Consider the following 106,873-nt stretch of genomic DNA (forward strand, 5'->3'; position numbering starts at 1 on the left):
TAAGGGAAGGACTAGGGGAGACAGTGGCTGTCCACTACGCAGGCCAGTGGGCCTTTCGAGGTGTCACCTCCACACAATGTGACAAACCCCTCTGGTCTGAGTCCTGTTCACACTCCCCCATCCCCTTCCTTATGTGTTCTTAGACAAATGAGTGAAGACCCCAGCTCGGGCACTACCACAGGCAAGGACGGAGACTGCATGGGCTCCACCAGTCAAAGCTTCTCGCTCCATCACTTCACACTTATATCCCCCACACTCTGCTATGTCCCCTTCCTTTATCTTACTTTTCAGGCTTCGGGCTTTCACTGCTCATTTTGTGACTACGAGACTTTTACTGAGGTCTCGCCCAGACATACGCCACATGTCACCCTGCCGTCTGTGGCCATGCTGCCTGGAGCCAGATGTGGTCTCAGGCTTGAACTGGAGACCTGCTATGGCATGTCCCCAACAAACCCTTCTGTGTCTTATTCTTTATTTTTTATGGTGCTTACAGAAGACATATTCATACAGAACCTCGAGTACCAAGACAACAATGTAAGAACCCATCTTAAGCATAATTCCAAATTAAATATAATAGACTCAATCAATCCATAATAAAAACAGTGATATATTATTAAATAATGGCATCATGTTACTAGATTTTTAACTACTTGCATTTGAGTATTCAGCGAGCAGTTTAGTCTAATGGTTTTCCAGTTAAGGGCCTTTCTAAAATGAGATGAACTTACGAGGTGATTACTGAGATAGGAAGGAAGAAACAAGCTAGCAGTGAGGCTGTAAGGAGTTAGAGATTGATGAATAGTTCTTTTTAAATAAAAGGTCTTTTTCATGCCATGTTTCCTCCACCTTCTTGCTGAAGAAATAATCCACTTTATTTCTAGCCTTAATATTGTATGTTATGGACCAAACACACTGATATTATCCTGCATATGTAGTTATGCTGCAGTAGGCCTAAGATGCCGAGTGGGCTTCGCTGCGCTGGCTGTTTCTTCTTCACTCACATGTTTCACTCCCTGTGTGTTTATAGACCTTTGCTGTATTTAATAATTAGTAATCATTATTCCATAGTGTGTCCTGTTCTTTTGTCCTGTCTTTCTCTGCTCTCTTCTCCCTCACCCCCAACTGTGAGGAGAAGAGATGGCTGGCAGATATCCACCTCTCCCCGAGTCTGGTTCTGCCAGAGGTTTCTTCCTGTTAAAGGGGAGTTTTTTCTTCCCACTTTTGCCAAGTAGGTGTTTTTTTCTTTCTTGTCATAGAGGGTCGTGTCATTTATGGGGTTTCTTTACCTAACAACATAAAATATCTTGAGGTGACTGTTGCTGTAAATTGGTGCTATTTAAATAAAATGTAATCAAATTGAAAAATAAAGCTATGAAGCACCTAATTAGTTAGATAATTTATCCACCATTTAATGCTCGATACCTTCCGGGTTACTTTACTCTGATTACTCAGCTGCACGCACAGTGAGGCTTTAAGCTAACAGTTACAGTGGCAGCAGAAAATGTCTCAAACTCTGTGTTCCCACAAAAAAATGAGTTTGAGACATTTTGTCTTTTTAATTGGTTAAAGTAACCCTACTTGGCCTATCATCGTTTGATTTTTGGAAAATACAACACACCGTTTTTGCCACGTTGAGAAAAATTGTAAATAAAACTACATAGGTTTAGAGGGACATTTCTCTAGTGCTAAGCACTTAGACATCTCGCGTGAGACAACCACTTAAAAAAAATGTTTCACAGACTAAAACGCGTAGAAACAACTATTCAACAGTTAAGACTCTGTTGTACTTCAAAATCTTAATCTAAAAGTAAGATTTGATGAGACAAATCGAGTGAAATGCAGCTTTTTCTATGACACCCAGAACAGAACAATAAATTGGTAGAGCTGAAAATTATTCTATCATACTTGAGTAAATATACTAAGTTACTCCCTAATAGCTTCTCTAAAATATGCCAATATAAGCATCTTTATCTCATTAGTATACCAAACCATACAACCTCCTCTATACAGCTCTTCTCTTCACAGCAGATAAGCTGAATTTATCTGAGTTTTTTCTTTAGCATATAGAAGGCAGAGCTAATATTGAGGAATGCAAAAAAAGAAAAAACCCTCATGGACTAATCTTGTGCTGAGTACAGCCATGATAATGATGATGGATTAGAAATACAGCAGTGTATTGGGATTACAGTGCTATTAACTGGCCAGGGAAGGAGGATGAGGAGGCTGACCAGTATCAAACTAATCAATCAAATAATCGGGACAAGCCCTTGTCTACTAGAAACAATTAGACCACTTCTCCAAAATCAATAACCCTGCATTCTGTTTAGATACCCACTGGTCACTCATTCAATAAAACCTTCGTGGGTTTTGATAAGCCTGCCAGTCGGCAAGGGCCATTTGAGGCTCCGAGTGGGAACAAAATACATCAAACAGGCTCCAGGAAGGCCTCATAAAAATTGCAAATCGAAAACAATATAATTTAATGTGGCAAAGGTTATTTTTCCACTTGTTCATTATCAAATGTCTCATGTGAAAGCACTGCTATGAAGGGGAAAAATCTATTTGGTCTTGAGTGTTTGGGGAAAACAGGAGGGACATGTATTATATCTAAAGGAAAACAAAATAACGATGGAATCAAAAGGGTTCATAAAGTTGCTCTGAGAAATAGCCTTGGTATTGGAGGTGTCTCCAGCTTCCAGCACAGCTCCCATACATAATTAAAACAGGAATTTGTATCTGTCTGTACTCTGTGGCCTCCTGATGAATTAATATCTGGTGGAAGTCCTACACAGCCATCAGATTAGCTCATTTATTTCTGTCAGCTGCTTGCTCTATCAGCTATTTGTAAATCAGAGAGGGTGGTTGGGTGGATGCTAGGGGTGGGGGTGGGGATCGTTGGACGTGTATTTATTATCATAAATGGGTGTTATGAATTAGGTCTGATTCAAACGTCCCGGCTATAGTGCCGCAAGTGTAAGTGCGCAGTGATGACTTTCTTTTCTTTTCTTTTTTTTTTTTTTACCTGGGAGAAATGTTATGTTGGTTGTTGCATTAATTATACCTTACATCACAGCTGTCCCTTACATGTATTGGGCTGCAGTTCAGTAAAACTTTGATATTTGTTGAAGATATTAAAAAAGAAAAAAAAAAAAAAAATAGGCATCAGGTGAAGAATGGTAAGTTTTTATGGAAAAAAAAAAAATCACCTTCCATTTCCTGGCTGTGGTTACCGAGTTTGTTGAGGATGTAATTCAGACACTGATATCCTCTCCAGAGATGACTTGCTATGCGATGGTGTGTTTGACGCTCCCCAGGTCAGATAGAAGATGATGCGACGGCGTCTTGGAGTTTTATGCTGTCAAGTCTGGAGGTGCATGAGTGTTGTGTGCATGAGAGGGCGAGCGGCTAGGGAGGGGAACAAACAAGGAGACTGCATTAACCTTTGGTCTGCTGGAGAGGGGAGGGCACAAGCGGGCCGGGCTGGTTGAAGGGACACCCCATAATCAGGCTCCTGTCAGTGCTGTTTCCAGGAGATTAATTCAGCTGGTTTCAATTCCAGTCGCTGCTCCCGTAGCCTCAACGCAGGGTACACATATTGCCCTGTTTAAAACACATGCACATGGCACTGACTCAATTTAACACAGGAATAGCTGAGGGGGAAGGCTGTGTCACAGGAGTAGCCTTCATTCCTTACCAACACAAATAACATGCATCAACAAGAAAGCAGAAATCTCAGTCCGACCCAAAAGAGAAAGGAATCCAATCAAAAATTGAGATGCAATCTCAGCAAGAATAGATGATGTTTGAAGAGAAATGTAAGTCTTCTCTTGCAGTTAACACAGTGATTACATGAAGCTGTGACACTCCCGAGCTGAAGTTCCCATTTGGACTAAACACCTGCTCTGAGCTAGACATACAGGCAGAGCTGCCAGACAGAGCCTGGCTGTTGTGGCCAAAGGCTGAGGAGTTTCTACTGCAGCTAACTAATGAACTGATGAGACGGCAGTGCTGAGGAGCAGGTGATACAGGAGGATAGTGACAGAGACGTAGGGGTCCACCGTTAGTTACCTGTAATAGCCGGGATGACGATGTGCACCCCGGCACTGGGCTGACAGATGTCGGGGTTCTTCTGATCATCCATTTTCCACAGCGCGTCCGTAAAAGGTCCCGTGGCATTGATAACACATTTGGCTCTGACATCAAATTCCTGCCCTATGAAAGAAAACAGCATCAATCACCAGGGGCTATTCATCTGTGGCTGGTGACAAGCCGGATTATTAATTTATCAGCGAACGCCCCCCTCTCTCCGTAATAGAGTGGCTCGAGTGTGTCCATGGGAGACTTCCCAGGATTGTAATTAATAGGAAACAGACATACCTAATTTCCCTCTTGCCTCTTTGTGTCACAGAGTAGCTCAGTGGCAGTGACTGAGGGTCTTTTGAAATTGTGGAAGGGAAATGTTTGTTAATGTGATGCTTGATGTTGACGAGCTACAGTATATAATGGGATGCATATCAAAAGATACCATGAGGATAGCAAATGATCTGTTTTGGCAACAAGATGAATGACAAACTACCTTTAAAAATTTGATGCGTGATGCTGCCACTGCTAAGAGAAGCGAAGAAAAGACCAGGAATGACTGCGTTCACAAGCCAGAAATTCATATCTCTGTGAGCGAGAAAAAAAAGAAGAAAAAATAAAAGACAAAGAAAAAAGAACTGATGACAAAACTGTTTTTTATTATCCTTTCAGTCTGAGCCCTCCCTATGTGAGGCCCTCCTCTCACATTATTAAAGTGAGACATCTTCTCCAAGAGCACACTTCCATCTTTTAAAACATCAGGGGGTGGTCATGTGTTGAGATCCTCAAATCTTGGTTATTCATGAAATGTTTCAGAATACCATCTTTTACCCTTAACTGCTTTATTCTTCCAAAGCCAGCCCCATGCATGACATTTAAAAGGTAAGTAAGGCCATTTGGAGTACGCTAATTCTGTCTTATGTTCCTCCCTACAAGATCTGAAGCAGTCCTCTACACCATAAAACGCTTATAAAATATTAAAAGCCCCTGCATTAGATGTGCAATGACTATGTGCAAACTAGCACTGAGTAAGAGGCGCTGGGAGGAACCCTGTTGTGAGGGCTAGAGAGAGTGGGAATAGAGTGAGGCAGGAAGGAAGGAAGCGGCTTTTGTTGGATTTACCTGTGATCACATCCCTGCAGTGCGCTCCGCAGACCCTCTCCTTCCCCGTCTGAGGGTCTGCCCTCTCCAGTAGGTGCACCACTTCAGTGTAATTGGCTATGGCAGCCCCATACCTGGCAGCAGTGAGGGCGATGGCGAGGTTCATTCGAGCATCGTTGTGTTGTCCTGCAGCGGGGGGACAGGACCAGAGCAGGGGGATGTGAGTCACCCCAAGCCTGTGACTGGTGGTATGGAAGTGTGTCGGAACCGATATGTCACATCTGTCCCTGTCACTTTGCATCAGTGCGATGGCTGCTCTGGCCACACAAGGAGCACACTTAAAGCCACAGTGGCCCTTTGGCCTGAGTGTGGGGCCCCGGCAGCCCCTCCCCTCTCCTCTCCTACGCTGGGAAGGGTAACCGCTCCTCGGGAAAAGGAAGGGAATGCAAGGAATAGACGCACTGATGCCTTGAATATACAAAGAGTGCTGAGGAGCTAAAAAAAATGGTTGTTTGAGAGTGTGTCTCTTGTGTAGTACATAATAGTTATTCCTGTCTTTTGAACATTTCATTAAGATTACTTTAATAGTTTTGTGTGCACAACTTCAGCAGGCTTCATTTTAAAAGAGAGCAGTGATCAGTGAAAAGAGTCACGTCTCCTCCTAATAATCACATTTTTCAATATGTCAATATGACGGTAAACAAATCTTGACAGCGGCTGATCTTCCTTTCTAGAAGAAGATCCGTTGGCAGAATCCTTTTAATGAAGAGAGAAATCAAGTATCAAGATTTATGGATTAATCCCTCTTCAGCTCTAAAATACCAGAGATCTATATTCAGAGTCACAAGGTCACAAGTTTTGTAATTTAAATGAAAGGGTCTAAAAGGTGACAAATGAACAAAGCCCAGTTTCATTAGGAAGTGATTCTTATGTACATCTTTGAAGATTTATTGCTGGACAATCCCTTGGTTCAAAAGTAAAGAGAGAATAGAGATGATTAATCACTTTTAATGTTGGTGTCTCGGGTGACTTTCTTTCTATTTGTTATTGCCAAGGAAGTTCAAGTCCTCATTGTTGGCCAGGGAAAATGTTGCTACTTTGCAGGAATGAGCAGGGTCCTTTGTGCCCTGATTTATTTTACGTTTGAGCGACTTGAGGCTAGCTAGCTGGTGGGCTCTGCTTAATGCTACAGCATGCTGGAAGCCATTCCCTCACTACGGAAAATAAATAAATAAAATGAAGGGAAAAAGAAAAAAAAAGACCCAACAACAACAGATTTAAAGGCCACATTTTAGAATGAATTACATACAAGAGTATGCACCCTGCCATGATGTATTAGGAAGACCATAGAATCCACTTCTTCATCTCTGTAGGGTGAATGTGACCATTATAGTATGTGGTTAGCAAACTTATGCCACCGGTGGTGTATGAGCACACGCATGCACATGCATGCACACGCACAAGCGGCTAAGACTTGAGAGAGGTTTGGCACCGGTAGGCAGCGTCTGATCCTCGATGATTGCTGAGCCTTGTAGTGACCTTTGAACCCGTGATTCACAGCTCTCTGTTGTGGGGCCTGTCACAGATTGGCACTGGGTAAAGAAACAGGAGAATTAATACTACACTAAATGTCAGGAATTCAAGGATTAGTAAGATCACGGAACCAGGATTTATGAATGAGCGACATAGCAAGGGTATGATAACCTGGCACAGTGATGATGATAACAATAATGATGATGATAATTATTATCATCAGCAATTAAAAGCCCAAATGGCCGAATGACAGAGGAGAGCTAAATGAGCATCAAAGCTCCCTGGAGGACAGGAGCCCACCCCCGCCCTCTTTCTTGTTCCCTCCCTCCCATCGTGCCCCTACTTCCGCTCGGCTCACACCACCAGTCGTTCCAGCCTCCTGGAGGTACAAAACTCAGTGGAGTGAGAGGAACTCTGCGGCTGGACAAAATGCTGCAAAATGACAGGGACAATAATGACAATGAATTTCATGTCTTCCAGTCATAGAGCCAGAGATGCTCGGCTGGGCTGACTTGTCCAATTAAATTGTTACAGGTACAGCAGGAGATAGAGTTATTATCCCAGATTCTTTTGTCAATTACTCCTTTAGCAGAAAGAAGAAGGGCAGAGTTGAGCAGACAACAAGAGAAAAATATTTCCGTAATATGGGGGAAAAAAAGTTTCAACACACACCAGAAATGTGAAAATTATTAGGCACGGTAATATAATATTTTAAATACTCGTGCTGTTGTTGACTAGTCGGATTTTTATGAAAAAAGCAAAGGTGAAGCGCCGCTTTTAAATATATGAAAAACTCTTGCTGCTGAATGGTTAGAGTTTACGATCCCTTGTCCATGTGATTTATGTGTATGAAGTAAAAAAAAAAATCATTTCGTACTAAATTATATTTTTGCCAATACAACATTTTCTTAGGGTAAGGAATGTCTATTTGTGGAAACTATCTGGCAATGATGGCTTGAAAAATCCCGGGGAGATGAACCCAAGCAGTCAAAACCCAATCCCCATTGAAGAAGGTCAGGACAGAAAATGTCAGTGCCATAATGTACTCAGTTGTTTATGGGGAAAGAGGTGGAAAAGACAGCTCGAGGAAAAATTAAATACATGTAAATGGTGTAATGTTTGTGATCAAAGAAAAAGAGTGTCTATGATAAACACTATGGCTAAATTTTAAATCTTATTAACATAACAATTATTATAAACAGTTATTAAGTAAATACTCTGATGCGTTTCAGATTCTCTGCTTTCTAGAGGTAAAAGAAGAAAAACACACTGGTATAAAACTGAACAAATATAAATAGCTCATGTAAAATACCCCCCTCTCCTACTTACTTCTGCTAAATGAATAAGGTTGACAGATCACTGCTCAGATAGTGGCCATATTCCCTCAGAAGTATGTTGCCTTTTTGCAGTACATGGGAATCCACATATCCTCAAATGCTAAATGAAGTCTGACAGATAGCCTAGAGAAACAAAGTTGGGAGTTTGAAGCTACAAGGGAGACCTTGAGTGAATGGGACATGCTATGTACACCCTGGCTAACAATCAACATATGCTTTGTTTTTCTGATGCCAACACCAGGCACATATAGCCCGGAGATAGATGGATCCTGGGACTGGTAGGAACGCGATGGCTACTGGCTATTTTCTGCTTTTTTTTTGTTGTTGTTTTTTTAAATGTTGTTTCTAATTTGTTTACGCTCACATAGACAGCAATTACACAGCTGTGTAAAACACAATATATTTAACTATATTACACACAAACAAATAAAAACATCCGCTGTACAGCTACACTACTTAAAATGAATGTTAATGCACAACATACAATTTAGCACCATGTATATATACATAAAAAAATTATTTTTTTTTACTGCCAATACAGAAAATCAGTTGTTATCAAAGTTGAATTCTTAAATGTGTTTTCTACAAACTTGTTTTTCTCATAAGACAAGAAAAAAAATAACTTTTTAAAGCACACAAAACAGGACAGACTTAGGGTTCTACAATTTGCAGTCAGATTGCTGCTATCAGCATCTCCAGCTGTGATAAGTGCTATAATTTTTAACATTACAAGTGAAAGTGATGCATACACTCTAACAGTGCATAGTAATGTGCACAGCACACTATATACTGCTCAAAGAAAGATTTCATGATTAGAGGCTTTGAGCAATAAACAGTGGCTCCCACAGCTTGTCTGTCTTGAGTCTGGTGGATTAAGAGAATCAGCACCTTGCAGCATTAGTGGGGGAAAAAAAGCATTTCCATGGCTGATATGTGCCGAGGATGACTTGTTACTACGTAGTCACATTCTTTTATCCCCTCTGCCTGCATTTTCCTCTAGGACAGCACTAAAAAAGACTTAATTTTATCATAGTCTCGAACTCTTTGACTGATGTTAGTTGGGCTAGGTATGGCTTTGTGCAAACGAGGGAGGGGTTCGGCGATGGTGACAGGCAGCATGATGAGTTAAGAAGGTGCCACGGCCCGGCAATGAAAGAGAAATCAGAAAATCTCCTATCCCCCTCTCAGTAATGAACCACACCTGTACACTGCTTTAAATACCAGAGAGAAGCTTTAAATGTCAGGTGCAATTAAAGCTTATGATTCAAGGCTGCACCAATCAAATCAAGGCCTCTGAGTTCAACCAAGTCTGAGAGAGAGCAAAGGCGAGATGGAGCAGAGATGCCATGGTCTACTCTTCCTTTACCTTACACTTCAATGAGCCTTCAAACCCAAAGGTGACTATAAAGTTTGCTTCATATCGGCCGAACTTCTACATCTTTTCGACTCCACGACTTTATTGAGGGAAAGGTTTACCGTCTTTGTTTTGATCAGTCTTGATCATGTTTGCTTAAAAATTAATTAATGGAATAGTTTCATCAAATTTTAATCATAACCTTAATTTAATGTAATTCATTTGGAAGAAGTACATTAAACAACACATGGTTAAGTTTTTCATTTGATGACATTAGTGATTTATGACAGTTCACTGTTATCAGAAAAGGTATTCCTTTAACAAAATAATATCACCTTATTTTGGTGCACAGTCTTTTTGGAAAAACTGGATAAGACATATGTTTTGAGGGTAAATATACAAGCTGAAGGTTCAAGCTACCGGCTCCCAAATACCGTTGCTTTAATTTGCCCTGTGTAGCACAGGCTACATTTTACTGTTGAGCTGCTGACTAGGCAGCTGTGTTTCCTCCAATCACACTAATTGGTCTCTTCTGCTGCTCACCTCCAGCATCCTCATATGTTCATACAGATAACAAAATAAGGCTCCTAAAGAAAACACAGGCTTAGAATAATGAGATATCGCAAAGACTGAAACGTAACAGAAAATTGTGACATTTTACTTTGAACCTGGGTGACTCGTCTTAAACAACTTATAGCAAAAGAGGGTACATAAGCCTCGTTTCACCTATTACTGAGAGATAATTTCCCGAATTAATTTACAGTGTGATAGCAACAGAGGTCTGCTAAGTTGTAAGAATCCTTTAAAACAACTTCAGAAAATTCCAGGCAGGCAGTCATTCAAGGCAAACATGTCACTGCTTCCCGTGAATGAAAAATGAACATAGGGGGGTAAATAAAGCAATATGACCAGAGGGACCAGGAATTCTGCGGATAAGTGTCAGCTGCGGAGAAAAAATGAAGCATTTACCTGTTTGTAATCCAATTTCATGATGGCTTTCTGTAGATATCGGACTCCTCCGTGAATGAGCTTGGTGCTCCGGCTGCTAGTGCCTGATGAGAAATCGTCTCCCTGCACAGGGGCAGTTTTGAGATCTGACAATGGGAGCCAAGGAAACACATCAACATTTGGATACTTACTGTCCCAAATCTTTAGAATGGATCAAGATGCTATTCGCATATGCACAACTTTCCACTGTAATATTCATGACGAGAACAATATTGTGGGGCCATACATATTCCATTGGTTAAAAACAACAATCATTTCTACCACTATGACAGCATGAAGCACAAAGAGCAACCGCATATTCTGAGACTACATTTAAAAAGAACAAAACTTAAAAAAAAAAAAGAAACCTAGAGAACATATGCATGTTTTTAAACACTGAAGGAAGTCATATGACTTTCATAGCATTTTTAACAGTGAAATCGCTCTTTGCTTTGCCCATTAGAAGCTTCTTTGCTGTCCCAGATGGTCGATAAATCCCAGTTTTGAAAAGAAGAAAGGAAGAATAACTGAGGATTAGAAGAAAGGGTTTGAAACCCCCCTCTTCACTGCCAATAGACAACCAGGGCAAATAAAGGGGCAAAACATATTTAAGAAGCCTCTCACCAGCAGCATAGATAATTGATTTGGTATGTAATGGTAACCACATGAGGATGCACGCCCTTACTGGAAGAGAACAAAAGAGTTTTCATTTCTTTTTTTGGTGACTGGACTAAAGCCCATAGACGTGTGAAAGGGAGAAATCCTTCCAGTTCAAACGTACTGCTGCTCTACACTTTCTAGCAGACATGTGAAGCATCTTACAGAGGAAGCCCCTGAGAGGCAGCTTGGAAAGCAGCTCCACCACAATGGCAAGGAGGTTATGCAACATCAGGATGGAGAATACCCATTTGCAGTTGCAAACAGAGGCTGAACAAGACTCTGCCATGAAAAATCCTTTCGGAAAGCTCCTCACAGAAAATATTGTGCTGGTACTGTAAGAAAAAACTGGGATTTATTTGTTTTTATTACTTTTGCCTGTAAAACCCCGATACAGATCCCTGTACACGAGGGAAAATTGGATTTTTCCCCCTTTTTTTACTAAAGAAGTTGGACCAGAAAATATTGGGAACCAGGATAAGGTGGGATTTTCCTGTTTTTTTTCTCAGTGTCAATAAATCCCTGATTTAAAAACAAACACACCTGTGCTGTTTACGTCTCAATACTGTCTCTTAAAATTTACTTACAGGGGCAGGATGGTGTGCATGGTTTTAATTTAAAATTATCCCCAGTGTCCAAATGTACATGTCACTCAAATGAACTGTTTGACCTGTTGATGTGTTTTTAATATGGCTATGAGCCTTTCCAGGCTTTGCATAAACATATAGCACACCCGTTTCAAGGCAGACTTGTGATAGAGATTATTATTGTTATTAGGTGTAATCCTGCTTTTATACATTTTTTAGGCTGGTTTATTGTAACACTAGAATTGCAGTCACATCAATGATTGTAAAGATATTTAAAGCTTTTTCTTACAATAAGAAAAAATGTAAAACTATATAGCAGCACTTTTTACGGCATACAGAAACTTTTGCAAATACATTCAGAATTTTAAAAAAGCGTAAATCAATCTGACTATGAGGTTGTAATGAGCAGTTAGGACCCCTTAAACAATCACTTGTTGTCTTTTATCTCATCCTTCTGATTCCCCTGAGTCCTCTCGATGGGGTTCTTCTTCTATCTGTTCAGTCCCCCTTTTACCTGTTCAGCCACCTTCACATGCAACACTCAGGCCTATAGCATCCATGCAAAAGAAATCCAGCCATCCATTTCATTGTCATATGACTCCAGGGGACAGTACACATTAATAAATGTGTTTCATTATTATGCATATGTCTTTATATTCCTTGTGATGGATTTAGGAAAAAGAAGCCATGTATTTTCTGTGACAAAGCTGTCAGACACCATCAAACAATAAAAAACAATACATCACATGCTTATTTATATTCCACTCCCAATAACATTTCAAAATAGTGTCTTTCGAGATTAATCACAGAATCTGCATGTGGCGAGCAGACGGACAACGCTGAGACATGTTAACAAGCAAACTTGACTAATTGCAAGACTGATGATGATGATGATGATAGAGCTGGATTATCTCAAATAAGCAAAGCAGAAGAAGACAAATGGCATTCGCTCTCAAGTTCAGTGCAACTGTGAGACACGTCCACATTATGGAGGCACCATCAACCATTTGTTAGAAATAATATGCAGCAGGTAATAGTGAACAGAATGGAAACTAACTTTTGCTTAGTCACCTGTTGTTAATGAACAGGTTTAAGGTCTGTGCAACACCGAGTGAAATTAAGTTACAAGTACCGTCTTTAAATGTTGTTGTTGTTAACAACACTACTCATTGCTTTGCAACACTGAATCTCACATGTTTTTTTTTTCTCTATTCTGTCAGTGCAGTAGGGCCATAAAATGAAAACAAGCCTCCTCCTTGCACTGACAGCGGTTCCATTACTGCTACCTCCTCCTGTAATGCCCAGATACAGCTCAGTTGGTGAGCAGCAGAAAAAAAAAGAAGAAAAATCAGCAACGAGCTTTGCGGTGTACAGTGGCCTAAGCAATCCATTGCTTAAACAAACTGCATACTGCAGGCGTTGTGTGGTAGGTAAATTGCACATGGAATTCATGGATTGGAACTTTTCTTAGGTTGCACAAACTCCAAAGTCTTAATAAAAGAAATGTGCAATGGTAGAAAATAATTAAGTACATTTACACAATTATTGTATTTAAAAAGAAATATGAGGGACTTGTAGTCTGCCTGCTTTAACAGGAGAAATTATATTTTTATTCCACTATGCAGACTTTGCAGTCATAGTTTCTTATTACCTGTACATAAAACACTTCATAAACTTGTAAAATATAATACATAGTTAGTGTTAGCTCTTCAATATACTGGAGATCTCTCCTGGGGTCTGTCTCACCTTTTGCCCTATAACAGTTAGTATAGGCTCCAGAGCCCCTGAACTGGACAGGTAGATTGGTGGATAGTTAGTTCCAAAATATTTGACATTTAAAAAAAAAAAAACAGCATCTGAATGTCTTTGCAGGTTTTCCATCATCCAGGTTATAATAATTTATGTGCTCAAAAAGAAACCAACTGGACTTATTTATGAAGTCAGAGTCTTCCTCTGTTCTCAAATGAGTCCCAGGTATTTAACACACAGTGGGGTTGTCTTCTTGGTGAAAAATAGATGTCTCAATTATCTGTATATAGAAACCTAGCTTGCTACTTTTTTGTTACTCATAAAGTGCTTGTTCAATACATAACTGTGTTCACTTTGAAAAACAAACAAAATATAATTTAAAAGAAAAACTATAGCTGATAGTTAACAATGACACACTAAAGTGGTCACAAACTTACACAGTGCAGCGGTGAGTGGTTTGATGATACGATGCCCACATTTTCAGTGTTTCCCACATGTTGTGCATGTATCTGAGATGTTGTGCTGAGACTCGGGCAATTTAAAGAGGTAGAGTGCGCGGTTATGAGATTTAAATGCTAAATGCTTCGTGCACACTGAACTAAAAAATCTTCAAGCTCAACACCGCATTTCTTTTGTTCCTCAGGAATACATCCACCAAATGTGATGAACAGTCATGGAGAAATGCAGAGAGACTCATATACAGAGATACATTCGCTTAGTAGTAAGACTAAAAATATACATTGTACTTGTAAACTGATAATGGTACTTTTACTTTTTCTTCCACAGCGATCTAAATACTTCTTTATCACTCGATACATGACTAATGCAGCCTTTCCTGTTTGTGGAGAAACAGGTCTGCCTCCTCACAACACAGTTTGGACGGTTCATGGCAAACTGAACCCATGAGAGGAAAAATCCTCTCCTCCAGCTACTTAGAGGGGAAAGCCTTCCAGCTTATGCAAAGCTTTATCCAATTCCCTCATTATCCATTCTAGGACACTTTGGTGGGGCCGAAATGGAATCGCAGCAAATTCCAGTACACAAAGAAATCTGCCGCACTGTCTGGCCTATCGGAGGAGCGTGCCTGTGAAAACTGTAAAATCTAATCAAACCTCAAACGGATTGGATGGAATAAAAAATTGTTTGAAGCAGAGCGCATATGCTTATTAGTGATCTACAAAAATAAATGATCTGGGTTTGTTACTTTTAAGGCAAGAGTAATCAACGCTTTATATCAATGATCTTTTAAAAGTCCAATAGCCAGTGGCACTGACATGGTATATAGGAGTCTTTAAGGTCCACATTCATAACTATTAGAAAGAAATTCACTTTACAATATTTAGCGTCCTCTCAACCTTTCATAATTCAGATATATTATTAATCAAAGAAACTGACAAAGAAACTAATGGTTTGTCTGATTTTCACTGGGGCACAATCCAGCCAGCAATTGATTGTGAAACCAGGGACACCTGCAGCTTCGGAATACATTTTCACTTTCAGGAGGATTGAAAAAAAAGAAGAAAAAAAACCAGCACCACGAGGAAATATTGCCCCACCACATGAATATGCAGGGAATTGATACCAGCAGTGTCATTACTAATGTTGCTGCCAATTACAGAGCATGTCATGACACTGTGATTCATGAATATTCATCGTTGACTGATATAGACAGCAGCAGTATGCAGAGGCTTCTATTCCCATTTTACTGTCTCATTGTGAATGGTGAACAGGTACCTCCATCATGCCATGGAGGAGCCTTCCAGCTGCAAGACAAGCTGTTCCATAAGGCATTGCTAGTTAACAGTGTGTTATATAAAGGTGTATAAAAGTGATGAAGTGCACCCTGGCTCTAAAGAGCAGGCATTAAAGCATATTAAGTAGACATTTAAGCTTGTAAAGTGGGAATCTAGAAATGGAAAGAAGACACTGAGCAAAGGGATGCCTTCAGGGTCTGGCTGTTCAATTCTCAGAAAGTTTGATACCTGCCAGTGCTTTGAGATGAAATGAGGTTTGTAGAAGCGACCGGGAGATTTTGCAAACTATCTAGGCTGCAGTTTAAGGAGAACGTCGCAACTACTTTTCTAATTTAAATCCAATTTCACAAAAAAAGACAATGCAATTTAGAGATGGAGCGACGATTAGGTCTTTAAAAAGTGGAAGACTCTTTCTCAGTTCCCACTTATTCTTAATTTGAGTAGCTTATGTGCTCAATACAATAATGAGAAAGTGGTGTTTCATGGAGTTTTCACAATTTTCTGCAACTTCACATGCTGCATTGTGTTAGAGCAGTGGTTCTTAACCTTGTTGGAGGTACCGAACCCCACCAGCTTCATATGCGCATTCACTGAACTCCTCTTTAGTGAAAAATAAAATATGATTTTTTTTCAAATTCAAGACATAGATATGTTTTTTACTGGTGCACAAAATGAGCCATGCATGTCATGGCGGAGGCTCTGCCGAACCCCTGAGACCAACTCACCAAACCCCTAGGGTTCGATCGAACCCAGGTTAAGAACCACTGTGTTAGAGGGAAACGGTGTTGTTTTTCTGTAGGTTATTTCATGAACAAACATATGTCATGCATATCTAATATGATTGCTAAGAAGCAAAAGAAATTCATCTTGTTAAACGGTAAATGTGGGATGACTTATGCCAAAGCAATAACCATCTACAACAAAAGTGTCATTTGCATGTTACAAACAGCTCAGTAAGTGTTGATTCTTAAGCAAAAATAGCACAAAAAAGGTAAAAAAAAATGTTCAGTCCAATTATGTTATTCCATGCCCAAGAAAGTATTGAACAAAACTGCTGATATTGATGATAATTGTGCCTATTGTCCCTATATTTTATTTTGCTGCTTAAATTAGGACACATAATCGTATTTGAGAGCTGACCTTGTTTAGCATGAAAAATCTTCACTTGTTAAATCTTTTATTATAGCTGACCTGTAAATGTTGTGCTGTAAAACAGTACAGTGTTTTCCACTGCAGCTGGCAGTAAGAAATAAGTATGCATGTAAGTCAAACTTACTACAGTACTTTAGTAAATGCACTTTGTTTCCTTCCGCTTCACATAAATGCTTCACTTGTTAAACACTTGTAGAAGAGTAGCCTGTACTTTTCATTGTGCTAAAATGCCATGTACTTCTTTTGCAGGTATCTGAACACATATTTCACCGCTGAAAATGACCACTTTTTTTTATCCTCTTTATTAACCAATCACAGCAGCAAAGCTGTAATGTATTATACTGAAATGCAAATGTTGTTAATAAAGCTCTTAAAATGTGTCAAATGGAGCTGCACAATATCTGAGAAGACTGCACCACATGGTCAGTTTGGTCCATACCTGAAATCCATCTACTATATGTGAACGTTACATCTCCAGAGAAGGGGAAAAGGAATAGACTACATCAAGTCGCCCAAAAAAATAGTGAAGAATACTTGCTGGACGTAAAGACGTTAATATGAACCGACTTGTCAAAAAAAAAATTTAAACAAAAAATTCGACTCGGAAGTTTCTTTGCGTTGGGCCTGTTGCTAATAACAACCACAATCATGATGGAGACCAGCGAATCAAGTGGGGCTCACTGTTCGCATCCCTCCTCGCACTCAGGGTCGAATCCCCGGGGAGCTGGCAGACCCTGGTCTGACTGTAACTGAGACTCATATGGTATCCTTTGACCTTGAGATGACGAGAGTGTCTCTTCTACTAATAAAACGCATTTCCCACAGAGTTTTCGATTGCACCCGGGGAGAAATTAATAATGGGGGCTCCCACGGTGATAAAAGAGAGAGAGAGAGAGAGAGAGAGAGAGAGTCAAAGCTACACATTCTGGCATTTCTACAAACAAACCTAAACATATAATCTTCCGTATGATTACAACTAACCCGTCAGATTCACATCAGACTGCCAATTAACCATGCACATAAATAGGAAGTTAATTACGCTTCGGTAAAACGGCCAATTAAACGCTAACCGAGCTTAATTTTAAATGGAAAATTGTTACCAGTCAATAAAAACCAAGCGGCGTCCTGTCATCAGCGTTTTAAGTCAAAATTGTTTTTTTGTTTTTTTGTGGAGGTTGGTCACATATTCCACTTTATGTAAATATATTTACATGGCTGTAGGATAACTGTTGTTTAATGAGCCGAAATCATGATGACACAAGACTGGGTCAGTACAATGTGAAAAGCGCCGTAATCTATGCAAGTCTAACAATATTTTACTTCCGGATATCCACAGTTCAGTGTGGGGAAACTGTAATTTACAAATCCCATCTTATGGTCCACCTGAAAACGACTGGGCGTGACCACACAGTCTTAATGGGGTTAGGTTAATTAAAAGGTTAATTGTAAGAAACAGCAGCTTTGTGATGTATGGCTGGCGAACAATAGTGTCCTCTAGAGGTGAGTGTAACCATGATATACAGTTTTCTTTCCCCCACCCCTCTTCTTGCGCACTCTTATTGTGTGTGCTGTGAGTACGGGGCAGTACATAAAACAGCTTCAAGACTGATGGTTGTTCTGTGGTTCATGTAATAAAGCAGCAGTCCAACAGCAATAACATATGATGCTGCATGCGGCGAGATGCTGGCTGTGGCGTGTGGAGCCACATCTCTGCGAATGCACTTTCTGCTCGCTCTCTTGGGCCTGGTTCCCAAGCCTGCGTACATCTAGAAAGATTTAGGCCAACTCGACTGGCTACAAGGTGTTGGTGTAAGATTAGGCGAAGATCAGTTATTCCATCGCTGCAGAACAATAAGGCCAGCATATTATTTTGGCGACCGCGTCAACTTGAGCGTTTTCTGCGTCACTCTTATTCTGCGCGCTGCTATCACGTTTCCCTGTTTTGGGTCCCCCATGACAACTGGCTACAGGCCCGCTAATTATCCCCCCTTCCTCCTACAGAAGCTCTCTCTCTCGCACACACACACACGCGCGCTACCAGCGCTATGAATAGGCAGCCCACCTCGCAGACCCCACCCCATCTGAGGTCTAAATTTGGAACACAATTGAAATAGCCTACAGAAATCCTGTCAGAAGATAACAAAGAATAATATTGACCCCTGCTTCATTAGGGCTATTTCACACAACTACAGGGATTCTAGCATTGTGACCTTGTGACATAACTGTGCCTTATATATGTGTCCCGGTGTACACTCATCTTAATTTCACATTCAAATACCATCAACCAGGCCATGCATAAACTCAGTGCTAGTAAGGAGACGTGTTTCAACTTAGGGGTGTGTGTACGTTTGTTTTAATGCCACAAAAATACACCGCACACTTGGCTGCATATTGGCCTGCTGCAACCTTGGAATGTACCTTCAATTTTTTGGAGTAGTGCATGGTAGTAAATGAACTTTCCCCGATTGTAAATACTATTCCCGCATGCCAGAACAGTGAGGAAAACAACAGTGACAGCACCAGTCCATCGGAAACGTGCATCATTTACTTTAGAGATTTGTGGCAAATACATCGAAATCATATCACATAGACTCATGTCAGCTTAAAACAAGCATGACGTAAGCCCTGTGCAAACACCAAGGTGTCTGAACTGAGTTTAGGTGGGTTTATCCTCCACTACATCTCTGCTAATGTCCATGTGGGAAGCAACACAGAACACATACCACAAGACAAACATACTCACCAGAAAAATTGGGGCTTGAGAAAGCTCCCGAGGAGATTGGTCCGCGTCGGTGTCGACGCCGATGACGTTGCGCACTGAAACACGTGGGCCAGGGTATCTAGAGCTCACATAAACAAAGCCACATTGGCCAGACTGGATAGTCGAAGCTCGTGTCGCTGTTGGTGCGCGGACTCACTTCCCTGCTTGGCATTGCTTGTACCTACGCTCGTGATTTGGAGCTTTTACTAAAATTGATGAATACCACCTACATGCTTATCGCATGGACAGAAAGTCACGATCCTGATGTGAAAGAGGTAAGATTCATTCATTCTTTTCTTGCAACATAATCTCCGAATTCGCTCGTCCTGTCCGGCTTCTCCGAAGCATTGAAATCTGTTTTTTATTATATATATAATATAAGAGTTTTTTCTATCCTTAAATTGAAATTGCACGCAATTAAGTTTGACTGAGACTATTTAGATGTGACTGTCATTTAATGCCACATTTCAGCTTTCTGCTTTTTAGACAAGTTTTTACTAGTGTCAAGTGCGCAAAGTTGGTCTGTTCACGTCGAACCAGCATCTTAACAAAAGAACAGAAATACTTGTGGTTTGGTTGCTATAGCATGTTTTTCATATTCATTAGAACACTGAATAAAATGTTGTAACATGCTCTGCACGTTTGGAAACGGGGTATGGTTTGCGCGCAAATAGACTTATGCTTAACCAATGTATGATCTCTCCTTTTAGAGAGATTGTTTTATTGTATAATCTAGTAACTCCAAAGCTTTGTGTTTTATTAGGGGAAGAACCAGAACAGAGTCGCATTCTTCTATCCCGACACCCACACAACAGCTCCTGACATTACCCGTTTCAAGTGTCACCGGAAAACTGTCAGAAGACTTGAGGTAGGATGTGAAACATTTATGTGTTAAAGTTTTATTTTTACCTGAAATCCCACACTTGTTTAAATTAGTGTAGTTTTTGCTGTGGACATTTTATTTAATTTTACATTGATATATAAAACTTTCCCTCTCAGTTTAAACATTTATTATAAAATTCTAATTTGTTTGCACCCATCTGGTTTTCAGCCATGCCCTGCGTTCAGGCTCAGTATGGATCATCACCTCAAGGAGCCAGTCCAGCTTCCCAGAGCTACAGCTACCACACCGCAGGAGAATACAGCTGCGACTTCTTAACACCCGAATTTGTTAAGTTTAGCATGGACTTGACCAACACTGAGATCACAGCTACTACTTCTCTACCAAGTTTCAGTACATTCATGGACAACTATAACACCAGTTACGACGTTAAACCGCCCTGTCTCTATCAGATGCCCCACTCCGGAGAGCAGTCCTCTATCAAAGTGGAGGACATTCAGATGCACAGTTACCATCAGCAGAGCCACCTGCCACCCCAGTCTGAGGAAATGATGGCTCACTCTGGGCCTATGTATTTCAAACCCTCCTCGCCTCACGCCCCAAGTACGCCAAACTTCCAGGTTCAGCCTAATCACATGTGGGAGGACCCTGGCTCCCTCCACAGTTTCCACCAGAACTATGTTGCGGCCACGTCTCATATGATAGACCAGCGCAAGAATCCGGTTTCAAGGCTTTCGCTCTTCTCCTTCAAACAGTCCCCGCCAGGTACTCCTGTTTCCAGCTGTCAGATGCGGTTCGACGGGCCGCTGCACGTGTCCATGAACCACGACAACCCGGGCGCACACCGCGGCCCGGACGGCCAGAGTTTTGCGGTGCCCAGTGCTATACGGAAACAGTCTGGCCTGGCCTTTCCTCACTCGCTGCAGCTCAGCCACGGGCACCAGCTGATGGACAGCCAAGTGCCATCGCCCCCGTCCCGAGGATCTCCGTCAAACGAAGGTCTGTGTGCGGTATGTGGGGACAACGCAGCCTGCCAACATTATGGAGTGAGAACCTGCGAGGGTTGCAAAGGATTTTTCAAGGTGGGCTGAAATGACAGCAACAATGAATGCGTGTTACTGTTTTTTACGTCAGCGAGACATTCTGTGATTATTATTCACAGCGCAGTGTGTTAAATGCTGCTCAGTTACTTAAAAACCAAAATAAATCAAAGGCAACACAATAACACTAAACCCGACTTTAATACAAGTGTGAGTGCGCACACAAAAAAGAACCAGTCGTACTTGTCCACACAGACGTGACATCGAATGAAAAGAAATAATAACCAACACCACTAATGCGTACTTGCTGAGCTTCTCTTATTATTATTGGTTCATACAGCACAATTCAAAACATTAAATATGAATTATATTATATTGTTTTCATCCTTGCATTTTCCCCTTCAAGTTGTGCGTCAGAATTGTGTAACCTTGGAAATGGGCCCGAAAGTTGACTGTGTGTGTTTTTTTTTTCTCTCTCTCTCTTTTCAGCGCACCGTACAGAAAAATGCAAAATACGTGTGTTTAGCAAATAAAAACTGTCCTGTTGACAAACGCCGAAGAAACCGTTGCCAGTTCTGCCGTTTCCAGAAGTGCCTTGTCGTCGGAATGGTGAGAGAAGGTACGTTTGGGCTATGCATTCAATTATTTCTGTCCCGATGGTTAATATTTTTCATCTGACACACTGGGAAACGTGCGTAATGCAGTACTGGGTTGTGAATTTATCCACTAATAGGTATTTACGCACACCAGCTGGAGTTTGTATATTGATGATTTATCTAAATCACATATCTTTATATATTTTGCAGTTGTCCGAACGGATAATCTAAAAGGTCGAAGAGGACGCCTACCATCCAAACCCAAAAGTCCCCAAGAGCCTTCCCCTCCCTCGCCGCCGGTCAGCCTCATAAGCGCACTTGTTAGGGCCCATGTGGACTCCAATCCCTCCATGTCCGCTTTGGACTACTCCAGAGTAAGTGACTCTAATAATCCCAGAAATAAAAAGTCACACACTCACAGAACATTTGAAAAAAAAAAAAAGATTTAAATATTATTCAGAGAAAACAGATAAAACGAGACTGGCGACCCCTTTAATTTAGTCCTGCTTTAGGACCTAATTTATTACCCTGAAAGTTTTCTGTAATACCTCGCTGAATTCCAAACTTTGCCAGCCTTTTAATGTGACATATTTTAAGTGAGCTGCACTGAAATGCAGAACTTAATAAAAAGGAGACATGAATTCAACGGTTAAAAAAATCTCTCTCTCCTTCTTGGAAATGGGCATTTGCAATTTCACGGATTATATATTTTAAAGGACCTCATTAAGGCGCTGTTTAAATTAAATTCCAGTTCCAGGCTAACCCTGACTACCAAATGACTGGAGACAACACTCAGCATATCCAGCAGTTCTATGATCTCCTGACGGGCTCCATGGAGATCATCCGAGGCTGGGCGGAGAAGATCCCTGGCTTTTCTGATCTACCGAAGCAAGATCAAGATCTCCTCTTTGAATCCGCCTTCCTTGAACTTTTTGTCCTACGGCTGGCATACAGGTGAGACTGAGTAATTACTAAATAAAACAATTTAGGCTTTAGATAATCATCAGTCCCTCCTTCAAGCTTCATTGCTTTTGGCTTTATTAGCCGCCCAATAATTAGAAGGCTCTTGAATCCACATTTATTACCAAGCATAATTAATGACATTTTGTTAATAACTGCAGGTCCAACCCAGTGGAAGGAAAGCTTATTTTTTGTAATGGAGTGGTTTTACACAGACTACAGTGCGTCCGTGGATTTGGAGAGTGGGTAGACGCCATCGTGGAGTTTTCTTCCAACTTGCAGAGTATGAATATAGACATCTCAGCTTTTTCCTGCATCGCAGCACTGGCCATGGTAACAGGTGAGTAAAGGCGACGGTGCATTTATGAACACTGGATGGTTCGCAACGCTTATGAAAAATGAGAGGGTTAACGTATCATAGATTATTTATCCGTGCCTGTTTTTTCTTTGTTAATTGTATTTTTCAGAGCGACACGGACTTAAGGAACCCAAGAGAGTCGAGGATCTCCAAAACAAGATCGTCAACTGCCTCAAAGATCAAGTGACATTCAATGGCGGCGGCTTGAATCGTCCCAACTACTTGTCAAAACTCTTAGGAAAGCTCCCAGAACTGCGCACACTCTGTACCCAAGGTCTGCAGCGTATCTTTTACCTAAAGCTAGAGGACCTAGTCCCTCCGCCAGCAATAATTGACAAACTTTTCCTCGACACCCTACCTTTCTGAGTCTGACTCAATGGCGAACCTCAAAGAACTTCCAAAAGACTATTTGTGTCAGACTTGACCGATTTTTAAAGTTGTTATTTCTGAATATTTGCAAGCTCCATATGCTAACAGAACAACCACATAATGAATATGAATTCGTGAAAAAGTAACACGACGGAAAAAAAAGACAAAGTCTAATGGCTGTGCGGGCCTTGATTTTTCCCCCTTTTCTCTCTTTTGTTTGTGCCAAACAACTGAATTATCACTGGTTAATGCTCTCCGGTGGACAAACTGTCATCAAATTTAACTTGGTCTTGCAATCATTTACTGTTTGTTTAACCTCGGCTCTACTGATTCAGCATACTCAGATGTAATATATTCCATTTATATAGAAATATATAAACCCACGCACACACACTGTATATTATGATAGATTATGTGATGCCTCCAATGCATCGGTTTATAACATGTGTAAAAAGTTTGTTATAATGAAAATATTTAATTTTCTTTTCTCTTTTGACTCGTGCCTATGTGTTTCTGACAGGATCCCAAAAGCATCCAGAAAAGACAACGCATGATTTAGTTTCTTTTTTTTCCTCCCTCCCCTTTTCCTTTTTCTTTTATAGGCACTTGCTGAGGTGATGTCTATATATAATATATACCGGACACTATGTAGTCTGCTAGATTTGATACTGATTCGTAGTTATGGCACTCCTTTTATGTATGACGCATATGTGGAAAAATATTTCATCTGTATAGAAAATGAGGGACCCATGGTGTTTGTAAAACTGTCAGACATTCCTTGTTTGTATGTGCTGTAAGTATTGTTGCTGTTGAATATAAACGTTTCTATATATTTATTATTTCTATTGCCAAGAGCTACACTAAGCATGGTGCAATTTAAACGATTTCAAACCATCCAAGTTTCATGCTGAGCACGTTGTCTATGTTTTATGTCTTATAAGCGTCTAGCTAGTTATAATTTAACTCGTTTTGGAACTGAAAAATCCCATCTTATATGAAGAGGTCCATGAGTGTGTGATATAGGCCTACATCTTTGGCATCATGGTGTACTTACAACTTCTGTAACGCATTTGGTGCCGAATTCAAAAAACTTTAGAGAGAAAGAAATATTTAATGTTTACAAATAAAACTTTTAAATCGATCCTTTGCTAAACACTTTCTCTGAAATTTATTCTTCAAATTCAGACTTTTCCAATCCCCAAGAGAGAGCGAGGCACACGAGAAATGATGCATTTTCTCATAACTTCCCTGAATTCTCAGTTTTGCGGAAACTGTTGCGATCAGCGCTCAGGCTCGATTGCGCAAAAAAACCCAAACGTTTTTTATAAGGACACCACAATAATAATAATTTGTGTTATCATCCTGTTTTAAATAAACGTGACAGGATGCGATGAGATATTTAGTTCAAGCTAAGGGAGTAAGTCATTGCATTAAAAGATGAAATATTCGTAAAGGTGGGCCCATTTTAATTGGATTTGGATTTTTAAATTTGACAAAAATATGAATCTTTACAGAGGCGCATATTAACGACTTCACAATTTTAAGCTTTCATTTTCCGACTCTATTGAGCTCATATTTCATTTATCCAAATTCAATTTAACCCACTTACATTTTAGGAGTTCTAAAGTGTCGCCATGCGTGCCGGTGTGTATTTCCAATTATTTCTAATATTTTAACAAATAAAGGTGACACTTTTATTAGTCTATCCTTTGCCGATAAAACATTTCCTCCCTTTTCTAATGTCGCTGTCTAACTAAAGAAGCGATGCAACAGATTAAGCGCAGGAATTTAAATTGAACATAAAACACAATTTCTCGAACGACTGCTGAAATGAGAACATCGGAATTCATCTTATAATTCATCTGTTCTTTGCTGATGTAGCGCGGATGATCATAAAACTTTAACTTTGTGGATCTCGACATTCCTCGTTACCAAAAAAGGTGATTAAAAATGTAATGCTGAGCTTTACATTATCCCAGTCTGTGTACAAGCTGATTTTCTTTTCCTTTTGCGCTTCCGCTCCACTGACCTTTTATAATTTAAAATCAGACTTTTAACCTATCCTACCGACAAGTCAGATCAGAGCTAGAACTAAACAGTTTTACAGTCGGCAGTTTTCTGGCATAAAAAAAAATCCGTCTACATGCAACTTGCCATTACAAATGAGAAGAAAAAGGCGTTCGAAAAGCTTTCTGAGAGGTGAAACCCGGTTTGAGCACAGGTAGCGCAGGATTGCATTTCGCGTTCCAGCGCTCCAGTTGTCTGTGAAATTTAAGTGAAGAGACATATGATGATGCACAAACAGGAAACCTTTACTGCGTCGCTGTGCGGCATTTTTTTTTTTTTTTGCAAACCGAGGCCGATGTTTGGTGAAAATAAAACGATACCCAGTTGGTTTTTAATAGTTTAGTAATACGCCAGCTTTTACCGACAACCTCCCACAAACCCCCCGGGAATGAAGTTCCGCGCCTCTTATTTCTTCTACATCATCCCCCTTCCGCTGTATCAGCCATTAAAGTACACAGGTAAAAACGTCCCTATGTAGGCTGTATCCTTTAATCCAGTGCGCTAATTAATCTCACGCAACTGCGGTGAAGATTTTTTGTGAGATGTTGCTGCACATCACATCTGCATATTGTGAACTGCACAAGTAGAAATACAAGTCATTTAGAAATGTATACAAAACGGCTGTGATTAGCTTGAACAAAGTGAGGCAGGGCCGCTGTCACTAAGCCTTTCCTTCAGTCTATCAGGAGGGAGAAGTGACGCGAGGCTTTGAGGCATGTCTGGGACTTATCCACAACGATTCCACATTTATCACATGATCAAGATGAAGGGAACAGCTTATTTTGAGAGATATTAGCAGCAGGCAATAAATTGTCTAAATAATTACATCGTCACTGTAAAGTGCTAATTCCAAGGCAAATTGGGATTGTGCTCAGAACCAGTTTGCTGACATTTAGCAGATCTGTTGAAAGGGTGCATTGCAATGTCACAAGTTTCCTCTATTGACTCTAAGTACAGTTAGGTTTTATACATGTCTATCTCAATACAATAAAACATGACACATGTAGCCAACACTTCTGTCACTGTTTGTGCATGATTATATATATGCTGCAAGACTTTGAGTCTCAATTTATTAAGTGCCTAATTTCTTCCCCACTCTTGGACACCAGCGAAAGGTTAGGCGTGATTGTGTGAGCACAAGTTGGTCTACAAGAAAGAAAAGAAAATCATTTTTCACTTTTACAGTCTTGTGTTGAGCCCCTGAACACAGAACAACAACAAAAGCCAGCAGGTGGAGGTGGCCGTCTCCCAAGAACAAAGCCCCCATATCTGCCTCTAAGTGCTCATGCACAAGGTGAGAAAGACATCGAATTAAAAATCTCTCAGTCTTAGAAGAGACGCGCACACTGTGGCAGTCTTGCATTTGGTTGCACGCTCACCTGTACACTGTGGTGAAGCTGACAGGTTCATGTGTGTTGTATGTGGTGGATTTAAAGTGTTGTCAGTCAGTTGTAGGTAGTTAATCTGAAAATCATTTTCCACTGTCAACTGACCATCATTATTTTATTATAATACGCAAAACTGTCAACTGCTTTTATTCATATTATTTTAATCGGGAAGCCAAAATGTGTTAATTAACAGCTAGATCATTGCATCACTTGATACCTGAAGTGGGAGAAAACCACACCGTGCATCTTTGCAGTATATGAGAACTTAGTAGACATCTAAAGAGCAGGCATTGCTTTTGCTTAAACTGCATTTAGATGGAGAAGAACTACACTGTTTTTAAAGTGCAGAACCAACAAGTAGCAATCAGCGGCAGTCAGAAGGAGATAAGGAAGAATAATTATAAGGATGCATGAATACATCTGATACAAACTTCTGTGCAAAATAGTACAAAAGTGGCAGCCTACACGCTGCCCACTGTCTGCTCTCTTGGGATACAGCAAGTGAGCTTTGGTCACAGTATTTATTTTCTCTGGGCTAGCTAAAACAAAGCCACGTGCAAAATGACTTTTAAAAACTCTTTTTGTCTTTTATAGTTGCCAATGAAAGTCATTTTGAGGTACAAAGGGAGATGAAAACTTGTGAAGTGGATCTATATGTCTGCACACCACATGGCAGTCTTTATTACCTGGATCTGGCCATTTAAACAACATTCACTGCCTTTTCGACAGCCTTTTTCTGCATCTTTTTGTTCATTCACTGCATCCACTCTTCCCTCAACCTCGGCATCAGTTTCTTTCGTGTTACCTTTCCCTCTGTTTAGGCAGCGAAGCACTTTGCTGTGGGAGCCTGCAGTAAAACATGTTGATTACACAACTTATGAATCTCATGAGTCCTGCCGACTATTGCTCTAAACAAAATGAATGAATAATGAGTTGAAAGATGGCCCTTTGGATAAGACTGTCTATAGTTATATTACTGTGACTATTTGATTTACCATATTGAAATGCTGATGATTGTCCAATAAATAATGCAAAAAGCTGATTTCCGAGCGGCGAGGCAGGAAAAGAAATCCACCTTGCATATAGATGGAGGTGAGCCATGTCTGTCCCTCTCAGCCTGTGGCCCAGAGCAGCTTTATCATTCATAGGACTAAACAGACAATCAATTCAGCAGCCGTGTATGAAGGATGAAGGGATGCGACAAGCTGTGAATGATGAGAAGCCAAAAATCAAAGGCCTCACTCCTTCTTAGCTCTAATAGCCATTACCAGCCCAGACAGCACCAGTAAAATGAGGTTAATCATTCGCACAGATCCTTTCAAAGAAGATTGACTGAACTTGATGTCTAGTCAGATCACTCATAAATATTTACTTCACATTAAACAGCTGTGTGTGCTCTGTTATCGCACATTGATTTCTGACGGATGCCATAAAATTATTGTTTCAAGTGTGGTCAGTAAAATCCATTAATGTAATGCTTGTACCAAGACTCAATTATGCTAACCACAAGAAATTAATAATGCAATGAAATTGACAGAACATCATGTGGGAGAGGGGTTTCTTCAGGTTTCTGCCTAAAAAAATGGATAAATGGGGGGAAAAGAGAAATGGTGTTTTTGTTTGTTTATTTGCTTCTTTTCATCACAAAAAGCTAATCGAGGCTAAATTAGTGCATTCAGTGCTGATAGATGCCCAAATGAAATAGCCCAAGAATTTAGGGATGAGATTACGTTTATGGGCACCGCATGTATCAGGATCGAACACATGGGCTCGGTCCTTTGACCTTATTGACAAAGTGAAATCGGAAATTTCCTTTATAGAAAGAGTTAATGTTTCCTCAGGCAGACATGTTTCCGATTCAATTAGTTTTAATGAAGCCGGTGCTCAGTGGTCACTGAAGTAGAAAAAACAGGCTTAAATGCCTGATGGTAATAGAGGACATATTAAGGAGGAAGGGATCGGACACACAGTGCATGCTTCTAAGTGGCGAAAAATGCCTCTATCAGGCTGGTAGGAGCCAGTGGCTCGGTAAGCAGTGAATTGTATGAGCCTCAAATGATGCATTTGGTCTCTGGGGCGAGGCTGGAGGAGACTGAGGAGTAAACTGTAAAAACGGAGGAAAGAAGAAGCTGCTTCGGATGATGCACATGGGTTATCACGAGTGGACAACAATGTTCACCAAAAAGAAATCTACTTTAAATAATTTCATCCCAAGAGCCAGCTATTTGATTAATGTGTTTAACTATTTAATGCAATCGTTGCATTTTTAATTAATGAGTAAAAACATACCTTGTAATACCTCCAGTTTATACACTGTTAACTATGTGACTGAATGCAGGGATGCAAACTGGACTATCCCTCCATCTGATGTCAGACTGTAAAATGTCAACATGGTCAGATGCACTGGCTCTGTTGCCACAAGGATATGCCCTTATCCTGTGTTATGGTTTGTGCTGTTGCTCCACGGTAAAGTGGAAGCACACCCATGCACATGTAATCTGTTCATGCCTTTGGGTCAAATCATGTGTGTGGTCTGCCATCTTCTCAGTATTACAGTTTCTCTGTCTGCTGCATTTTTTGCATGCATTTAGTCTTGCGAAATGAAAGCAATCTGGGTTTTTTTTAAAAGATAAATACATAGTAAACCAAACACTTGAAGTTGCTTACCATGTAACACACTATGTCATGTCTTAGATTACATCCTAGGACTGCATCAACTGCATCATATCTTTTGGCACAATGCTTTTTTTTCTCTTTACGATGACTAACAGGAGGTAAACAAGCTTGAAATTAATGCACACTTTGATGCATGTTAAGGGCATCTGAGGCCTCTGCTTTATTTCTCAGATTCACAGACTATATGCATGTAATCACAACATAAACTGATGCACTAATGGTTTTACAAATCTCCCTCAGAACATATTAATCACACATGTAGTGTGAGAAAGTGCAAGTAGATTGAGTGGGGTACTCTTGAAGGGTCAAGAGGGGAATATGATGTGTGTTGGACAGAAAGGAAGGCGAGAGGGGGCTGTGGTGTGTGTGTGAGTGTGTGTGTATTTGTGTGTCACAACAGACAGAAGAGATCCAGCCCAGGCCCCCACACAGCTTTGTCATATCACTAGGAGATTAGGAACACACATGTCAAGCTAGGCACAGCCTGCTGCAATAATGCACCTGCCAGCTCTCAAGATCCACTCAACCCTTGTTCAACCCCTTGTACCTACATGCAAACACAAAGGCACACACACATAAATGTACCATTTTTTAATAGAAAAAAATACCTCACCCCACCCTTCAAATATACTGACTAAAAGACGTAATTTAAGATAAAAGTGGAACACGTAACTAGTATGATATTATTGATGTATGTTAAAGGAAAATGTATTTCAACACATACAGCAAGAAACACAGGAAATATCAAAGATATGAAAAGGTTGAGAGCTGGAAAAAAGTGGATATTTTACATGAAAAGTCTTACAGCAGAAGGTCATTGTCTTTCTTCGTGACAGAGTTCTTCAAGAAAAGCAGAGAGGGGAAGCTCAAAGAGATTCATCTCCACCAGGATCCAAGGTCATCCAACCTAGTCATCCTAGAAGCACTTGAAAAATATGGAGTGAAGACTTGAGATATTCTTCCCCCACCCCAAAAAAAGGAGTGTAGAGGGAAGACTCTGACTGAAGAGAATCACTGACCTTCAAACAAGCGCTCTATCCATATAGAGTAGGGGAAGACATGCACAATCCATCAAAAATGCACATGAACTTTCCCTCTTCAAATAGTTCCCGCTTGAATAGCAGTCAATGGATCAACTATGAATATTGCATGTCCTGAATTGCAGGGAATCAGATTGAATTCAGAGTGAGACAAAATCTGTGATATCGCACTTTCAGATTAAATCTCAAAAAAAATTTTTTTGAGGGTGAACACTTTAGGCTGTAATTAATAACAACCGCAATGATGAGTTTAAACCCTGGGTTTGTTGTTTATGACACAAACCGGCTGTAAACAAACACATTAAAATGTAAAGAGGAGAATATATATAATCCAAATAAAAAGTAAAAAAATAAAAAAGTCCACCCTATAGTCATGAAATTGCCTTTTGCCACAGTCTCTCTTCAGGAATGGAAAGATCAGTGTTAATTTCAGCCCGTTTTTGATTGGATGAACCTGACTCCCTCTTGCACGACATGGATACCACAGGTCAGTGGCTGGTGCAGTGTTGCATGAAACAAACAAATAGAAAAAGGCACCTTGTGGCACTTGACTCTCGCCAGAATGCAACTGACGGCAAGCTTGCCAGCGTCCTATAATAACGACCAGTGCCTCATAAGCAAAGAATGAAAGAGAGAGAGTGAGGGCGGGAGGGGGGAGGTGGGTTGAGAGAGAGGGAGAAAAGAGCAAGGAAAGAGGCAGAACGATGATTTTAAAAAAACAAACAAAAACGAACAAGGTTGTAGAAGAATGTAGCATGTTTGTGCTTGTAAAAGCCAGGAAACTGACTACAAATATATAATACTGAATGCAACAGTATGCAGAAAGGATAAAAATACTGAGGATATAAATACTGAGCGACCACAGAGGAAAATATAAAATAAGTCTGACAGCTCCAATACATGGTTAGCAACAACGACAGAGAAGCATTACTAAGGAAAAGAATGTCAAAGCTCAAATGTGTTTTATGTTTATTTCATCTATTAATAGTGCATAAGCACAGAGTGAGCATGGGCTTGCCTTTAGGAGCAACATGGTGGTTGTAACGCTGCAGAATAAAATATCAAATTAACATCACTGCTTTTATTGAGCTACTAATCAGAAGAAATACAAACACACACGGCAAATACATCAAAACTTTCATCAGTTTTACACATCAAATCTGTTTACGGGTTTTCAGAACTATACAACTAACTGTTGTATGAAGTCTTTTGTGGGGTAGCTATATAAATTCTAATAAACTGCCTTAAGGGATGTTTCTTGTTTCAGTGCCATTTAGGTGTAAATACTTTATGTTTGAAAATAGAAAATGGAATCTTTATGATATCTGAGAGAAAATAATTTGACAAACTCGTATCTCTTGAGGCTCCAGATGACATTAGCCATTAAAATGTTTGACCAAATGGTTGACAGCTCATTAAGGGTGAACTCCTACCAGCATGAGGCTTTTAACGCTGAGGTCCAAGTCATCATAGGTGGTAACCCTGACCCTAATTCTGCCCTAACCCTTTGTTTTAGATTAAAGCAAAATTGACTTCTTTGGTAGAAAAAATAGTTTTTTGGTGTTTTAAGGTTTCTTTGTTTGACGAGACTTAAAAGAAAAGAAAATTAAAAAATAAAAGATATTTTCTGATTTCCTGAAAATGACATTTAGTCATTTGTCCAATGACAATTTAATAATAAAAAAAAGTTGAGGGATTGGCTACAAATATACTGGAAAATTGTATAATGCTTAAAAACAAACTTTGTGGAAGATCTCACAATTGTTCAGTGACAGGATTAGGTATGAAAAGTGTATTCCATAGAAGTATGGAGAACTTTATCATTCTGTGAAAGATCATAGACATCATGTAGCCACCATGATTCATTCACTGGTGAAAATGCTCTCAAATGCATCACTACCACAGAGAAAGCCAAGAGGCTCAGCTCTGTGATTCAAACTGGAGTAGGCCTAACACGTATCTTTGTATCAGTCACAAAAGCCTCAATAAACTTTAAAGGTGTTAGTTAATCACTCGTACAGATGTTAAAACATGAAGAAAAGTAGCTACAGATGCCGAAGTCATATTGTTTTGTATCAAGCTGGATTGTAAACATGCGTTTTTGTGCTGCAATTTGTATTGATTGACTGCCTTTTGGAGCCGACCTCAAGTGGCAACTTGAGACCTGCAATTTTTGGCACTTCTACATTGGCTTCATTTCATTCTTACTTGCTTGAGCGTAGCAAAGAAAAGACTGCATAGGTAAAGTTCAGCGATTTAAGAATAACGTTTCTCAACTTAAACGCCACGTTGTGGTGGTTTCATCACCATCTATGGTATGCAAAAGTGGTGATTCAGAGAATAGCAAAATTGCTTTATGCGAGGACCGAGTTGAAAAATCAGTTGAATGGCTGTGATCTTCTGGCAGCACTGACTTTAAAACAGACAGTTCAGGAAATCACTGTATGAGATCAGGAACAAGTCAGAAAATCATCGTGAACACAAGTTTTCACTTTATTTGTAAACTCTATACAAAGGAGAGAAAAAAAACATATATAAAGAAGAGTCAAGAATCCTGCCAGCTTCTCTGGGAGCAAACTCATTTAGGAAAGACTGAAGTAAAATTAGAAACTGTGGCCTGATCTATCAAAATTTGAAACTGCTTTTAGAAATTAGAGACACTGTCCTCCGGGCTAAAGAGGAGAGGGAATATCTGGCTTGCAATCAGTTCAAATGTCACCATCTGTGATGGTACAGGAGTGCACTGGAGCACATAGTGGATAATGTGCACAGCTGCGAAGGTACCTTTAATACTGAAAGATACACCAGCATTTGCCACCATGACAAGGTTTTTTTTTAGGGAAGTGAGACGAGGCCAAAGAGCATTCTGCATGTATTACAACAGCATAACTGTATAAGAATGGGAAAATATTTTTGTTAACAAAATTACAGCGATTGGTATCCTCAGCTCCAAAACACATATAAAGTATTGTTAAAAAAATGTAAAGTAACTCAATGGGTAACATAAAGTAGAACTGTTTGTGAAGCATGCTGCAGGCATTAAAATGTGCATCCATTTACAAACCCCCCCCCCCGCCCCCCCCCCCCCCAAAACACTAAACCACAATGTTTACATTATGTTATTAATAACGTCTTTAACACCTTATGCAAAATTTAGGGAAAAAAGGGGTAAGTTGGTACGGAGGAGGGGGGAAGAAAAGGTAGAAGAGAGAGAAAAGGAGAATGGAGAACAGAACAGCCAGGCGGATCATCCTTTGATAAGATGAGGAAAATAAGTCTGATTATCGCAGAGACCGGGAGCATTAGACAGACAGTTGGGAGTCATCTCAAAACTCAGGAGAGAAGAGGCAAGACAAGAGGTCACAATTATGCCCCGCTTGCTGCACTCCCCTCCTCCTCATGAAGTCCTCTAATATATTCGGTTAGTTCCTGTATGGCACGGAGGGGAAATTCTAATTAAAGGGTGGGGGGAATTTTGACACATGTGAGGCAGAGATCAATATTTAGCACCATAATCAGCCATTCTTGATGGCTCGACGGTGTCACTGTGAGCCGACTACGACTCTCCATTAGAGTGCTTGTGAAGGAGCAGACAGGCAGGCGTGCGAGTAGCCAAACAGGCAGGCTGCACAGGAGCACCAGATTCCCAGCCATCATGAATCAAAGCAAGCGATGCCTCCTGTGCTCCATTTTGCTTTGCTTTTTATCTTCATTCATCCTCTTAAAGGAGAAAAGTGAACTCTGTCAGACTGCTTTGTGAAAGTGATGCAGGGGGAGCGGAAAAAGAATAGAAAGAAAAATGCCATAGAGGAGATATGGCAGATCAGAAGGGAGTGCAGCTGTAAGGATTTTGGACTTTAATATGATTGTAAGGTACACAGATGGTCCTGCCTGTGGAGTGATTTCTCTTTTGGTTTGACCGTAGTTCATTTTAATTTCAAACAACGGTGGATTAAAAACTTAGATTCTCACAGTAAAGTAATACCAAAGTAATACCACAGAATATCAACCATCAATTAAAAGTTGTATCCTGAATATGTTATGTAGAAGTAAAAGTACAGTATTTGGTTTTTGATCCTAACCATTGTAAAGTATTTCACTCTGAATTAATTGAGTAAAATTTGTAAACAGTCCAAAAATGTACAAATACTTCCAGATTTGTTTTTCTGATAATGATGTTAAAAAAAATACTTGCAAATGAACAAAACAGATACACACTCTCACACACACGCAGCATTGCCGCATGTGAACAAGACTGCTCGGCTGACATGGATAGTGACCGCTGACTTAGTATTAAGAACATGGTGTTGTTTCTAGAGGGCAAGAAGTGTGAGGGCGGGGGGGGCAAAGGAGGAGCTGTGTGTGTATGCATGTGTGTGTAGGTGGGTCGTGAAGGGTGGGGTTGGAGGAGTGGGCGTGAGGGGGGCAACCCAGCCCAGGTTGTCCCCTGTCTCCATGTGTCAAGCCATCTCCTTGTTCTTGCATGTCACTGACACACACGTGGGTACTTACCAACCCAAGTTGCTCCAATTAATGGCTGTCCCACTGCGCTGTCCGATGTGCAGTGTGCTAGCCCGGGTGACAAGATATGGTCTGGGATCTGTCTCTCCAGTGACATAAGGAAGGAATTTTAAGAGGGAGAAGTGATGCAAACACACACCGGCTCACGCTGCGCCCAGATAGGTAGATAACAAAGACTCTTGTAAATGAGTGGCAGCGCGGAAGGCATCGAGGATTCTCTAATTACTTGCTGCAATCTATCTAAGTCACTGGCCTTCTAATTTGATTTATCAGAATGCATGAAATCCCCTGGAATAATGCCCTTATTAGAAGGACAGAACTGACGGGGGGACAAGAGGTCTGCTGAGAGGAGGAGGGGCGAGGAGATTTAAGCATCAATTACAGTCAAAAGGAGAATTAATAGTTATTAATCCACAAACATAGCTATCGTCCTCATTGCTAACTCTCTGCCACTTGCAGACAATCCCTTTCGCACTCGAACCACCCCACGCGCACGGTCACGCATACTGTACCCCGACTGCACACACAGGATTTTTTTTCCTGTTGACACACACCAGCATGCATATAAACATTCACATGCACATCAGATAAAAATATTCAAGCATACCCATGCATAAAAGAAGCAGCTAATACAAAAACCAGTACTGCAGAGCACAGTGCTGCATGTTTGAAAAAAGAAAAGAAAACGAAATTCATGTGTATAAGCAGTAACAACAGCAGCACGAGGCAGATGCCATAAATATCCTTAATACTCTGGACGGTTGAATCATTTTGCTCACCGGTAGTTCAAAGGTCTTTAACTCTTTAACTAAATTCTTGACTGGCAAATTCAATTGCTGTCAGTATTCTGGGGCCCTCAATGTAATATGTGCATTTTGATTCAATTTGCCCTGCAAATACATACATATACATATTGTTTATCTGGTTACAAGCACAAAAAAATCAATACTTATATCTGTGCTTTGTCATTCCTAAGTGCATCATGAAATAGCAAAATATTCCTCTAATTGAATCCCGCAAAACCACATAGATTGTTAATTTTGTGCTATTAAGCTTTTGCAACATTTACAATGTCTTCTTTTTGCCTGTTGATGACTCTTGTTTGTCTCCTTGTATGGGAAAATAACATTTTATATATTTTAAAATTTAATTTCAAAAGGTCAATTTCTAAACAAATAACAATAAATCAAAGATGAAGGACACTTGTACCGCTTCCAAGTAGTGAAATTCAGAATACAAAGGAAGAGTTTTCCTAAGCTTATATTACTCGGAATAGAAAAAATGCCAGTATATTGTCGCATGTAGGTATTTTGCTCTTATGCGCAGCAGAAAATAATTGTTATTTAAATGATCCTAATGAATTCACACGTTACTACTTTTGCTGCGAGAGGGAATATCGATGTCCAGCAGTAACAACAAAAGGAAATCATGTCATGTTAAATAATTAAAGAACTGCGGGGCAGAAATGGAGCGTTAGGTGACACTCTGAGCCGAGTTTTATGTTAAATCCTGTGGTTTTTGTTAAAGCGTTGCTGAGTGGCTGAAAGGAGAATGCCAGTGTGCTGTTGCCTTGCTGTCAGTCACACAGAGGCAGTATTTAGACAGGGAGCTGAGAGGTCTGCTCCGCCGCCAGCTCCTGCCTTTTAAACAGCCCTTTCCTTAGAGAGACAGTTTAGCACTGAGTGCCAGTCAACCTCGCCTGCCCAGCCATGCACCCCCCCCTCCTGTACACACACACACACACACACACACACACACACACACACACACACACACACACACACACACACACACACACACACACACACACACACACACACACACACACACACACACAGAGCCTTTGATAGCCTTTTTGCTAAAGAACAATTTGGCAGAAGAGGAGAAATGATCATTTATGGTCAGACCCAAAGGTACATTGTGATGGGTCTATCCCGCTGTTTCAACAAAGTGGAGTGAAAGACATTTGGACAGCAAATTCATCAGCATTACTTGAATGGAGGAACAAGCTCATATAGCATTACATGGCTGACAGGGAAGATGAATATAGGCAACCCAGCGCATCGGGGGAGCCTCATAGACCTTCAGTCATGGCCTGTGGTAAAGACTGAAGGATGGGAGAGAGGTTGTGAAGATAACACATCACGCCCTCTCCACATCCCATATTATGGTGCTGTCCTGTAGAGTGTCTGGGACAATACTGTGTTAGCTGCTAGAGTGCCGTTGACATCATTGACAAACCTCTATGGTGTCAGGCAGTCACTCACACTTCTACCGGGTGTCTGTCATCATGCTCAAACAGTCAGGCACTGACACCTTTTCACGTGAATGAAAATTCTCCAGTGACTGATAAAAAAATAGTGGATGGCCTTTAAGGAGGGGAAAAAACAGCAAGAATAGCACCTCTCTTCAAAAGGAAAGACTTATAATTTGCAATAATGGCACACCAATAGCTCTCAGAGAGAAAATTACAGGAAAAAGCCGATCTGAAATATCCTTTTAACTGGCAGAAACACATCCATTGTAGACAGAAGTCTTGTTTACTTGGTAAAATGGCATCAATTAGGAGCGGATGGCAAAATTAGCATATTCTCTTAATGGACTGGCCTTTCTTGCACGGCGCTCTCACACTGATTGTATGGAAGGGACATGTTAAGGGAGACTGAGAAAAGGTCAGGTGTCTGTACCGTTCAGGTGATCATATTTTTTACCAAACAGTTGTGCATTCTCCATGGCTATTGTCATGTTATACTGCAGCTGAGAGCAACATTCCTGCGTGTGAAGATATTCTATTTTAGATCATCTTGGAAAACAAGCCACTCATTCTGACACTTCCTGCATGTTGCACGGGCAAAATTTATTCTTGTGCATATAAAAAAAAACAAAAAAACAAAAAAACAAAACAATCCCAAAGCAATATTTTTATGCTTTGTATTATTATTTTTTTTTAAATTGCACAAACCTTTTTATATGTATAATAGACATATACATAGAAATATGGCCTGAAATTTGATAACTGAACAGACTAACACCGAGATAATCAATGAACACCAGTTTACCACATTGCAAGCTAATTAAATCTAAATTATATTTCATCACCAATGCTGCAGTACGTTTCTCTCGTAGTGGGATCGGCTCCTCGCAACCAGACCAAGCCACAGACTGCAAATTCTCTTCCCTCATCCTCCTCCCCTCCTCCCTTGTGCCCCTGCTCCCACCACCCCAAATTGACTGGTCTTGCACAGTTGCAGCTGAACAAGAAAGGAATTGCTAGTGTCAAGACACAGTTTACAAATATGACATCTCCTCTGGCATGGCTGGAAATATGAAATATTGATTTATGTGCAGTAAAAGGTCTTATAAAAATGATCACATACACATGAGGGATTAATGCGCAGAAGATCAATAGAAATTTCATTCTTGACACTAGACTGTCACCTATGGTGAAATGCTAAAATAAAGAAATCAATATTATCTATGAAATGTCAAATTTATTATAATTATGTGGATGAAAGCTGGCCAAGTGGCTCCCAGGGGGCTGAGAGGGATAGGTTACCACTCTCAAGCATCCCTCATGTCCCTCCTTCTCGTGCTGCCAATTTTGAGAGCAATATTGGTGTAAAGGGTTTTCACCCGTTATGTATGGCCTTGTTGAAACAAATTCCTCCTGGAATATTTAACTCTGGAAAGACTGACAATGGACAGAGCTGCAGTTCATAGCCCAAAGGTTGTGTAGTTAACAGCTGTTAGCTTTGGCACAAATTGTATGACTCTGCCCTCTCGATTGAAACCTATTTGGCAGCTGCCTTTGACACCGACAAGTCACAGGCCACTAAAGTACGACATGTCAGCATGCATCCTCTTCAAAAATGGCATATTCAGTCACGTTACATATTGATCCTGAAACTCCAGTGTATAATTAATAACACTAATTTGCTTTGCCTTGTAAAAGTATTAAGAATATGTTAAAACGCAAAAGAATTGGCAGATGTAGAAAAGGATGTAATATTTTCAGGGCACTTTGTACGAGTTTAAGTTGCTGGACTAGCTTTTTAAGTTCATAATTACATTAACAGTCTTGTGCTGCTCATGTGTTACTCTGCTTCCTCTCATTCTCCCTCAGTGTTTTATTTGCTATTGCATTTAAACTAAAAGCTATTTGTGTTCATTCACTTGTTTTCCATGTCTAATTAATATCCTTTGAATGTATGGCGATCAATTTATTTAATCAATGGTGGGTAGAGCCTCTGGCCTTCTAAAGGTCACTTTGATATGGAAAGGGAAATCATCAGAGCCAGATCACAAAGGGGCGAACAGGTAATTTGAATGTGGCAGGCAAACTTTGCATATCTGATCACATGTTCCTGAAAAACTATAAGAAATTATTTTTCCTTCTGTCCTCCTTTTCAGCCAATACTCTTTTTTTCCCCACCAGAGGCCCACCGTAGACTCTAGAGTGTGGCAGCTGTGTAATCCCTTTAACAACCGGCGGGGCTATTAAATGAACCGGCGGTGCAGCTGCAAATAGCCAATAAAGCCAGCACAATATCATCCCTATTAAACAGTAATCTCGGCAGGCTTAAGAAGTTCTCTGAAAAATGGGAGGAAAACCATAACAAAATGTAATCAAGCAAAACACGAGGATTTTCCTCAACAAAATAAGCCAAACAATTTTCACAGTGGCTTACATGAAAGTGTTGAGCAAGAGCATTCAAGCCTCAGAGAAGTTCTCAGCCGATTCAGGTGACCACAGTTTGCTACCTTATCTCAAATAAAGAAGCACCCGACAACAACAAAAAAAAAAAAGAGCCTGTCAATTGAACCAATTTATCGCCACAGATATTAACAGAGAAAGGGAAACGGGGGAAAATAACAAATTGTGCGGTTACATTTTAAAAGTGACCAAATCGAATTCATAAGATCACAATTCGAGAGATAGAACCCAGTTTATTTTTTTCTCCCTTTCACCGGCTTATGTGCTCTGTCAGATGAAAGCGAGCCAGAGAGCTGCTGTTGATGGAGCCTTTGAGGCTGGGAGAGGAGGCAACGCAGCCTCTTGAAGGTGTGCCGGGGACAGCGATAACCAGGGAGGCCGCGGGAGCTCCCTCCGCTGCTTAGGGAAGGTGTTCCAACTTATCAGAGTCTGCACGCGGGGAATGATTACCCCCTCTGCCGGACCGATTACTGCTGGCTCTCAGGGTCAAAGCAGGCTAGGATAAAAGAGAGAACTGAAGCTTCCTATCCTGCCTCCAATCATCCATTAGCACTCAAGAGCGAGGGGCTTGTCTACCCCTCCACCCCCATCACGCCTCTCTCCAATATAGGCTTGTCAGTCTGGTGCATAAGAAGTAGCAGGACGTAATCACAGGTGGGACTCTCACACACACACCGATGTCATGGAGGGCCTGGAAAGCTTGCAGAGGTAATTTATGGATTTGAGAATAAGCACTTCTTTGACATATTATTTATTCATTTGAGTTTGTTTAAGAACAACCCTCATCATCTGCAGGGTTAGGCAAAGTGTTTACACTATTGATGTACTTTATATATGCTGATTCACTCACATGAATAACAATGTGAAAAAGGCCAGATACCATAAAACGACAGACACGTCAAACAACAATAAGTGACTGCAGCACACACCATTCAAGAGTTCTCTCCTTTTGTTTGCATTATTCCACTGATAAAGAAGGAGAAGGCATGAAAACATGATGCTTGGTAGGCATCAATGCTAAGAGCAAATAGGTTTGCTGCCTGTGCAACATCAGCTTCATGTATATCTATATATTTTACATCATTTTCATGTGTATCCAATGAAAACAAGTGAGATGTTGCATTTTCAGTGAATAAATCGCACCAGCCTATAAGAGGTCTACAAGCTCCCCAGTGACTGAGATGCTACACTTGGAGTATTTACATTTAATGCTTCACTTTGTATGCATTCCCCAGCTGGCATCGTGTTATGGACGGACAACGGGCTGGTATAGCACAGCTGACCAGACTCACCTCTGATTACAACAGCACAGCCCTTTAGATTAAGGTCAGCGCTCCGGCCACTTTCCACTCTCGAAGCCAATTGTTAGTGGAATCTCTGATGAACAGAGTGTAAAAATTCTTCTTCCTGTGACTCTTTGCAAGGGTCAGTACAGGGGTCTTTACAATGCTGCAGTGAAATGCCTTGCTCAGAAACCCCAAACATGTTATTCCTGTGACAAATCTGTTCTTATTATGTTGAGTTGGTATCAGGGGAGAAGGTCTGGCTGAGTGAATTTGGGACAGATGAGCAGCGGGATGCTGTGCTCCCTCTCCCGCAGGCAAGCCGAAGCGAGGCTGCACCCCTGAGGAAGGAGGAGTGGATGCTGCCATTTACAGCCTGTTGTGACACAGCCACAGAGAGCTTGCTACTTCTAAATTTCAAAACACAAATGACAAGTCCACAATTTCATATAAAAATGGACGGCACAGAAGGCACGATCGATTGAAAGTGCTGTAATTTATTATTCCAGTTTACTTGAACTTTAAACATTACAGCTTTCACTAAACCAGCACACAATAACCAGGCATTAACAGCTGCTTGCGGCTAAGTGGCATGTTATTATACACGCAAGCTACCAAAGCTATCTCTATTGCTATAGTTTATAAAGAAACAGGCAAAGGGTTTTCTGGCAGAAAAAGGTTCAGAGGCTCACTTGCATCTTGCTTTTTACCTATAAGTCTGGCTAACATACAAGTAACTAGTGGCTAGCAAGTTATGCACAATGATTAACCTTCCAGTTATCTGCCATGTTTGGCATTTAATTCATTTTCTGTCAAATCTCTGTCCATCACAGAATAAAAGGTAGATCTAGCTACCATAATGTCAATGTGTGGTAAAGAAACAAACACACTATCATTGGCTACTGATTTGTGATTGACAAGCCGTTAACCAATGAGCATGTGTTTCACTCTACAAATAATCCTCCATTTTGAAATGTAGCGCGACAAAGCTTTTTAAAATAGGCTTTGTGTTTGTTCAATATAACCAAAACTGAGTGAATGAGCGTGTTAACTAAGCAGGAAAGACTTTACAGAGTTCAAGGCGGAAAGCTGTTTTTCCATAGGGCGAAAGTCTTTTTGCAACCATAGCTATTGCCATCTGGTGGCCTTCAGACAGAATGCGGGCTTAAGCTATTTAATCAGAAGGATGTTCTTGGGGTTAAGCTTATGCAGAGAATGAATGGAAATGACTTCAGTGATTCTCTGACTTTTCCTCCAGGGAAGCATGAAGCTGACATTTGTGGATTTTGGTAAAATGTCCAGACACCTATTAAACAGACTGCCATAGCATTTATTTGGTATTCATCTCTTACTTAAAATGAGTTGTGGTGAATGACTAACTTTACAAGACTTTTCTCACATAGAGGAAATTTTTAGCAACACTGAAGAAGTCAATAAACATCAAGGTTAAATGCTATAGGCTACCTGTAAGTTTTGTAAAGTCAGTGTTTATCTTTCTAGCTATCTTAGCATGATGCCATTAAGAGCATTTGTGCTTTTGTAGATAGTGTAAGGAAAGTTGAACTATATCGGCATCCAAGCAAATATAGCAACATTATCTAAACGGGTTCAGTATGACAACAAAAACGAAACCACAGACAGACAGATGTTGATGTTGTATAAGCATAGCAATATAGTATAAACTCTAATATAAACCACATTATACCCGTCATTTGTTGCACAGTTGCATAGCCCCCAGAACTAATCATTGCCTATCGGTGATGTGCACAATTTGTTGATTTGTTAAGTAGCTCAGTGATATGAGAAATGGTCCGCTGGAGTGAGAGGGCTGGAGTTTGAACTGCACCTGAGCTGGACGTTCATACATGCCTCTTGAATGAAAATACTTTATTTCATTTCACTGTAATAGATAACAAACTTGTGTGGAAAGTCTCACAAGGCAACATTCAAAAATGTTTAATTCCAGTTGCCATGCATTACATATGGTCAAGATGAAGATATTACAACTCCAATATAAAGTCTTGCCCTTCAAGTTCTTAGCAGCCAGCCCTTTGAAAAGCACAACAGCCATGCAACTTAGATGTCAATGAAATATGCATAATTAAATAGAATCCAAATTCTGGAGTGATATTGAAAGACTGTGAAAGAAATGTTTTCTATGCTGACAAAACTGGACCAAACATTAGCAGAGTAAAGCCTTTCAAAAGATGCCTAGACACATGAATGTCGGAAATACTAGTCAGCATCACAGCAGTGAATAATTTTTCATGTTTAATTAAATATTGGCATTTGCTCTGTTGAAGTATCAATGGGGGTCAGAAATGAAAGCAAAACACCAGAATAAAACTGAAAGAGATCACCTTCGCCAGTCAGAATTATTTGAAAGAGAGTGCAAGTCGAATAAGGTAACAAATTTCTGAGGGCAAAGCAAAGAAAGGGAGAGATTGACTACATGAAAAGACCAGTGGCGATGCTGTTTTCAATGATCCAAAGCATCTTGTCTTGTCCTTTTCACATGCTTCCAATGAATTATGTATCTGCAGTGATTTATGGTGCACCAACTCTTCCTTTCCTTTCCCTCAATGCAGAGCCTTACATGGATTTTTCACAGAGAGCCAACTGGGAAAACCAAAATTGCTCAATTTAGGAAAGTAATTAAAACTGTCCGCAATCAATATTTATCCTTAGAAGGACCCTAGTGGGGGGTTTAGTGTTTTACCATCCCCCCACCAAGCCCATATCTAACCCTTCGCCCCCTTGCTGCTCTTATTGACAGCTGTCGACTGCTTCAAATAAACCACACCAATCAAACGATTCTGATACACGGCCAGCGCAACACATGTCGAGCAAGTTCAGTAACCTGAGATGCAAATGATCTATTTACAGAGGGATAACTTACTCTTAATTGTGTAGTACGTCCAATAATTAATTTTTAAATAGTCAGGCCACCATTTTTATCCCAAATTAAAGCGTTTAGATATTATGAAACTTTCAAAACTCATGAATAATCAAAAGCTGAGCTCTCTCCCATTTTCCTACTCTTCACTGAGATAATTAGTTTGACATTATCGTCTCACCTGTGCACAAGTGGAAAAAAGTGGAGCTACACAGATTTCTATAATGATATTTAGACACTTCTGTAAAATCAAAAGTTGTTCATGTAATCCAAATAGAAAAATGGCATTTTTAGAAGGGAATAATATATAAATATAGGTGAAAGCTGTAGATGTTATAAGCAGTTTTGGATATTTATTTCCATTCTCCTGTAAAAGAGAAACTGTTAAGTGCTGTATGCAGTACTGCTCATAAATGCTAAATTTGTTGCGGTTAAAACACACTTAATGACTTAAAAGTCCATTCTGTCTATATATATATAAAAAAAAGGACTCACAATAGTCTAACAATAATGACGCACCCCAACTTAACCACGATGAAGGTCCATGACGGGGGTACTTCCATCAATAGAAAGTAACCTTGAGTCATTGTTAATCAAACTTTAATTCAATAGAATATTTACGTGCTATCAATTTAGTAAGGTGAAACAGTCATGTAAAACAGAATAGTGGTGGCATGACGGTTTGGTTTGACTGTCTTCAGAGACCTCTTGCTGCAGGCAGAAATCATGTCTCTGTCATTTTATATCATCATTTTTAATTATCCTCACAAGTGCTCATTCTGCTTCAGGCAGCAGTGGGAAAGCTAGAATCCGAAGGAAAAATTCCTTTAATCTATTTGGGACGTGAAGTGTGAGGTGAGATCTCTGTCTGTCACACCCCTCCCGTTTTATCCCCCCATCCCTACTCCACTACCACGCCACTTTGTCCATAGCAGACACACACCCACACACACTTCATGGTCTTGTGCTTAGATGCACACATATGGGCAGTAAATCAATAAAGCATAGGGATACTTTACTCATGCGCTATAAACAAGTCATTTTTGTTCATTTGCCTCTTTTCTTTTTGAATGTTGACTCTTGTGTTATAGTACCTCCTCCTCAGGAGTCAGTAGGTCAGTCTACCAAAGGTCATGCACCTCCTTGCCAATCTCCCGCTGTAACTGAACATCACAGACATTTAGTGATCATTATGACACCCGAAGTTCCATCTGCTCTCAATAGCTTGGCAGGGGTCTTATGGGCCACTGCCCCCTGCTGATTTAGACTACCTCGATCTACCTACAGAGCTTATGGACTGCACAGTCACTGTTTGCGGGGCTTTATAATTGGGTCTCACCGGGTTAGAATATTGGCTTGAGGTCTGGTTTGGCAGGGAAGGGCTATCGCTGGAGTTGAAATTACTGGGGTTGATTTAAAAATATACAATTTTTTTTCATGGTGGCTTGGTGGTGCAGTAGTTAGCACTGCAGCCACACAGCATGCAAGCTACCAACATACCCTGAGGCTTTCTATGTGAAGTGTCCTGTTTTCCCTGATTCCGTGGTTCTTTGTTTTCCTCCTGCAGTCTAAAGACACGTGTGTTAGGTTAACTGGTGATTCCAAATTGGCCCTTGGTGTGAGTGTGAGCGTGAATGTCAGCCGGCGACCTGTCGAGGGTGTACCACACCTCTCACCCTGTTTCTGCAGGGACACAGTCCAGTCTCCCAATGACCCCCTGCATTTAAATGGTAACTGTTTTTCATTAAACAATTAGGATTAAGGAGATTTGGAAAAATGATATGCTATTCTAACTAATAAATTCAATATTTGTTCAGTTCATGGCAGCTATGTATACCATTATTTTTCTGTGAAGGGATCACTATCTGGTCTTTGCTGTCACAATCTGGCAGAAAATAAAATTAAAACACTTTTGACGAAGGAGACAGATTCTGTCATCACACTTGGAAGCATTTATTGAAGGATTCTTCACAATGTCTTTCCCCTTTTATCAAGTTACTGACATTTTGAATTATTAGCACCTAGCAGACTGTACTACAATGCTACATGAGTATTCAGTACTTGTGAGTACTCTACAGACAGACATAAAAAAAACCCCCAAAGTACTCAAAAACTTCTTTGAGGTTTTTCCCAGTACGGTAGGTGTCTCCATAATGACACCCACACAGAGACTCAGAGCTGATGGAAATAGTACCCGCTACACTAATGCGGCTGGTAATTATAGTATCTTTTGCATGGCACAAAGAAAAACCTGAGACACTGACAGTAAAAGAAAAGTTTGACTCAACTTTAACAATGCAGTAAGTATATATGACATTTAGCTCCGGTTTGACAGCAACTCTTTTAGAGTAGAGTGTGTGCTATTTTTCTGGCTGTTGACGCCATTATTTACTATACAATGAGTGACGCACAATCAGACCTTCAGTGATTGGAAATCTGTAGCACATAAGTATACAATATGGTTAAATCTAATCGGGGCAAATTGCATGCATTTTTTTTTGTGTGGGGATCATTAAGTTATTAGCATCACTAGAGGGGGGAGAAAAACACTTGAAAAAATCTCTCTGCTAATTGCAATCAATTTCTTCTTTTCAGAGAAACTTCTGATGCCTTCCGGTATTCTGCTCCTCATGGATTTTATGTGGGGCCTGCCCTCGTAGTAATAGCAGCAGTGTTGTACACTTCTGAGGAGGGATCTGTTGAAACATTTCTGAGCAAATGCAAATAAACATTGTAGTTTGCTGCAATATCTACTTGGGTACTATCTGCATGCAGTCTTAGCCATAAAGTGGAGGCTGAAATGACCCATAAAAAGACATAATTAATGGAAACTGAAGTAGCATATGAAAGGCAACCTCTGAAAAGTGAAGCAGACAGAGTGAGGAACTGATAATGAGTTTCTGCTTTGGTGAAAAATCTTCTTGCTCCAGGGAGGAAAAGAAAGGTACTTCCCCTTCCATAAAAAGAAAGGATAAAAGAAATAAGTTAGAGAAAATCACTGGCCAGCTTTTACGTTTCACTCTGTCAGCTGAGTGTCAGGGATTTGCTGTCATAAAGATAGTGAAAGCTCAAGAGCTGGTGCTTACCAAGAATTAATCAGTTTAGGTTTTGGACCTGAACATAAAATGTCAGACATTGCCTCTCAACACTTGTAGGTGATTTCTTTGAGCCCAACAACACAATAATCCCACTCTTCACTTCTACTGAAGGTCAAAGTTGGTCAGTGAGCCAAGAAATACCATATCAGGGCTTCCTTCCTCCTCAATTGCTGCAAGTATAAATTATGGAATTAGTGTATTGATTGCTGACTATGGCTTCAAGCAATCACTTTTACAGCCATGACAAGATTATTTTATCCTACTTTTCCTGTATTATTATATGCTGTGTTTGAGTTATTCCACCAGCATGGGAAGTGACAGCCTGAATTTATTCAATAAAGCGGGGCAGTTAGGGAAGCCAGTGAGGCAAAAAGCAGAAGACATGGCATGAAGGAGAGAGACAGCGTTCCTGCCTGCAAGCCTGCCATCCTAAATAAAGAAAGATATCTGCCCAAATACACCACTGATCAATACATTCATACAAACACAAGCACATCATTTGTTAAGTCTTTGGTGATAACCTCACGGTGTTGCACATGGGGAACTGCAGGAGTGGGGAAAAAAAGACATCATAAATTACAGATAATAGAGTTTGCAAGGATTTTTAGACTGGTTTGTAAATGCCCTGTGGTGTTTCAGTTTGTGTACTTGTTTGCAAAATAGGTCAGGATTAAAAAACATAAAAATGTGTCGTACACATCAGTTATATAAGTAGATGGTTGTTGTTGTTTCTTTTTTAAATCAAACTGAAGATAACAGCATTAGTAAGACTTTAGTGTGTTGCTGAAAGAGGATAGATGTTTGAATTATGCGCCCCATCTGCATATACAGAAGTTTGTACAAGTGTACGCCCGTTGACAGGTGAAAATGAAAATTGATGTAAAGGTCAAATGTCAAAGGTTTATTTAAAAAAAAAAAAAGAAGGATAATTTAAATAATCTTTTCAATGGGTTAAAAAAAGCACTTTACCCCCAGCTAACCTATACCAGTGGTTAGTCCCACCCGGTACGAATTAAACACTCATTTTGGCCTACACTCAACTTATCTGTAACAACCCCTCACCAAATACATTGCAAAGCTACGGACTGTGAAAACCCTCAGAGCCGAATCACTGATTCTTTAAACTGTGGTGCACGTTTACAGTGAACACATAAAAATTGATCAAACAAGCACAGAATAAATGTGTAACTGTAATATATAATTTTTAAAAATGGCCTCCCATAAAATCCAGAATTTAACTAACTGAAGATTCATGCAGTAGCTTGTTTTCCTGCAGTAGCTTGTCGGGTGAAAAAGCAATATTACCTGTGTGCTGTGATTGATGTACCTTTCCATTTATAATCCAATTTCTATTGTTTTTAGCTGTTCCCAATACGCTTCAAAACTCTAAGAAGTAAGGTGCATAAAACCTTCATTGAAATGGGCATAATGTTCCCCATGAACAAATAAAATTAAAGATGCTAAACTTAATTTGAGACCTAAATAATACAATTTCTAAAATTTATTACAATGTACATACAATGTAATTGTAATAGATGAGATTGATTTGGGAAAATAATTTGCAAAAGTATTGTGTTAACAATCATAAAAGAAAGGAGACACAATATTCCCAGTGACCCGTGTTCAGCTACAAAAAAGCACTTCTGTACATTAAAATATCTAAGCCTGTTTTTCAAGTAAGTTGTTGATGCCCTAAGACAAACATCAAGAAAACAACTTTAAAGAACGAGACAATGCCTCAGTCTGCACATGACAGACAAGTATCTGGGGTCTGCATTGCATCAAAATGACAGGACCCAACACAAGTAATCTGACACATCTTGATCACAGCACAGTTCTGATCTTTCTGTCACACTGGGGATTAAAACAGAAACTCGGGGCTAACAAGGGTCAGATATGAAATTTCAAGGAAGTGACACATGACAGGACAAACAATTAAGTGTCAGTACGCTGACCTTGGGGCAACAGTTTTACACCGTGACCCCGCGTGCATTAGTCATTCCATCAGCAGCATGAAGGAGGAAAAAGGGAGCCTCGCTGCTTTTGTTAATCCAATGCCACAAGCCCAGTGTTGTTCATTGTTTAGTCGTTATGATTAAAGGATGTACAGCACTATGGATACTGGAGAGCTTGTGATTTGTCTTTGTCTGGTCAGACTCCTACAGCATGCTGAACAAGTGTAGCTCAATATAGCTGTAGTCTTGATACAGCAAGCTCAATATAGTATTATTAACAGAAATGGAGATGTGAACCTCTTTATTGTACAAACAGATGTTTTATTCATATTAAGCTATTTTAAAAATCACCTCAATGAAAGCAACTCCTTTCAAGGGGTAGGGGCCTCTAACGATCTTATGATTTTTCTATTGTGGAAGCTGTACAACTGCACCTCAGAAATCAAGGATGCAATTACTCATGCAGAAAGCACAATGTGAAGGAGAAAAAGCAATGTTCTGCTGAGTATTGCTTTTAGAGGAGGCAACCAAACAAGCAGTGGCTGCACTGTAATCAGTCAAACCCCACTGCTAATTCTTCAGGTGGTGAAGACTGCAGCGTTTTTGTTTTTTTCTTTAACTCTGAAGTAGCACTGTCCCTTTTTACACACTACACACCAGGACAGCTTCTCATCAATATCTTTGAACCACACTTTGGTATAGAAATACAGTGCAATTTTTTGTTTTCAAAACTTTTAGTCCCACCTGTTGAACAAATTCTACTAATAATAAATATAAATAGTTCACAATGTTATCATTAATAACCTTATACTGACCAGTTCCACTTCTGCTTTTCATAGAAACAAATACGAGCTAATGAATCATTAATTCCTAAATGTGTTTTTTAATCATCATAGACACTGGCCAGCATGGTCTCATTTCTCTGTGACAGCTGGCGATGCTTTCCTGTGATTCACAGTAATCCACTTTTCATTATGAAGGAAAAACTGGTATTTTTCTTATACAGTGGGGAATGAATAAATATTGTAGGTGGCAGGGACATATGGTCCAAACAGAACGGAAATGGCAAGCCAAATTTCCAAGAAAAAACTCAGCACTTTCAAAGGTGTCTGTTTGGTTGTATTAGCTCAAGGATATTAAAAGAAAAATTCAAAACTACAAGAATATTTAATTAAAGCTCTATTACTGTGCCATAAAGTCAATATGTAATAAAGATTTTAGTTTCCAAGAAAGGAAAGCGTTGCGTTGAAATTCAAATATCTAAATTTTTAATTTACACCAAGCACAACTGATGCCTGCAGCAAACTTCAAAAAAACTGGGACACGGGCAGGAAAAGTTGTGTAATGCTAAGAAAAACCTAGTTTATCAGACAAAAGCATCTGATTAAGGCTTTTAAAAGTAGTAATGGATGGTGTTCATCAGTCTGTTAAAGATTATCAATAATTTAAGAATCATTTTTAAAACACAAGACTGTAAGAAATTCATGGATTTCTTTACTTGTCATATGGAACATCCTTAAAAACAAAGAAGCTGAAAATAAAGTCTTTATAAGCATGAAAAAAGGACTAAACACTGAAGATCTTCAGGCTCTAAGCAACATAAAGAACAGACATGAGGCTGTAAACTGTTGCACAGGCTTATGAATACTTGCTATAACTTATGTTAGTAGACACAGTTTGCTGCTAAATCTACAGGGCTGGCAAAATACTTTGAAGGTGGTGTTTCAAGCTAGCAATGACTTCACCTTCAAATAGATCAATTCATAGCAAAACTACACATGGGAGAAATTCTATATGACTAATTAAAGCTTCTCAGACAAAGTCGTTCTTTAGTAAGAAAAAAAAAACAGGAAGGAAATTGATAATGTATATTTAATATGAAATTGCAATAAACAAGTCAGAGGTAGTAAAAATGCCATTGAATTAATTAACTGGAAACAGTGACCACCTGTTCACAGATCAAATAGTCAAATATTTATGAGAAAGTGTTGAAGTTTCAGTTTTCTGAAGGTTGCTTTCTGCAATCGTCTAATGGGCATCATCCAAAAACTTATTTGAGCATTCTTAAAAAAACAGCAAAAAAACCCCCCAAAAAAAACCACGAACTAATTGAAACACTACAAAAATGATTGATTCTTGTTATAGGATCCTAGCTGATCAACAGTCAATAACCGCAAAGACATCCTGTTGTAACAGATGCATTGTCTTGCTTAAACATGGAAGGCATTCCCCTAAAAAAGAAGCCATCTGGATGGGAGGCTATGTTGCTTTTAAAACCTGTATGTACCCTTCAACACTGATGGTGCTTTTCCAGATGTGCAAACTGCCAATTCCATGCGCACTAATGGCCATCCAATAACATCAGAGATGTAGGTTTTTGAATCGGGTGCTGATAAGCTTGATGCTCCCGTCTACTCTTTAGTCCAGAAAAATGCGATGTCGATGTTTTTCCAAAAAGAATTTCAAGTTTCAAGTTGTCTTACCACAGTGAACTTTTCCAATGTATCCAAGTGAAATTAACTTTTGGTCTCCGGTTCATGTTTACATGTGACTTCTTCTTAACCTGCATTTGTGGATTGAATGATGAACTGTGTTCACAGATGGTGATTCCTGGAAGTGTTCCTGAGCCCACGCAGTGATTTCCATTACGGAATTTTGACTGTTTTCAATGCAGCGCTGCCTGAAGGCCCAAAAATCACGGGCATCCGGTATAGATTTTTGGCCTGTCCTTTGCGCATAGAGATTTCTCCAGCTTCTCAGAATCTTTTAATTAGATAGATAATCGAAGTCGTCACATACACCGAGGAACTCTCAGATTGTTTCACAATTTGTAGATGCACTTTTTTTGCGGATCGGCAAACCTCTTCTCATCTTTCCTTATGTCAAACTCTGCCTCTTTAAGTTATTTATTTCTGCCAAATCATGTTACTGACCTGTTGCCAATTAACCTAATGACCTGAAAATGTTCCTCCAACTACTTCTTCTTCTGTTGCCCCATCCCAACTTTATGTTGTCATCAAATTACTTCTTTTTAAACTGGTAAATTTTCTCAGTTCAAACATTTTAAAAAAATCTGTGTCTATTGTAAATAAAATATGGGCTTATGAGATTTGTAAAACTCCCGCTGTGACCTGCTGCAGCAACCCCTTGTGACAATGGAACACCAGAAAGTATGTTTCTTTGTAGAAGGGTGAGAAATGCCCAAACTCTTTAAAATGGAGATTAAATTGTGTTTTGGTTTGATAAATTCATATTTGAAACGGTTTCAAGAAATCATGATTACTGTATTTAGTCTGTTATGAACTCATACTTCAAAGGCCAGTAACTGTAATGGTATGAAAGTCCATTAGTATAAATGTTATGGAAATTTGCCCCTAAACACTGAACAGTATTTACATGGTTTGAAGCACCGTAGGCTTCTGGAAGGCCTTGCTTATTTCTGCAAGAAAACACTAAACCATATTCTGTTATAAAAATAAACACAGGGACCGGAGGCCTGAAACTAATGGCACCTTACATTATATTTTGTTTTTAAAAAAGGGAAAAGCATTTAGCAATCATTTTTTCCAATGAGCTCCTGCAACACAGTAGATGGAACAATATGCCATTGTCCTAATTAAAAATAACAAAATAACAGTTTTCAAGAGCAATTACATTTCTCAGTTTGAAGATTAAAAAATGTTTTTTAGTGTTTTTAAATGAATATATGATGCAAGTTATATGAGTATCATTGTTTTGCATTTATATTGATTTTTAAAAAGCTGTCACAACTTTTCTGGTTTAATACAAAGTGCTCTGACATAATCATATTAAACCAGTGCAACGGTGAAAATGTTATAAAAAAAAACCCCCCAAATAAAACTATGTGAATATGATCTTATGATATACAGCTTTAAAAAATCTAATTCCCCAAAACTAGCTAACACAAGACACTACTGTAGTCTCAGTGTGTATTATCATCTTTTAGCAGGCAAGTGGAAAAAAATACATACTGTACACATTAGAGAATCCAACAAACATACATTAACTTTTCATGTAATAAGGTAACACGCCAATGATTAAGTGTAAGCACTTTGCCTCATACTGTAGTCTATCTGCTATGATAATGCATACTATTATGTAAATGAATATGGCATGACCTAAATCTGCTCTGTGTAAATTAATGTATTTTACCTTTAAGATAAGTTGTTGCATAGCTACCAAACCATTTGTGTAGTATGTTAATAAGATAGGCATAACTGAGATTTAGTAGCTAAAAAATGGCATAAATTACAATGAAAAGATTTCTGTACAAAAATTAATACTTTTCTATTAGTAATAATAGCATTTGGAAGATGCAAAACAAACGCCATTACTCACACATGATCGCTGCAATGTAAAAGTCTGGTGTAGCCGGCTTCTTCAGCTTGTTCATTAAAGACTTTTGAACCTGTCAGGCCTAAAAATTGAAAGAAGTTTATTTTCTTCAGATGTCAGTCTTACACAGTTTTGAAATGTATGCTGCATAGGCACAGTGTATTATAATAACTCGACTAATTTTTAATTCTAGTAGAGAAGAGCATTTTGTTTCCCTCCTAATGTTGGGTGGGGGTGGCAAAACGTTCTAACACCAAACAAAGAAAGACAATATCAAATCCTGACAAATGTAAAGCTAAAGCAGAACCATACAAAGACACAATACCAGGCTTTGCAAATGAAAACAAACTGAACAAACAAACAAACACACACAAGTTTAAAAAGCACATAAGTGGGGTTATGACCTCTACAACACAAAGCAGGAAGGTTGACTGGATGGAAACAGGGGGCTGGGGACACCTTTTTTAAACTACTTCTCCTGCAAACAGAATTATCTTGATTAAAGTTTAATTAAGGATCACATTTGGCTGTGCCTTTCATAGCGATCTACATGAGCAGATTTCCTAGGGCTTAACTCTATCGCTGGGAAAATCCTCCTTTATTACTTTCAACCTGTTGTAAAAGCTGTTGGCACGGAGGGACGGCTGCCTCATTCACTGGCCTTGTTTGCTGCTGGAAAAATCCTGAGTCTCAAGAGATCTCCCCACATAGGTTCAATTTAATATCTGTCCTATCACTACAAGGCTGGGGCTCATTATTAATGATACTATTCATTAATTTCTTGTTGGGCTGATGTTATTTATTAAAATATTAAAGAAAGCTCCTGAGACACTCACGTAATGAGGGATGTGTCCTCCTTCCACAACTCCCCCATCCCCCTCGCTCCAACCCCCCTCTGCTGGATGGATGGTGGGTGGAATTACCCCACTCGGACGCTGCTAGCCTGCGCACCCTCATTAGTCGTTCTCCAGGGCTGAGTGACACCATAAATCCATTCTGCACGTCGACCAACGGCAGCCATATACAAACGCACGCTGCTCGCCTCGCCCCGTTAATGAGCCATTCCCATGCACAGGGAATTGACTACTGTCCATCCACCATAACTGGACAGTATTTTTTGGAAGAGCTAAATTGCAACCATGATATAGATTTAGGGCACTGGATAACAGTTTCAGTTCTCATTAATAAACTATCATGTTATAAACTTGAAATTGAAATTTAACTCAAAAGTACTACTGTCCCTTTTTAAAATTATGCAGCAGTAAACCGAGTGATGCTGACGGACTAATACAATGCTTGCAAGACATGAGGGAAAATCTTTTTTTGTAGCCCCCCCCCCCAAAAAATTAGCAGAATACAATTTTAACACATTCAGAATAAACAACAACCACATTTGATGAAGAAAGAGGTTCAAGAAGCAGCTCCACTGTGCTTTGGTGGTTTAAATTTGCACGTGTTGCCTGTTTTAAACCTCTACTATTAATGGTCACACACAGAAATCTAAGAATCCATTAATCATCATAATTAATCTGATCCAATTATATTGCAAAGAATATAACAAATTGCAGGGAAAAATAATGATCTATCACTGCCATGTCATAGGGATATGGGACTAAAGCAGTAATTAGACAGCAGGATTTTAAACACACTGAGCGAGCAGTTGATAGCTTTATCGTTTCAATCTGATGTTGTAATTAGAGACAAAGTTGAACATTTTTTCTATTTTTTGGTGGTTTAAATAATAATAATCTGGCTCAATGGTTGGCCAGCTTTTTAGAAGCAAGATGTCCAGGTAATTTAAATGCAAGTGTAAAAAATACTATTGGATTATTTGCTGGGTGAGCTTGTGAGCAGGTGCTGTAAAGAGTGTGCCTTTGACATCATTATCAATATATCTGAGAGTATCTGTATAATCAATTAATAAACTTTAAAGCTGGATCATTGTAAAAAAAAAAAAGACTTCATACATCCGGCACAGAAATTTTATTTAAATATAAATTCGCTAAGGGTTGAGAGCTCATTAGGATGAAATATGTTACTGTAATGCAACAAGAAGCCTAATGACAACTTTCTTCTTAGTGTTGTGACAAAGTACAAAGACATCATGTGCTCTACACAACTGCTCAAGAGTGTCTCCACAACTGTCATGCTCTGAAACGTGTAAAAACATAATCATCTTTACAGAGATTTGCAGAGCAGGTTAATTGTCTGGCATAAACCATCTAAAAAAGTTAAACAGCTGTTTATTAGTGGATAAAACATCATCTACATGCAGTGCACCGTGTACCTAAACCACATTACCACTTAATCACATGTGAACCTTTTGAAAAGGGAACAATAAAATTAGATATGAAAATAAAAAGGCAAAGGAAACCATAAAATAAAGAGAACAAATGTTTTCCAAAAAAAAGGAGCAAGAGAAAGAAGAAGAAGGAGAAAAAAAACCCTTCTCTTGTTGGCTTCTCATGAGCACAGAATTAATCACCTGCCTGCCTTCCTGGTCTCAGTGCAAGGACCCGAGGATGGAGGTAATAAGACAAGCCCTTCAGGGACATGCCGCCAAGTATAAATATCAGCTGCTGTGCATATGTAAATCACTCGCAGATTTATTTTTTTATTTTTTTTTATTTCTTCTCAAAGGCTCAAGTGTGCTAATATCAAATAGCAAGCTTTTAGGGAGTGTTTAATGGCTGTTGGTGGGAGGTAGGGAGCGGCGGACTCTGGAGCGTGTGCCAGTTCATGAGTAATTAAGGAGTGTTTTGCCGAGCATAAATAATGCTGTTTGTATTGGCTCTATGAAGAAACGGAGCGCTGAGAAAACAGAGGGGGCTCGGGCGGGGGCGAGAGGGTGAGGTAGGTGGCGGTGGGGATGTTGGACAGACAGGAACAGCAGGGGTTAAAACCCCTGAACACGTAACTCTGTTCGCCACTCGGCACCTCTTAACTCAACATACAAGCATGGAGAGGCTCATTTGTTAGTTACGTACCACTCAGCATTACTTAGAGACAATTGTTGTTCGTGATGATCATGTGATGAGGATGTAGTATTTTTTTTATTTCCAAGAACCTCCCTGTTCTTTGATCTAACTGGGAGAAAAACACAGCAGTAAGAAAGTACCATCATAAAGAAGAGGATAAGTGGCTGTTTTTCCAACTTGTTAGCCTGTAAAAAGTCAAATAAAGTGGCTTTACCTATGGCAGGAGTTTGTTGGAGAGAACAGCTCTTTTGTCATATCTTGTATTTATGTTTTTATTGGTTGCTCTGATTACTACAATATACAGCAACTGCAACTGCAGCATTGAAAGGAAAGATGTTTGAAAAAACTTCAATATTTCTATTAATTTTGGATTTAATTCTCATTTCTCTAGGATATTAATTGCTATTTATTTAAAATGAAATGTCACCATTTTTAACATGACACCTTTTCTTTAAAAAAAAGAAAAGAAAGAAAGACCACAAAAAAAGGAAAGAAAATGTCTAAACATTGCGTACTCTTAGTCATGTCAGACCAGGTAATTTTCACTGAGGGAGAAAATAGAGATATTTCCTCACACATTAGTCGAGGAGTTGACAGGCCATAGAATGTACTGCACTTGAGCACACTAATGGTCAGTGAGTAACCCCTTCCTTCCCCTGCACCACCTCCACTGCAGACACCAAAGGAGTAGAAGCCATTTATAGATCCTTCTTACTTCTGTCTTCCTAGCAACGTGTTCACCTGCACTTAAAAATGCTCAGGGATGTGAAAAAGACATTACTTCAAAAGCTGGTAGTTTCTCACAGAAAAGGGGGTAAACCCCTGAAATACAGCTTTAAATTGCAACAAGTTTTTATGAATAATTAAACAAGACCTGGGCTTTTTATCATTTTCACGAACTATGTCGACTGTTAGCGCTAATACAATCCGCCGAGCAAGTACAGTAGATTTGCCATGAGAGGAAAAACAAAGCTCTAGAGAAAATAAGTGATTCTAAACGGTGTTCTACTTTATGAAACTGTGATCCAATATTGCTTCGTACAAAGAGGGAATACATCTCCTGCCCTCCTCCTCCTCCCAGTTTTAGATGCCACAAAGGACTGTGCTCTGGAAGAGAAAGAGATTCACAATATAGCTTACAAGTTCCTCTGGGCACAATTATAACATATCTCTCTAGTTGCAAGTGGCTATGGTAAAAGGGACAGGGGGACAACCTCTTGAGTGAAGCAATTTAGCTGTCATGACTGCATGGCAGGACCCAGATCTGTTTGGGAAGCTGGCTGATCCCCAGAGTAAGAAGATAATCGTGTCCAGCACAAAGAACCAATAAATCAATCTGGTTTCACAAGAATGTTTCACAAGTCTCTGTTTAGCTGTATTAACAACAACCATCAGTATGTGCCTTTTAAAGCAACGGCAAAGCATGTGACATCCAAAAGTAGCAATTCACATTAAATCAAGTAGCAGCAGCGCCATCTAATCTAACTACTTTGTCAAAATTTGACTGACAATGTCAAATTTATCGTGATTCCACAGAACTGTTGCTGCTGCTGGTTGAAAACGATCAAAGGCAGGACTTTACTTCGACTAACACCATCACAGTTGCGCACACAAAAGACTTGTGCTGTATTCATTACACTTCTAATAAGCAGAGGTATCAGAGTCGACACGTGCTGGGATTGTTTATGACTCACCGGGAGGTACTGTAAAGCTAACAGGGACTGGCAGCACCTGTGCCCCCACGTTCCAGCTGCCAGCGCTGAGCTGCGGGGCCCATGAAAGGCGCATTAGCTGGGGCTGTGACTGGAGCTCGACTAGCTTGGTCATGCTGGGGAAATGTCAGCTGCAAAACTAGCCAGGTCCACTGAGCCCTGAGCCTGGCTCTGGCGCCCAGCATGACTCTGACATGATCATGGACTGTGGTTGTGACACATGTAAGCAATGACTCCACACAGCTATCTGATCAGCATTACGCCGCTGTCAGAAGGCTCTGACTACAAGAGCGTGATGAGAGCTGTGATAGGGCTCCCTCTCTCAAATGGGTCAGAGATAGAGGTGGCCAGTCCGCCTCCCTGAAAGCACTCAGCTTAGTACTATACACTATCTTCACAGCAACAACAGCAAAGGATGCCTTAAAAAAAGACTCCAAATCTAGGAAAGAACACATTTTCATATTGTCATTAATTAAATCTGTATATTTATTTGTCACTTTATGTATTTATTTTTAATGAACACACAAGTAGGGTTTAAAATACATCAGGTGCAAAACAAGCATTGTTTGTCATAAGCCTGCGTGTGCATCAGCAATCAATCATTGCCATCACAACTGCCACAGTCTGCTGTCAGGGCCTATTACTACTGAATTCATTTCCCTCAATTAATTCAAAATCTAACCCCTTGGCAGCCACCAATGTATGTTTTTTATATCCATCCACCCACCTATTTGTCACAATGGAGTCAGTGACAGTACAGTAATGTATTCATTATAAAATGAGGAACAATAGTCCACACATATCATTAATTAACTCTGAATTAGGAAAAAAAATACAGCTACGGTACTTTTGCAGATACCGTAGTGACCACGCCAATAAACATTTAAGCAGCATCCAGAATCAATTTGTTTTCCCTTTCTCATAAGGGGAATGACATCCTTAATCAAAATCGCACATCTGGATTTGAGGGAAGAGTTGCAGCCGCATTAAGGCTAACTCTGTTTGCTGACCCTGCCCATCTTTGATTTGGCTATTTTTACAATAAGCCTATAAAGCCAGCGCTCACACATGCGATCCCATCAGCCAAATATGAAAAGACAAAGAAATGTCATCCGAGTGCCGTACTGTCTGATCATCTGCCTTATCTAGCCTCCCACACACATACACGAACATAAACAACAAAATAAAAAGAACACATAATTAATAAACAGCACAAAGCATAACTATCCTTATCACTGAGGCTACTGTATCCTATTAAACAACAGTTTTGTCTTGAGGAGGACAAGGAGACTTTCATGCCTAAAATGTAGTGTTTAAATTAATTAAGTGTGAACATGATTTAACTTCGGGATATCATTTGAAAGTATAATTGCCCATAGGGATTAAAATGAACTCGGTGGGCTGGAGCGTCACCCCACTGAGCTCTCCATGTTGGGAAATGTCCAGTTTTAAAGATTAATTTGCATCTTTGAGGAGAAAGTCTTAATCTCAATCTTAAGACACGTTAAAAGGAAAAAAAATGAGAAAGAAAAAAAGAACTTGCTCGCAATCAGATGCCACTTGACTAAACCATGCACCATGCAGAATCCACCATTACATGTTTCCTGTGCACGATTCCAATCGCTTTAGTGGCTGTGCAGGGAGCATTTCACTGTGCATATTAATTACACAGGGGCTTTGTCATGTGAGGGTCACAGCAGCCATGCTTGCTAAGCTGGGTCATTTGAACCGGGGCTGCAGCTTTGTGAGCCTGCTGTGCACATCACGGCCTTAGTCAGAAGGCAAGGGGCTGCAGAGGCAGGTTGGTGGTGTGATTACGAGTTCAGTAATAAATACCAATTTCTCACTGGCTCCTGCAGAATTCATGCGTCTAATCGGCTCACAATAGGATTAAAAATATGCCTATTAGACTGTGTTTATTACAGATTAGAAAGTTAGAAAAGCCTATCATTTTTAAATTTTCTGAAATAAATTAAACACATAGTAATTTCCTACCAGCGAGGTAACAAGAGTCAGTGAAAACACAGTTTAGAAAAGCTGCACCATAGGTTTGGTTTTACACCTGTACCCTCTTCCTTAGCAAATAGATCACTTTCTTGTGTAAACTAATCAGTTTAATTTGTTTCCCCGTATAGTGCCTTTGCCACAAGTGCTGCCTGACATAAGCTCATGTGACATTTGTGAGGAGGGACGTGCCGGAGTCATTGCTGGTTAGGCATACAACAATGACTCAGCTTAGCTGATGGGTGGGACATTTTTCACATCTCTCAAAGGTAAAACCCCCTCACACCAAAGAGCTCTAAATAGCTCTTAACAACTCTCGGACCATAAAAAATGAGATTCTCCTCCTTTTTACTTCAAGGGGCATGCTTTTTTTTTTTTTTAAAGCAGAACCTTAAGTTTTGCACATTGTTTTGATACATGCGTGTCTCATGCAGGGACCACAGACAATATTTTTTAATCTACAAACATAGTTCACATTATTTGTAGCACATTAACACAATTATTCTTTAAGCGCATGAGAATGACATATTTGACGAATATTAACACAAACAGTAATAACGATTCTGTTATGAATCCCTCTCTCTCTCCCTCTTTCGTGGCTAAATTCAATTTTGCAGTCCCTGGGTATTGAAATTTTACCATAAATAACAATAAGTGTGGGCTCACAATATACCGCAAAAAAATTATATTTTCTGTGATATTTGCATCAGAAGACACACCTGCAGCAACTCTGTGTCCTTGAAATAATTACACTTGTTCTGTTATGGAGGTCATAATTCATTCTCATTGTCCTAAGGTATCCTGTGTGGAAAAAAATGCACAATGCGCTCATGCAAATGTCCATAAAACATATATTGTGCAATAGGAAGCATGAATTAGGCCCTACTCAGTATGTGAAGTGATATCCAAATCCTGCGATGTGTCCTTTTGAGGCACACCTAACAAGTTTCCCCATTTCTGATTAGCTCAGCAGAAACTGTGATAGTTTACCTTGATAAATTAGAGGAGGCAAGATTTAATGAATGGAACATGGGGGTCACCTTTGTTTCTTGGGGTGATACAATAAGAAAAAAAACAAACAGATTTTTCTTACTGCCACATGCCTCTCCTTAATAATCAGATTTCTCATCCTCCTCGTAATAGAGGGTGCACAGAATCTCATTACCTTCTCTAGCTGAGGGGAGAGAGGCAACACTTCTTCTTTGACTTCCTCTGTAAACTGGGGAGGGGAAGGGGAGGACAAAGGTGGCGGCAGAGAAAGCACGGGACACATAAAGTTCTGCTTATTTGCACATACATCGACATCCCCTTACAGATATGTAAATGACAAAACCCAAATGCTAAAGTCTGCACCATTAGTTTTCCACTTCATAATCTCCACATGGGGCCGTTAGAGGGATAATGTACCATACAATACATGGTTTACTTTTAATTAATAGGGAAAATGCATTTTGGAATGTATATTAAATCTAGATTAATGTTAAAAAAAAACCCCACCCAGTTCTTTGCAAACGTACAGCTCTTCTCCTTTGTACGAAAAGAGAAAACATTCAGTAGTGCAGTGGATGAGAAAGATGTATTTTTTGCAAAATAAAGGTATAGAATGGTAGTTTTGCAAAGAAAAGTCATGCACTAACTATGAAGTTTTATACACTGGTTACATCGCTCCTGAAAAAAAAAAAATCACAGATTAAATAACTGAAATAGTGATACTGTCAGCAGTTTGGATAAATGAAGTTATTTAACACTAAAAAAAAAACTACTTAGAAGGTAAAGCGCTCCTTACAGTCACTGGGCTAATATGTTAAAAAGGTAATTGGTAATGATTACAGTGTTCAAAATCCTAATAGTTTAGTATGACAGCATGTTATGGCATTTCATGACTGTTGGGACACTTCATGTAAAACCCAAAATGTGAACCTAGTCTGGATACCACTTCATCCTCCTGGGTACCATGCGTGTCTTTAAAATAATTCAGAGCAATCTATCCAACAGCTATTGAGACTGTTGGGTCACCTTATTGTAAATAGGGCTGTTCGATATAACGATATATATCAGATATAAAAACGGCTATCGTTTCATTTTACGCTATCGTTTGTTTCATGGTGTCACAAAATAAACTGTTTAGGCAATATTTTTTCATCGTTTTGATGGTCACTGTAGTGGCTATATTAATTTCTTAAAGTTCTCTCTTTCTCTTATATTTTATATAACCACACTACCGACGGACAAGCGCCTGTTTTTATGAGTTGTGGTTAGCAACAACGACTGTAACACCATCGCCTGTCCGCTTGTTTATGTTCCACATAAACCTTTCACAATAAAGCTCAAGATCCTGTTGAGACTTTTCAAAATAAACTGAATCACGTGAAAGAGCAGATTATTTACGGATGAGAATTAAAAAAAAGAGCCGCCAGGTGCTAAAAAATAGACCTTAGACTCAAACGTTAGAACAGGCTTTTCCCCGCAGCACCCTGACTAATAAATACTCACAAAGAAAACGGCGGCCGTTACAACTTATGTCTAAAAATGTATCGTTTCATGCATCTGTTAAAACACTCGACTCCAGCTACAGGACCCGCAGCTGGAAACACTTCCCGCAAGTCGAGCTGCCCGAGATTCACAGAATTTACAGAAAATGTTACATTTTTGTGATTTATATCGTTATCGGACGATAGAATTCTTATATCGGGATATGAGATTTTGGTCATATCGCACAGCCTTAATTGTAAACTTAAAATATAAAAATATACAAGGAATTACAACCAGCTAAACACAGTACTCCAACAGTACCATGCCACAGTACACCCTATTGCAATTTGTTGCCTATATCATGTTTTAAATGAAAGCAATCTAAAAACAGAGCACTTCCACACTAAACTCCTACAGAAAAATGTCCAGCAGTGTTACAGGTTTGGTACATCAGCCATTTTTGAGGTTTCAGGAAAAATCTTTTTGATCTCCCTTGATCATTCTTTCATCAGTCTTCCATCTGACAGACCACAGAGCAAGAGCCAAAAGGACAGCTCCACAACCACTCAAAGTGGCAAAGTACAGCATGACCCTCCGCACACTCTGTACTCTCCAAATGCCAGACTTTATTGCCAGGTTGAGTCCTGGTTACACCAATCAGCACTTCATAAGTCTCTTCTTCCTTTGTCATAAATCCATCTCTGCAACATCACAAACGTCCTTGATCAATACGCTGCTTGATTTTTTTTTCTTTTAAAATACAAGCATGCCAGACAGTCTTTACAACCGAATGGATCTTTGTTTATTTACCTGTCAAAAACTGTGATTCATGTTCAGCTACACAAGAGGGGAGGTGAAGGGTCATCAAGGCAAATGGAGCACAGCGCCATCTGTTGGAAGAAGAAAAAAAAGACTTGGAAATTAAAATATTTTTGGATCACTTAATAATAATAATAATACATTTTATTTGAAAGCGCCTTTCAAAACACTCAAGGTCGCTGTACACAGTAGAATATAATGAATAATGAATATAACTTCATGACATAAAATGATGTGTGCCTGATAATAAATTCCAGATGTAATGTTAATGTTCTTTTCAGTTACAAGTGGCTGACTGCTAGCTGAAAGTCTCTTTTTTTACCCACTCCAGTGTTCCGTATATGGAGAGAAGTGGGGCCTGCTCAAGAAGAGCCTAAGTAGGATTATCAGACATAAAAGTAGCAGAAGCCTTTACACAACTTGGCTTGGCACAGCAACCCCAAAAAGCATGCAAACAGGGGCATCACATCAAGTAGAGGAGAAAAATTGAAAGAGTAAACTGTAATTTGTAAAAAAAGAGCATGCAATGTGTAATATTCTGGTCTTGCATCTGCCTACAGTAGTTGTCAGCCAAACATTTTCTGCCACCCAAAGCACTACTGAGGAGGTGACAAAGCATTTAGCAGCTTATCTACAGTAAGTGACACATTTAGCTTCAGTTTGCATTAAGCATCACAATTAATGCATGTTAATTCTTAATTATGCTAATTTCATTTGAAACGGGCTGTGAGGTTCTAACAGGGTGGCTGGGCGAGAGAGGATCCTTTTGGCAACATGGGGTTGTTGTTTTCTCTGGTAGTGCTCCTAGCACATTCACAAGTCCTCTGGTGTTAGGGACCCTTAATGAGGATGGAAGTTCAAAACATGACAAGCTCTCAGCTCATAAAAATAATTGGGCTGTTTTTTATCTGTCAAAAAAAATCAGAAAACAATTGAATATATTTGCATGCACCCCTAAGAGAATGTAAAAAAAAAAAAACCCAACAACAACACTTTTAAACAGTTTTAAACACTTTTAATCTTGAAGCTTTCAAAACACTTTTAACGGATTAAACATAAACAACCAGCTTTGAGCATGATGTATGAAAAACTACAAGATGCCTCCATTTTGGAAATGTGATGAAATTCGGCACATAAACTAAACATAAATTTTGGTTGGCTGATAGAATATTCTATAAAAAAAAAGGTAATTAACTGAGCAGATGATGTTCTCAAGATGCTGAGAGGCTATGATTTCATGTTAATCAAAGAGTAGCTAAATTTTCTCTTTCTGCACAGCTTAATAAAATTTGGAACAATGATAAATTGAATCTCACTGTGATCTTTCTTTGGCCATTTTAGTGCTGAAATTAGCATTTTTTGTATTTCAGTCCTGTCTGTGATCATAGCTTCACGCTGAACCTCATAATTTTGCCAAGGCACACAACAAAGCAATCTGTCTGGTGGGTAATGTACTGTACACATGTGCTGTAATGAGATGCAATTAAATAAAGCTAAATTGTGTAGATAACGTATGTATTTAATTTTCCGAGCTTCTTTTTGCTATAAGCAGCTGTGTAAACGTTCTAAAGATCTGCTGTGTGTGTGTTTTAGAAAAAAGAATGCATCTGTTATAACGCGTTTCTGAAAAGTGTGTCATCTTATTAGTGCAATTCCCCAACCAGAAACCTGCAAAATGTGCACTTTTGATTTTACTGTTCCATAAAATGTCTTTAATTCTCTTTATTCTCCTGTGTTTCAGGTATTCAAGGAAAATGAACAAGACATGGTTCGCACTGTTAAAGACTGTGGCAGTCGGAATATTTCACCTGACATGAGCTGTGCAAGTCGCATGGCACAACCAACCACAACTGGGCCATTAAATATATGTAAATGAAGAGAAACACAAGAGAGCCGGGTATAATAGCACGCACAGGGGAGAAATGGATCCTGGGTAGTGATTAATTTATTTGATGATGCCTCTAGTGAGGAATTTTAGGTCACAAATGAAGTGACAGGATGACAAATTACCATTTTAAGGAATTTACTGGGAATCATTAATGAACAATTGTCAGGTAGTTTACAGCAGCACGGTGGACGAAGTAAATGTAGATCTCTTTCCTTATCTAAGATATAAATTATTGCATTATTTTTAAGCACATCTTTTCCAGCATGTATTGCTTTATGAAATGCAGCAAGGAGTTGTAATTTAACGGCAGATATATTTAGTACGGGAAATAGCTCATTTAAATTGTTGCTTGTTGGGAGGAGGCAAAAAAAGTTTAAAGGAGCTAAAGAAAAGCAGTCATCTGCTTGTTATCTGGATAAACCCTGCTGTGATAGACCATCACAGTTTCTGTTCCGCAATGGCACTCGGAAACATGAAACTTTTGTCCTTTTACAACGTGCACCATGCATCAAACTTGTTTTGAAGTTCCCATGAGTGAACAAAGTAAGTCCAGATTTCCAGTTTGTCAACTTGATCCTAACAGCTTGAAAAATAATTCTGACTGCTCTTCTGCATCAAAAGCTATAATGGTTTATAATGTTGAGCACATTTCTAATTAAGAGACGGGTTATCCAAAGTGATGTAAAGCCTGCAATATGTCTTATAGGAGGATATATATATTTAGATATATTGCTTCTGGCATATTTTAGGCAATTTGGCTGTATTTACTGACAAGACAAATCAATTCATTAATTAAAATTAAGCTCGTGTGTAAAAGACAGTATCATAGTTTATTTAAGTGTTAAAGGAGACAGATGCTCTTTAAGGAGTCGCTGTCAAGCTTGTCTGTCCTGTTCAGTTGCTGCCTCTAAATGGCTTTTAAAAGCCAGTGGTAAAAGAGAGCTGAGATGACAGGAGGAATCTTCACTGCATGTATTAATCCGACAGATTCCTTGATTCCCCTCCTGGGCCCCTCTGCCTCACCAGCTCGATGGTGCATTACAGTAGGTGTGACAAATATCTGTGGTCTGGAAGTGCTGGCTTTGCGTTGGTTTACACACGACATGTAAGTAGGATGTCTAAAAACACTCATAATTGCACTTTGCAAATGGAAGCAGTGTCCCAATTTGGGCCATGCCGATGTGTCCCTTACAGGAAATTTCTCTGTGTCTGATATTGTTATATTTGTTATATTTGAGGCATCATATCAGAAGAGCAAATTTAACTTTTGTTGAAGAGGTTTATATGGAGTGTTGCCTTGAAATAGCAACTATATAATGACATAAAGACCTCTTGAGAATTGCTGGCTTTATTGTCGGTATATCAACATATACACTGAAATCTAAACACATGAAAATTGACTTTATTTCTTTTTTTTTCCTTGCAAAAGAATGCATATTTATCTTTAATGTTTCCTCTAGCTTGTGTACTTATTTATCCAAATGACTTAACAAATAGAAGACATTGTAGAATTAGGCTATTTATTCTTATGCTGCAGCAGTGAATTGGCATTTATGTAATACTTTGCTAGTCTTCTTGACCCGTAGAAGCACTTTACAATGCAAGCTACATTCACCCACGCATCCTTATAGCATATTGTTCTACAGAAACAACAATTTATTTATTACACACACTCAAACATGACAGACACAGAGACATTTTGAGTTTTAGTGTCTTGTTAAAAGTCACTTGTACATGTAAGCTGTAGGAGACACTTTCAGATCGGTGGACAACTTACTCTATCCCCAGAGCCATAACTGTCCAGACATTGTTACATTGTCACTTGTGTATCACAGTTTTAAAAGAAATCCACATATAGGTATGGTATCTGAAAAGAAACATGTTGACACAATACAAAATGAGCTAGCCCTCAAATGCGATCTTAGGGGCTCAGTAAAAGGGCTCAAAAATAACTGGACAAATCACATAACTGAAAATAAAATGTTAATTGCAGGGTTTCTTCCTTTTTAAAGCGCTGCCAGGCCTTTCCTGCAGCAGCTTTCAGTTGCTGTTCATTTGTGGGCCTTTCTGTCCACAGTTTTGTCTTCAACAAGTGAAATAGTGAAATGCATGCTCAAATGGGTTAAGATCAGGTGACTGACTTGGCCATTCAAGAAGTTTAATAAACTCTTGGGTTGCTTTGGCTGTATATTTTAGGTCATTGTCCATCTGTATTATGAAATGGCGCCTAATCAATTTGACTGCATTAGCTGGATTTGAACAGAAAGTATGTCTACCTTCAGAATTCCTTCGACTGCTTCTGTCCTGTGTCACATTATCAATAAACACTAGTGTCCCAGTGCCACTGTCAGCCATGTACGCTCAAGCCATCACACTGCCTCCACCGTGTTTTAGAGATAATGTGGTAGGCTTCAGATAATGAGCTTCTTCCACGCTTTCTCCATGCTTTTTTCTTACCATCACTCTGGTAGAGGTTGATCTTGGTCTCATCCGTCCAAAGAATGTTTTTCCAGAACTCTGCTGGTTTTAATTTTTTTATTTTTTTTTGTTAACCAAAGTTCAATCTAGCCTTTCTATTCTTTAGGCTCGTGAGTGGCTTTTACTTTCCAGTGAACCCTCTGTATTTACTTTCATGGAGTCTTCTCTTTATGGAAGACTTGGATATCGATACGGCTACCTCCTGGAGAGTGTTGTTCACTTGGTTGGTTGTTGTGAAGGGGTTTCTCTTCCCCATGGAAATGATTCTGCGATCATCCACCACTGTTGTCTTTCGTGGACATCCAGGTCTTTTTGCGTTGCTGAGTTTTGCGTGCTTTCTTTCTTTCACAGCATGTACCAAACTGTAGCTTTTGCCACTCATAATACTGTAGCAATTTCTTGGATGGATTTTTTCTGTTTTTGCAGCTTAGGGATGACTTGTTTTACCTGCATGGAGAGCTTCTTTGACCGCATGTTTTCTGTTCACAGCTAAATCTTCCAAATGCAAGCACCAAACCTCAAATCACCTCCAGGCCTTTTATCTGCTTAATGAAATAATAAAGGAATTGCCCACACCTGCCGATGAAATAACTTTTGAGTCAATTTTCCAATTTCTTGTGGTCCCTTTAAAAAGGGAGTAGCACATGTTAAAGAGCTGGAACTCCTAAACCCTTCATCCTATTTGATTGTGGAAACGCTCAAATGAAAGCTAAGCGTCTACACATCATGTCCATGTCCATTATATAACTATAACTGGAATATGTTTCAGTAAACAGGTAAAAAACAAAACGTATGTCAGTGTCCAAATATATATGGATCTAACTGTATATGAGCTGTAATATTTCTGAAGAGGTAACCCTTTCTGGAGCGGTAAAAACAACCCAAACCCCCAAAATCTAATGTAGCACCAAAACCTTTTCCCAATCACAAAGTACAGACGAGGTTTACTGATATGTTATGCAACAGCCTGGATCTGTCCTAGTCATTGACGAAGTGAAGCAAATCAAAATTGTAACACATTTTACTGAAAAACATTAGGGCAAAGTCAGGACCTGCTTAGTAGGGATTGAGTAATGCAACATAAAAATGACTCAAACCACATACACACACACATCAACACAATGGTTATAAAAGAGGAAAATCCAACAGCAACTGCAAATTTTGTCTGTTATTATGAGATAAGAATATATTTAGATTTGTGACCAAGATAAAAATCTTAGCACATTTTCTCAGTAATCAACACAGAAATCCTGCGAGTTTAAAAACTTTTTCTTGTCACTGTTTCCCAGATGCACTAGTTTGATTTATGTTTCAAGTATAAAGCAGCAGAGCACCATATCCATTTCTCTGCAGAATGAATTAAATCAAACATCCCAACGAGTGACTTGGTGTTTCCACGACAGATCTGGGTTATTTTCCTCACATTTTCTCTAGATTAATTACATGAGTGATTACTTTGCTCAAAAAAGCAACACTCTTACTGAACATAAGTCTGGCGGTAACACAACAGCCCATCTAAGCTCACTGGTGCAGACACGGCCTATTTTATCCACTATACAAGTATTTCATTCGAGGGAAACATGGAAATTGGAGGCTGAAATTGAAAAGTCTTCTTTGAGGAGCTGGCTCTACAGAAGACTGAGTCATTTCTCTTGTTCTCTTTCAACAGCCAAAAAATAAAAACTAATGCATCAGTTATTTAATGGAGTGGTTCGTTTGATTAAACAGAAGAAAATAACGTGTATTCCACTTCACACTATTTCATTTCAACGATTGTAGGTTGCAATTTATTATAGATTGCGATAACATAAAGAGATACTGCAGAGAAAGATGGCAGATCCGGTACATACAGGATCCACTGCTTAACTGTACTACTACTCTGAATTTATTTTTTCCATTTATTTTTTCATTTACATTTTTAACCAATAACAAACATGAACAGCCTACCTCTGTCTAACCCCTGACCAAGTGTCTTCGGTGTCACAACTGACTGCATGAGTGACCAGGGTAATGTTCACACTCTGCATTGGATACACATTGCATGTACCATGAAAGTGACTATGAGCTTCTTTCCAGATTGTGCCCAATTTCATGGTGCTATACACTCACAGCATCAGTTCATCACACTGATTTGCCATATATCTACTGTTTTCCTGTATGTCTACAGCATGCCAGCAATAAAATTAAGCATTTTGCAGCTTAACTTATAGTAAGTCCTATAGGGATGACTTACTTTACAACTTCTATGATTTCCTCAGCACAGAACAAAAAATTTTGATGTTAGGTTTTAATGTTCAGAGCAGTTGGGCATTATTAAGTTGATTTTTAATTACAGTGTTGTGTGGCTATTCATTCGTTTTTTCCATTCCACAAATACACAGACTGTAGCCTATGTGTTTTGGGGAGTGTAATATACTTACTGATGATGTGTTTTTATATATTTCTATTTGTTATTTGACATGCAAGACAGCAGATGGAAATTATCTAGCAGCTAAATCTGGTATGATGCATCTTTTCTCTTAGGAAAGTACTGTTTTTTTTTTCTAGTTTGTTTGTAGATGGTCCCTGACAAATAAAGTGGCAATGAAAATGAAATGAATAACTGTCAAGTTAAAATAAACAATCAAATGAAAAGGCAGCAAGAGATCCAGGAAAGAACAGATAAAACTACCAAAAACATCCACAGAGAAAAGCCAAAAAGTAAGAACGAATACCAGGAAGAAACAAAAGGAAGCACAATAGACAAAGGACCGACACTAAAGGATGGCACTGGAAAAGAAAGAAATGGGCAACACAGAAAATCAGAAATGGTGACTAAAAAAAGCAAAACCAGCAGAGATATGATTTCGGGTGATTATCAGAATAAAACAGGAAGTTACTAATACAGAGACACAGCCTGCTCTCTAAAACCATGTGTTCATCCTCCTTTACACACTCTCACTCTATCTGAAAGTTCATGTGGAAGGTCGGCCATATTAAGTGCTGTTTCAAACCCACCACACTTAAGTGGGAGTGGGTTATAAAGCCCTCAAACAACGTCTACATTTTCTGCCAGCTTATAAATGCTGCTCCTTGAAGATGCAGTGTGTACTAGAGCAGGGCGATATGACCAAAAATATTTATCACAATATACAGCAGCTGTTTTTTATGTGCATGCAAATGCAAATTCCTTGCTGAAAGTTTAACCAAAAGGCATTTCCAGTGGAAATAGGCCGACATATCCTCAGCATAACCATGTATAATATCCACAAAACTTAAAAAGAGGTTATACACACACAATACGGTAAAATTATGTTGAAGCGGAGTACGTATCACTCCGCGAGGCTCCTGCCTACGATAGCCGTAATGCCCCGACAATCCATCAAGCAGTGCAGGTTCGTAGCTTAGCAAAGTTGTACTAAAACATTTAGTGCAACTTTACAAGTTGTACTAAAACATTTGACAGATTTTCGAGTGCTGTGTACCACATAAAATCATTTCGAGGTCAGTAAACACAACCAGAATTCATACATAAGGCACACGGGATTATAAGGGGCACTGTTGATTTTCAGAAAAATCAAAGGATTGATTTTAAGTGTGCCGTATTTTCCAAAAAAACACGGTAACAACATGTTAGCATGCTCTACCAAAAACAGTGCTTTGTTGTGTATCTGACGGACAAAAGCTAAACCAGTTCCACACCACTGAAGTTGCAGCATTTTTACAAACCAATTCTGGTTCATCCGTTTCATTCAATGATCTGCTTTCGCCCTTCTCGTTCTCCGTCATCGACATGCTTTTTTCTGCCATGTGCGTATGAAAACAAAGGCACTGCGCATGCGTGTTTTACCCATATTCTATCACGATATTTCATTTTCTTATTATTGCCCAACATTATACCGGTATTACCGTGAACAGTATGATATGGCCCAGCCCTAGTGTGTACCAAAGTGGAACCCAAGATAAAGGATTGCTTCAGAGAAGAATAAAATAATTTGAAACAAAAGAAAATAATGTCATATTGACATGGTTCAAAAGAGACAGACAGACAAAGGAAAATACTTTGTTTTCAAAGTATGATAACACGACTTGCATCATTACAATGAAAACCATGAAAAAAATGAAATGAAATGAAATTATAAATGACCTGTAATATCCTCAGAAAACATTCTAGGTTTGAAATTCTGAGTGTTCTATAAGAGTTAATTTATTTTAATGTAGCCTTATTTATCTAAATTTTAATTTAAAGCACATTGTGCCTGCTTTGGGAAAGGGATTTATAAAGTTCACAATTTTCTTAATAATATATAATTTTTTTATTAGAAATGAGGACGGGAGAAAAGAATAAAGATATTTGGGGGGGTTTGTAATATTTTTCCTTATCTATGTAAACACATGAATGCAATTGAAATGAAATAGACATATTTTTAGCAAGTGATGGACAGGATAGTCCAGACACATCAATCTGACAGCAGTATAAATCACCACAGATGCTGATTGAAAGCTTCAAGAGAAAGGGCTTCCAAAATTCCTTCTGTACCCTTCAAACAAGAAACTGTTGACAACCACTGTTGTGTAGGGTCAGGTTTGGATCTGGGCCATAGCTTAGCAGAGAGTGACAGACAGGGATGTAAAGAAAACATGGGAAAAGAGAAAACACTCAAAAAAAGAAAAAGAAAGGACACAACAGCACGTAAATTGTACAGAAAATGGGTCAAATGCAACAACTCTAAAGTTAAATAGGTAAAGATTAAAAGTAAAAATATATGTGTTTTAAAGCAATCCTGGGATGCCAGTGCAAACCTGAGAACCATGTAAGTGAGATCATTCCCTCGTTGATACCATTTTCCCTCCCTTTCTTCCTCTCACCCTCTTGGCCTTTGTGGTGAGAATAATAAGCTGGATGCAACTCATGTGTGTGGTTGTGGTTTGATTAACCTCTGTTCCAAGCTGTTGCTCCACACAGTATCATTACCTATTGACCTGCAGGTGCTCAGGGCTAGGGCCAGTGCAAAGGTCTGGAGGTGTGGGACTAGCGGTGGTAACAGGCCCCGGCCTAATTGTCTGTTCTTTGTAAGCTGAAGTTATTGGCAGCTGCCACTGTCTCTACCGCTCCATTCTAGATATGGCAAAACGAACCAGAGCTTGCTAATTGCAATGGCCTTTTCATCATCTCAAATCAAGCACTTTCACACAAGCCAGGAGAGGCAGCATCCTCTCAGACCTTTAGTGAGGTACTGTAAGTATAGCACTGAGCTCAGAGCTGGACAGGCACATTACCACCACCAGCACTCTCAGGATGTTATGCACTCTCCCTGAGTAGCTGTGGGTATTTAGCACACAGCCCCACTGACCTCCTCTCTCTCTTACCTTACCTGAATCCCATAACCCGATTTTTACCAGTCATTTACGAGGGTGGTTGGCAGGAGAAAGGATAGCAGGCTGGATGTGGGTGTAAGTGGGGGTGCGATGGCAGGGTGGTTGGAAAGTTCAGTGGTGCTGGATTGTGAAAGAGGGCAACTGGTCCTCCTGACAAGAGATCAATACTGTCCTCCGAGTGGTTGGAGTCAAGCTGCTGGGTCTGACAGGGGGCCGTGTGGCGTAATTGGATCAGGGGGCGCAGCGAGTCGCCTGCCCACCCCCCTTCAGTACTGTCACAGCTGTCACATGTCATCCCCCTGCACTGCTGTCACCCCAGGAGGCTAGTGGTTCTCTCCCTCTCCCCCTCCCCTTCGCACCCATGCAAATGTCCACTTAGCAGATGAATGCAGCCAATATTAGGCGCATTTTTCATGCTTTTATGCAAAAGTAAAATGTATGTCATTTGAGAATTTCATGGAAATAAAGTCACCATTTATTCAGAGCTGAAAGAGTGAAACCGCCTGTAAAAAGTGAAAATGGTTTGGTTCAGCTTATTAAAAATGGAAAGAAAATAAGGCTTTGGAAAAACAAACAATGACGGAGTTGAGGATTAGAAGAAATAAGAAAGAAAAGGGAAAGACGAAACTTTATAGACAACATAATGAAAAATCTCTCTCTGCTATATTACCTCATATAACTCACCAGTAACACTTAATCCAAAACTATTGATTGACTGATGTGTAAGCTCTCAGAAAGTCTGTAAAATGAACCATGCATTGCGAGGTGTAGCTTGTTTTCCAATACATATTGTAGCACTATTGCCAATGATTTTTGGCCTTTCCAATCAAAAGAAGATGTGCAGTATCTTAATTAAGTTAATTTTAAATAAGTTACCTGATCACTTTAATCTGTCATTTTTCAGAAAAGCACCTGGGAGATGACGATCGATTTCAATGGGCAAGACCTGTGTGCTGTAAGAAGACAATAAAAGAGATCACGATTGTGTTCAGTCTAGATCACTGCTGAAATCAGTGTCTCTTTCAATTCCTAAAGGGAAACTGAGAATCTTTAGTTCACTGTGACTAAAACGCTTCCAAAATCTCTGTTTTATAGCGCCAGTAATTGTTCCCATTTCATCAAAAACAGCCTGAGCGCATTTGGAATAATCACAAATCATCTGACAGACGTGGATATTTCTGAGTGCAGACATCACAGAGCTGGGTGGATTAAAGACTAGTTAAACATTAAACAGGAATCCATATGTAAATTTACAGCACCAATTAGGAGACACTGTCTGTGATGTTATCCTCCAAGAGACTCTCTGCCCTCAATTTTCACACACTTAATCAAATTAAAAGCTTAGAAGCGGCGTGATTATCGGATTATCATTGATACATGTACAATTCCTTTTAGTTTGGGTAAATGAAGGGTGGATTCTGGTACAATCTATACAACGGTTGTTCGCTTTGGAAGTCTGCAGTTTACAGGGAAAAAACCCCTAAGGATTGCTTATATCAATTTGTATTATATTTCCTAGATACAAAACATTTACACAGTGGTTTGATTCTCTTAACAGGGAATTTGAATGTACAAAACAGTTATGTCTCTTGTTTGATCTTGAAGCTTGAACAGACACAAGCAAACTCTTAAAAAACACAGATGAAGCTGAATCACGGTTTCACTGATCTATGACACAAAGGCCTCCTTGTGGGACCGCACGTTCACCTTGGCAGCCTCAACGCTTCAGCGGCCACACAGATGTGGTTAACAAATGGGGAGAAAGCTGACCAACTTCAGGGCGTTTGCAGGCCTGTGCTAAGTGATCTGTATTCCCAGTGAATCTGCTGTTCCTTAACCCTGTGAAATTAAGACAACTTCCTGAAACTAGCCCTGCCGACCTCCAACATAATGCAAAATTCAAAAAGCAGCATGCATCAATGTCCTTGAGTAAAGTAAAAGGGGAAAAAAACCAAGACCAGAATACAACAGGGATTTTTATTCAACTAAGCATTTTTGGAAAATCTTTAGGACCATCTACATTATACATAATATACAGCCCCCCCGTCCAACCCCCGTCCAACCCACCACCCATCTTACCATGCCACAATATGCCATGTGAGATGGCTGTTTAATTTTTTTCCCCTTCTGTCTCTCATTTTTGGAGGCTTTTCTCCACAGCAGGAATTCCATGAGGCTATACCCAAATTTTGTCAAGGTGTTTTGTAGACATAATTCACCAGATACCACCTGCTGTAAGACAGTTAACAGTATAAAGAACAAGGCTCTTAGAGTATCGAAGGAAAGTAAAGATTGGCAGGTGAAAGTGAGGCTTACAGGCTGACCTACACACAAGACCTCTTCATCCGTGACTCATAATCACTACTCTGGGGGAGTCACATGGTCTGCTAAAAGGCAGCCAAAGCCATTATGGGGGTGCTTAAAACTCCACTTAAAGATCACTTTATAGCCTATTACTTTAACTGTGGTTAGGTATTTACATGACACCTCCAGCAGCTTTTTGGTTTGGTAATATCTGTGCTTGTGGGTAGAGCATCTTATGTGACTGTCTGCTGTGACAAAAGTAGTCAACATTCAATCCCTATATAAAGGCCTTAATCTCTGTTTGTCTACTGAGGATCCCAATGGGAGTGTATTAAAGAAAAAGACAAAAAATATATATTAATGGATGCACAGAACAAAAATCACACCTTACGACATTACCGCGAAGCCTGAGATGCCCAATTTCTTAGTTTCTTGCGGGAAATATGTATGGTGGCTTCACATGCTGCTGCTGTTACACTGTGTATTACATGACCGAGGTCTGGTCCCCCAGCAGGATAAGCTCGGATCAGTGGAGACAGCCCCTACCCTGGGGTCAGCGGCGACCGCAGGACCGTGCCGCTTTGACGTGACGTTGAGCTGGGGCAATGGTGTGTAAATAAAGGGAGAGAATTGTGAATCTTGTCATGGCTGCAGTGAGCGCAGCAGAACAAGCAAAGATGGTTGCCCGCAAACCTGACTGCGAGGTTTGCGGCTCTGTGTGGAGGTGGCCGGGTGGATGAGTGGCTGGGGAGGAGACTGACTGCCATCACTACATCTCACAGCCTTCCCCTGCCCTGACAGCTCAGTGACAATTCAAACAGCTGCTCACTGCTGACATATGACTCAATCATGTACACAAATGAATGGCCATATGAAAACAATTCAGGCTATCGGAGGGGCCATGGCAGGTATTCTGCTGTTAACAATTCAAGCTTTTCCTGAACTACTTAATCATATCTGAGAAAGTATGACTCTGTATGCAGTAGTTGACTCTGGTCATTTACAACTTCCAAAACCCCCTTTCATTTCCCCTGCCTCTTTAAATGCATGGTTTAAAATCACGCTAAATAAAAGGCCATTATCAGACATTTTCTGACAATTAGGCTACAGATGGTTCAAAGTAATTATTGTACTTCAATATTTCTATATCCTGCTCTGTGTGAACTCCATGCATTGTGCAAATGTCTCCTCAACAAAGGATTACAATCAATTAAACATTTATGAAAATGGCATCGCATCCTGTACACCGAGCTATTTCCCCTGACATTTTGCACCTATTATACTTTCAGTCATTTGATGATGGTCCTGACTTATACTTGGACATTTTGATAAACACTGCTGACAGTGACTAGACTGAGACAAGGTAACTGAGTGTGAGTCTCTTTGAGACATCGGCTGGAAGCTCACGTAAACCGATTTGAAAGTTATTAAGACTGTTGAGAAATGTCTTTAACAAAGAAATCAGAGCAAAACACAGTGATTACAACAATTACCTATATTGAAGGCATTGTACATGACTGAACCTTTTAAAAGGCCAAAAAAAGCTAAGGATTCTTTTTTTTCCCCTTTTCTCTTTTAAATCAAGGTGTGTAAATAACATGAATGGAAGTAAAGAGAAATCTCTGAGAGAAATTATTTAAATTCATTTTGCTGACTTCATTTACACCAAACTCTTGATGTAGGTGCTTTTAACCTACAGCAGAAAAGATACAAACACAGTAAACAAGAGATGTGAGTATGTGTAGGGAGTGTGTATGGGTTGAACTTGTAGACACCTTTATGACTAAAAAGATTCATATCCTTTATTTATCATTCATATCTGTGTTTATGCATAATACCATTTCACATTATATGACTCGGTTTAATCAACAGGATTTACATGACTCCTTTACTGACAGAGCTCATCTAATATGAGTGAGGCCATGGGGAGATGTTGTCAGTGTTTGCCATTGGGTTTGCTCATGGCTGAGACGGTGATGAATATCTCACCTCTGTATAGGCGGCTGATTTTAATTCATAGTGAAAAAAACTCCCCCAAAAAACTCACTTGTCACTCAAAGATTTGAAATGTCTTAAGATATTTTTTTTAAATGGCTGACTCAACGTGCTATTTTTGTAAAACTTCAGAATTTTGAATTACATGCAAATTATAATTAGCTTATAACCTTAGAATTTCTGACTTCATAATATGCTCTTCCAATATACAGTATTCATTCTACATAGTCTGTATGTCATGATATTTTATTGCAAGAATAAAGCTTGACGTTGTGCTTGCTTTCATGCATTTGTACAAAAAGCTCTACAGTTCATGCTGCTATTCTGAGGAAGAGTTTAAATAAACAGCATGGTTCATTCCATTATAATTCTTTATTCACCTGGCATATCATGGAAATTTCAACAGTCATAGCAGATTAACCTTGTGTGTGCTTCCTATGGGCCCCCTCTTTGATACATTTACATGCATCCTGCTCATAACCCCCGTTTAGCAAATTATTGCTTTTCCATCTTTTTCTCACTGACTTGACCTTCCTCTTGCAAAATAATCACAACTCTTATGCTGGAATATTTAGTCATAGTGATTATATAAATAATGAATGCATTAAGGTTGGAGTATTATCTTTGTATCTAAATGCAAGTGGCATTGAGGCACTAAATAAGACTTACTTTAATACATTCACTAAATGTTGCTGCTGTAGTATCAAAACATAGTTTGACTCACAGGAAGGCTCAAAATTTAAAATCAAAATAATTTTTTAAAATAAATAGAAGACCATATCTCAATGAGACAGTAGCTCATCCACCTCACGATCAATCACAACTCCCAGGTCATTGCAATGTGTAAGTACAGAAAAAAAATATACGATTTCTTGTTGTTGGTTGGCTGTATAATAAAAACTAAAAGAGAGTTTTAGAGTCAAAGAGAATGACAAATATGATCTTAATCACAATTTAAGTGAAAAGCCATCAGCTGGTCAAATTGAAGAAGCAACTTACATCAATTTAACTGACCAATAAAAGTAGTTACTCATATGAATTGTAGACAGATAGATGGATGACAGATGACTGATTGTGGCATCATCTGTCTTTTGGCCAAACTGTCAAACACACTACTGTGTAACTACATCAGTGTAATATTGTAAATTAAGTTGATGCTGTGGTGGACAAATAACTCTTTTGATATTCATCCCGAGTGGATTCAGATTTGCATTTTCAAAGTGAAGAAAATGTTATGTTTCACATAATTTTACCAGTCTTTGTACTTATATATAAAACAAATCAGAGCATATAAAACACACAGTTTACCGAGGATAGATACAGTGATGATTTGTCATTAATTCCATAAGCCTCAAACATTAACGATGCCATTTGTTTCACTGTTCTTTTTAATAATCGTTAGTTAGATTGACTTCTTTTAGAAGGAAGCTCATAAAACAATATCCAATTTGGAATTGGAAGCCCCAGATCACAGCAATATATTTCTATTTTATCTGAAGCAAATGTTTACCAAAATACAGTGTCAAAACAGCAAGTTTGAATCACACACACAAAAAAATAAGCCGAAAAATAGTGGCATCACCACATTTCTTAGCTGCAACTTCCTCAAGACATCACTGGTTGCATGGCAACTTTTGCACCTAATTTAAATAGGTTTGAAACAAAATTTTTTTTTTAAAAATCAGGTGTTGATAAACAGCCTAGATTTAGTTACATTTGGACAGAATGAGGTTATTAAATTCCCTCGTTCTGCCTTTTAGTCCAGAAAGCAGATAAGTGTTTATTTAAAAATGTTTCAGCAATATTATACATCTTTGAAATTACAAAACAGGTCATGCTGCATTTATGCTTGGTCCACATGTGGTTCACTTACAAAGGTAGCATGTTTAAAATGCAACTAGTCAGTGACATCAGTTCAGCCATTTCTGCGGGCGCTACTAAAAAAACCCCACAATGTTGTCTTTGGTGCATCCCTGGCAATCACAAGTAGTACCTCTTCCCATGACATGTTTTGTCCTCTGAGCAAAGTTGCTGACATTGTTGAGGGATGAGTGGATACACAACAGAGCGCTGCTTGAGATATGCTTCGCACTACACTGTATTCACACTACTTTAAACAAATTAGTAATGGTATCCCCAGGTGTATTGCAGAATATACAACTGTGTGATTAGAATATCCATATGCACTGTGGGACCCAAGGTATGTAGAGGGAGATATGAACCTTCCATACAAATATGAAAATCAACAGTGTCTCCCTATTCCATATATAATCAGTGAGCCCACTGCAGTAAGAGATATCAGGCTAGCTTTCCATTTGGTGATAGTGACATGCGGCGGCATTAAGAAATCACCCTGAATGTGCCGGAGTAGATAACTGAACATGTTGGGTGTCTACTGGAGATATATTTACACAAAACAGGGAGCAGACAGGGTAGATCTAATTGACTAGGTAGCAGTTTGCCAAGGTTGGTGTGGCAGGTCTCAGAGTCGAGTGGATGAGGGGCTTACAGAGAGGCCGTCAGAGAGCAAAAGATTAGTGCTGACGTCTCTGCCACATCAATTACAACCTGCTGCTTGGCTGGGGAGAAATCCCCACGACTGCCTCTTCAAGGCCACCGAGCACAAACTGGGTGTGTCAGAGGTCGTCCAGGGGAGGAAGCAAAGGGCCTCGGCCGTCCCAGTGGGAGTCACTCCTGTGAGCTGGTAGTTCAGAGTCCCCTGTGGAGGGAGGTGCCACAGAGAGTTTCACAGCAAACACCAGACCTGCCACTCAGTGAAGCCACAAGGTCCGACACAGTTGGGGGTAGTTGAAAGAATGGAGACTGTATAGCTTAGGCTATTTTTCCTACTGTTTTTATGTTTTTGCATAAATGTATAATAATAATCTCATATCATATACATTAAACGGCTTCTTTATTACAAGTCATTATGCCTAATTTAGCAGTTAGAGAAATCCTCTTTGCTTTATCAAAACACCAAACCCACATGCAGAGCAGGGATGAGAATCTGTATCTAGATAATGAAATTTAACTCGTTCAATAAGAGTAATGCTGTTAAGTTTTCCATGCAGATTATTCTATGAAAACTGAAAGAAATGTTTTAAAACATTTTGTTTATTTAAACACACTTCTTGAGAATAAGCTCTCCATCAGTGTTAAAAGTAAAATTCTGGGGGAATTGTTATTGTACTTCGTTGTTAAATCCAAATGACTTCTACTGTAATTCCAAACACTGCTCAGCAGACAAGAACACAATGCCTGGGTGCACTGGCCACCAGGCCAGAACGGCATGATGCCATCACACAGTGTTAGGTCTCCTAATCTGCTTGTCTGTTGTTGTTGGACCAGTCAGAACCCCCACCCCAGTTCATCCAGATCTGCATCCTTGTCAGCGGGGGGCTGACATCAGGCATTAGCCAGTGGGGCCTCTGATAGTACCAACACCTTCGCTTTTGGCTTGAACCCCTACCACGAACTCCACCACCAGGCAAAGAAGAACTATGACTACAATGTCCAAAGCACTCAGACTGCTAAATTATTTTTCTTGATATGAGTGTTGCTTCAGCAACTATGTTATACTTCCACTGTTCACAATTTTACATCTTCAGGCTTTTGTGCCGTTATTGGCTATATCAACATTACATCTACTTTATTCTCTATTGTCAACTTCCAGTCCCATCGTATATACAAATGATGTCATTCAACCTGTCATGCATTGTGTGGTGAGGCAGAACAGCATGATAAAGATCTAAGAAGATCAATCCTTTAGTTGACTAAACAAGTAGAAAATGGTACTTCAGAGACTCAGAGAATGGCATCATAATCCCATTAACTTTAATTAGATTTATGTGATGCTCACCTTTCTTCTGTGACAACAAATTAATGATAAGCCAAAGAGAATTAAAACAGTGGTAAGTGAAACCCTTTTCTTCCCCCCAAGGCTCTCTACTGGGTCCCAGCCTCACCTAAAAGCTCATGAGAATTTAGATCAAACCCCTCCTGTGTAGAGCTGAGTGAGACTGGCCATAAATTGCTAATAGACTAAATGAAACGAGGTAGGAGGCTCCTGCTCAGCAGCAATTACCCCTTAGATGTAGTCATTCATATCCCTGCATGTCTGGTTTCATCAGGGCAGCACCGGCACTTTGTCAGGCTGTCTTTGTTGCACAGCATCGGGTTGGTTAGAGGACCGACCATAGAACCGATATGCAGGGGAGCATTTGAAACAACAAAGTGCCGTTTGACTGGCTGGCCGTTCACAAGAATGGTAGCTCTTCCTGCCTTTCATGTAGCATGGGTTTGTATAATCAATTATTAATCAAAGTTGCGTTTTGAAACTGAAACTCAAAGACACGTCTGCCACACTTAAGTAACTCCCTGTGTTTTTTATTTGCTTGGTTGCCTTTTCACTGCTTTATTTACGATGCTCTCGCGGTGTTTTAGATGAGTTACTATAAAGGCAAAGTGTGTCTTCATGGGGTAGTGAGTTTATTTTGGGGGGTGCGATTTATAATAGCCAAAGGATTATTATGCCATATGATGACCGTGAGCTACAGTGAGTTAAATGTCTATTCAATCATATGTTTTATACTGTGCAGAAAATATGTTATGTTTGAGTGGCTATTTGTCCAGATATATAGTATTTACCTCACCAAAATTAGACTCATTAAGTCAGTTAGCTCCTTTTTAGTATATGAAAGCATGACAGGTCTATGTATTAAGAAAATACACAAAATGACAATTTTTGGTGCTATACATACATATACAATATATACATACATCTATAAATAATATATATAAATCTTTTTAATTAAACTGAGTTTAAAGTTCTACTTTTACACTGAAGACAAAACAGAGTTTAACCAGATAAGGACTACAAGAAAAAGTAAAGCCGAGAAACAACAACAAGCTTGCCGGCTGAATCAATAACAGAGTATTGATGAAGATCTGCCACATCAGAGTGTGTGCTTTAAGATTTTGGTCTTTTTGGCCTTACAAAGATTATAACAGAATTATCAGATCTTTGTAAAGAGGCACAACAAATATATCTTGTTCAGGATGGAAAATTGTGACTCATGATTCATTAATTTAGTTTTTCTTCAGCAACAGAGGATAAATCAAGCTCCTATAAACCTCTACAGTTGTTTTAGCGTTCATTTTTCAATGGAAGATAACTGAACAAACACCTATGAATAAATATTGTGCCACTTGCAACTCAATTCAACCACTTGATAAAAAATTCATCCATTGTTTGGGAAACTCGAAACTCTTCTGTCCACCTTTTCTTGTTAGACAAATTGAAGTGTGCACTGAGGGAGGGAGACCAGCAGTAAACACAGAGAATCTATTTAGCCATCCCATTCCAGGGCTGAGAGGAGCGCTGGGTCCTTCAAAGGCAGAGGCAACAATGTGAGTGACATCAGGTCATCCTGCCTCCTCACAGTCACCTGGCTGATAGAATTGTTCTGGGGGGAGATAGGAGGGACGTATGAAGCACAGCTTTTTTGTCATTGCCATATCTTATGATTGATGGCTCCATGGCCGCAGTGAATCTGCCCTTTTTAAATAATTTATGTGGCCCATCGCTATGGACAAGTAGCTTATAACCGGGTTGTTATTTTTCCATTGACTGGAGAGATCAATACTTTAAAGACATGACATAGCCACTAATGAACTACTTAAATGGCTCTCTGGAGTGCAAAACAATTTACTCAAAGCAAAGAGTGAAAACACTTTTATTGCTCTCAACTGTAAAGTTCTACTTTAATGGGTAAAGTGTAAACAAGAAGAAAAGTGATGTCCAGCATTGGAGTCAATTCTACTTGAAGTGAAATTGCAATCCAAATAAAAAAAAGCTCTATTTTTGAATTCTTAAATGCTGGAAATCACTTTGGTAATGTGCATTTGCATTAAATCTAGCCTGGTGGAGTGTCCTGAAAGTGACACTTCTAAACCCCAAATAAGCAGAGCAATTCCCTAAAACAGCCCAGTAGAGTTGCGTGTTGTAAATCAAAAGGCCGCTGTTCATTCTCCCTCTAACAAAGTGACAAATTAGGCAAACAATAGTGTTTGAATTCTTATTAAAGTTGATTAATTCATATCATTAGCTGATCGCACAACAGCTCATAAAATATACTAAATTAATTTCTTTACTGTGATTAATACATGAAACACTTGAATTAACATCAATAAATCAATTTGTGAATCAATTACATTATCATGTTTAAATACAGAGCTAATAGTGTACATTAACTAGAAGTGTAGAAGTGATCATATATCATTTGGCATTGTAAAGAGGAAGAGCAGAGGAGCATCCTTAAATGATCAACGATTAAAGAGATCCAACTCTTAACCTTAATAGGTCCCTGTACAACTGCACGATGATGTTACTGCGAGTTATCTACAAGGAGAATCTGATGTAAGCCAAGCTTCCTTTAATCTTAAATTAATTCAGTACAAGATTAGTGTTGCTGATGCATATAAGTGATGTAAACTCTGACAGCAAACCCTCTGCAAATGCACTATTTTAACAATACTGATACTAAAACTAAGGCTGGGGTCATCTCAAACAATTATTCTATTTGATACATAGTTTTCCTGCTGCAAGCTAAGCCTTTTTTCCCCCATTTATGTTAAGGATACTATAAGTGAAGTGAAGACAAGATGCTTCATCCAATTTAGCACCTGGAAACTGCCTTGTATAAGTGACTGCTTGCTTCACTACGAACAAGCCAGCTATGAAAGGCACGTCAAGACTTCTTTCTGGTTGCACCGTGGAGAGCTACACACTGTAGCTGCCTTAAAGGGCTGCTGCACAGAGGTGTGAGAGGTCCTCTCAACCAGATGTTGTGTGGATCAGTCAACAGAGCTAACGTGACACACTTTGTAGAGAATTACACATCTACCACAGCGAGCTTAGGGCCTATATGGTCTCGCTAATAAACCTGGACCTTGTAATGGCTGTCTGATCACTCAAACGTAGGAGCAGTAGCAACAGGAGGACAAGGAAATGTCATCCAACATGGATAGAAAATGTACCTCCACCTTTGTTTAAGGTTCATGCGGGCTGAGTTTGATTGGTTTCTGTGTTTGTGCCAGTGCTGACTTGTTAGATGTTATACGCACCAGACTTAAGAGTTTTTTTTTTAACCACTTGGCCTGCTGGGGAACCTGGCTGTCCAATATAGGCAGGGTTTATGAATGAAGCTCTACTAGACCTTAAGGAGCTGCACTTAACATAACCTGAGGAGATGAACAGTAAAATAAAACTACTTATAATGGCCAAACCTAATGAATTGCAAGAACATTTGGCAGTATTATTCAAACGAGTGAATCAATAAGGTCAACTGAATTTTTTATTGCCATTACTATTGACAGATTTAATAAATATTAGAAATATGTTATTTTAACCCTCAAATATGTTGACTTCTGGACAAACTATTGGTTGGCATATATATATATATGAGACTATGGATCAATGCATTGTTGATTTTGCTCTTTTCTTAAGATTTATTGACAATCTGAAAGTATTGATCGCCACACTTATCTTTATCTCCATGGTTAGTCTGTGGTCTGTACATACCTTTTGTGTGTAACATCCAATACATGTCATCTGTAAACAATAGACACACTGTGACATAATATCAATAAAGCAACAGCATAATATTTGCATATCACAAAGGTTCCACATGACAATTATTTAATAAATTAAGCCACCGATGTGTCTAAATGTTCCTTTCTTTTTTCCAGTTCTAATAATTATAATCCCTTTAAAATCCAAGTTAATCCAAATGCCACTTAAGAAGACTTTCTTTGCTACAGATGTAACACCCACCGGCCTCTTGTGTCTTCTTCCATAGCTACTGATGTATTCTATGATAAAAAATAAAAGGCGTACTTATAAAATGCATGAGTGAATCAAAATGCTTACAAACTTGAAACAATCCATTATTATAGAAAGGATTGAATTAACTCCACTCTTGCACTAAGAATTGTTTGGTGCCTTGAAAAATAATTTGCCATGTAATTCTTTTCACCTACACAGATGCACCAGCATACGAGCCGTACAGTTTTTGGGTTTTTTTCTCACTTACCATGATAACAACCATTAATTCATCAAGAGTAAATAAAATGTTTTGTTGGGAAGGGACATTAATTATCACATTCATCTGCTTGCTGTTCCAAACTGAGCTATAATGAAATGTGCTGTAATAGAGATTGCTCTTGGGGAGGCATGCCGTTTATGAATCGCTAGAGGTGCAGCAGCTGCCTTCCCCCTTGAGAGATAGAAATTTATGCCGTATACCCTGCTGATTGTTGAGAAGGTAAAGAACCAATAGCAGCATGTTCAGAGGTTTAATTTAAAGTGTGTTTCTCACTAGGCTGCTCACAACACTTAATTAAACTCTGCTGTTTTGGCAATGACAAATGCTGTGGTGCAGGAGGAAGCTGGGCTGCTGTGACTGAGAGGCTTTTGTAATTTCTTTCATGTGCAGCGATGGCCAGATCCAGGTCAGAAACTGTAGAATTAAAGAACTAAACAAGATTCAGACATGGGGAATAGGAGGGCAAGGGGGTGGGCGGTTACAGTCATTTCTTTCGCAGGAACACATCTATTTTTCTCTCTTTTTACGTCCTCTTTTTCATTTTTGGAAAGTTTTGTCATAGATTTATGAGGGCTTAGCTCCCGTGCCTGGTTTCCCGCACGTATTGCCTTTCACACTGTCGTTTCCTAAGGCATGTGTCTACTTGATGGAGACTTCAACATTTTACTGAAAGGTATGATGAATAAAATGAATAGCATGTTCCTGCACAGAATATTGTTCCTATTATTTTGTAATGGTCTGATCTTTCTATTAAGTCTTTTACCATGACTCTTGATTTGCAGAATCATATTTTTTACCACAGGAAACATTAAGTTTAAAATATTCAAGCAAGTGCGAAATTTAACTTCAGAGGTCTAACACACAACATCAAACTCAGAGCAGTCAACAAACTGACAGGGAGTGACTAATAGCTTTTTTTCAGGGTATAAATCCAATTCATGCCAAACAAAAATCTTATTTTGTTTCTGTAATGGTATGAACCGTATTACTGTGCATTTCATGAGATTCATTTAAAAAGGTGGAGCCAGTCTAGCACACAGCCTCTGCAAAGCCCTGCTTGCTGCCGTGTTATGAAGTCGCAGAACTCTGGCTATACTACCAGGAAATAACCACAAAGATGCCTGCAAGGCATAAACAGGAGCTGGAGCATTTCATTCAATAATGTAATCCATACTTTTAGGTAAAAGACTTAAATTCTTATGTACTTTTTTATTACTTGAGTGAATGGCACCACACATTTTTTTCCCCTGTCACATGTCAATCTTTTTATGCAGACCTTTACCACAACTGTATAAATAAGTAGTGTTTTTACTGGTACAAAGCAAATAACAAGTCACATGATACAATTTCAAGGTGTTTCCCATGAGCACAAACTCCTCAAGATTTAGCGCCTTTAAAGGCTAATACATCCTATTTTAGTACATTAATCTTTTTCCTTTTTGCAGCCTAATGTTAGATACTATTATTAAACTTTATATATATATAGAGGCTGTAGCTTATGTTTTTGCCATTTTCTTAAGGCAAATTCTCTCTCCAGTGCAATACATTAATAGATATGGACAGATAATTATAACCGTCTTCAGGAGCATGTAAGAATGTTTCTACCCATTCATTTTGAAATTTAGTACAAAAACACCATTAGAAAATGTTGTGACTGTGAATGTGAGTATTAAATATAAAAACAGAAGCACGCATATGTAAACAAAACAAAACAAAACAAAAAAACAAGAAACATTGTGTTTATTTAGCTGCTCATATAGGGGATGCAAACAGCTCTATATGTATTTTGGTGTTCTGTAAATGCCAGGGAGACACAGCAGCATCCGTTGGAGTTAACGGTGCAGCACTTTTGTGTTCAGTAGCACAAATCATTAATCATGAAGCCGGCCATATTCTTGTAGTGCCTGTGCTTTCATTACTGGGCCTAATTAAACAGTTCTGTGAACTGGAATCTCAGATTCCTCTGTTACAGATTATCATTAATTATGGTGAAAGTGCTCAGAGATGTTGGACTCAATTATATTCTGCTCAACCCTGGCAGTGGGGTGATTCATTGTTCTGAGCACTCCACAGCCGTACTGTCTCTGCTTATCACCAACCTCCACTTTTGTAAATTGGGCTCTGCCAGCCAACAAACTAAGAATTATGTGCTGCTTTTTTCATTACAGACATGTTGGAGGAGCACAGACCAATTAAGGGTGGGATATTTTGTGTGGAGTGATGAGGCAGGCATTGGTGCAAGGAGATGGGGGTTGGATGGGGGTACTAAGGGAATGAGCTCACCACCATGCTTAAGTTGGGGCTTTATTGCCATGTGTGGTGGATCTCTCCACCAGGTCTATTGACTGATTATGCTAAGCATATTTTCTCAATATCTCAATGCTCTCAGTATTGTAATTGTAAAATTAGAATGTGGACAGATATGATACTGATATTTCGCTGCCAGTACTGTATACAAACACAGATTTTCAGTGTTGTGGAGAAGGGTTTAAGTGGAGATTTCTATTATAGTGGCAGCTTGGAGTGTGTCTAGCTGGGAGGAAAGTGATAACTTTTCATAATATTTGTGTATGACATGCAACTTTTTATGCAGCTGAACAATGTCAATATTACTTCTTTGGTCTTATGCAGGGTATGTGGGGGTCTATGATGGAAACAGTGTATGAATGAGATTATTGGTCACCTTTTTTGAGGGTCAGAGAATTGAGAGGAAAATCTGAATCAAAGGGAAGTCGACGTTCCAGTGGTAAGCTTAGGCCTTAGCGGTTTGTACAATTTCATATGCCACAGTAGGTAGTGATTTTAATATATATGAAAATCAGGCGGAACTGTGTGCAGGTGTTGCTTATAATATCACCAGTGGGAGATTTTACAAAGCAGGGCTGTTTTTGTTTCCTCCCACTACAGGGCTGTCTCAGAATGGCTCCAAAAAAAAAATAAAAAATCAGTCTCACTTCCATTTACTTCAAAAATTAACACCTTGTGGTAAAAAGGGAGCGATGTGAGAGGAAGACAAAACCCAATCTGAAATGTCAAAATTTAATTTCACAGTATCTTTGTTTTCCTCATAGTTCCTTAAACTATGGCTGATCTAATCCCATAATTCCCCCGGCAAAGGGGCAAGAAATGGGATTTTTCCTTCAAGTGACATAGCACCAGCTCATTGAAAATGTAATGCACTACTTCCAAGTCACAGGTCAGCCGGCAATCTGAATTTTAAAAGGACTGTGAATAATATTCTGTTTTATTTTGAAAATGAACTTTGTGGCCTCCATCCTGAATCCAATATATGTCTTAATCTTCTGGGCTCTTGAAGCTCACATCTATGGAAGAAGGCCTTTGACTCCTGAACCTAATAAGGAAATCACTTGTTTTCTCATCCGTCTTCCCAGTTTTATAGGGCCCGACGCAAAACAGTCTTTTATTTTAAAAGTATCTGATGAACTGTAAAATATGTGTTATATAATATCGAGGCATTTCTTCATTTTTATACGTACGGAAAAAACATTACTCAAGAGAGCCAATACAACACTAATCTGTCAGTAAATATAATGATAATATTATTGTCATCATCATTGTTACCATTTTTTATTATATTTTACAAATTCAGATAGGGTATCTTTTCCGCAGTGCATCCTAAAGATGAAAAGATTATCATTTGGGCATTTATTGTTATTCTGAACTGAACGTGGCTGACAGTGGCAGTGAATTTCAGCGTTAATTACGCACTAACCTTTTCAGAATGGATATTTAGACATGCTGTGTCCTGCGACTCTGAATGTTTCAGAAATGAAAACATCCAACGCCCGATCAGTATCTACTCACATTAGCATAGTGTTTTAAAGCCCAGTGCCCTAAAACATGCCACGGAAATCCTCTCCTATTTATCTTAAAATAGCCACTTAACTTTGACTGACACTAATTCTTACTACATGAAACTGTAGAAACCCCTCCATTTCCCCCTTCTGTCTCTGTCAGAAAATTACAAAAGACAGAGTTTGTGATGTCCCCAGTGTGCAAATCCTTTTATTCTGTCAGATTACAGCATTTGATATGACGTAGTGCGGCATTCTGGCCTCACATGCCTGCCAGAAAGAAGGGACCTGTCAGCAGCAGAGGAGAGCAGTGCAGATCATCACTCTGACTGATCCACAGGCCCAGAGACTGTCATCTCCTCCGACTGTACAAGTCAACACAAATAAAAGTGAGGAAGCAAAAGCCATAATGACTGGGAGAGATCCAGGCTCATTGTGGCCATTACTTTTATTCAAACCTTACAGATGACATGATGTGAAAAATGAGCCTGTGTCTAGTCGGGTGCCCATTAGTGAGTGAGCACATTATCTCCCCTTTTTCACATTGAATCTCCTCCCTGCATGCAGTGGCAGATGCTCCCGAGGAGTCACTCACTTTTATGGGCTTTTGACTGCAGTACTCTTTTAAATACAGGGGCCTCCACTAGGCAGAGATGATGTATGGCTGTCAGTGCTCTTTACCTCACTGACAGATGCCTTCAGTGGATCCCTGCTTAAACCTTCTGTCTAAAACTAACGGGGACAGCTAACCTCTTCCTTCACAGAGCAGACAAGCATGCATCAAATTGATTATTGCTGGAGAGGGGGTGATTTCTAAAAAATCTCTATTACCAGACAATTACAGTGCAATTTACTTAAGTACAGTCTGAAGGCAATCATGAAATACAATTCCCCAAAACCCAAACGAGTACTATACTCAGAACCTAAAAATTATAAATATTGAATCTATTATATGGAGTATAGGAGAAGATAAATTTGATTACCACAAAATGAAGGAAGGACTAGTGGCCCAGTGGCCCACACAAAAAAGAAAAAAAAAAAAGAGGAAGAAGACCCATTGAAAAAATGTTAAACCTCTTGATGCAGTAACACCGCTAATTGTTATCAAAAATCCCCAAGATGATGAAGGAAAATCAGTTACTTTGTCAGATTACTATGTTTAAGACGCATGGAGGAGACTGACAGGAAGAAGAAAAAGTGCTTCTCCTTCTTTTCCATCTATCTAGGTGGCAAATTTATGTGGTACACACTTAGAAACAAACAAAAAAAAAAACTTGCTTGGCGATATTTTAATCTATTTTTTGGCACATTTTCAAAGGAATGAAGCAACGCAAATTTACAAAGCCTCAACTTTGATATGAATTCTACAAATTTTTTCAGTGAACAGACATAACGGCAATTCTTTGCAGACTCTTGCCAAAACCCTCCGTCTGATCTTTTAAGGGCTGATGAAATGAATATGTAAAAAGTGGACTTGTAGGAAAATAAGAAAATGTGTGAAGTGAGAAATAAACATAATGTCAGCTGAGAAACATGTGAATAAATCCCCTTTTTCATTCCCAGTGGCCAGTCATGCATCAGTGTACAGTGTGCTGCAGTGAGCAAATATTCAGCAGCATGGAAACCCCCAGAGAAGGTGGAGCTTATTTTTAAAATAACAAACTTTATTCTACAATAAGAAATACATCTAGATGCGGTGCTACAGAGCAAAGCTCAGAGGTTGTGTTCGGTGACAGGGAGCCTTGGCTTCTCTCAGGCATGAGCATGAACCACAGCCGCTTGGTTCAATCTAATCTCTGACAAGAAACAACAAGCCTTTGGGACACCCCTGGGGTCCACCTCAACACCACACAACATCATAAGCAGCTCAACTCAGAGGGTTAGATCTACTGTAGCTGTCAGGGGAGAAATATGTTTCCATTTTACTACTTCAGTGGCAAGGAAGACCATACAAATGCTCCTCTATTGCCTTCACTATTGCTCACTCGTTTGAATCTCTCTTTTCTCTCTTTCGCCTCTGTCAGTTTTCTCCCAGCACACATACTCAAGGGGTTCCTTGGTGACTGCGTCCCATTACTAGCAAATGACAGCTGCACAACAGAGCTGAATGTCTCCAGTGACTCTGTTCACCACATTCCCAAATCCAGAAGTGTGCAGGATAAACAGGATTTGGTAGTTTCAACCCAATTCACTTCTGTCTGTTAAATTAGTAATTTGAAAAAAGTTGTTCCAGAGATCAACAGTTATGCAAAAATTGTTATAAGATATTAATATTTTCTGAAAGAAATTCCAGCATTTTATCATTCCCTTGTCCAACACACAAACCTATCAGCTGAGTAATGTTAATTTATCAAAAGGTGTCAATCAGTGAAGTACTAAAACCAAAGATATACAGAGAGCAGTTATGCATACTTAGTTTCATAATTTTTAATCAATTCCAATTAGTATATTTGCAAATACTGACAATATGAATGGTATGTCAATATTATATACTGCAGTATCTAGGCCATTTTTTTTAATTATATGTTTATAATTATTACTGATTCCAATAAGCCTATTTCAGTAACAGTAAAGTCGATTGCAACAGGCTGTCATTAATTTCAGCAGCAAGGTGACTAGGTGACCATTTTATCTGGTCACAGACAGTAAATTTCAGTACCACAGGGTAATGTTAATACCATCAGGGCAATGCCTGTTATGCACAGAAGGCTTCACAGTATAATAGTTTATAGACGCAAGTTACTGTTGACTGTTCACATTGTTCACACTGTTCAGACAGTCTGTTCCACTGTCAGTGTTTATCCAAACATACTAAGTTCCAGTGATTCCACAAGGATCTCAGGCATGATTGTGTTAATCACCTGACACACCTGATTTACCGATTCATTTTCCCCATTCATCTTGGGCAAATGTAGCGACAGCTTGCAATCTGTTTGTTTTGAGTTGTCAAAAAGGAACCAAAGGCATGTATCAACACGGAATACTGCAAGATGTCACCGGCTGCACATGAGATGATGAATTGCAATCATATGTTAATCAGTCGAAGTTGCAGTGATGAGTTGTTTACATGGCGTTCCGTCACGAACCTTGGGCTGCTTTATAGATATGGGTTCTCAAACTGACAGGAGCAGGTTGCCATTTGTGGTACTAATGAACAGCTTTAACTTTTTTTTTTTGTTTTGTTCTTTTTATCTTGTTTGTTTTCCAGCGCCATAGGAACAACTAAAAATGCATTTATGGATTAAAAAGTGTCTTCAGTGAAAAATTAACTGAGTTTGCTCATGCGATTATAATTACTTTCTTTAAATTTGGCCGCTTGTTATTGTTGTTACAAAATGTATGCACGACGAGCGCTGCTAAGACTGCCTGACAATACTGCAAAACCAGTAGCGTTTTCATCCTTCATCACTCACTGTATTGCTCTCTGACGTGCATGCAAAACCATGTAATGTATGTGTGGGTGTGTGCGTGTCTGTTGTGGAAAGCTGGCCACAGAGCAAACAGCAGTAGGTCCAGCAACAAGGTCAATACTAGCGTAAGTACCTTTTTATTTCCCTAGCCTCCCACAGTGTTAGATCCCACAGTTTGTCCAGCAAACGTACTAATGACTGGGATAGCCTTTCTGCTTTGCTTTTGGTTTCCATTGGTAGGAGAACGGGCAGGAGCTAGCTGATACTTTAGTAATTAGAGGACACTAATATGACAACACATACACAATCTGTAGACTAATATTGAGATAAAAGGGAATTAGGTACAAAAATCAATATCTCAGATATTAAAACGACCTTAGCATATATATTAACAATATTTTAGCACATAATTTAAAAAGAATATCTAAAATATAATTATTCTCTTCTATTATTAGTATTCAATAACAATATTTCAGAAGTGACCTAACTGTACCTGAAATTTTCTTTAAAAATAAATGTGGAGCTACTTGGTACGGTTGATAAAGCAACATTATTATCAGGCATATTTTCATGCAATAATTAACAGCACACTACTTGACAACATTGGTGGCTCTGCAATCTTGCATCCTGTCCTACTGGCTCAATACAACCTCTGTCAGTCATCTAAAGTGTACAGTAATGCTGGGGGGTTATATTTGATGCACTGGCATATTATTTCTTCAAATGCTGCTATACAGAAACAAGCAAAACAAACAAACAAAAAAAAACACCTTCATGTTTCAAGAGGTGTAAATGTATTAAATTACTTCACGCCAAGAACACCATGCATTCAGAAGCAGCCTGTATTAGCTGCACACCTCTTTTCATCATATCGCAAAACAACTGATATCAGACGTCAAATTAATAACCCACAATAACACAACAAGGGACACTAGGGTCATTTCTGGTCATGCTGCATCTGTGCCAATATTATCAGCCAATATTCATTTACTGATCTATTGGTATCAGCATTTAACTGCCAATAAATGAAAGTAAAGAAGAAACGAGGAGAACGTCTCTCAACAATGTCATCAGTGTTGTTGCATTTTTCGTCCACCAGAGGGCACTTCACTATTGGCATCACCTGTTTTTGAATACCACAAACACAATAATCAGCTAATCTGAATAGAAGCAGGTAGAATAAATAAACAGCTACACTTAAAAAATGTAAGAGAAATCTGTTTATAAAAATCAGTTAAGAAAAAAAAATAGTCCTATATTTCATAATATCTGATTTTCAAAATCAGCAAATATCGGTATCGGTATCGGTCGTAAAAATTCTGTATCAACCGGGCTCTAGAGGACGTGGCACTATATGGCATTATATTTAACCAAAAAAAGCATAACAGGCAGAAGGTTAAGCTTTGTGTCTAACATTTATTTTTTGATAAAAGACTCAGGGTAGAATATTTATGAGTTTGCTTGGGTTATTTTATTTTAAGCTATTTATGTTTCATTTCTTTTATGATGACATTCAAGTGTTTAGTGAGCCATTGTAAACCTTTATAAAACCACTTTTTGGCAGGAATAGTAACAATAATAATAATAACAGTATTGTGACACACTGAAACCGCCAGAACCTTAAAAAATTACTGTGATGTCAATTTCTGCCCAGCACTAATGCCCAGCACACTGCAAGTGAAGTATAGCGGTGAAAGCCCATGAAGTTTTTAACTGTTAGCTGATGCTGCCTTGAGGACTTGATCAATCCTGCTTAATGAAAATAGCCATGACTCTCTAAGGGATTTATTAAATAAGTGAAAATGCAAACAAGGTAATATTTTTAGAGAACTGGAAGTGACAATATAACGAAAGTAATTATAACAGTATATGAAAAATGCAGCGAGAGGCTGCTGTGTGTAAATAAATTAGAATCAAGAGTAAATAGAAACATCACAAGCACAGACACACTTATAAACTATCCTACAACTAAATTGCTTCCACACTCCATGGGCTCAATATGCGATTTAAAAGAACCTAGCGGTGGCAATATTCCTCTGATATGGTGTTTAGTTTTAATAGGAACCCTCAGCTCAAATATGAGCTGACAAACACAGCAAGACAAACACAGTCTCTCTCCGGCAATGAAATATACACTATCAAATAGACCTGTACCTTTTTGAATCCGCCGTGTGGGTGAAACTAAAGCGCAGAACAAACAGCATTCTGATATGGCTTTGAGGGTGATAACAGCGTCTGACAGGGTGGAGAGAGCAGCCTTTGGGCTCGGTGCGAAAACACAACCTGTGATTGACATGATTCCCTGGCCTTAGAGAAGTTTACCTTTTAATAAGAGCTCAGAGAGGCCCTCTCAACAGCCTAGGCTCTCACCGACAGCAAGGGACGTTTGGGGAGGTGTATGTGCATATGTATTTATGTGTGTTAGGCTTATTTGTGTGCATGTGTATCGACCCACATGTGTATCTGTGCCCACTTGTAGCAGATTTCAATCAAGGATTTCAGCCATGCCCAAATATCCCTTCTCTTTTGGGCTGAGTTGTTTGAAGAAAATGAGTGGATTCAGGATCAAGAGCCTTTCTGGAGGAATTTAAGTCTGTTTGAGGATTATGACTTCTTCATCCTGTACAAAGCCTGCAGAGAGAGCTATATGCTAGCCCTTGGTGGCCAGGCTTAGCAATGCATTCCAGACTGCGATATAGAAGAGATAAAACCCAGGAAAGACATCACGGCATTGGGCACAGATCTGCAAAATAAACAGGGAAATCTGAACCTTTCCAATTTTCATGTTGAATATTTCTTTCATGGTCTTAGAATATGCATGCTTAAAAAATGTTACAGATGTGCTGTAATAGGAGGATATGTGGGTGGGTGAAGAAAGTTTTTCTTAGTAACCTCAAATAATACTGATGAAAACACTGCTCTTTAGCTGATAAACATAATTGCAAGCCCGCTTACTGCCTTTGTGAAATCCTGCAAACATTTCTCTGTACTTCTGACTCATGATTTCCTCTTCATGCTGGGGCTTGTTTCTTTGAACTCATCAAACTGCTGCAAAAGCCACACCTCTTTTCCTCTGACTTATAATTACAATTATCACGCCAACACATCCCCTGCCAGCTCTGCTCAGCATCTTCAGGTTTCAGCCAGGCTTCCTGCAGCATTGACAACATGCCGGATCTATTTCTGAGAGATGCCACAACTAACCTAGCCTCCAGTGAAAGCCACAGTGACTGTGAGGGCCACCTCGCATAAACTTCAGCTGATGAGAAAATAATGTCTGCACCGTGGCCAGCTACTTCTGGATCATCTCTGGAGCGGGCGCTGCTTAAATCTGTCATTATTTACCCTGTTTACAGCATAACCTGAAAGCATAACAAGAAATCAATAGAAAATGGGGACAAATTACTGTAAGCATCAATATTTAAGACAGCTGAGATAAAGGGCTCTGAGCTGGTAATAGATTCTTTCCATTTACCATAAGCTTATTGAGAAGAGGGTTTGTCAATTGCTGATAAGCCCATTAGTTAGTTGTTGATAAAACAATTTAGTATCATTAAAGCCCTAAATATAACAAATAGAGCTTGTTGAAAGATAAGATTAATATCTAGCAATCATGTTGCCTCTCTTTTCTGGTGCATTTCTTTATTTTGACATAAACTTCAATGTAATTGTGTAGCTCATAATGAGAATTTACAGCAACATTATGCAGCAAAATCCAGTGAGTAAGGTTGTTATGCAAGAAATGATCTAACTTCTGATACCAAGTTGCCTCAGACTCTGACATTACAGAACAGAACGTCGATCTTGCCTGTCTACCAAGAATAATGAATATTACCACTAACTATTAGAATGTTAATACCATTATAAAGTATATTATTAATACATCGCACACCCAAATGTCCCAAGTACTTAAACAGATTAAGAACTGTAAGCTTAATTTTCCTTATAAATCCTACTAACTTGAATTATTTGAGTTCCTGGGACATTTTCTTCCTATTTAAGATGTAACTGATTGACTAAGCAAAAGATACGTTTTGTTGTTATGTGGACTGTGTAAGGAAAGTTTTTGCATTAGTAAAATATTATGTATCTTTTTCTAACCACGTTGTTGTATGTTTCTTCCATTATGTTTTCTTTTTATTTACTCAGGCTGTGTTTTAGTACCTTAATGTTGGATTAGAGAAGCAGTGGCACCATAGGTGGAGTGACACCCCTTTGCTGGTATCTATACAGAGAAAATTATTTCTGATCAGAGAAATTCCATGCATGACAAAAACAATATCAGGACGTTGATTTTACTCACGCTACAGTCCTTTTGTGTGTTTGTGTACCTTTAATCCCATGGGGTATGACAATTAAAATGATCATGATAAATTAAAATTAAAATGCAGCATGTAATCCAAGTACAGTTTACAGTGATTTTGAGAGTAAACATGCTTTATTCAGCAATAAAAGACACATAATAGAACACACACATAGATAGCTAAAACCTCCTAACAGTATGTGAATCTCAAGAGTGCTTTGCTTTGTTGTGAAGGTTACCTGACTTTGCTTTACCCCAAAGCAAAGAGACTCAACTCGCTTCACTCTTACATCTTTTGTTCTTGATCAAGTTTACTAAACCCCGTACAAAATGCAGCCAAACGCACGAAGCAAAGCGATCATCCCGGGCAAAGGAAGCTATGAACGAGCAGGAAAGAGGAAGTAGCATCTCCAACAGACAGTCGCAGCAGGGCACGGACTAACTATAGCCACATCAATGACTAACTCTCACAGCAAGGACACCTCCCTTCACTTTGAAAAGAAAATAAATTAAACAACAAAGGGGGACACTGACATTCACAGCCTTTCAGTTTTATTGCACCAAATAACTACTTGTCATACGTCCAGCACAAGATCATTGTTAAGTTCAGTCCATAAAAACAACACGAAGAAGAAGAAAAAACATTTTGAGAACAAGAAGTTTTCTTCCCAGCTGGAATGATGATTGCTTTATGAATTTGTAGTTGATGTAGAAAAAGGTTCCCTCATCTCCTGGCCTAATATGGTCATTCCAACACAGGAGGACACCCATCTTTGTACTTCTTCATGCATTACACACACAATCAATAATGGAAAAATATACACTGTGAAAGGCCTTAGTTGCACTGCCTACAAGCGGCATTGATTAATGATTTTGTGCCAGTTATGACAGCAAGGTGCATGCAGTGAAGAGAGTGGAAGGCCTTTTTAATAGTGCAAGGAGAGAATTAAATCAAACCCAGGAGGGCCTCCACTGGAAAGGAGAGATGCTGCATCTCTCTGCTCTAAATCACAGCTCTACTTAAGCCCAGCCTTCTCTTTCCCCATTTTTCTACATTATCAAAGGAAACCTGTCACTGCTGTCTATGGTAAAGTTTACAAATCATGATTTATCAGAGAGAGGATCTCTAAACACCTGTGTGAGAAAATAAGCATCCCCTGCATTATTATTTATAGGCCAAAAAGTTTGTTTAGTCTTCCTTTGACTTGAGAAAGCGTTTCAAAACTTTGAAATCCAAGTTTTGAAAAATGCATTTAAAAAGCATTTGATTCCATTTGCGTACCTGCATATGTCATGTCCAAACAATGTCTCAAGTCGTTAAGTCGTCAGTGCAAAAACAAGCAAAATGCAGCTTGATAGTTGGCCCAGAGTTGGCTAAATTAAATTTAAAATTTCGCAAAAACAAATTAATAAATAAATAAAATACACTAGGAAGAGAAACATGTTTAGCAGATTTATAACCTCTATTTTCTTTTCAAAAGGCTGGAAATTCTCAAATAGCCATGAGTCTTTATTTCTAACAACATAAGGGAATCCTAAGGACCCTCCTAGGTCTGCTGTTAGAGATGCAAACATCACACTTTTAAAAGCTACAATCCATACATTTAGCTCAGACATCTCTAGAAAAACAATATTTTAAATACACAGTACATTCTGAAATAGTCCATTACTTATTTTTAAACCTTTATGTCTTGAGAGTCCTAAACCACAGCCCAGTTTTGAGACACTTTGTGCAGTGCAAACCGACAAAGCCGCAGAAGCTGGGGAGAGAAAATCCTTCTTACTGGCCACCAAGGCCAGTCGCTACCAGAATACTCCAGAAAAAAGCAGCAGCCCGAAAGCTTAATAAAGAGAGGAGACGAACCCAGGGTGATGAGCACTCACTCTACTGTCTTCTCTTTGTTCCTAATACAGAACTTTCTCCAGGCATGAGCTTTCTGAGTAAGATATATAAGACAGAATAACCACAGTGCTTTGTTTGTATAGAAAATACATTAGGATAAGACTGCTGCAAAAGTTTGGAAATGCCATTGGGGATTAGTGTGTAAATACACATTGTTGATGGGAAACTGATGTCATTAGAAAACATATATATATATATTATTTTAACAAAGACTGTAATTAAATAGAAAACACACATTCTACACATGTGCACTTAAAAGGAAGCAGATGTAACACAAACACTGAATGAACATGAACATTTTTTTCCTTTTCTATTATTTTGTTCCATTAATATTTCAGTTTAATAATTAATAATTGTTTTTCCATATCAATACCTAAGAGTGTGATGTGAGCTGATTTGTGTTGTTAGGTTAATGGCCTGTGCATTTCAAATGTTTCATAGTAACATTTGAAGACAACTGGTAAAAGTGTCCACTGACTATAAATGAACAGAGCTTTAAATCCACCACACTTCCTAATATAAAACAATTTCTTTTAAATTTAAATGGGTTTTTTTTATAACCATAACCAAAGCAAATATCAGTTAAATAATAATTTCATCATTTCCCAAACTTTAAACACTGACCAGGCCTGAAGGTTAAAGAAATCACAAACTCCTTTACTATTTAAAAAATGTTAAAATATTTATACGAGAAAAAACAAAAAAAAAAAACGAGGGCTTTGGGAAGGGAAATAAGCAAACAAGAAAACCGTTGCTCTAAGGGAAGTCCAGGCTGTAAATGGGCACAATATTCCACATTATATACATGTCATTTCAGAGTGCGCTCCAAGTGACGCAGTGTCAAATCTGTGTGACAGATTTAGGTGAACGCTGGTGAAGGGAGCTCTGCGTGGGGAGAGCGGCTTAGGGCTGACTCAAGCAGCCAGTACAAGATCTCCAGCAGGCAGAAAGGAGCCTTTCTCAGTGCGGAGCAGATGCCTGTCCAGCCCACCAACACCGAGTGCCAAGCAATAACCTGACACCATTGCCATCTTCTGACTATATTCACACATGACTCTTGGTATATACTGCGTATGGCGAAACACTGACAAGAAAAGAAAATGCAAAGGAAAATTTAAAGCTGCTTCAAAAGGCTAAAGTCGAGTGTTCTATAGATAAAACCAATATTAGAGTTTTTTTATTTTAGTAAGACTGAATTGGTTCAAAAAGTTCATGCTTTTCATGATATATACAGAGATGTGAACTAAGACACAGAGCCAGTATGTTGATTTATAATGTAATGTCTCCCTCTTTAGATGGATATTGTGTGAGTCTTTCAAGAGTCCAAAACAAGAGGATTTGATTTTGACTGAGGACTACTTTTGTCATTTTTGTTTTATAAATAAAAAGAAATCTGTGTTTGTGTATTTTTTTTTTCATATAATGGTTTTGTGTTTATGTGCAGTGAAACTTGAATTTAAAAATGTACCTGTGGACATTTTAATTGAACTATGATGAGATTTAACAGTTTATTTTGAGGTAGAAAGCAGTTGTTTAAGCTGAAGTTTAGCTGTAATAGTGCTCTGAGAGTAGGATGCTGGGAAGTTCATTCTGAAATCTGGGAGCTTCCTGACATCTAGTGGACAAAACCGAGACTTCGCCCATGCTAGTACAAGGCAGCTGCACTATAAATGCAATTTTAAAGGGTAAATTTTTCATTAACAGTGCATATCTAGCCAACATATTCTGGCAGCTTGCAGATACCATTTATGAGTTGTAGGGTTTTGTTTTCTTTTGTTTTAAAAGCTTAAATGTTTAAATTCCATTCAGGCATATTCATCACAATAGTAGAGCCTACAGTATTCTTAGTACTTATTATTTTTTAAATACATTATGAATCTTCTTCCAAATCTATCACATTCACCTTTATCATAGATTATAGGTACAAAGATAATTATAATCTAGGAAGACAAATGAGCCCAGGGTAAATACACATATGTAGAAATGTGAGATACAGGAGATTGTTTTCCAGCAATAAAAATCTTTTTGCATTTGAAAAACATGGTGGTGAGAGCCTGTTCTCCTGTATCCACATGGGCCAGAACAGCTCGCAGTTATTGACTAACAGTGAATTGTGATTAAACTAAGAAACTTTGAAGGAAAATGTCTGAAAATCTGCATAATAACAAATCGTTCTATCAAAGAATGGTCAGAGCTAATGTTTTGGAATCGCCAACTTATAATTCAAACTAGGGCTGGGCCATATCATACCGTTCATGGTAATACTGGTATAATGTTAGGCAATGATAAGAAAATGAAATATCGCGATAGAATATGGGTAAAACACGCATGCGAAGTGCCTTTGTTTTCATACGCACATGGCGGAAAAAGCATGGTGGCGACGGAGAATGAGGAGGGCGAAAGCAGATCGTTGAATGAAACGGATAACCAAAAGGTATTTCCAGTGGAAATTGGCCAACATATCCAATTTCCACCGGAAATACCTTTTGGTTAAACTGTCAGCAAGGAATTTGCATTTGCACTGTTAATTTTTTATATACCTTTAATGCACCTAAAAAACAGCTGCCTGTTTAAGTGAAAATACATTGATGGGGTTCTTTTGCACTAATAGAGTTATGGAGTTGTAAAGTATTTTGTCTTGCGTCAATTATATCGTCAATTATATCATCAATTATATCGTCAATTATATTGTTATCGCAAACTTTCAAGTATATATCGTGATAAATATTTTTGGCCATATTTCCCTGCCCTAATTCAAACCCTCATGCAATACAAATGTGAAAGCGCCTCACAGAAATGTGAGAAAGCCAATCAACCATTTTTTGAAGTTGGTCAAGGATTACTGTAGTACTTTAGTCAATGTAAACAAAAAATAGGCCTAGAGACACAATCTGTAACCATCAAGCTACCATGGATAACAAAGGAAAGATTTGTATAACAATTACTTGCAGTTGCTCTGACAGTGAGTACTAAAGTCCCATTCACAGGCCTAGAGAATGATCAGTAACAAGAATGACGGCACTCACTAGCCATTGGTTGCAAAGAGGTATATGGTGCTGTACCGAAAATCTCATTGTAAACACAAGCTGATAAAACTGCAGTTGGTTTGGTCACTAGCTCGTTGCTGCGGTCACCAGTAGTTTGTATAAATGACACTGACTTTCTGCAAACTGACACAAAACTTACCAAGCAGTACTGAAAACACAAAAGAAAAGGAGAATGTTCACCTTCAAAGTAAAGGTGAAACTTTTACTTTGAAAGCAAACCTTCTCTGCTTCTGGTCAGTGTCAATTTCAAGAGTCACTACAGCTTATAAAGAAAATAGAATTTTTCTTACCAGAGGTTATCATGGGTACGGCCTTAATTGGTGGTTAATAGGCTCCAACTCCCCTGCCACGAATGGATGGACGGATGCTGCAGGAATAAGTATAAGCAAAAATGTATGATCTTAAAAGCCTGTCCATCTTTACCTACAATTAAAGTTGGTTAAAGACTCAGTTAATCAGTAAAGTTGTAGTTTTACAAACAACCTACCTTAAATGTTTCTTTAAACATTGTTCAAAATATATCATTCATCAAGCGTTCTATATTAAATTATTATGGGACAGTTTAAAGGTAATTTAACACCAATTTCACTTCATGCTGGCCAAAGTATAATAATAATAATAATAATAATAATAATAATAATAATAATAATAATAATAATAATAATAATAATAATAATAACAATAATAATAATAACAAAATACTACTATTACTAATAATAATAATAAAAATAAAACCAGATGGTATATTTGAAACTATTAAACAGCCTGCTGCTTACATAAACCGCTGTCTAAACTGTTCTACATTTAGTATAACATCGCAGCTATTGGATAGATTATTTTATAACTAAAATTACTGTAGGGCTTCATTTTGATTTGGGCTGTATTTCAGCCACAACACATGCAATTAACTTAACTAATAAAGCAGTCATTACCTCAATAATCAGTATCAATAATTAAAAATTGACAAAATAAAAAGCCTTCACTCATACCATTAGGTCTAATAACTCTAAATTAAATGCATCTGCAGAAGCTATATAAAATGTGTCATCTTGCAAATATTGAACGTTTTGTGAGTTTCATTTTGTACTTTTCTCCCCAAAGTCACCTTGACATTAGTCCTTCTCACTGAGACAGAGCAGCAACATTGGATAGGTGGAAAGCAAAGAGGACAGAAATAGAAACTAACACAAAGAACTCATTTTGTTTCGTATGTAAATGTAAATTAGTCTCACATTCTGGTTGTAAAAAAAGGACTAAAAATGCCTAAAGGCCTACTTAAGATAAGCTAGCAGACTGTTAAATTAAGTTCAACTTAAAGCAGTCCAATTAGCCACTGGAGTTTGACCAGAATATTAAAGAAATTCAAATTAAAGTGTGGACAGGTAATGTTAATGAGCTAGAATGCGAATTATTTCTATTTTAATGTAGTTATTAAAGAAGACAGGTCCACACATAATCCATCCATTCATATTAATGCTTCTTTTGAACACCATCATTTAATGTTTTACTGTAATGACCTGGTCATTTTGGAATATTCTAGCAGCTTATGCGCATGCAGAGACACAGACACACAAAAACACATGTGGGTACATCCTGGACAGGTTACCAGTCTATCACAGGGCTAACAGTAAATCATTTGAGTAAATCATTTACTTTTTGTATGACTTTGTTTGGGTACTGACGGCACTGGTTAAAGCAAACAAAATATCCTAGCTTGGTTTGTAACTCTGTGAGTTGAAAGAAGCTTTTATTTAGACTTAATCGAAATCACAATCTTTTCGTTAACTACATCAATGTGGATTTGACCAGACTATCGGTTTCCAAATTCTGGTCTCTAATGTAAAAGTTTGTACACCTCACCAGCACGCCTAAACCTTCCATCGACTCTAAGGCAGTTAAAAGATGTGGTACTTCTTTAATTTAAAACATAAATTTTTCATAAAATGGAGTCCAGCCAAAAGTTACAATGCCAGCACAACATAATTGGGAAAGTAATGAAAGTGAATGTGATTTCTGAGAAGTGGTTAAAATTATTCTTCAGAAATGATTCACTGAAAAACTGTTAAATAAGTTGTTAAATTAGTGCTTTTCTTGAAAGATCCATTTAATTCTTACAAGTTTCTAAGAGCCACTTAGATACGCAACTTCACAGGATTAAAAAGCAAGTGCACCACCTCTTCAAAGAATGGTTCTGACACATGTGGATAACTGGGTGAACTGTAACCCCATCTGTTAACTCGAATTAGTTATAGCTGTTCTAGAGTCTGCTAGCCCTCTGTTAAATGGTGAAATGGACCTCTTCACTGCCACCGTGCTTGTGGTGCCTTTTGGAGCAATTTGGAGTCATTTTACAAATATATGGCCTGCTGTTTGGTTTAAACTATCCAAGAATTTTACTTGTGGAGAGTGAAAAATAAAAATAAAAATGAGGGACTTTTGCTAGCTGTCCTTGATTTTACTTCTACTACTACTTTCCAGCAACGGTGGCAAGAGTACAGACTTTCTTTACTTAATTAGAACTACAGATACCTGTGTTTAAAAATACTCGATTAAATACTGAACTATTGAAGCAACTTATTTACTTAAGTAAAAAAAAAAAAAGTACAGGCTCTGAAATGTACTAACAGTAGGAAAGTAAAAAGTAGCTCTTTGAAGGACAGTTCTAATAACCCTTTTTGTAAAAACTTGTGCTATAGTAATATAATATAAAACAATATTAGTACATGGAAAGGAAAATATTATTTCAATCTAAATTCTAATTCTCATGAAAGCTTCAATCTGTTATGTAGGACTCATATGGTGAAAGTAAAAACAGCTATTTTCTGTTGCCTGTGTTGTAAAGGGTGACTCTGCCTCCACAACTAAACAGGAAAGTTTGTACAGTCAGGGGTTACAGTTGGATGCCTGAGCATAGGGAAAACAATCACAACTCACAGTAATTTCTAATGTGAGCTTCAACAGGTTTTCTTAGTGTACATGCTGTGATCAACTGACCTGCTGCTCTTTATGGATTTACAAAGCCAATTTCAACAATATGTAAGCAGTTTCATGAGCCATCTTGACTGATATCCATCCCCTACACTGACACTATACTGTTTATACCATCTTTATGCTAGATAATACACAGTTGGTATAAAGTTGCAATTCAGTTAATTAATGGAAGCATCATCAGCGTAAATGCAAATTTATCTCTGCTACACTTGATGTAACTAAAATCTGACCTTCAGCACCACAGCCACTGTGTATCAATCCAACACAGAGCTTTACTCTGAATTCACCGCGGTATTGCAAACTAACCTGTTTATTTTGGGAATAAAACTACCCAATGTTTTCATGCAACACTGAATAATAAAGTTAGTATAGTTTGTTTTGCAGGACTTTTGACAAAATGAACATACATAATTTATCAAAACACATGATATACAAATCAAATATATGAAAATTTTAAAAAGTCTGTAAAAATATTTAAAATTTTAATCTGCAGATTTAATTCACGTTTGACTGAGTAGCCCTTACCATTAAATACAACCACTCTCTTCCTCTCCAGCTCTTTTCTTTCTCGCCCTGGGAAATACAGCAGCTGGACTTTTAGCTAGCAACACACTGTGCGAGAAACTGCACACAAACAGTTTGCTGATGTTTCTTGAGCAGACAGAAACGTTACATTTGAAATTACAGTATCTCCTAATTTAAAACTCCCCTCATGCGTCCCCAATCTTCTGTAGAGCTAGCTAGATGCTAGTAGCACAAACACAACTTGGACACCTGCACTCCTTCCGGCCTCCTTTAACTGCCCTACGACTGATACTGTTGAACTTAAACTAACAACTCGGCTTTAAAAGGTAAGGAGTAGAAAGTACAGGTATGTGTTTAAAACGTAGGGAGTAAAAGTAAAGACTTGTCGGTAATGCTCAAGTAAAGTACAGATACCTCGGTGGGCTGGTTTTAAACTTGGCTTTTTGTTGGCCGTTTTGTGTCCACACTAAAAACTACAGACAGCTATGTTCCCTCATTAGTCCTCAGCATCAATTATGTAATCGGCATGACTGAGGAGGACACTGAGCAGATGCGCCTATGCAGGTCAGACTTTTGGTAGTATCCCATATATGTCTTTGCAACCAAAAAGAGGTAATTTATCAGAGGTATGTAAACCTACTGTCTTATAAAATTATTGTAACATTAAAAATACTAATTATTACTGTGCTGAATTTGTCTTGTCCTTTGAGAAACTTTGAAGATAATTTTGTCAACGTGGACAAACTAAGATAAATATCTCAGACTTCCCATCACATCATTAAGCTGTAAATGCAGTTTTTCATGTTGACATTCTTGAAAATCTAATTGAGAAACAGTGGTGGGGACTCTTGAAACAGCAACCTGAGACTGGTAGAACAAGAAAATCATTCATATCTTCGCACTCAAACAACAAACACATTGTAAGTGCCTGATGTGAATGTAATGTTTTTGGTTGATGAGGCACAACGTTTTTGTGCAAAATAGTGTCTTTTGCCAGCTCTGTGTGAAATTTCATATAATCTGAATTTTTAAAAAAATTTAGACAGGGTTATTTATTCTACATTTACCATATACTGCAAGCTGAATAGATTAAGTTGGATCTTACACATTTAAAAATTACATTTGTTGCAGAGTGAGAATATTGTAGGTATTTAGTGGGTTAATATGTAAATCCCACTTTCCAGTCCAGGTAATGTCTCCTCCTGGAAAACCAATGAAAGTGTGAAATTTCACTCGTAGGTTTGTCTAAGGTGTCCAAAGCCTCAAATTAGTTTGAAACACGCCTTGGTGTGCATTTTACAGTTGGTAAAATAAGATTTGGGTTTTATATACAATGTTTTAGTTGAAAGATTCATGTCAACTTTAGCGAGGCTTTTACTTCGTTGATGCAGGAGACTACAGGCAACAAAAGGAAAGCCTTTGCTGCAGCAGTCCAAATGAAAAGTTAATTTAAAAAAAATAATCCAACAAACTAGAACCCAAACAACACAAAGTGTGACAGCAAAAACAGAGGAGGGCATGGCAGACACTTGGCTAAAGACTAAGGGGAAGACAGG

General features: G+C 38.9%; 2 protein-coding genes across 4 annotated transcripts; one reads left to right on the top strand and one right to left on the bottom strand.

Annotated features, from left to right (window-relative positions):
• Positions 1–6,590: 6,590 nt before the first annotated feature.
• LOC102796248 (uncharacterized) lies at positions 6,591–105,516 on the bottom strand. 3 transcript variants are annotated; one of them, XM_087829750.1, is made up of 6 exons: positions 105,318–105,516; positions 102,092–102,168; positions 96,713–96,773; positions 63,187–63,266; positions 10,375–10,499; positions 6,591–6,773 (listed from the first exon to the last, which is right to left on the bottom strand). In XM_087829750.1, exons 2-6 carry the CDS (start codon positions 102,102–102,104, stop codon positions 6,591–6,593), a joined length of 462 nt encoding a protein of 153 aa, XP_087685876.1. In that variant the 5' UTR covers positions 102,105–102,168; positions 105,318–105,516. The 3 variants fall into 3 exon arrangements, 1 of the variants encoding a protein (XP_087685876.1); XR_015716560.1 differs by lacking the exons at positions 6,591–6,773; positions 10,375–10,499; positions 105,318–105,516 and adding an exon at positions 95,753–95,910 and having other exon boundaries at positions 63,211–63,266; positions 102,092–102,102; XR_004843561.2 differs by lacking the exons at positions 6,591–6,773; positions 10,375–10,499; positions 63,187–63,266; positions 105,318–105,516 and adding exons at positions 93,817–95,291; positions 95,753–95,910 and having other exon boundaries at positions 102,092–102,102.
• nr4a2a (nuclear receptor subfamily 4, group A, member 2a) lies at positions 19,172–24,351 on the top strand. The gene is made up of 8 exons (XM_006788551.3): positions 19,172–19,327; positions 19,816–19,920; positions 20,104–20,975; positions 21,423–21,552; positions 21,740–21,903; positions 22,281–22,483; positions 22,651–22,829; positions 22,957–24,351. Exons 3-8 carry the CDS (start codon positions 20,106–20,108, stop codon positions 23,211–23,213), a joined length of 1,803 nt encoding a protein of 600 aa, XP_006788614.1. The 5' UTR covers positions 19,172–19,327; positions 19,816–19,920; positions 20,104–20,105; the 3' UTR covers positions 23,214–24,351.
• Positions 105,517–106,873: the final 1,357 nt, after the last annotated feature.

This window comes from Neolamprologus brichardi, chromosome 16 (assembly GCF_056152115.1).
Source record: "Neolamprologus brichardi isolate AB-2024 chromosome 16, ASM5615211v1, whole genome shotgun sequence".
In the NCBI taxonomy this organism is placed as follows: domain Eukaryota; kingdom Metazoa; phylum Chordata; class Actinopteri; order Cichliformes; family Cichlidae; genus Neolamprologus; species Neolamprologus brichardi.

Bases quoted from the DNA above. Each gene is read 5' to 3' on its own strand.
- nr4a2a (XM_006788551.3), top strand. From the start codon at position 20,106: ATGCCCTGCGTTCAGGCTCAGTATGGATCATCACCTCAAGGAGCCAGT. The intron at 21,553-21,739 runs GTACGTTTGGGC...TATATTTTGCAG, and splicing joins CGTCGGAATGGTGAGAGAAG to TTGTCCGAACGGATAATCTA. The intron at 22,484-22,650 runs GTGAGACTGAGT...TAATAACTGCAG, and splicing joins GTCCTACGGCTGGCATACAG to GTCCAACCCAGTGGAAGGAA.
- LOC102796248 (XM_087829750.1), bottom strand. The intron at 63,267-96,712 runs GTACTAAAACAC...TTCTTCCAACAG, and splicing joins TTCTCTAATCCAACATTAAG to ATGGCGCTGTGCTCCATTTG. The intron at 10,500-63,186 runs GTAAATAAACAA...TCCCATTGTCAG, and splicing joins TGAATCACAGTTTTTGACAG to ATCTCAAAACTGCCCCTGTG.